General features: G+C 36.6%; 1 protein-coding gene and 1 long non-coding RNA gene across 2 annotated transcripts; both read left to right on the top strand.

Moving 5' to 3' along the window:
• Window positions 1-19,068: 19,068 nt before the first annotated feature.
• Window positions 19,069-19,953, top strand: LOC116171690. Its single transcript, XR_004145493.1, has 3 exons — window positions 19,069-19,335; window positions 19,381-19,556; window positions 19,607-19,953. It is a non-coding gene; the product is annotated as an uncharacterized LOC116171690 (long non-coding RNA).
• Window positions 19,954-36,762: 16,809 nt separating this feature from the next.
• LOC116172628 (neuroligin-1) lies at window positions 36,763-120,088 on the top strand. The gene is made up of 6 exons (XM_031489865.1): window positions 36,763-36,953; window positions 71,055-71,728; window positions 79,960-80,111; window positions 103,533-103,663; window positions 118,172-118,321; window positions 118,372-120,088. The coding sequence occupies exons 1-6, from the start codon at window positions 36,815-36,817 to the stop codon at window positions 119,211-119,213; spliced, it is 2,088 nt and encodes a 695-aa protein (XP_031345725.1). The 5' UTR covers window positions 36,763-36,814; the 3' UTR covers window positions 119,214-120,088.
• Window positions 120,089-141,526: the final 21,438 nt, after the last annotated feature.

Raw genomic sequence — 141,526 nt, 5'->3', positions numbered from 1 at the left:
TTACTCAATAAATTGAAATATTCTCATATACATAATGTTCCATCATTATTTTTGATGTTTATTGATCGGATGAAAGATCTGAGTTGAGAGATGTTCAGGGGCGGCGCTACGGTGCTAACAGTGCTAGGAAATAGCTTGGAAATCGGTCGCTGGATTCTCATCTGGCCTCAAAATTGCCCGGAGATACACAGGGGTAAGGATACGGGGGTATCGGGATGTAAAAATCGGGAGTAAAAAAATTTGAATCGCCGCGAGTAAAAATTTCCGTGCACTGTTAATTTTTCACTCCACTGCATTTCGATAAGAACTTTTACACCTTTCGGGAATAGTTATTTACATTATTAGTGCGGGAACAGTTATTTTGAAGATGAGCGCGAAGGTTGGCGGCGCGAGTGCGCAACGCGCACGAGCGACGCATCTCGCGCGAATCAAGCAAATACTGTTCACGCACGTAAAATGTATTCTATTTTTTGCACGGATTAGTTAAATCGAATTGATATAAATTCAAATCCTTTTCGCGTGAATTTTGCGACATTATAATTCGTTTGAAAAAATCAAGTCCACTATGCCGATAAAGTAGAAATTTATAAATTTAAAATGTCAATTTATTGTTCAAAACTTCTGGTTTAAGCTTATTTTTGCCCGTGTACTACAGGGAATGATGTAAAGTGTATTTATATTTTCTTTTTTACTCTTCCATCATGCTACTTATTAGTTTATGATCCGCACTAAATAGATAATTTCGTTGAATTTTTAGGCACTAGTGCGCGAAAGTAGATAGTCAATTGTAAAATTGACGTTCCCGACGTTCGTCTTTGATTGGGAAAACGCGATTTAAAACGAAGGAGTGCAAAAAAATAGTTATAATTTCCCTGGTTTGGTTGTCCGTTTCTCTAACTACATTTTACTGGATAGCCTTATTTATTCGAAATTCTAGCAAAAGAGTCTTGGCAGTAATGGCTCCCGCACGCCGATCAGATTTTCTGAAGGAAAGCTCCCTATAGAAATGATTCGTTTTGATGACAAAAAAATCTGCTTCCGCACGTTCCGTCGCTTACTTTTGGCTTAAAAAGTGCTTTTTAGTTGAAATGTTGATACAAAGTTATTGACAGTAATGTGGTGTGCCAAAACTGCGCGAAGTTACAATCATACCTGTATCTGTTGTTGTGTAAACTACGCTATGCGGACGTTTTATTTGGTATCAGCACATAAAATAACGATGAGTCACCCTGTATGTTGAATTTCAATTATTTTATAGGTTAAATGTGGTTATAATTTGGGATTGGACACAAGTTGAAACATGTTATTCGTATTTGAAATCGGTTGTGATTTGTAGCAGAATTAATGATCTTTGATTTTGTTTGAATAATTGTTTTGTTTATTTTGAATTGTAATTGAACTTAATTGAAAGATTAAGTCTATTATTCATCTGGAATTATTTCAGCGGAATGTTTTATTAAACTCAATGTGAATATAATTATTTGTAGATTTCACTCAACGTATAGGAATAGACAAGATTTATGAATAAAAGTGTTTAGGAGTTAAATATTTCGCATGTTAGTTCTTGAGTCTTCCCTTAATCAGTATAATAAAGGAGGGTCGTGTGTACTTTAGTAGATTGCAAACTCATACTAATTTATGAGAAGATAATTTCCAAAGAGAATCCAAGATTCGTATCTAAAGCCTTGGCGTTTGTGAACATATTACCTCAAAATTGAATTGAAGCCGATCGATAATGTCTCTTTACGCAGATGAAACTGTAGGTAGGTAGGTAGTAATCTATTTATGCTTTTGTGCACTTTAGAAACTTCGAAACCAAACTCTGAGGTGAATACTGTAATGCTCTTTGAGCACTTACCGCCTTGTAATTAACTGGGATTTTAATTTATAATTACACTTTCCTTCCAAGCGAAACAGTACAAGAACAGAGAGAAGAACAAACCTCGCAAGGTTGGCTCGTCGTCCCGCAAAACCAGGTTTTACGACCGCCGCCTCGTATCAAAAGTAAATAATTTTTAGATCCAGGAATTCGTTCCTCGGAATGCCGTAACCGATGTAATAAATAAAACGGCATACATAATTCATATCTGATTTTAATCTCAAATTTCTTTTAAAATATTGCAACCCTAATTGAAGACGAAGTTGAAAATCTTTTACGTTGTAATATATAAAGATATGCAGAATTTGAAAGCGCGGTAACTAATTAATTTTGCGCTTCGGAACAAAGTTATACATTATGAGAAAGTTATTTATTTTCTTGTCGTCTAATTACGAACGAGAATTCATTTATTTTAGTTTTTTTCTCGTTTTTTTTCTGGCTTCCAGTTTAATGAGAGCGATAGAGATCGATTACATTTACCGTTAAGTCAAGCGGAAATTTGCGCTCTTGTGTTCTGAGAGTATAATTGATTTTTGAGGAATCGCTTTTTTATTAATTTTAATCGAACGGTCTGGTTCAACACTACATAATACCCGTTTGTCAATATCTTATTTCCCACAGTTTTATTAGTGCACGCTGCTAAGTTAAAAAGATTTAATTGAACCGTTCGTGTACATTATTTATAGATGCTTTACGTATTCTTTGTAGGCCCCAAAGTTGAATGAGGTAGAAATTGCGTTCTTTAAACTTTCGAAATACGTAAGGCGTGGCGTGACGAACACTTAATCTACGGTTTTCGGGTAATAAAAGACGGAAGACGGCGGAACGGGAGTGCTTCGGGCGTTGTCGTTGTCGTTGCCTGGACAAAATGTGGGGAACAGTAAATAATCGGATTCGGTAGCGGTTGCTACGGGAAAGCAAATGCAGGAAAGCGAGACAATATCACTCCTCCTTTAAGAATGTTTACGACTTTGAAAGATCCTTAAAGGTCTATAAACCTAATTTATAGGCGTTTAAGGACCCACATAAGATCTATTATTATATTAGAATATTATAGGTTTTTAAGACAGACCTGACGAAACCAATTATAGGCTCCCTTGGAGATCTTTGGAGGTTTAGATCATTTGCTTATTAAATTCATTTAATCAATCTCGTGGGATTACTTACGAATAAACACAAAATGAGTTTCTGTATCTATCATGTATTCAAGGTTTTGTTTATTTACTTCATTGTAAAAGACAGAGTTTTACTCAGAATTATTTTAAGAAAATTTTTATCTCAACTTCCGTTATCAATTTGTTTTGACCAAAATAAGCGTCCTCTCATAAGGTGTTCATTGGTTTAGCGAGTTGCCAGGGTCGTTAGTTGGATAAGAAATTTTCGAGTTGTTGGAAGAGGGAAGTCCGTTTAAATACTGGAGTCTGCGTATGTACGTCACTTTTTCGTCAAGTGTGAGGCCGAGTTGCGGCCCTTTGAAGAAGCTTTTTTCCAGTTTAGAGGCCGAGTTGCGAACCGTTTAAATCCATTTGTGGCCAACTTCGAGGCTTTGTTGCGGACTATCGAAGAAGCTTTTTGACATGTTCGAGGCCGAGTTGCGGACCGTTGAAGAAACTTTTTGCGTTGCGTTGAAGAAATTTTTTGACAAGTTCGAAGCTGAGTTGCGAACTGTTGAAAAAGCTTTTTGCCCATTTGGAGGCCGAGTTGCGAACCGTTTACAAGTTGCGGACTATCGAAGAAGCTTTTTGAAAAGCTTGAAGTCAAATTGCTGTTTTTTTTTTTTTAAATTTGAGACGGTACGCTTGTCAAGGTCTTAGTGGCTAAGTAGTTGCCTTGTTTCGTTGTAAGCAAATTCGTTGTTCCGTCAAGGAGTTCAGTACGTGCCTGGAATATCAGTTTCATAAAGGTTATCGTTCATGTCAGACGGATAGCCGTAATCGGTAGCGTATTTTGCGTTAGACCAAATATCACAATCAACGTTTTTTCAACCTGTCTGAGGAAGAAATTAAGAAGAACAAGTTTTTGTGCATCACGTGTCGGTTAAGCGCGTAGTCATTTTTCACAATTAGTGTATTGTGTGCTCGGATGTTTATTGAGAAACTGTAAGTAATCTTAATATTCCTTGATGTTTGTTAATTTTGTAATCGAACGATAATGCGGGGTTTATTTATTCTGTACCCCAAGTTAAGTAGGATTTTGTGTGTAGTTTCATTTGTGGTCGCAGAATAAATTTTGTTTGTGTAAAATCATGCAAGTCGTGTGTTTATTCGACCCCTTTGACGGTTTAGATAGATGCCTCATGCTCAATTACGATTAATTTGGTTGATCCATGACCCCCCTTTGGAGTTTACAGTGTTTGATCTTGACCATTATTTACTTGGAATTAGGTAAAAGTCAGAATTGAATTTCTTTTGTTATGCCGGGGTACGAATGTGCACTGAGAGAAATGTCATTAAAGAGCTAGGTAGGTTTGAGGTGTTTTGTCTATAGCTCGTTTTCGCAGGGTCAGTGCACAGTTGCACACATAAATATTTATACACCATTTGTTGAATATCTTGTTACAGAATTGCTGTAAAACATTAATTATTTGAATTTGTACCTGCCAATTTAAATACAGTTGTGCAATTATTCTGCGTAATGAATAATTTTCAACTAACACGATTTAACAAGCAAAGACAATTAGCAGCAGCTTTTGGAACAGCGGTTTATTCGGATTTTCTACCGCGCTAGGTTTGCTTCGAGCAAGGTAAGATTAGTCATACTAATATAATCCCTTGTATCCTATGCCGTAGACTTTTTTAGTTTCTCCCTTTACCTTCTTTTCTTACCGTGCGAATTTGCTGTGCTATTACCTCAAGCTACATAGACGTATCGTATTATAATGTCTCTTTTCCCAGTTTCATAGTTCTTCTTACTAAATCTTTCGCCATCTGGATTCTGGATCCTTTCCGATGTTATGTTTGATTTCCTCTGCTGAAAGTTTAGAGGCCCGCCGAAAAGCGATGTTCATCGATTCGACCAATTTACTGGCTAAGGACAGTTCTTGTATGCATTTCTGGGATAAGAAATTTATCAGTGTCTTTCAGCACCCCCATCACTTGAAAATTTCTCATCGTACCACTACCACGTTGTATATATTTCTGTGCTACCACAAAGCAAACAAGTGAAAGAATTCTGACTCTGAATAGAATTCATTAACGTCGCTCAAAATACATTTTTAATACATACGTTGGGGTGATGGAAAAGAACTATTTCGACATAAAGGTTTTGTAATCTTTATTTAACGTTTGGTTAGCCTGGCGAAGCCTCTAAATTAGAATTTGAATTATTAAATATCCTTAGGCGGCGGCACTGTAAAAGTGTGATGTAATAATCCTTTCAATGCACTTTTCGCAAAAGGACGCGGACCTCAGAATGTTTCATTTTTAATTAAAACGCAATCGAGCGACGAGCATCTCTGAGCTCAACTGATGAATACACGTGTAGGTAGACAATCCCCAAGGAACCGTTGCTTTAGTAATGTTTTACAGTCTTCTTTCTTTTCCATTTTTACGAAGAGTTTTACCGCTAAAGTTTATGGCTTAGAACTTTTCCTTTTGGACTGATAATTTTTTATGGTCTCGGGGAAAGTTACGCATTGTTCACTTAACACTCTTTCGTTTACATTATTGATGTTTGTCTTTTAATAATAAGCCGAGCTTTGGGGTTTATGTGAATAAAACGGGAAAAAGTTCTTTATGGCCACCACTAATGCAATCCGCGTTTAGATTTCATGGAAGTTTTTACTTGTTCACGATTGAAAAAGGAAACAAACGACGCGGTGTAGTAATTACAAACGTTAAAGTAATTTACGTGAGGGGTTTTCGTCTGGGAAATTCGCCCTTTTATAAATTCAAATTAAGTTTATTGTATATAACCTAATAATGTATTTAGGGATTCAGGGACACAAGTACTTTTAACGGGTGTTATGTGTGACGTTTTAGATTTATTCAAATTTTTAAAATGGAACTGCAAATTCAAGGCCTGTACTCGTAAATTATTTGTGTAGGTACTCACTTTCTGCTTGTGAGACCTTCTCGAGTTATTCGGTTCTTTGTAATGTGGCTCCTTCACTCACTTTCGATATTACACGATTTTAAATCTTATACAGTACAATTTTTTACAACTTTTCTTAGGATTTAGTTTTGAGTATTATAAGATTTTCAGGGCTGTCTCATTATTGGGCAGATTTCTCCAAAAGTTTGTCGCTCTATTGTTTACTAGGTCAATGTTTGCCGATACCGTATTGACCGATTAGTGACATGAGAAGAATTGTTAGCGCCAGTCTGTCGCGTCATACAGACAACTTAATGGGTTCTACGTGACCAAACGGTTGATTCAGATCCGGGACTATTCAGGGCACGTGAAACGTTGAATAAAACGGTTTTCGGTATCCGATGTTTCTGACGATTTGAGATATGACGTCATCAGTAATTTTTTTGAACATTGTTATCGCTATTTTTAAGGGATATATCAAGTTAGACATATGTACCAAAATCCAATTTTTATTTTTTGTCATTTAGAAGATGTTTAACAAAAGTGGAAATATTTACACTAATTCCAAGTGAACGACCGAATTGGCTTCCCAAATCTTTGACCATTAGGAATCATGTGTTTTTGCAAGTATCTAAACTATTATAACAATTCAATTCATCCGTTCTATTTACTTGCAAAATTACGATTTGTATATAAGGTGAGCCATATGTCCTTTAAAACGAATTTTGAGTTACATTTTCCTTTACCCGATATACACTACTAGACTACATTCTTTAAAGATTTTGTAACTAGTTGTCAGGTAAACTTCTGATTTGACTTTCCGACTACTTTTAATAGAGTCATTGCAATTATCTTTGGTTGGTCATAGTATAACATTTAAAAAATGCCCTCTAGCGCCTTTATTTTGAACCCGATGCAAAAAGTGTAAAGCCTTTTTTGTAGATCTCATCAAGACACATCTTTTTTTGTAATTAACATTTTTTACTCTGATTACTTTTAGAAAAAAATTTAGAAAAATAAAATAAATAGTTTAACTTTTCAATTTAAAACTTCTCGAAAACAAAGGAACTCACAAAACTATTGTTATAAACTTTTGTGTAGAGTTTTTTAAGGTTATAGCAAGTCTCTGTTTTTAAGCCATTTTGGCCAGTGTATGCGAAAATAATTTTTAAAAAATGTTCAAGCAGTTATGGCTGTTTTAAACTTTTGACGCCCTCAACAACCATCAAGATGGTTACGGATCAAAACCAAAATAGGATGTTTTCGATTCCCCATACCACCTTATATGCACCCCAAATTTCGCCCAAATCGGTTCAGGGGTTTTTTAGTTATAGTGTTCACAAAAAACGAACCACATACACACACCCACACACACCCACAGACGTTAAGCTAAAAATCAGTTTTTTGGGGTCTGTGTCCAGAAAACGCAATATTGGCACATCGAAAATTTATCACGATTACAATACCTACTTTCCGGAAAGTAAAAAAGCGAGCGAGGCGGAAAGTCTTGACCATACCGTCGCACATCCCCCTGTGGAGTCTTCGGATAGGAAACATTTATAGGAGACTGTATAGGACTAAACTTACCACAAAGGACTCCGCACCTGTGACCGTTTTGTAATGATAAGCGTTTACTTTTGTGTTAAAGTTGCTTGTTCAGGGAAAACCGACAGGAAATTCCCATTGAACCAAGCGGTGTCAAGTGAACCACCTGTAAATTACCGCACGGCGGTTTTATGTGCTATATTAGAAATTCTCGTAGATAAAAAACTTAAGTTAAATCACCTGAAAATTGTCATAGGGTGAATTTTATTTTGTGTTAAAATTAGCGCGAAGGAGTGAGAACAATTAAGTTAATCACCTGTAAATTACCGTAAGGTGATTTTATTTTTGTGCGAAATACGCGTTCAGCCGCGAGCAAAAAGCGAATAATCTGTAGATTACCGAGGGGTGCTTTATTTGTATCAGGACGGTCCCCGCCTAGTCCTGAGACCGAGTTTGTTTTATTTTTTCCGCAGATAAATTTCGTGCTCCTACAGTAGCAAAATTCAATTACGTGACTCCGACTTCATAGCCCAACGCTCTACCATTGAACCACAAAAAGATGGCAAAGATTCTGAATAGGTACTGAAGTTCACAAATTACTTAAATGTAATCGCATATAACCCTGAAGGGGCAAAATAGTTATTAACTAAGATGCTAAAGACTTACGGAAGTTGTTCCTTTGTTAAGGATTGAATCCTGATATTAAATTCCTTCATGATCCGTTGACCCATTTCACAGTATCAGTAGGTGGCAGATTTGTCACTCGCAGGTATCGGTGAATTTACTCCAAGGTTACTGCACTTTTAGGTCGAATATGAATTGTATGTAGTGTAAATGGCGGAACTGACGATATAAAGGAAGAACGCAATTAAAATCCTCACTATAAGAGTTATATAGGTGAAATCCTTCCAACAATATTTCAAAATCCTCAATTTATAGATCCAATCGCCAGAGATGATGGCAATTAAAATTCCATGCGTTGTAAGTTACGCTTCAGCTGTTTATTTAAAAGAACTGTAACTGGATACTGTTACCGATGAAAGAAGGTAAAAAACGACACGCAATGCGCGGTAAAATTGCAATAATATCATCTATTAAATTGCTTTAAAATGTTACGGGGACCATTCAACAAATAATAAACCGTGAACACTAATAATGCTTTGTAATGAATAAAATAAATCATTACAATAGGTCGGTCGTGCAGGAGATCACAATCTGCAATCCATTCAATAACGCTTGGACGAGGAGATCAATCAATCAATGTAATGCAATTATTACTACGAATAAACATTTCTGTCCAGGTTTTTTAACTACACGACGGTAAACGAAAAGAGGCAATAATTTTACTGGCCAGATTGCAATTTTCTCAATTTTAAAAACGCCCGAATTATTCGGTCATATGAAACTGTTTCAAGATTTATTTAAAACGCCCTGTATACATAATTTGATAGTGAGATGATACTATCCAATCAAAGTGTGTTGGTATAAGTTAATTATATTGTATTGGTAGCAACACGAAGGACAATACAATTAAGATTTGTTTCGCAACCGTCGCAACCCCTTGTGGTCGGAGATGTCTACTTTCTACATTTCCACTTTACCGCGCGTTTGTTTTCTTTCCGTTGAGTGCTTTATGGGATGGAAATAAGTAGCCACAGTTTGTGAAAGGCTTACAAGGAAACGTCGGGTTTTTATACCTTATTTTCATCCGTTTAAACAATCCGGACGACACAAACTGCATCCCTCTTTGGAGCTACATAGGATAATAAAGCTGGATTCAACCACCTTTACATCAAACGTGGAAATTGTTTCATTTTTCATACCGCCCAATTTAAAGTTATTTAGAATTTTTTAATTTGGGGTAGTATTCAGTAAAAGTACCTACTTTGGTGAACTTATACAGAGCGTTGATCCTTATGGAACGTGACATCCCGCAATGTTAAATTGTGTTAATTAAGCTGCTGTATTAAGTTCATAGATGAGTTAATGTTTTAGATGTTGGAACTGTTTGAAGCTAATAACTCCGAAGTTCTACATGGCATCTAAAGTACGGGTGACACGAACAGATTTCTACGTTGCATGCAAATTAGTTGTGTCAGTCTAAATTTATGCAAAACGCTGGTCATCGTAGCAATAGTTACAAGTTAATTATTGTTATGCTCGGCGACGGTATTACAAACTTTGGCTAGATGAAAGGCTGTCTGATGTGTAATACCAAAACGGCTACTATAAGTACCACTATGTATAGAAAGCTTTGAACGTCGCGTCGTCGGTATTTTACTTTAATATTATACAGTATTCTGTTGCGTACGTTCATCCCTACAATTGTCTGATGCATACTTTTGTGAGGAGGTTCTTGACAAATTCTGAGATCACTTAAGGGTCAGAAGTGAACGTTGAAAGCAACGTCGCCGGCATCGGTCAAGTTGGCAGAGTTTAAGTGCTTTATTGGTACTACCCACTGTATAAAAAAAAGGAAACTACATGTGGCGTCGTCGGTTAAGTGCCCGATTTTTATCTTTTATGTAAAATGTGCATCTGAATACCCATTCTCCGAATACTCTTTGTATTTTGAAGGTCGCACCATGATATTGATGCTGTTGTGGACTGTGCGAATTCACGGAATTTGTTTGTCAGCAAACAAACACTGTGATGATGATTGAAATACATCTGTAACATTTCCATTTTTTATTCTTTTGTATATGTTACCGGCAAACTGCGAAATCCGGCATTTTGCAAAATGCCTAGGCATTTCGCGAAATGACGAATGCAACAGGCAAGGTAAGAAACGGAGCTGCAGTTCGCACTTTGACTGCCTCTCTTTAGGGATTTCGCGAAATGCCTAAACATGCAGACAAAGTGTGAAGGCTTCGTCATTTCCCACAGATTGCGCATACAGCGTTGCCATTGGATGGTAAACGACGCGACGATTGTGATTTAATTTAAGTACTCTCTAAATATTGCGCTCACGTTTAGACTGCATTTCTTCTATGGGGTTTCTGTTGAGTCACGATTTGGATTTACTGTGGAGAATATATCAAATGGGGGATGGTACTAACGCGACGGTTTTACGTTTGGCACAGCTGTACGCGCAATCTATGGAAAATAGCCGAGAATTCTCACTTTGCCTGAATGTTTAGGCATTTCGCGAAATCCCTAAAGAGATGCAGGCGAAGTGCAAAGTCGAGTTCCATTTCTCACTTTGCCTGCTGCATTGGTCATTTCGCAAAATGCCTAGGGATTTTGCAAAATGCCGGTTTTCGCAGTTTGCCGGTAACATATACATTAATTAAGAATTTTAGTCAGATATTGATGCTTATTGAAAAACATTTGAAAAATATGAAAGTTGTAAGGTTTGTTGCATATCTCACAGGGTATTTGACTTGCATATTGAAGAATTGAACATAGGAGATTAGAACTTCTCCAACACGAATGACCGTTGAACATTCGGCTTTAATTAAATAAAACTTTGACTGTAACTAATCAAAGCTGTCTACAATATAAACTCGTTATTTTGAAACGTAGTCTTGGAGATACGTTGACAATTTTCTTTCACATTCCGATCTTCTAGGTTCTTCTGTTAATACTTACTGTGTTGGGGAGGAAAAGTGGATTCGATGGTCCCTCTTTGGACATTTGGTGCATTCGATATTACAGGAACCTTGTTACAGGTCCATTTTTAGTTTAGTTTAACTTTAATTTTTTTTATTTTAGGTTAGGAATTGGTTTATTTTGTTTTGAATTTCGTCTCGTAGGCGTGCCCATTTTCTTAAATCTCTTCTTGTGAGAAGCGAAGACGCTTGTTTCGATTCTTGCCCTTTTCTTATAATTTTATCTTTTCACAATCTAAACCCTTCTTCTTTCCTTACTGTTTTCACTCTACTAATTTTCGAAGCTTATGTGTATACTATTTGATTCAATGTTGCGCCTCTGATCCGCTTTCAGTGCCATCTATTGTCAGTTCTTGTAAACCACGCTATTCTTTCCCGATCTTTTCAAAAATATATTCTTCTTTTCCCGCTAACTTTTTATATTCCTTATATTATATGGTATTACTGTTCGTTTTTTTCAAAATCTTCTACGTTTTCGTTTCCGTTTTGGTCAATATTGTCAATTCTGTCGTGTGCTTGTGAGGTGCGGAATTTTTGTAGCCGCTATAATCCAATAATTTTGGGATTCTACCCTCGGGAAATAGTTTCTACTTATTCCAAGGAATTAGTATTTCGTCCTTAGAAACCCTATTTTGGGGATCAAGAGTAGAGGAGAGGCACATTTGCATTAGTGACTTGCCATCTACTTACAACCAGTATATATTTTACCCTTGCTCGCCGGATTTCAACCCTTGTGATCCGAGCGATATTTCACCTTCCACCAATTTAATTAAGCATACCAAATATATATTGTTTCTACATTTAAGGCCCACATCATCTTGGCCTTGTATTTTTAGTTTATTTTTTTTATCTGTACCCGTTATACGTATGTACCTACTACTAAGACATCTTCGTCTTCGTCCGTCGTATCTTCAGCCTTGAGTCGTCCGTCTTCAGCCTTCAGCCTTCAGTCGTCCGTCTTCAGTCTTCAGTCGTCCGTCGTCAGTCTTCAATCTTATTTCGATACCTTCAAATTTCTTTTCCATTTATCCCCGCCTACCCTCATCCCTATCTTTATTTTCCCCGTATTTAGCCACTGGTGTACAACCCCCGAATCCGCCGAACAACCGCTGGAAAATTCAACGGAGCCAGAACAGTTAAGCAATCTCCAAGTTACCTATTTGATTACTTAAAAAAAACCGTTGTTTACTTTAAAAAAAACCATTACATTAATTCAGTCACCCTACATCATATTAAGTAATTAGTCAAGTTTTACTGTGGCTTACTGTGAGACGAGATCTCGTACCGATTTTTTCTTTTTGTCGTTATTTCCCTGTTATCATTCCGTGCCATTATCAATCATAATCATTCGCCCTGCAATATCTGTTTTAGTTCTTGATTTCCTTGAATAAATACCTTTTTTCCCGCTATTTTTAGCGCATTTCCACAAAAATAAAAAAAAATGCGCTATTGTGGCCACTTTGTCCGTCCGTCCGTCCGTCCGGCTGTCCGTCTGTCCGTCCGTCCGTCCGTCCGTCCGTCCGTCCGCTCGTTTTGTGACGCTACTAGTCCTTTATCTTAAGAGCTATTGTTCTACTTTTTTCGCTATTTGGTTCGTTATGGTGTCGAGTCTTGTACCAAGGAAGGAATTTTTTCTGTACCGCTTACAAAAAAAGTTATTGTAAAAAAACAAAAAACCGTTTTTTTACATGTTCTATAATTTTACACTTTTGCCGTTTATTAACGATCCTAGAGATCGTTTATAATTTTGCATTGCTATCTGTCGTCTGCCTGTTGGTCTGTCCGTCTGTTCCTTTGTCTGTCTGTCCATCTATCTGTCCGTGTGAACGATAACTTTGTTTAGAAATGTTCGATCGCTTTTACATCTCCGTTAGTTATGAACTGAATTGCATGAAATTCAATATGGGCATAGCTTTAGCCATATAATACGCAATGCCAAAAGTTGAATCGAATCGATTCAAAATTCACAGTGCCCTTTTCGCATCTCGACCATTTATAAACCGAATTGCAAACTTTTTTACTTATAAAAGTATTTGAATGAAATTTGATACATAGGCACTTGTAATAAAGGAAAATCAAACGCCAATTTCAAAATTTGGTTTTGCGCATGCGCAGTGCCAACTTTTTTATTTGCGGAAGAATTTACACGAAATTTGATACATAGGCACTTGGCATGAAGGAAAATCAAACGCCAATTTCAAAATTTGGTTTTGCGCATGCGCAGTGCCAACTTTTTTATTTATGGAAGAATTTAAACGAAATTTGATACATAGGCCCTTGGGATAAAGGAAAATCAAACGCCAATTTCAAAATTTGGTTTTGCGCATGCGCAGTGCCAACTTTTTTATTTTTGGAAGAATTTAAACGAAATTTGATACATAGGCACTTGGGATAAAGGAAAATCAAACGCCAATTTCAAAATTTGGTTTTGCGCATGCGCAGTGCCAACTTTTTTATTTATGGAAGAATTTAAACGAAATTTGATACATAGGCACTTGGGATAAAGGAAAATCAAACGCCAGTTTCAAAATTTGGTTTTGCGCATGCGCAGTGCCAACTTTTTTTATTTATGGAAGAATTTAAATGAAATGTGATACATAGGCACTTGGAATAAAGGATCATCGAGCGCCAGTCTCAAAATTTTCTTTTGCGCATGCGCAGTGCCAACTTTTTTATCTATGGCACCATTTAAGTGAAATTTGATACTTAGGCGCTTGGAACAAAGGAAAATCTAACATTAGTTTTAAAATTTAGGTTTGCGCATGCGCAGTTCCAACTTTCTTATTTAGAAAAGCATTGAAATGAAATTCTTCTCATAAACTGAAATTGAAGTAACACGTCAAAAATGGATTGCCCATGTGCAACGCTATCTTTCATATTTGTGGCCGGATTTTTACGATTTTATCAGAAGTTGCATCTTACAAATGGGAAATGAATGCAAGTGGAAATGCGCTTTATGTAAATCGTTTACGATTACTTTTTAACTTGTTCTCTATTTCTCTTCTTTATAGTTCTACTCTTCGCCCTGCATTTCCAGACCAACAGGAGCAGGTTTCTAGTTTTTCCTGTACGGCTTGGAATTACCGAAAAATTAGTGGCGCCTAAATTTTCTGAGCATTTCTAGCTATTTCTTCCAGTATCGTCGAACTACCCATATCACCGAGAGCAGCTGGAGCCGTAGTGCTGGGTTTCTTTATTTCCTTTCAGTTTTCTTCGTCACAACCTCTGATACAGGCTGGACAGCTGGATCAGATTCAAAACTGTGATCTTGACCTGTAGATTTTTCGCGACCAAAAATTGAGCTGTTCCCTGGAAACCGTAACTATATTTTGCACGTCGGATTAAACATATTCTGGATTCTGGATCACATCCACTTCTTCGACCAATGGACTGTACTTGGACACTCGTACATGACTCTTCATTAGTAACTTTCCTGGATTTGGTAACCAAGATGGTAGGTATGGCTATTCCATTTGTCGAACGACGGGCATGAAAGAACGACCCTTTCGTGAGGAGTTTATAGAGGTACATAAAAGAAAGCGTATTGCATGCAATGATTCTGCAAAACTTCTTCCCATCGAGAAGTGTCTAATCCCTTATTCTAATAGCCATTGACATGGTTTTCCATAATATTCCATTATACCGTTCCGTTGTTAATTAGATCTTTCGAGAGAAATGATGTTCCTCTGTCAGAATGAATATATGCAGGAGTACCGAATATGGAGAAAAGATTGTAAAGGTTTTTTTAAAATCGTAGTCGAGGTCATATTCTGATAGGGGTAGGCAAAAGGAAATCTTATTTATTCGTCAACAATTAAAAAATATATGCTGTGCGCAGTGGTCCGTAGGCCAGAAAGACCATACACAAAACACCTATTCAAAACCCTAGCTAGCCCTTTACTTTTGTTATTTAACACGGGACAAGATTTCTCCCCAGCACAGAGGAGAGATTTGACTCTGCTCTCAGTTAACCTGTTAACCTCTAACATACAGAGGGTCAGACCAATTAATACCTTAAACTCCAAACTGAAGTTTAAACTTTTGATCCGTTAAAATAGACCTTGGGCAAGCATCCAATGAAAACACAGGTAAATTAGAAGTGGAGTCGTTAGAATGAAACACACGAAAAATTAATGTGACAATTACAAAAGTGCGATTTAATCCTAACACACACAAGGAAAATGGTACACAGATAGACTGAACTACTTACATTACTTGTCCGGGAATTGTAATCCAAATAAAAGGTATCCGTACACAGTACACAAAAACAATTAGAATTTTCAATGAACGCACTTTACACTCACGACATTGGGTTATCGCAGCATCTTCTCTTCGGGTAGACAAGGGCGTTCACAATAAAACTCAACTTCAAACTGAGTCACGTTGAAAACAAACTTAGGAAGGGCCGACAAACACCTCTCCTAGCAGCACCTTTGATGGTCGAAACTTTATATAATCCTCCAGCCGGTAAGACATAAAAAAAACTTCGTGGTTGTACTATGCACGAACAAACGTAGAAAAATAATTCGGCCTATGGCTTCACAAACGAAACTTCTTCAATCTTCAATCTCACATTGAACGAAAACTTTCGATGCTGGCTGTGGCTTCAAATGAATAATAAACTGGCCGTAAATCAATGATGGAACTCGCAAGAAGCGAATAAATCTTCAACGAAACTGTGGCTAAAAGAGACGCTTTTCTTGTTAACGTCCTATTTAAGGCGAATCTTCCGATAATAAAAATTACAACCAATTATATACATAACACAGTTGACAACAAAAAGAGAAACAAAACTATCCTAGCAGCGCACGTTCTTAGACCAACAAAAATAGAGGTAGATTATTTTTCTAAATCAATTTGGTATCAATTAAGAGATAAATCCAAACTTAAGTTCTAGGAAAAATAATATTCATCATTAGAATTGTACCAAAGGGTTACAGCGGAAGGCATGTATACCTACGTGTAAGATAGAAGTCTCAATATCATCCACATGTATAATCCGAGGATGGCAGTTAGTAGACCATGGTGCTAATAAAATGTGAACTGCAATTTTTATTTTGACCTTAAATGTGGTTATGGATTTGGGATTAACCGCAATTTCGATAATCGGCTTTGTAGCTCAGTAGTTGAGCGTTAGGCTGCAAAACCGTAGGTCGGGTGTTCGAACCTGGGCTGAGGTAGGAATTTGTCATCTGTGGGATGGGATCAGTTTCGAGCATTCTACCGGCTACTCCGAATTAGGTTTTCCTGCAGTTTTCCTAATTCGTAAGGTAAATACCGGAGTAGTATAGAACAACATACCTTTCTGAAGGGGACCTCCAAAAAGCATTATGCGGGTCACTCTGTAACATTTCACTATTTCACCGAACGCTAACATCTTTTTAGGTTCGCTCAGGATCCTTTCGAATAACGTTTCCTAATTTTCAAAGAAAAACATTCGAGAGTCGTTAAACTACAAACATGGGCGTAGTCAAAGTGATACTTTAAAATAACTAGACGAGATCTACCCCTATAAAAGACAGTGGTTTATGTACAAACGCCGCTATAACGTTCAAATATGCACAACAAAGCGGAAGTACTTTACTAAATGACATTAATCAGAATGTATATGTCATACAACTAAACATTTTGTGGCAGCTCGTTTAGTCCTTAACTAGCGTAAAATTCCGTTCCTTACGCTATTTTAAAGTTGGGTCGTTTGTTTCCTCGAACATATAAAAGCACGGTGAGTCAATGTTGCGTTAATATCCACCGAGCGTATATATCGATGAAACGGCCCAATAAAAACAATTGAGTTACATTCAATAAGGAGCTTAAAGTTTCCCTTAAAATATCTGCCATAATGTTTTTGTAGCTAGTATTTTATATGATCAGTTTTATGTGTGAATAACTAATGTTCCTTTGGTATTGGGAAGTCCTATTTTATAGAGGGTCGTAACTTTTGTGAAAATAAAATTGAACGACATTCAATCTACCTACGCGAGAGTTTTTTATCGACGGTATTTCATTGTAAGTATAAGCAAATACTTAAGACTTAAAGAGCAAATGTGAGAGCACTTTATATTAAGCATAATATAATAAAAATGGAAACTAAAGGAATGTTCTCGAGGAAGAACTCAATTTCAAAAGTAATACAGTAATTTAAATTTAACCCTCTCCTCTTTTTTTCTGTATACGACTAGCCATATATTGTATCTTAGATCTTTCTTGTTGTGCATGTCGCGCGAGTCTCTTGGTAAGTTGTACGCAAAGCAACTTTTTTGGATACCTAACGGCAAAATAGCGTGACTCCTTAACTAATACCGTGATGGAGAGCAATTAAACCGGAGAGTTTGCTATAGTGATGCCAAGTAAACATGATGCAATGACTTTCTGTGTATGGACCACTATTGCCATAAATATTGATGTGTAAACTAGCTCATGCGTTTTGTTGGGCATCTGCACCTGCAGTACTGGATGGGTCACCTTGTACCTATGTGAACTTCAATTATTATTTTGGCCTTAAATAATAATAATGTTATTGGAAGTCTAAGTCAATCTTGTGTTGTATTAGAATTATTTAACTATGTTAATTTTGTTTGAGTAATCGCCTTTTTTATTTTATTGTAAAGATGAATTGTGTGTTAAAAAATTAAGTTGATTCTTTTGTAAAGATTTACCTCTCGTCGTTTGCGGTAAAGGCCCTTATCGCTGCGTAAGTTAATTAGTTTCAAGATAAGCACACGTGTTATGACCGAAGTTTAACACATGTGTCGATTATTCTAGGGCGACGGAAGAAAAGCAGGTAAATGGAACGACACGATGGTTTTAAATAAACAAACCGGACGTTAATCGAGGCTTTTTGGTGATCGACGTTTGAAACGTAGCCGTTTGTTTTGGGGCAATGCCGCATTTTAAAGTTGAGTAACGCGGATGCGTGTTTTCATGTTTACGAAGGAGTTTAGTCGAAGTGCTGTTGTTATCGAGCCTTTATTCGCTGAAGAGAAGCGTTTCTTTAAAGTTTTCAAGTTATCAGTTAAAGGGAGTTTTGTCCAACATCAAAGGGCTAATACTATAATTGTAATTAGGAAGTCAATGTCGTCTAAATCGCGTCTTATGTGAAGTTAAAGAAGTGAATTTCTGAAGCATCATTAGCTTGATTTTTTTGTTTTGTGTTAGTGCGCCTGTTTGTTGAAGAGTGGGGTACATAGCAATATTGTCAAAAAAACTGACACACATTTTCAAGGCATAAATATTGTTATAAATAAATAAACTTACCATGCGCACACCTAAAGTGTAAAATATACGATATGTTTGCCTTTAATAGAAGAATCTTTGGTTAATATTTCAAAAAAAATATCGCCACAAATAAGATATCTGACATTGCGCATTCGCAAATGAATTGCAGAGATTTTTTCTTGGTTGATATGCCAGAGCTATAAGCTACGGAATGCAAAAAGAACGAACTAAACCAGAATATTCCTGGTTGACCACTCAAACCAGAATGAATAATTTTGTTCAAAAACTCATCCCTTCTTTCTATGCTAAGCAGTTGCGGAGATAATCTCATCGGTGTGCCGATTCAAGTGGTTGACAAAAGAACGTTGATATAGCAGAAATTTACGTATCTCCCTCTCGAAGGAACTTCGCAGCGTAACATATGAAACCTTATATTACCTCTCTTTATTCTTCCGCATTTTAATGCAATAAAAACACACAAAACTACGTAAAAATGCCATCTCGTGAAAGATTGTCCTTTGTCCCGGAATTTTTCAGGTTATTTATTGATTTTTGGTTTCTATTTTTATGTGGGCGGGGTTTCACCCAAGGGCGGCGATACAAACCAAACTCACTATACATTGTAACGGTCCTAAGGGTTACAAACTACCCTTTGCCTATTGGTAACCCAAGGACCTCCAAAAAATCTTCCGTTCCTAAACCCCCTCCTGTTCACCCATACAACACTGTATGGTTGGTTGCCTATGGTTCAGGTTCACCGGGAGATGCTGCGTAGCTCTACAGCCGGAGATATCAGGTCTCCACTTTTAATAAACTAAAACCTTGTTTTTTTCAAGAAAATATAATTAAACAAATATATGTACAAAATAAAGAAAACTAAAAATGATTGAATGCGACCCAAGTAGGAGGGGTCGACCGGGACAATTGACACTCGTGGTAGTTTTGTTAACCTGTAACTGATATCACGTTAGCTTCCAGTATGAACAACAGGTAGGTAGTTTCAAAGACCACTTCTATGATTCAACTTTACACGGGATCAATATAAATCAAGTAAGTTTTACGTTAGACGCTCAAGTACAAAAATATTCGGGGTAGATTACAGGAAGGCTGGTTCCAGTCGAGCGCGAATTTACATTCGCAGCGTCTACCGAAATTTCACCACAGGGATAACCTAATTCTGAGCACGGCTATACAGCCGTATACTTTTTCCACGGATGGTAACAGGAAGAGCGCGGTCATACGACCTGCACCTCTTTGTACTGGATAGTCAGGTAACCCCAAATTAACGGCACGGCTATACGGCCGTACACTTTTAATTCAGGAAGGGTTTCAGAGCGCGGTACTACAACCGGCACGTCTGAGGTAAATTATTCAACAGGGCGGGTGTCAGAGCGCGATTTACAATCGCTAACGTCTGACCAGGAAACAGGAAAGAATTTCTTAGGATCAGGAAAACAATTCTAAGACGAGTCCCCTTTCTGGTCTGGTTTCTGTTTATATAGTCTGTGGAAGGAAGTGGGAATGTAATGGTGATGGTAATCGTACTGGTGGGAATGTCCACAAACATGACGTCTTTGAAACTACCGCCCTCTCCTGATAGAAATCTAGATTAATTTCCAATTCCTACAGGAATCAAATTACAAATTAATCTTATAACATTTCACATCATTACAACATTTACAAATATCCATGCCTGAACCCGAATTCAAACCAGCACCCTTGGTGCCACTGTCGGTCTTCCTGCGCCACCAGGATGGATCTCCTTGGAGCCCAAAAATACCAAAATTCGCGTCCATTTCTTAATTATTTTCTGAGGATCCATAACAGACGATAGGATGGAAATGGATGGATGGTTGCGACTTTACCTAGATTTTTAGGTATGTGCCTTATAATCTTGTAAAATAAATAACCAAGGTAACTTCCATAAGATGGTGCACCCTTAAATGTTGAACCATAGAATTTCAGGAAATTTGTTTAACAGTTACATCATATTACAGACAAGAATTCAGATTGATTCTGTAAGTAAGTTTAACGTTAGTACCGCCTTTTCTGATCTTGAACAAGAGAACTGCTTGTTTGTTAGAAAGTTGCATTCTTGGTGCTGAAGCTCCTATAATATGATGTAAATTGGCAATGATAGCGAGCATGATTTTACATTTTACATACATCTGAGTGATCGTTTTATAAATAGGTTTGCACATCGCATGTACCATCTCTGCTGATGCTGGTACTAAAACAAAACAGTTCATCGATTATTACGAATACCCAAAACGTTATAGTGGGCGACTAATATGTGAAAGGAACTTCCAAGTTCTACGAGTGGTGTGACATCCTTTCACAGCTTATCTATGGAACTGTAACTAATCCCGTTTATTTTTTAAAGTCATTCCACATAGTTACTGCACGAGAAACCTTTGATACAACTCCCTATTTTGTCGGTAAACTAAGTGTGTTAATTAAAATCCCATACATTTGAGGAAACGTAAGAAATGTTTTTTTTCACTACTAGCGTCTGATGACATGATTATTAACCTTTTTTCCACTTGTAAAGTAGGCTTTCTCGGCATTTGTTCCAAGTGGTTAATAATTTTTTATTATTAACTAGTAGTCAATAATGAGAACTGTCACGCTGTCACTTTTAGAAAACACAACCCGAAATTTCGCTCAATGAACGTTTAGACAAGTTCTCTAAAACGAATAATTGCCACCATTCGCAATTTCCAGAGAAATTACATACCTAAAATTATCACATTTTGAAAAAATTCGAACGAAATTACTCTTTGAAAAATCTCAATGACAGAACAAAATACGGCCTGTTTGACTTGTACTTCCACGTACTTGATTGACATGTTAAATTAAGAAACAAACAATTCTGTCCAACCGTTAACTCTCTTATCAATATAATATGTTAATTTAGAGGATTTCAAGTGCTAGTAGTGAAAAAAATAGTATATATACCACGGTAGAGAAGTCTATTATTGCCTTCGCACCTTACACCCCTCGGCGCAAGCGCCTCGAGATGTAATCTTGGTGCTCAGGCAATAATAGTGGACTTCTCTACCTTGGTATATAATGTACTATTTCCTTGCTGTCACATTAAAAACTGTACATGATTCTTCTATTTTTTCATCATACAAACAAAAAATATAAGATAATGAAAGTTAAACAGGCGGAAAGAGATCTTGGTATCAAACGTCCTGAATGAGTTTTTGAATGCGTAATAATGTGGACACGGGAAATTAAAATGTAAATGGACACGCACATGATGCAATTTCCTGTAGATGTCATGTAATGGAATGTAAGTTTTCAAGATAAATCTAGAATATTGGAAACATTGTCACAGGTTAATTACTGAATCAGTCAAACCAAGAAACTTGAGTTCACAATTAGAATATTAACTCAGTTTAACCGCAAACAATATGCCGCCATTGCCTTTTTTACGTTTTACTTTTAGATCAAAGCGAGCGATATTGAAAATCTGGTAGTCTATTCGGCGCTCTCCACAATATTCAATAAATGTACGTTATCGGAGAATAAGAGGTACATACTATATGACTCACTTAACTGAAATACCCTACAGACACTATGGAAAAGGTAATCGCTTTGAAGTGCAGCTCAATTGTTATGCAGAAAAGGAATTTCCAGATCAATATATAATAAGCAGGATAATAAGTGTTATGTTTGTGTTTGAAATTTGCATGCCTGCCCTGCGTCGGGATAAACGGCTTAATATTGCACAACTATTTACTTTCTGAAATTCATGAACAATACTGTAAAAAAGGTTTCTGTATTGCATCAAATTATTTGCTCAAAGAGATGCTTATCTTTTCCTTTACATTAAAGGTATATTGAACCATGTGTGAGTGTTAATTCCGAAAGTCACTCGCCTTGATCCGTTAATATGCCTGTTATAAGACCCGTCTAAGTTGCGCCCATTAATTCTATATCCTTATGGCTTGTGCGTCTGTTCGTCGATTGCTACTAGTTCCAGGATTAGTGCTATTGAATATGAACCAGATTAAAAATCGTGGTTCCAAATCCGAGCCAAGTGTCCAAAAATTCCCCTACTGAAAACCTCTTGTTCTAAAGTTGTAGTGAAGTTTGTACATGTATTTGACAAAGTACACCAACGGATGCGGCGGCGCGGAAAGTTTAATCAAAGTAAATAAGATTCTGCAGTATATTTTAAATTTGGTTGATTTCCGTCACAATGGAGGTAGCGGTAAATACATTCTCAGGTGCGACGCGTGGAGGATACAAACTTATCTTTTAGATTATATCCCTAATGCGCTTTACATCTTAAATGCAATCTCTGAATATCAATACGTAGCCATATTCCGCAGGAAGAAGTTATCCATGAGACGCTTTAACGTTTATGCCACACATGTATACTCACATATAAAGAAAAATGGTATTTTAAAAGTGTTATCCTAAAATAAACATTTAACAATTACATCACAGTATCGGGTCTTGCTATATTTGAAAGGCATTTGATCTAGCATGGTAAAGGATTTATTTATTTATGAACTAAATTATTATATAATCCGATGGAGAACGTATTGTCTAAAAGGCTTTATGTGGACTGCCAAAGACTAAATTAAATTTGGGAGAAATTAATTATTCAGCGCGAATAAACATTAAATTAATAGAATCAGGGGGTAAGCTAATTAAATCCAATAGTTATCCCTTTTGGTGTACTATATCGAGAATGTTTGAATTCAAAGTAAAATATTTCCTACGGTTTTTACACGAAGAAAGGAATGAGTTTAATTACAAAATAATGACTGCCTAACAAATGTTTGTCCAAAAAGTTCGCTGTTTTTATCATGCTCTTTAGAATAAATGTTAGAGTAGGTGCTTCGTCTGAGCAGTTCTATATAACAATTTGCTTAATCACGTTGCACGATTGAGGACTCAGGAAATGCATTATCAGGTACGATACACTAAAATTTATTATTTTATTGTGGTGAGTCCTGACGATCTACAATATGGAATGCAAAACGCTTGATATTGGCAAATACCTTGTAAATTCTCGGTCTGAAAGATACATTCTTATACTCCCACTTACTAAGATACGGGAGCAGAAATTTATGGCTTATTATATTTTAAATGTAATTGCTCGCCCTGTTCTGAAATTTCTATTTAAAAAAAGCTCCTAATTAAAATTAATGCTTCAAAGTTGCAGCTTCTTGACCCAGGCTGTCGCAGAACATTTGTAGATGATTTAATCCGGAAAATTTTCAAGTGTAATGTGCTTGAGAGTTAAGATTTACGAAATTTAATATGCCTTGGTTTCCTAATTTCGCTTAGTTAATTGTTATTAATCACCTTCTCTCCTCCACTTCTGAATAATGAAACATTTAAATCATGACGTCGCGTAATTAAGAGCCAAGAAATTGATTAGAGGTGCAACGACGCGAGTTTCATTGTACTGAAAGTACCTATAAAAGGTGAAGTCCACATATTAATATTAATTAAATTATGTTATTTCAAGCTGCATTGCGTACTTCTATCTGGTGATCAAAAGTGTAGAGATTTCAGAAAAATACAGCACTATAATCTATACCTATCAGGGTATTGGATATAATGTCATCGTTCGCAATAGACATTAAAATATCAGTAGAAGTAAAGCACTCTCTGCCATCTTTGATTTTGTGACGTCACACGGTCATAACCTTGAATTAATTTCAATAATTACTAAAGGAATTTTAAAACATTTTCCGACGCATTTCTAAAATTCTTTCAACATTCTAGAAATATTTTTTAGTTTTCCTGCACTTTTCCAACATTTCTATAACAAAATTTCCTACACAAGTAAGTCCAAAATTTAATAAAAAATTGTACCAACGTTTCTGCAGTTTTTTAAACACTCATTCCTAACAGTTCCTACAAATTTCCGAGACATTTCCGAGACTTGAAATGTACCAAACGAGATAGATCCTTTTCTAATGTAATAATTTGCTATATTGTAGGATAATGACTTTCAAAGAATGTAGTTTTCTGATAAGGAACGCTGATGGCTGTAAATGATTGCAGATTTCTGTTATGGCTATCACTTCTAAAATACATGAAATAACCCAGAGTGCAGCCGAGAAGCGATTGTGCTACTCACAAACAAAAAATTAAAACTCCATGGCACATGATCGTCAAATAACAAACCTGGCTAGTAATAAGCCCTACGTTGTGTTGCGAAGCAAGTTGCTAGAGGATATATGTGTGTCGCTCGTGAACATCGATTAAACCAACATAAATGCAACTCAGGCAGCGGGCGAAAATGAAATTTAATTAAAACGTTAAAACATTAAAATTATAAATACAAACAAGAGTTGCCCTCTCATAATCACACGAGAGTAGCTCTAGGGACTTCATTGATTACAAGGACGGAAAAAGAATAACTGAAAATCTTCCAATGGACTCACCTACTTTTTCACTTGTTTTCCAAATTTCATTGTAATTTTCAACCTGTACGACAACAATGGATATTTCCCTCGTAATCATGAGTTTACGTTATATTGCTGTAAGGTAAACGGTGACTAACTCCTCCACAAAACATCTGTCCAGTTCGCTCAAAACAAATCAAAGTCACTCTTAATATCTAGGATTGTGATTTGACCTCAAACTGATACAAAACTGTTCATTTAAATATTATATGCTGTAATAAAATGTGGCGACAGTACCAGCGACAAATATACCACGCTACAGGTGATCGATCCAAACCGATTAAATAAAGTACTAATTAATTACCTTGTAATGTCAATAATCTAAATTTCCAGTCTTAACTCTGCAATTTCCATTCATAATAATAATAATAATAATATATTTATTGAACACATACATATTATGATGCGTGCTCAATGGGTTTATGATCGGCAGTGCCGTTTTTCACATATCCCCTTTTACACAATTACATGTACGCAAGATATAGAAATTATAAATATAATATAAGAAATAAATAATAAAATAATAATACAAATTTTATAAAATTACTGCAGACTGTTTTGCTATTAGCAGCTGCTTAAAACTTATACTAAACTGTGCGAGTGATCTACAGTTTCGAAAGAGATTAAGATGATCATTAATTAATGATGGTGCGACGTGTAAAAAGCAACATTTAAATTTTGTGGTTTTATGTATGGGCATGGAATACGAATGAACATTTCTTAATGATACATTTTGAAATGCTGATCTCTTAACTAATAAGTTATGTAAGTATACCGGTTCTTTCGAATGTATAATATTGTTAGATGTTAGGCAACACACCTATCACAAGGTAAACAAGGTTGTTGGTGAACTGGAATGGCGGCGTGTTTTACGTAAATGTGTTTTTGGTTTTACGTTCTTGTAATAAAGTAACTGTTTAATTACAATGTCTTGTTATTTGTAATTAGTACCAAAGATAATACATGGTGTCAGGTACCTAAATACGGAGAAAAGTAGGAAGGCCAACATGGAAACCCTATTTAAACCGCCAGAACCATTGCAGCTAGATGGCAATATTGCAGAAAATTGGAGAAAGTTCAGCCAGAAGTTCGACTTATTTTTAACTGCAACTGGGTTGTCGACGAAAGCAGAGGAGAAAAAGGTAGCAGTCTTACTAAACTTAGTAGGAGATGAAGCACTAGAGCTTTACAATACATTTTCGTTTGTGGAGTCGGAAGAGAAAACGGTAGAGACTGTGAAAGCAAAGTTCGATGAGTATTGTTCACCGAAAAAAAACGTTATATTTGAGCGTTTCAAATTTAACAAGATTGTCCAACAAGAATGTCAGCCGTTTGATGTATTTGTGTCCGAATTGAGAAAAGCTATCAAGACAACTGAATATGCTCAGCAGGACGATATGCTAAGAGACAGGATCGTGATGGGTATATACAACAAATCGACTCAAGAAAAGTTGCTGAGAGAGGCAAGCTTGACCCTGACTAAGGCAATAGATATCTGTCGAGCCATAGAAGTTAGTAGAGACCAGTCGAAAGTGCTGCAAAGTGAAGCAACTGTACACAAGAAGAGCATGTCAAATCAACCCGTGAAGCAGGTAGCGAGGCAGGTAGCTACTGATTGTCAATACTGTGGCTATCAACATGCCAAAAGAAGATGTCCAGCTTATGGGAAGACCTGTGCACGTTGCCAGGGACGTAATCATTTTGCACGAGTGTGTTTGGAAAATCCAACATGTAAGGGAGAAAAGCAGTCCTCCACACAGAAACTAGACAAAAGGAACATTGTAAAGAAGAAAGTGCATGAAATCGCGCAGTGTAGTGAGTTTGTAAAAGAAAGTGATAGTGATTCAGCGAGTAGTGAAGCAGAATTTTATGTTAGCTCCATAAGCACCACGAAAAAAACATGTAGTCAACAGGAATCAATGTGGACGAAAGAATTGTCGATAAATGGAAAAATAGTTAGGTTTAAGTTGGATAGTGGAGCAGAGGTGAGTACAATTCCTCTAAATGTTCTCAGAAAAGTTGCTCCCAAAGGAAAAATTAGTAAGTCGAATGTATCATTAATACCATATGGAAATGCTAGTTTTAAGATTAAAAGTTTAGGCGAAATAAGTTTAAAATGTGCTACAAAAAATTGCGAAAAATATTTAAATTTTATTGTAGTAGAAGCTGATAATCAGATTCCCTTGTTAGGTCTTAATGATTGTCTAGAATTAAGGCTTATTAAAAGAATAGATTCCCTAGAATGTAGTAACAAATTTAAAACACTTGATGACGTAGTTAAGCAATATTCAAATGTGTTCTCAGGGCTAGGCAAGTTTCCGACTCAACATCACATAACATTAAAAGATAATGTCAGGTCTCGTATAAGTGCAATCAGGCGAGTGCCTCAAGTTCTTCACGAACGGTTAAAAAACAAGTTGTGTGATCTTGAGAGCAACGGGATTATTAAAAAAATAGATAAACCTACTAATTGGGTACACCCATTAGTAATAGTGGAAAAAAGAAATGGAGATTTACGTCTGTGTTTAGACCCACGAGATTTAAATGCTTATATAATGCGCGAACACTTTCTCATTCCATCTGTAGATGAAATTGCAGGAAAGTTAAGCAATAAACAGTATTTCACTGTGCTGGATATGAAAGATGGATACTGGCAGATCGAATTAGATAGTGATAGTGCAGACTTGATGACATTTGGTACCCCATTTGGAAGGTATCAGTTTTTGAGATTACCGTTTGGCATTTGCTCAGCTCCCGAGGTATTTCAAAAACAGAATTACAAAATTTTTGGTGATCTTGATGGAGTAAGCTTGTATTTTGATGACTTGATTATCACAGGATCAACGGAAGCTGAGCATGACCGAAATCTTCAGTTAGTACTCGAAAGAGCCGTCAAGTATAATATAAAGTTTAACAAAGATATAAGATTCAATTTAAAAGGGATAGTGTTAAGTTTATGGGGCAGATATTTTCGAGAAAGGGAGTTGAGACAAATAAGAAGTACATAAATGCAATTATTCAAATGTCTGTACCTCAATCAAAGCAGGAAGTTTTAAGATTTTTAGGCATGATAAAGTTTGTAGGCAAATTCATTCCAAATTTGTCGAAGGTAACTGCTCCCTTAAGACATTTGACAAGATTAGATGTAGATTGGAATTGGACGAGTGAGCATCAAAAAGCTATAGATGAGTTAAAATATTTGCTAACAAATTCTCCGATTTTAGCATTTTTTGACCCAACCAAAAAAATTGAAATTGAAACTGACGCTTCTAAGAATGGTCTTGGTGCATGTCTGTTTCAAGAAGGTAGAGCTATAGCATTTGCTTCTCGTAGCCTTACCAAAACGGAACAGCAATATGCTCAAATCGAAAAAGAGACATTAGCCATCTTATTCGCTGTAAAAAAATTTCATCATTTTATTTATGGATATGCAGTTACAGTTCATAGCGATCACAAGCCCTTAGAGGCAATTTTTAAAAAAGATTTACATTCAATCTCGCCTAGAATCTTAAGAATGAGATTGAAAATGTTAAATTACAACTTAACTGTGTGCTATAAACCTGGAAAATACATGTATGTATCAGATACATTATCTAGGGCATTTTTGATGGATCACAAATTAAAAAATGACACTGAAATAGATTTTGCTGTCCACTCTGTTGTCAGATGTTTATCAATGTCAGAAGAGCGAAAAAACCAGTTTAAACGTGAAACGCTCAATGATCCTCAATTACAAGTAATCATGAATTTTATTATCAATGGCTGGCCGGCAAAAAAGAGTATGATTCCAGAGAACATTAGAAGTTTTGCGAAGATAAGAGATGGGTTATTTATGTCAAATGATTTATTATTTCTTGATAAAAAAATCGTTGTTCCAAATTCTCTTAGGAATGAAATGTTAACATTACTGCACGAAGGGCATTTGGGCATGGAAAAAACTAAAGCCAGGGCTCGCACTCTTTTTTATTGGCCGGGACTGACTGGGGACATTGAGAAATTTATTCGTTCTTGCAAGTCTTGTGAAAAATTTGCTAGGAAAAATCCTAAACAAACAATTTTGTCATATCCGTTGCCGAAAAGACCATGGGAAAGAGTAGCATCTGACATTTTTACTTTTGGTGGAAAAAGTTATGTAATTTTATTTGATGCATATTCAAACTGGTTGGAGTTGTTACATATTCAAAATAAGAGTGCAGATGCTATCATTTCCAAAATTCAAACTGTATTCTCAAGATTTGGAGTGCCAGATACATTATTAGTAGACAATGTGCCTTATAATAGTGAGAAATTTAAGAACTTTAGTAGAGATTGGAACTTTAATCTTGTGTTTCGTAGCCCGAACTATCCACGATCAAATGGCTTAGCTGAAAAGGCTGTTTCTATTTCAAAAAGTTTAATCAAAAAAACAGTAGATGATGTTAGAAATACAGATTTGCAGTCAGCTTTGATGAATTACAGAAACTCCCCATTAAAAGGAATGGGATATTCACCTTCACAGCTTTTAAATAGCCGAGTAAGCAAGACTAAAGTACCAGTTCCTTTAGACCAATTACATCCCGAACTTTGTGTCAATGTTTTGGCAAAGATGGAGGATAAACGTCACTTAAATGAAATTAACTTTAATAAAAACGCAAAGATCTTAAAGCCATTAGAAATCAATACTAATGTGACTGTATTTGATCACATAACTAATACTTGGAAACCTGCCAAAATATTGAACATTCATGATGCACCTAGGTCTTACATTGTGCAAAACGCTGAAGGCAACACCCTTAGAAGAAATAGGTTTGATATTCGATCATCTAAAAATGAATTTACAATTAACCCTCATAATCAATACGAAAGTGATAATCCAATGTCTTCTCAAGGTGAGGCCAATGATTCCACTTCAGTGGTCAGTAAAACTGAACAAGAAGAACCTACGATATGTGCTCCTTCTGTTGTCGCTATTAATAATAATAATTTGTCAGAGTCTGAGGGAAATGATGTCAATTCTCCGGCTAACGTGAAATGTGTTACAACGCGTTTAGGCAGACGTATTAAACCTCCTCACAAACTTGATTTGTAGATTGTTAAGATTCTTAAAAGGGAGGATGTATAATATTGTTAGATGTTAGGCAACACACCTATCACAAGGTAAACAAGGTTGTTGGTGAACTGGAATGGCGGCGTGTTTTACGTAAATGTGTTTTTGGTTTTACGTTCTTGTAATAAAATAACTGTTTAATTACAATGTCTTGTTATTTGTAATTAGTACCAAAGATAATATATCGAATTTAAGATTCTATATAACATTTTCCCCAAGCTAAGCATGAACCGATATTCGAGCTTAAGTATATCAAACTTAATATAATATGGAGTGATATGCTCCCTGCGATTAATTTTAAAGGAAAAACGCATACAACTGTTTTGCAACATTTGTAACTTATTCTAGATTGTGTTAGAAAGTTGTAGTACACTGAACTGCAATAGTCTACATGACTTAATATTAAAGAATTAACTAAGTTCCACTTAACATTTTCTGGTAAAATCTGTTTAAATTTCCACAATGATTTTAGTTTCATGTACCCTATCCTACATTTCTGCACAACATGTTCTTCAAAACTTAAAGAACTATCCAGAATAACACCTAAGTCTCTACCACTTTCACTAATATTAATCACACTGTTACCAATTACTATGGGTGGTTTATCAATTGTGTTACATTTCCCTCTCGCGCTTTTTGATCCAATACAAACAACAATAGTTTTATTACCATTCAAGCACAACCCATTATTACTTGACCAATTGGTTACAAGGCTCAAATTGAGATTCAGCTCACTGATTAAATTGTTAATATTACTAGGAGAACATGCTTTATAGAGCTGTGTATCGTCTGCATATTGGTGAATGCACCACTCATGTTTTAGTACTGCAGGTAAATCGGCGACAAAGATGGCAAACAGGATAGGGCCCAATATGCTCCCTTACGGAATTCCCAAGGTCACGGGTAACTGATCAGATGTTTGTCCATCAATTATGACTTGCTGATGTCTTTCACTTAAGTAACTATTGAACCATGCGAGAGAACCGCAGCTGACTCCGTAGTAACATAGCTACCATTAAACTCCCGTGTGGCGTAAGTTCAGTTTGAATCGGGACTGTGGTACAAAGGGTCCGTGGTTCGAGTGCGGATTCGGGCATGGATATTTGTACATTTATAGTGGGTTGGGTTGGTACAGCAGCCTTGGTTGAAACCCCGCCCACTCAAAAATAAAGGACAAAAAATAAAATAGATAAAATAAAGAAACAGACTCATACAATAACAACACAAATACTAAACTGAATTCGCCTTAGAACCTCCATTTCTTTATTATTATAAAACAAAATTTTCCCCAAATACTGGACAAAACTTCTCCTTCGAACTCAACTCTTCAATTTAACATGACGTACTTTATAAAGAATGATATACATGTTGTGTTTTGTATTTGTGGGTAGAGCTCGAGCGCCCCTCATTTTGACCACTACATGACCTGTTATTACAATATCCGCGAGTTGCGTTCGGGGTTTCGACATCCATCACATAACAGTATTCATATAATATAAATATTCATGAGTCACGAATAATTATCAAATTTTGTTTTCAGGCACAATAAGATACACAATGATCGTAAAATATTACATAATTTGTACTCGGGCATAAAAGGAAAGAAAAAGAGTAAAAATATAACATTCAATCTTACTTGACTTCCGGGAAGCCAATCAAGGCCTTTTCAAACTCCTCACGAGGTTTCCTTTCGGTTAGTCAACATTTACGAACAGAAGTGTCAGGTCTGAGAAAAACCATTCACGGAACCTACCGAATCGCTTTCTACCTAATCTGAGGGAATGATTCTGAATCACATGCCCAGTCAGTAGCAACCATACTAACAAGGCGAGTTTACCCATTTTATTTTGGACTCGAAAAGGAAAACCAGTTATACTATCTTCCAACAGCGGTATCATCAATTACTAATTAATAAAGGATTATGGTAATACAATGTAACATCGCGTTGTTTCGTTGAATTCACCCTTAGTTTGAGTAACTGAGTAAATGCGCTTTAGTGTGTTCGGAGTGTATTGGTACAACTGCAAATGGGAATGCTTTTGTCGTTGAATTGAGAGGTTCTTATATTGTGAAAGATATGGAAATCTCATATTGAAAATCCGGACAAGCAAGCTAAAATTGTCCAAAATAAATCTAAACGTATTTATGAGAATGAACGCTGTTGTATCTTATCGAGGTAAACGTATTTAAATAGGATTCGTTATTGAGTTAACACGTTTCTTTTTAGGTTATGCGATATGTTTTAATTTAATCACCTTTCTTCTCCTTACATCGCAATCCGAAACCCATTTATTAAAGGGGTACGTAATTTGGAATTATTTGGATTTTAGTCTGATATTGGTATTATAAGTTGTAACATGCATGTGTAAATATTTCGTATGGGACATCTATAAACAAACCTACCCCTAAGTGCAAGTGTTACTCTAACTGAATTGATACCACTTAAAGACATTGTGTAATCTTAAACAAAAGTCCGAACCTTTATATCACACAGCTAATAAATTGTCAGGTAATAATACTCGTACAAAAAGAACAATTACCCTGCACCCCATGCTAATTACAAAGGAAAATAAATGGTACATTTGCCTAATTTTCATTAATACTGACACATTCACTGCAAGCTATTTAAGTTCTGCCAGTTTCATAATAAGACTCTAAGACTATTAAGACTCGCGCTAAAACATATCCAGTGGCGTAACAAATCGGGATTCAAATTGACACACGATTGATTAATAACAAGAAATTACAAGAATTGATTCTACGATGCATCATGATAAAGAAAAGCTGATATAGCTTCTAAAAGTCACTTTTGTTTAACACACAACTTGGTAAACTAATAACTCGTTTGAAGATGTTAACAAATAATTATCATGGCTGGTCGAGTGATAAGATTTTTAATCAACAATACTTTATCACAAACTGAATAATGACTTCATCCTTTTAACTACGGAAACGTATGTGTAACACTTCAAGCGTAAAAAAACTCGACCCGCAAACAATATTACGGCGAGACATCCCCCTTAGGCTAAATAGCATCTTTTATATCTCTCATTCTTCGTACTTAAAGGTCAAGCAAACTTTACTCATCCGTTCCATATCGTTCCTGGCGATTCTCGAAACCCGACTTTGGCGTCGGTATTGATAAACACCAGCTTTCGTTATCTAGCACGTGACGTTGTTATTTAATAAATTCAACTAATTTGTCCGGTCACGCCTGTATATGGTCAGATAAACACAATTACGATTAAATATACCTATTCTCTTATTTATGCGTTCTTTATGATATAACTAGGAAATTAAAGTACTAAAGCTACAGCGCATATCCACAAATACATTGAGGACGTTTAAATTTGTTTAAAAATTCACTAACCCATATGCGCTAGGTATCCATTTTAAATAAAGGTCAGTGTGTGACTCTCACATTATCCAATACAGGTGTATAGTTGTGAACGGCACATATCCTATAGGTTGATTTTCTTTAATGGAACATAGGGAAACACCATTGCATGCAAAATCGTATGTTCCAATGTAATATAAACGCACTGTACATATGTTATATTTATTGTTTCTCCAGTTTTGTAATCCTCCGTGTTGCAAAGTAAAATCTGCTTTGGTAATGTCAAACTTTGGCGATGTCAAACAATAACCTAATATTTTGACTCTTGAAAAAAGAAGTGGTTTTCTAGGTCCATTGGTATAACGCAAGATATCCTCATAGGGAATTCGCTACTGAATACGTAAACGTTGAATAAAGCGTTTTCTCCTCTTTCTAATTACAATGCGCCCTCCTTAGGAACTACTTCCGAGAGCGTTGCGTTAATAACCCAACCTCAAACAAAACGTAATACATTGGAAGGCGCAATTGGGATGGGTTTTATTTCGGAGCAACGAACCTCAATTTTAATCTTGCGCTGCCACAACAGAGAAATTGCGGTTTCGTTTAGGGAAAAATAATGGTTAACGAAATAATATCCTAAAGCCTCCAGTTTAAGTAAAAGTCAACTAAAATTCAGTTAATCTAATTTGGCTTCTTGTACATTACGCGGAGTCGACGATTAGCGGTTTCAAAACATTCAACACAAACAACAACCGAACACAGCTTCATTGCAAATTAATTTTGGCAACGCCTTTAGGCGCTTTGAGTGTTGTATTTACACAAATACAAATTTGAAAATGCTGAAACGCGTATTGACATCAAATTCCAGTACAGCTTTCAAAGGGGCAGATATGTAAAAGTTTCAATCGGAGCGTCTCTTTGTGTAAAAGGTAAAACACGTAGGCAATTGGAAAATACGTGCGCATAGAATTTACAGGTAAATTTGACTAGGCAAGCGAATAAGTACACTATTCGATATAATTTCACTCTTAAGTGAAGGCGATGGAAATTCGTGACGAAATGAGCAACCTAAAGCATTTCCGCACAATTTACCCACCACCAAAATCCATGTGAGATAAAGAACCTCAGCAAGGAAGGGTGAATCCTTCCTTCCTCTTTGTCCGGTATTTAAGAAAAATTAAATGATGCATGAACCTAAAGTTGCTTATAAAATCCCATACACCAAAGCAAAACAAGGAGAAGGTTGCTTGACTGCTGACCACTGAAGTGGAAGCAGGAGATTACATACGGTGGAACACTATTGGGTACATCTAAGAAACTGAGTTTTGCTTATAACAAATTTTACAATCAATTTTCGCAATTATTAGAAATAGCTCATTTCAATCAAAAATCGGTGTGACAAAGAAAATTTACGGTTTATTAAAACCTCGCCGTCACAAAATAATTGAGCACGCGACAGAAAAAATGTCTATTAAAGCCAGATTTTCCGTATGAATTGTGCTACTTGGTTTACATGTAATAGGGTGAATACTTAGACTTAATTTACAAAGCTAAATAAAAAGGAATACAAGGTAGGTCAGTGATCACCCACGTTACACCATTAGCTACCCTAATTAATTTCAATATTATGCTGATTATATCTAAGATTTTGTGAGTGATCGTCTATTACAATAAAATTTCGTTTTAATCATATTTGTGATAAAAATGTAACCCCATTTCATGCCTAATATGATCAGTTTTAGAATGGGCCTATTACTAGGATCGGATAAGTCAAAGTTGCAACAGGGAAAAAAACCTTTAGTGTTTTACAATTATGACAGTTCGCGCGAATGAACCCAGGATTACCACATCTATAACAGGTCACATTTGGTAGTGATACCTTAACGTAAGTTAAAAGTATTAACATTTAACAATTAATGTTAACATTTAACATTTCTATACTGAATCGCCAAAATTACGACATGGACATTGATTGTCCTTCCTTATCCTGGCCCTTAGTAGGAACGCTAAGTTCAAAAAATATTTCAATGAACCGAGTATGCATCAATAGTTACAAAAATTATGTACTGTTACCGCGTGAAAACTTCTCGCATAATTTTCTGTAGAGAAGTCACTACATCGGGCTATATACAGGGTGAATGAACGATTGTGCCTAATGCTATTGTAGCTCTAAGGAAGAATTTGTCAATTGCGCTTTGGTAAGATAATTTGATAGAATATTTGCATATTTTAAAAGTATTTTGAATTATATAGGGTGTGATCATGAAAAAGAGGGTCAAAAGTTACATTTTGTATATAGAACGTTCTGTATTTGGTTTTAAATTCTACTTCTACAGAAAATTCTAGTTCTTTTTTAATATTAGTAAAACCAACGAAAAATGCTTTCAATGAAAATTCAAACTGTAATATAAAATTCGCCTTTGAAAACTTTCGCCTCGTATTTTTATTGCATTTTGATGCATAAATAATTATTTAATATTATTTGTTGTTATTTCTTACTTATTATCTTTAATTATACTTTGAAAACTAGTGAAGATCGGTGTTGAACATCATTAACGAAAAATTATTGAATAAATTAAAGGACAACACAAAAATATATTGGGTGTTTCATTTAAATAAGCTCAAACATACCAATTACCTTTCATTTTTAAAACACAAAATCAATCATAGTGCTTTTCAATGCCGATTAGGCTTTCGGGACACTAATTTAAAAAAAAACGCTATTACATATTTTGCATTAATATTAATAATGCGTTTGTGTCTAACTAGCTTTGCCAACCGCTGCAAAAGCACGTGTTTCTACAAAGTGGGCATTTCCCTTACTGGAAACATGCTTTAATTAGTGACTCTGCAGTAAACGCTCTGATCATCAAGCGTCGGAGATTTGCATTACGAATCTTATTACATTTACCTTTGCAACCACGAACTAGCTCCAATGGAAAGCTAACAAAACAAAATCGGATCAATGGAACAACTCACGATTGCCAAAAATTGTCTTTGATAAAAGACTATTTTTGTGAAATTCCCGTTTGTGTTAATATCCGATACAAAAAAGTACCCACAATTTACGGCAGACCCTTTTTTGTTCATTTTTTAAATGCTTGCATAATTCACGGACGGTTTAAGTTTATATTTCTGACCGCGTTGTAAACAAAAAATGTCTGTTTTTTACGTCCGTTCTGAAAAGTGGTGTAATTTAACTACGATCATAGCAAATTTGAAAATGCAACAAAACTATTAAGAATGAGAGAGTCGTTTTCGTTTGGTGGACTGATGTCTCTTGCGCTCTTTGGATCAAACGACACCAAACTTTTTAAACAATGTTTGTCCATGCCAAAAATACACAAAGGTTGTCTGTTATGGGTTAATAACCGAACATTAATGTGCTCAATTTAACCTATCCTATGTACTGCATACACGAATGTGGTTGATGTTCAAATTTCCTTTAACGTATGTTTTAAAATCCGTAAGCGCTCCAATAGCACTGCTTCGACATTTTGTGACGTACATAGAGAAAAAATTGTATGAAAATCATTTTCTGTGGGTGTCTTTAATTCACCATTTAAATGAAAAACTGTATTGTATAAAAGAGTATTACAACAGTGATTTGTTTCAGGATTTCTAAAAACCGGCGCTAAAGGAAGCGCGCAGGGGAATTTCGGCCTAATGGATCTTGTAGCAGGTTTACACTGGCTTCGGGAGAACCTTCCAGCTTTCGGTGGCGATCCCGAGAGAGTAACACTGATGGGACACAGCACGGGAGCTGCCCTCGTTAATTTCATAGCTGTCTCGCCGGTCGCTAAAGGCAAGGAAAAACTTTCTATTCAGTTTCGTTTTTTTTAAGCGCAACAAAATGCCAATGCAAAATGCGTTTATTTAAATTCCACTTTAAACACGTATAAATTTATCCTTCGGCTACCGGGCGTTCGTAATTAAAGAGTTCGTTTGTTATAAAATAGGATTTTGAATTTGAATGCTCCGCAATAAGTTCTAGGAGTTCATACCTTAGGTATAAATGCTCTACTTTGCTCAAATTACTGATGAATGCATTGCAATGTTAAGTTCAAATGGTTTTCATAGGGGACTAGATTTTGTTAGGTATAAAATGTATTAGCAGTTGGGACAATAATAAGTTACTTTCATAGTGCAATTACAATACATTAACGTGAAACAAAATTGTTTATCTAAAAACCGTTAAATTTTTTTGGTACTTCAACACTAGTTATTGTTCTCAATTGCTCTTTGATTTAATTTTACATTAAGGTAATACTCCAGCAACTAGTTCTGCACGAACTGACATATCTCTTTCCCAGGACCAATGGGCTTAAGGTCTAGTAATAATTGATAACGACTATGGACACTCCAACTGAAATATATTACCTACAATTATACAGTGATATTCATGTAGAAGTAGACATAGGGATTTCCTGTCTACTTTTACATGATAAAAAGTCTCCTGAAAGACGCCTAATTTTATGCAACCAAAGTAACTACCTACAACAAATAATGAGGATCTGCTTGTCATATTAATTAATTTAAATATTATCGCTTTGACTTCCCTATTCTAATTTCGGTTCTTGTGCGATGTATTCAACTAAAGAAAAAAGTTGATATTTCCAATTGGTATAGTGCCGATAACATATAAAGGAGCTTAAGAGATTTATTTTCCGTGAAGCTAAAGCAACAATATTCAAATTAATAATTAATATGACAGCCAGTTCTTTATTTGTTTTAAGGTATTTTGGTTGCATAAAATTAGGCGTCTTTCAGGAGACTTTTTATCATGTAAAAGTTGACATAGGAAATTCCTATAGGAAATCCCAATCTCTACTTTTACATGAAATCACTGTATATGTATGTACAATTAAAGATATAATTTATTATTTAAATGTCTATACAGTATAGAGGGTGTCCACAATCTTAACCTATCTATTGTACCTGTACTTAAAATTTATTTACATTTAGGCGGCTCTCGCCCTGAGGGCGATAAGTAATACTGGCAATACGCAATATTATCGCTGTTCCTATTCTACATTGAATTAAATTAGAAGTCTCACATTGGAGCAACTAGCAACTGTCCATAAGCAATACGCAACATCATTTTGACATTATTTGTCACCGGAGGAGAAAGTTTCCTGTATTTCATATACCTGCATCCAGTAGGTTTGATCAAAATCCCTGCTTATATTGAATAACTGTAATTACAGCTACCGTTCAACACAAACGGCACATATCATTTCCGAAAATCAAATTACGAGCAGTTACAAAGTACAAACGTTTATTTGACGCCATTCGTTTTGACAGTGGCAACCAGTGGCGGTGTCTCCAGACCCAGCGCCGGCTCAGATTCAAGGATGGAGATACAAAATTTGTTGTAATATTTTTTTAAATTAAATATTCTTAAATTACTCCTAATTTCGACCTCTGGTCAGTTGGCTGGAGGCAGAACGCCGTTCTGTTTACAAGATCTTAATACCACACAAACTTTGTAAATGGGACGAGCCGTCAAATGACACATAATCCGCGAAACATTCGACTGATCCAGGATTTTTGGCGCACTCTGTATTGCACTGCCACCCTTTTGGTTATTTTTTATTTCGATCTCCTTTTAGTTTGTGTCCGTGTTTGTTGTTAGTACAGTGGACTTGGCGTTATTCTCAGTCAGTACTGGTGGCTACTTTTCTATACCCATGGCACTGTTAGTAGCTCCTCTGCTTTATGTTTGACTCCGCCACTTGAATAATTCAATAATTAAGTAGTTGATGTTTCTAGTTCAATTCGTTACTTTAACCGCCTCTCGGTGTAAACCTCTGGTTTCACTTGCATTTTCCTGATGTGAAGTGGTGAATGTGAATTTAGTGTGTATAAGTACCCGGTTGTGGTGGAAAGGGAGAGGGGAGTCTGATACAATGCCCCTTTCTTCTTTGGTTGCTATGGAACTATGGAACCCGCATTTTCAGACTTTTGGTAAGGTCTGTAAACGACACATACTGACCCTTGAATAAATTGGGAAAAAATGCTTTTACTTATGCTATACTTTAGTACTCATCAGATTTTCCTTTTTCCAGGAAATTTGTCCGATAGGTGTTCTCGCACGATTATGGCGATGTGGGCGGGTTCACCATCATGTTGAAACCAACCGTTTCCAACTTATGTCTTTTTTGTGTGACGTACACCGTTGTATTAGTAATAAAGAAATGCTACTCAATTCAAAGCGTATTTTTTTACGGCCCACATAAAAAATTAAGTTGATAATTTCTCCGAAACAAAACGTTATATTAAGAAAGTCTCAACGGAGTCTTGTAGAGTGGCAATGAGAAAATGATTTTTTTATCTGTTCAAATAACATCAGACAAATACAGAAACGAAATCGGCAAATTTCGGTTTTTCTGGCATATTTTCAGAAATAATCGGAATTTTCTGCTTTTTGTTTAAAGCATGATAATAACTCTTTAATTGCGCATAATCTTCACAACATTGTTCGGCATTATTACTATGGCAATGTTAAGGTTTTGACATTTTGAGATAAGAATTTTTTGACCTTTGGATATTGATAATTTTAGGATTTTTGGTGTTTTGCCTTATCCCAAAGTTGTAAAATTTCATTAGGGCAAATACCATGACCTCATTAAAGCAAAATCTCGATACATTTTGAGGACTGTACAGGGTGTAGCACCTAAGATCCCTGGGATCATAACCCCTTTACCATAAAAGATACCGAAAAAAGTCTTAGAGCAAAATTGTACACAATTACAGCCGGCATGTTTCTAAAATATTTTTGATCACCAGGGACGTGCTGTATTCCAGTGGCGTATCAAACTTGCATTTTTTTAATGGAACACCCCAAATTTTATTACTGATTTCAAAAGTACTTATTTTTTTAGGTAACATGTTATACCACTAACTTTAACGATTTCGCTGTTACAACCTTTTTTCGTCAAAATTTGACAGTTTTTCGAAATTTTTTTTGAGAGAAACTAAATCGCGCAGGCGATTAATTTTTGGACTGAGGCACAGGTTAAGACCTCTTCCACAGTCACATAATTTTTTTTATGTACTTTATCGAAAAAATAAAGTTTTTGATTGACCTTCGCTAAATATCATATTTTTTTAAAATTTCAAATAGCACCCCCCTAACAAATTATACTTTTGGGTGGCCAAAACTACAAACTTTCCATTGATATCAACAAAACCACACATTCCATAAGAACATTTCAGAGAAAAACCAAGTCGAAATGCCAATTTGTAAAAAAAAAACGTTCTTTTCCGAACCCAAGTGTGCCATGATAAAACAAAAGACGTTCAATTCTTACAATTAACAGTACAGTGTCGGCAGTGTATGATTGTTTTTTAATCAGCGTTGAGAAAATTTTCCAAACACAAGTAGCTATTATTTATTTATTTTTTAATTAATTTATTTTTTTGTTTATTTATTTATTTATTTTCCCCCTCTTGTTCTGGGCCCCCAATAGGCTTTCGCACTAGCATAATGCTTTTCAGAGGTGCCCCTTACAGAAGGTCTTAAGTTGTTCTATACTGCTCCGGTATTTACCTTAGGAATTAGGAAAACTGCAGGAAAACCTAATTCGGAGTAGTCAGCAGAATGCTCGAAACTGAAGCCACTTCCTCATCTCTGCCATGGATGAAAAATTCATACCTCACCCCAGGTTCCAACACCCGACCTCCGACTATGTAGCCCAACTCTTTACCACTCAGCTACACAATCGATTTCCAGATTTCTGATGTTTGATATTTGCGTCCTTTTGTCGAGGCTTTTTAAATGGTGTTGCGGTATTCCTGAATTACAAAACCTTTCAGACTTTTGGTAAATTTAGAGGTTTTTCATCTTAAAATTTTGGTATCGTACACTTTGAAATCTTAACATTTTTGGCGTCTATGGTATTGGAGTTTCTGGATTTTGAAGTGTTGGAATTTCTGGGTTTTTAAATTTGCTGATTTTGGAAATTCGAAATATAAGGTTTGATATTTTGGGATGGATTTAGATTGTAGAGTATGAAATCCTAATGTTGTGAAGTGCTGAGATTCTAACATCTCTGAGATTTAGCATTTGTGGTTTTGAGGTAGTGCTTAAGAGAGCAGATCAAAGATTCTTCTTTATAACCACGGATTGAATCGCTCTAAGACAACGTACTCTATTAAAAAATAAAAGTATTAATGATTCCATTCTTTTACTACTACTAGTGACATAATTTGCAAAAGGATAAACAGCGGAGTATGAGAATTTCAATATTGCGAAAAGTTAGACAAAGCAGTACAAATTCCTAAGATCGTAGTGGATGCTGTGCTAACAATGCGTATACTGTACTCGTAAATCGTTCACCGCCCTCGGTTAATTAGGGCAATTGTAGTTTCGGTCAGAATTGTTTATGTAGTTTCTCAGTTTGAAGTTTTGACAATTTTTGAACGGTTTTTAGTGCCTAGTACACATGTAACGTAATACCTATACCAGGACCTATACCAACAAACCGAAATGATGCTTGAGGAAGTTAATTTAAATTCTTTGTCGCTGCGTTACCGAAACCTTTGGACGATATTAACATTCATCCCTCAAACTCTTTAAAAAAATTTAATATCTAAAATATTCAAGTTATTCATTTTAGGCGCTGGAGGACAAAAATATTTCCACTTGGTGTTATAAATTCTCTTGTTCGCGTTTATTAATTTAATATTTAACGCATTTAAATTTTCGTGACGACACAGAATTAAATCCACTCTAAGTGTTAACAGAATTATAAGTTTGCAGTAGGGTTAAGTTGAACATTGTTACGTTGAGGTATACATTTTTGATTGTTTCTCGCATTTGTAATTTTACATTTTTTATTGCAAACCTTAGATCCTTTCAGAAGCTCGTTAATTAGAATTTAGATCTAAGTTCTGTTCTGTAAGAGAATAATTAGTACAGTTTTGTTTACGTTCATAAGTGTTTAACTTCGTATAAGTATGCCTCCTCAAAAGAATGTGGAGGTGGTCAACGATTACGCGTTATTACAAAAAGGCGAGAACAAAAGAAACGGATATTCTGACCTTTGACGGTATACGGATACGGATTTCTTTGAGAAAAAAGGGGCACTGCAAATTACTATAAGAGAAAACGATTAAGGGGCCCTTTTCTAAATTCAATAAGATGTGGATGTGGCATACAGAGGAAAGAAATCAACAGGAGAGTGGGGTACGTGATATTTTTGTCTGTGATATTTGATGAACATTAAAAATCTTTCGGAGATTTATTTTAGTTCCAGGATCAATGCTATTGAATATGAGCCAGATTAAATGTCTGGTTCCCGAATGAGGGCTGAGTGACAAAAAATTCAACTAGTGAAAATCGCATGCGCCTCTTCGTATTTTGTTGTAATTGTTTTATAATAATTTGAACTAAATTATTTAAATTAATAAATGTTCACTGGATCTGGGGCTATATTAACGATAAACTAACATTAAAACGGTTTTTAAGTATATTGATTCATAACAGATAATTATTATTGATCACAAACACTTAATTTATAACACGAAGGCAGATTTCAATATTTATCACTTCGATATCAATATTAAGACTGAAACTAAACAATTTAATTTGCTTAGGTATATAACAAAGAAAAAGCTTCTGAATACATTTCGAATGAAAAGATTTCGGCTTTCATTTCTTATCGTCATGGCGTCGATTTCAAGGCCAGTTTGTTAAAATTATATTACCTGGTATTTCGAACAGTTTCTTCTAGATATTAGACCTTCTTGGTTTTTGTGCTGCTGGCGTCGACAGATTTCTAAAAACGACCAGCAGTCTTTGGCACTAGGAACCTCTGCAAGTTGATTTTGAAGATGTAGTTGGTGCTTGGATAATCCTGCTTGCTCTTATTCTTATAAAATCAAGTCATTGGAGAAATTCAAACTGTCAGTATTCCAAATTTCTTATAGGGCTACTGCTAAAAACCTCAGCAGCAAACAAAGTTTAGTCCAAACACAAATATTAGGCCCGGTTATGATCCTACCCTCGAAACTGGTTAAAAATATTTTTTAATGGTTTCGCACTCGTAACAGCGGCGCTCGAAGCACAACTCGTTTGCCAAATTTGACTATTTGATTGTTTGATTCTATCGGGATTTCTTAGCGAAAATTAAAATATTGAGTTCCGATTTTGACTTCTCGCAACCAAGGGCCAAATCCTTTAAAAATGTGTAGTTACTCCGCGGACTTCCATGTGAATCCCTGAAAAATCTTCCGGGATGATCCCCCGATTCTCACTTCGTCATTAATTAACGCCTACAAAAAATGTCGAATTGGACATGTTTAATATTGTTAATTTGTTCGTTTTAATCGGCCTTACTTATCAAATTGGAGTCAGGGTGATAAATCATTCGCCAGTCGTTTCCAAATATGCTAATTTTGCAACTTCCACGATATTGAGTGCTATCAAAATGAGTCTGCAAATGCACCTACAAAAAAGAAGAAATGCGATACAAATTCAAGGTACCGAGTTCCAAAAGCAATCAAGAAACAAAACATCATAGAAAAAAAAGCCTGGTAATCGACCTCTCTCACCACAGATGTCTTTTATTACTGACATCTTGAGAACCGAAGGTCGCATTAGGTTCAATGAATGCCGTGCCAATTAATTACATTAATATTGATATGGTACTGGCTATGCCCAATTTGAATTTCATGCAATTCGAGATGATAAAAATTATCCTCCTGTGAGATCGAAGGGATCGAAGTTCATTGTTGTGTGGCAGATTAGTATTGTATTAGCCAGTTTTGACTCCACCATCAGTAAAGTCTTGTCGGTGGCTATCACATTCCCTTTGCCGGTACCCACTTCCGACGCGATGTTCCGTTAAGTAACCTCTATAGTCTATACACTAAAATATAGTGTGATTTTACAGAAAGTATATACTGCAATAATTACTCATTTTGTGCAAATTGTACATGCGTTTGTATTTGCGTATTTGCATTGAAATAAATTCTTATTCCGCTTTCTGAATTGTTATCTAGATGTATATCCCAAAATTTCCACTTGTAACGCTACCTGTGCAAATAATCAAAGATTGGGGTAAGATGCATACATATGATTTACATAGTGAGTAGAGTGCATCGCACCCTAACATTTATCAGACAGTGGGGTGTTGGATTCCTTGTAAGTGCAAATATTCTCAACATTGTCACACTGACATATTTTTTATTTCTTTGCGAATGGAAGATCGTGCCGTTCGTGTTTAGGTGCACTTAAAGGTCTCGTCGACTTGCCGACAACGATGATAGTACGATAACAGCGCAGAACATTTGGGAATTACGACGAATATAAAGGAACCGAAGGGCGTGGGCGAGGCACAAAACGTATTCGAAGCTAAAATCTGAATTGATTTCACTGAATCCTTCGATGTAAAAGCAAGATAAATGGATTTTTGCTAAACCGAAAGCCGCGCTTATTTTAATTCTTGAACTCAGAGCATATCTATCCGAAATCTAACAAAGCGTCATGCTTTAGTTTTGCATTAACAATAAGATTACAATAAACCGCCAGAGGAATATTAATTAATTCATTAATTAAATCCAAAGCTACTGCCAAATTGTCTCAGAAATGTAGATTAAATTCAATTCGAATGGTTTACTCACATAACTTATTTTGTTTCTTTGATCATTCGGCGTTGGTAATATTTCTCCCTTAATTAACGGTTTTTAATTACAGGAAGTGGGGTTGGGTAAATAATGGCGTGGAAAATAATTTAGAAAATTTCTTTAAAATATCCATTCATTTCCACGTCCGAATTCGGGCGGTAAAGGATATCCATAAAGGGATCTTCGGAAATGGGCATATTTTAATTATAAACCACCTGAGGTCCAATTTTCGAGCAAAGTACATGGAAATGAATACTCGGAAACGTTGCAGTTTTGACAATATTTCATTTTAATAATCTCTTGACGATTGCAGGAGGTTATTGGATTCGCACTGTAACCTTACGGATTATATCCCCCTGGCGATGAGACTGTCAAATATTGTTGCGTCCTCAATCAGAAAATCACATTCCCTTGCCTGTACCTTTCAAATTATCGGACATAATTTTGTTGCTGTTGTCGTTCACAACAATGATTTATTATATCCTCGTATGTTTCATTGAATTCTGATTGTATGGGTTTCTGTTTCTAACGGTTTTCTCCAATTCAAATGACTTACATTTATCCAGGAGTTCTCCCCATCTCTCTTTTTAAAAGGTAGCTGAATTTCAGGATGGTGGAACGTCTTCTGCAATAATATCGCACCTTTCGTATCGCCTGGCAAATTTAACTGTTCGTTGAAAATTCATTTTGAGGGGTAGTTGATTATCTCGAATCAGGAGCTGGACTTCAGGTTTCTAGAACTTTAATAATTACTTGACCAAGGTTCCGCAGTATGGAAATTCCAAAAAATTACCTTTATAACTTAAGGCTTAAAATCAGCAAAAGCGCGAATTAATTGTACTTTTTCACCGGTTGCCGTTTTACCTATTAAACTTTAAACCTACCCCGTATACACAAGAGATATGCGCAGTTTTGATTAATAAACTTGTTTTCTTTATCGTACAACCGCTCCAAATATAGAAGCTATGAGCGTTCTGCACCTTGCACAATTTGTTTAAACGCGAGCTCACTAATCCCATAACGCAATGTTCGCTCACGTAAATACGCCACTTTATATTATTAACTTGCGATTGATTTAAATGCACGCACGATAACAATTTCGTCGAAATGGTGGCACAGCTTTGCCCAAATTCGGTATGTATAGGGTTTTCGCTATAAAAAGCGTTGCATGATTTGGTGACATCAACAATACACGGCATTGCCAAATATTTCTAAGGTATGCTGATATATTAATTTTTTATTAAGGAAACGCTTTTAGGTTATGTTTCTACCATCCAGATTCCAGAGGAACTAGAAAATTCAGAGATCATTTTTTGGGCTCTCTGTGTGAAACCAACCTACTGTTCATCAGTAAAACCCATTCCTACTGTGCTGTGACGGGTTCAACGAAAGTGCAGTCCACTAAGTGTAGTACTATTAGCATTTTGTTTATAACGTATCGCTGCCGTTGTGAGCAGAAAGATGAGGAATGTGGGCATTGCGGCATTATGTAAATGTTTCGGAAGTTATAAACCATTGCATAGGCCATCAGCAAATAAATATCAAGTTAATGCTTGCTTGAAATCTTGACTGATTTTACGTTATTTGACCAACTCTTGCTGTAGTGGAATTTGAGACTAGTAAGTTCAACCGAGACAAAAACACAAGAAATTTTATTGAACTATATAAAATGATAATCAACATAAACTGATATGATCGTAAAAAGGCGAAAGATACTTTTCAGATTACGTAACATTCCATTTTGTTAACATAAAAGAAAATAAATTTTAATACACAGTTCTCGTGACTTAGGTAATTGCAGTTTTATTTATTGTCCAGTTAATCGTCATCACTCAACTATCATTTTCACCCAGTTTATAATAATTGGGACCATTTCTGCAATATCCAATTGTTTTTCACGTTCATACCATTCCTTTATTAACTTTTCGGTGTGATTAATTGAATTTTTCCACATTTCTGAGGTTACAATCGCAAGTGCAAGTTTATTGTGTAACCAATCTTGAAAATCTGCTTTTCTCCACGAGTTGTTCGGATTTTGTGTCAATAAGGTGCTGTGGTAAAAAGCATTGTCTATTACGATAACACTTGGTTCTTCTAAATTTACTAATAATTGTTTTTCAAACCAATGTAAAAAGTTTTCACGGTTCATTTCTCCGTGGTAATCGCCAGTACTTTTAGATGCAAATACAAGATCTGCGATATCAAAGCTTCGTTTTGTTTAAAAGCTTGGGAAATTCTGCTGACCGTAGAAATGTTTAAATGTAATGCTGCCGCAACGCGCTGAAGGTAATCACAATTAGTAGAAGTAATTGAAACCATTCTTACCTCTCGAACTGAACCTAATGGTAATAAGGAACCCCCATTATCTCGTTCCAGAGTCAAGGAGTTCCTTTACTGGTCAAATGTTTCGGCATTGTGGCGAGTACAAATGCAAATAACGGTAGAATGTACACAAACAGCAATTTTGTTCTGAGCAGAACACATTTTCTTGCACTAAGAGTGAAGATGAATAATAACAACAACCACAAGAATAACCGAAAACTTTCACACGCAAAAACCGAACAAAAGTGTCAAATGTCAACAAATATTACAAATAACGTTTGACAACATTGTAAAAAAAATTCCGAATCTGCCAACTTATTCTCCCAAAAAAAAAAAAAAAATGAATATAAATTCGCCAAATCTTGATTTAAATTGGCATGCCATTTTCTTCTGTTGATGACGTGCAACGCTATTTATAGCGAAAACCGTATAACTTCAAATTTTGCAATAAAATATTACGCGATTACCATTACGTTTGAACGCGGTTGCGTAGGACGAAAGCACCAACCTTCCATTAATACAAGAAACTCTCCGAGACCTGTGAGCGGTCAGATTTTCTACCCTGGATTTTAAATCAGGCTACTGGCAGAGTCCAAAAATCTCACCGCCTATTCCACCCCCAACGGAGCTACCAATTTAAAATAATGCCCTTCGGACTCAAACATTCACTGGTAATTCGCCTTCCGAAGATCGTATGCGGTTCTACGTATCTTGTGAAATCTTCCTCATACTGTCATTCTATTCCACAAATTGTTGGTGTCTGACCTGTTTTGGACATTACGATACTTCATAAAGCGTAAACCGTTTATAACAAATGTTTTAGTCCAATTCCACAGTTACCTTAATACTCATGGTATGTAATTGTATGGCGCTCATTTATCGATGAGTCCCCCTAATTTCAAATACGATTTAATCCATTAAGCTACTTTAGTGTTTTAAATCGACTTTATTTTCTTAATTACCTAAATGAAACCGCTGCTCATTGTATCCTTTAATTGGCTACTGGAAGACGAAATTTCAAAGGACTTACGTTTCGAACAAGGTTTTTGTTTATAACAAACTTTTTGCCACAACTTCTAAAGTATGTCAGTAGAATTAGTCAAAGCTCCCAGCACAGCTTTGAGAGCTTTGAAAGCGCCAAAGTTACCTACGCTTTTTGCGTTCATTCCGATTTCGCTCACATATCATTATTAAGTCTATTCTGGGGAAGCGCTACCTACTTTCCACATCGATTTGGGCAACTTTCGCAGAAAGGCACTAAAAAAATGCTTTCGTAGGTTTACTAATGCAAATTAAGATACAGAATTTGAATTGCGAGTTCATAATGTATAATTTCTGAATTACGTGGCCTCATTAAAGCGAGAAGTTCATGAGAACGTAAACTTTGTTTTTATTAGACACCACAAAAACGACAATGACTTTTTTAACGAATAAAACTTCACGACATGATCATATGTCCGCGTAGTCATATTTTGCCTTTTATACCAAATGGGTTACTGTGTAAAATTCACCTGGTATGACACACACAACTACAAAATGTTAAAATTTCGGGGGTTACTACTTATGCCGAAACTATGGTATGATCAAAACCCATTAACTTTTAACACACTGTTAATTTTATACAAAAATATTATGCATGATATTTACCAAACGTGCAAAAGGAGTAGGTAACTGCCATAACACGATAGAAATTAGTAACATGTGGCAGAAAAGCCTTTCAGGGCTGGTGCTCATCAAAAACCACAAACACAACTCGTTGTGAGTGGTAATTATCTTCTTCCCCTGCAGTCAATTTTCTTCATTTGATGTGAAAATGGACCTGTTTTTTGAGTTTCAATTTTTAAAGCCTCGAATTGTGTTCCTACGCTTTTGAGGATTCTATATGCACGTTGGTAATATCCACTCTTTGATGGTGTTTCGTACACCTCGTTTGAGGTAAATGAACTTGTATCAATTTACACTTGTATTTGGGTGGCTGAGTTAAATTTGTGACAAGTACTTTTTATTAATACATTTGATGACTATTACAAGTGCTCTTGAGGTAGAGACGGGTTTACGACTCGCAATAAAATTTGTTAGGTTTGGATTTCAAAGTTAAATTGTAGTTACCGTCAGATGTGGCCCAAGATTCTATTTCATTGACTTTGAGTTTTATATTTCCGTGGAATAAAATTTTACGTGTTTGCGATTCTAAAAAGTAAAAATGTAATACTGAAGGTATCCTTGAACTGAAATATAAGACTATACACTACAATATATGTTTGAAAAAGAACGCCGACAATAAATAATCCGTGGCCTACTTCAAGATGAAGTAAACAGAAAAATGCGTATGTAAATTTCCCTTATTTTATTACATCACATTTTCTGGTTCACGTTTTTTCGCCGCTCAGACAACAATACGGACTCGTATAAACTATATCCATCATATGCTTTGTGGCGCGTTATATTACGCTAAACTTAACTTGGACGATAAAAATTGACTAAACATTGTCTTGTGAGGCAGACAATTTGAATTTCTTGTTAAGAGTGTTTTTTTACTCTAATATTGTTTACTAAAAAGTTAGTATAATTTTACAGCAAACTTCTGTAATAAACTTCTAAGGACTTTAGTATCCGAGCAGAGCTTTAAAATGAATAGTTTTAGTGAGAGAAATAAAATTAATAGTTTTTCTTTAAATGCACAATTAAAATCTGAGCAATTCTATAGGGTGACTTAACTTTGATGGCAAGAAGTACGGGTAGCATAAGTATATATAAACAACGACATAAATTCTGTCCTTTGTGTTTCTTGGGAGCCATTGTTAAGTATATGGAAAAGTAATATGATCTGTTCATTTATTTTAAGCTACTATAAATCCCAATTGTTGCAGAATAAAGTTAGTACAAGTTATTTGATAATAAAAGGTGAATTTCAAAGGGCAGCACAGCGGCTCGGAAAGAATTGTTTAAAAGGTGGCATTAAATTTACTAGTAACTGGCTTCACCACAATCGGCGCTACAGTGGCAATAAATTGTAACGGGCGTTCAATAATTCGGTAGTGATTGGTTGTGGTTTTCTCCTTCCAGCACGAACGTAGAAGGTTGAGTCAATTGTCATAATATAACAAGTAGGCATTTATTCTCTCTCTATTTCTTAGTTATACTGTGATTTCAACAAAAAATATTACAGTGCTTGATAATTGCTGCCAAATATTAACACTTTACGACCGTAAATGAATACATTTTATTGCAAAAGATGTTGAACGTATCTACCTCCTACTTTAATACACTCAATACTCGTTTTCTAATATAATTCAACACATTTCGAAGTATTTGAGGTTAGTTATTTATCTAAAAAAAAGCATTTAAATCGTTGACTGGTGTGGGAAATATCAAATTTTTGAGATGTGGTTATAAAAAAAGGTACAACTTAAATTTTAGTATCTATGAGGGATAGTGCTTTTGATGCTGTGAGTACAACAACAGGCCCGCGTAAATATTTTTTTCTTTTAATATTGTAAGAAATTGGACTATTTATTTAGAAATTGTGCTGCAAAATTGACTGTTCATTGTTATCGATGTGGACAAGATGCCATCACAATATAGAAATGTCCTAACTGTCATCATAGTTCGGGAAACGAATCAAGCAAGGCCTAACCGGTCGAATAGCTGCCACCTTTGAGTTCATTGACGCGACAACACTTCACAAGCGTTAACGCCCGATCGTCCAAAGGTTCAGGGTCATCGTCCGTAATTATTAGTTCCAAAGAAGAGTGAAACTTACCAGTTCCATGTAGACTACAAATTAAACGTCGTACAAAAAAAAGCCTATCTGATTCTGTATGTCCGTGACCCAAAGTTGTTTACGAGACTGAATCCTTTAGATATTCTGTCAGCTTATTGGGAAGTGCCTGATAACCTTCTCACTCCAGCTTGAACTTTTTTGTTTATATTTTTGAAATAGCTGTTTTATCTTGCTTATGATTTGGTACATTGTTCTTTGTAGTGTAAGGCACCTATTCATTTCAAAAATAGCCGAAAATAGTTTAAGGAGTTTCAGATTTAATTCAAAATTTGCAGTGACGCGGTGACTGGGTGAGAACTCACCCCACGTGGTATTAGGTGCGATGTATACCTACCGAATACTGTTTGGTCAAGTTTTTAAGTATCTTTTGCTATGATTTCCTTCTTTAGGTAACCAAATGTTACATTACTTTATTTTCGAAATTTCCGAGTCCGGTATAATTAGTTGAAAAATTCAGGAATTTGTGAATACTAGTTTTATGTTTTGTTTTGTAAGGCCATATTGGCAGACTTGTGCTGTATTAACTTTTACAAATGTCCCTTAACCTCGCAGTTTTATAGGATTACAGGCGTGATAGAATAGACGATTATCCCTTCAGTGTGCGTCGTTAAACTGAAATGGGAGATTATCACTATTTTTTGCATGTTATAAGAGATAAACTTTATTTAGATGTAAACTTTAGCCAGATTGTGGTCCTAAGTCGAAATTCGGAAGGCACTTCGATCAGACCCAATGTCGCAGGTAATCGACATCTTTCTCTACGTTGATCAGCATAATATACAAGTAAACGAATTGTTAATCGCGACGATTGGACGATTTGTGTGGAAGATTAAATAGATTTGCATGTGTGTATGTTGTATTGATCTGATTACCAATGATATCATTTATTGAAATCACTAATCCTTATTAATTCAAATTTTATCACGTATTACTAATCTTTATCTGTGTAAATATTAAAATTCAATTCTAGCCACCTTTTAAAAGTACTATAGTGTACCTACATAAGTTATTGCATAGTGAATATTCCTGCAAGGTGATCTTCTTTATATCCACATTTTTAACCGGGCTGTTTGTGACAGTGGCTCATACAAAAGGGGTTAAGAATAGGAAAAAATCAATTTCTTCTTTTTTTCACTGAAGTAGCATTAATAAGATAAAAAAAATTATAACCAATAATTTGGAGAAATATTAACACCATTTAATTTGCCAAATTTTCAGAAATTTTAATATTCAAGTATATCTGTAGAGATTATGTAACTTAAACCTTAGTTTGCCTTTGAAATCAATTTTTTTACTCCTCTTGGAAAAAGAATTATAAATTTTATAAAAATTCCAATAAATTATGTTAAACTGAATATATTTATTATAATTAAACAAGGGAATCAAACAATCAGCTCATAAGAACAAAAGCCGAAACCCTAACTAAACTCAAAAAATATCTCTACTGGCCAGATAATCAAATTTATTCTAGTAAACAATGTAACTCTAAACAAATCCAAATCATGAATTAAACGTTCATTAAGACGCACGAAGGTATAAGCAGTTCAGTTTCTGTCACTGATAATTCGCATAAGCCGGTAATAATAAACATATTCGACGTTATTCGACGTTGATTATATCCGTTTCGGATTTCAAATACCGGTTGTCGATGTCTACAAATTTAGTTCGTGGGCCGAAGTACCGCGCTGCTGCTCAGTTGCTCACCCTTTCTTAATAGATTTCACGTAGGGTTAGTTGAATGTATGATTCTAAAGAGTCTATCAACACCAAAACGTCCCCAAATAATCCCAGGCCTTATTTATAAACAAACGCAATCATTTGAAAACAAACCGCAAGCAAAATAAAAACAGCACGCTGTCAATTTCATAACAAAGCCCTCCTCCTTTGGACGATCATAAATAAATGGAAATTTTTTGAATTATGGTGAAATTCGGTTTTTAGTATTAATATTTACACTCTCAATTTTGAGGTAATTTAAATTCATGACCAGTATTTAAATCGTGATAAAAACGGTTTCATTGCGCATCTTTTCTATAATTTGACAATAGTCGTATCTTCTGTGGTTTCGGAGAGCCCCGTGATAGACTTCCTTATTCTGGACAGAGGGTTTATTGCTGTATGTAATGGTATGCGGTCAAAATTACCATTATTTTCTTCTTTCTCTTAAAATTCCTTTCAGGGCATGACTGGATTCCTACACAAATGAAAATGTTAACATTGACAAAACTTTGAAAATTACGAAGGCCTTAATCAAAACGCGTAAATTTCATTGAAATTACTACTCAAATTTTGATTTGAAATTAAATCGGATTAAAAAAAATTTGTAAAATCAAACAGAGCAAATTAAACTTTACCTGCATCCAAAATCGGGATTCAAATATAAAAAGAAATTACAAGAATTTATTGTAAGATACATCATGATAAAAAATCAAATACAACAACTAGTAAGAAAAAGTCAAAGCCAACATTGCAATTTTGAACACACCCAACCCGTTTACAAAACGGACAAATTAAAAAAACGAACAGTTCCGGAGATCTCAAGAAAAATAAGTACTCACAGATTAATCAAATTAATATCTAAGTTATCTGGTCCGGACAGTGCTAATACGATGAACGACAAAACAAACACTTTACTCCAGCGTTTCTCAACCAATTTTCATTCCAAACTCTCATCGCAAAAAAGCCAGAGAAAATATTAATATCAAAACGGGTTTTCGCAGAAAACAACGGAGCTACTACTATAATCGTTAAGTTAGCAAATGTAATACTTCCAATTCAATTGTATCGAAAACCATCAAACGTTAATCAAGGAGTAGTCGAAATAAAAAAAAACTACCTTTTGAAACAGGTCTGAACGGCCTTGTTGAGCTCAAGAAGGACGCTTTCTGCCAATCTGTAACAGACAACAGCACAAACAAACAAACAAAATGGGTAGTGAATAGCGTGGCACTTAAAATATTGTGTAAGCAATGCTAACGTCTGACACGGAGGCAATCGGATATACTCAACTGTAATTAATACTCAATAAAAATTCGAATAACTTTACACTAGCAAAGGAAACATTTTGGTCAACCACGGATTATTCTTACAGTCGTCGGGGTATAAAAACATAAGCTTGGCGTTAAATTAAATTAAATTTCTATTGGTTCAATCAATTCAAAACGTAACGAAGATAATATCAGCCAATTCTTCGGAGTAACACAGCGTATAATTCAAACTTATAGATATCGGGTTCGAAAAGAGTCTCGGTAACTTCAAAAACTTTTGTGTGCAAATGAATTCTTGGTGTCACGCAAAAGCAATCGTAGGTAATGTAATGTAATGCTCTCCAAACGGTTCGTTAATACTTTCGATTACAATTCCGGAACAACTATCGAAGTGTGGGTCAACAAACATCGTGTTAAGGTAGGTCACAGGTTGGTAGAATTGAAGTAGAATTTTTCTAGCCGGTAATGTAGAAACTCATCTATGGCGTGCTTGACTTGATAAGATGGCGGTGGACCTCCTCAAATGAATTCTCTTGAGCAATATTGAGAAAATCTAAAATTACTGGGTTTCCACTCAGGAATATCGATATTGAAAGCACAATCCGGTAGGTAATGCTGGGACGCTATATGTATATAGCATAATCTGCTACTAAATGGTATATTCTATGTTCCTGTGAAATTGGTTGCAAAAAATGGGCGCCTAGAAAATAAACTTGTTGCTCCATTCAATTATTGTACCAAAAGTACATTACATTGTACTTTCCCTGGAAAATTTGATACCGAAAATACTTCATATTAATTAATTAATTAATTCACCATAAAGAACGGGCACATTTGAAACGAGTTTCAACACATTGCGAGGTACAAATAATTTGGAAGAAGTTGCATTGATCATTTAGAGAGTAGGTACAATGGATAGGAATTTGGGAGCATTGAATTCGGAAAAAAGTTGGTTATTATTTTGTTTGGAGATTTATTTAAAATCTTTCGGTTGGTTTCGTGAAGGTATTATTGATTAAACTGCAATAATTATCTGAACTACTGTGATTTAATTTTTGTGGGGTATTGCGTTTGAGATTCTTTTTTTTCTTCGTTGATCATTACTTTGTGATTGTTTTATACATGGCGATAACAATGCCGCGCAATTATGTATTAATTAAGACCACTCAAACGAGAACGTTCACTTCTACAAATACAAACACAGGGGCATTCGCCAAAATTTAACGCTTCCCGTTCGTCAGTTGCAGATTACACACGTTCAATGAAATTGTATCGTACGGTTCGACAGCTTTATTTAAAATCAAATCGTATTCAGCAATCTGTAAATATTTCGCGCAATTTGAAACATTTCCATCTGCTGTAATTCCGGCAAAATGTTAAAATCGTCGCGGGGAACAAACGAAATCAAACGAGACTCAAACAAACAAAGGAATCGATATTATTGCAATTAACTTGTTTTCAATTAAAAGGATCGAAAGGAAGTAGGGCGGTGTGGAGAAGAATCGCGCGATGAAATCCAATTTTAAAATACTGTTGATGGTATCTTGTTGAATCTCCCTTTTCTTTCAATTTAAAAATCGAAAAGGTAATTCAGCGGTTTAAGCTTGAAAATGAACTACAAATTGGGCGTCAAATTGATCTCCCTTTGTTCGTTCGCCTGCGTTCTTACAGCATCCGACGTTTGTGCTGTTGCGGAACCGAACAAGTCTATTTGGCATACAGGTATACTCTAAATCGTCTGACAGGCACAATGGATTCTTTTAACAACTCTGGACCTGTCAAAAATTTTGGTATTCTTTCTGAATATGTTTTCACTACATATACCAGACACACCAGCCCGACTTTTTACGTTCTCCAAGCTCATCTTGCAGGCATCGAAGAAAGTTTATAACGTTTTATTCCTTCTCCTTGATTAGATGTATGTTGTGTTGCCTACGGGTTTGTTATTCATTGTACCGCTTTTATACAAGAAACAATATAATATTATTATTTTAAAATCAGAGCGGTTATTTCTAACTCGATAAGCTGAAAACTTCTTACCAATTTTGCTTAAAATTGAGAGAATAATTAAAATATCGAATGGTGTTCCATTTAAAATGCAATTTTGGTGTGCCACCCTATATAATTAAAATTATTTCTGCCGAGAACCCTAAAACCTTTTTCAATACCTTGTACATTTTCCCCAAACTTTTCAAGGTTTTATCTGCATAAAGTAAGCAACGAACAAAATCTATCCGAGTTGCGTGGCCATAAAATTGTAAAATTTTACGAATACAGCTCTCTAGAGGCGTCGAGCAAATTGTCGGTAGGATTTCTCGTAACAGCGAGGACAATTATGTTACTTGTAAATAGATTGACTATTAATGAAATGTAGCACTACAGATCTTATCAAACTAAGTGTTCCAGATTCATTTCTCAAATCCTTAAAATAAGGCCATTTGATGCAAATTGTTTCTGCTCTCGCAATTATAGAATGACTGAAAACTAATTTAAGTTTATTGATGTGCTCAAAATACAATTTAGTTTTACTATCTTTATTTATAATTGCGAGACGGCTGTGAGGACAATACCCTCAATCCATATGTTTTAATCCCTCAAAGCTGGATTGATTTCAATCCAAAGCTGAATGGGTCTTGTTTCTGTCTGTCAGGGCGAACTGACGCATTCAATTGAACTGTCCATACAGCAGTTTTAAAGAGTTGTCGCCATCCATCTTCCTTGCAACCTTTACAGCTATCGAAAGCTGTTGTACCTACTCGATGGAAGGGAATATGCCGACTGCTGGCCCCCTTCCACTTTAAATATTCGAAATTCTCTGCTTTGTGTTAAGGTGTGATGTTGGGAGATACCCAAATTTATACGAAAAGTCAGCCACTTTGACAAACTTTCTCAAGTGTGACATCTGGAGAGATTCTTCCTTATTTTTATCATATTTTAAAGTTACTTGTTTATTGTAATACTTTCCAAGTATGCCTTAATGCGTGTGAAAAGTTACGGAAGAATGGTTTAGAGACAGCAAATGCAATTCGTTTTAAGTACGCTAAGGTTTGGAGGAAATCTGCTTATCGCGAAATCGTAAACAGAGTTTAATTAGAATCTTCTCGTTAAATCGCATTTAGACCTACTCGAGTTAACAAAAACGGTATTTACAGTTAACAGTTACTCTGTATACCTACTTATACAGGTATATGCATCGTATTGTCTTAAAAAATGAGAGCACTGCAGTTCTAGTGCAAAAGCTTAACATAAAAATGATCCGAGTCCTCGTGTGAGCATTTATGTGTGGCAGATCAGTATTATATTAACCACTTTTGACTCCACCATCAATAAGACATTGTCAGGGGCTACCACATTCTCTTTGTCGGTACCCACTTCCGACGTCCCGTTCACTCGCAAATCGGGTTTGAAGTTTGACTCCTCCATGAGTAAGTTCTTGTAGGGTGCTACCACATCCCTTTTTCGGTACCGAGTTCCGACGATCCGTTCACCCGCAGTTCTCATTTTAGTGGACTTCGCTAACACCCACCACAAAATAGTACTCAATTTTTGGGTACCTGAAACAGCTCGGGTTATTAGCAACACGAGAAAAAGAGACTTTCTACAAGCATTCGTACACAGCCACCATCATCCCGGCTATTCCCATCCCGGCGATGACCATCCCGCCACCGATTTCCAGGCGACAATCCATCCCGGCTTCGCTTACCCTGGCGATCTAAACCCGGCTATGGGCATTGGAGTATCCCGGCTTTGGTCGTCCCGGCAATTTGAACCGGGGGGATGGAAAACATTTTAGACGCAGTAAACATATGAAGTAAATTCATGTTTATTATATTGAATCAATTCACCGGAATTAAGTTCTCTTATTTGTTACTGTATACAGTGTGATTTTTCCTTTCTAGATATAATACAATCTGAATAGTGACAGCTAATTTTTGTAAAACTTAAGAGGTTATGTTAACTTCTTATACTAAATTGAAATATGCTGGGCTTAACGTGTATATTAACAAATATAATAAAATTAGTATAACAGGAATAATATACAATACAATTTTAAGTTTAGCTCGATCTATACACCAAATAAGCGACATTTCATTATCGCATATGGATGCGCTTGAATAAAACCACTTTTGGAAGCGCATACAACCATACAATCTAAACTTGAATGTCTTAGGGAGGAAGAGTGTCGTAAAGAAGATTATATGTTGCATCTGGCAAAGATCGACTTCTTCGTGTTGATCACCGAGAGGCGAAACCCAGCCACCCCCTGCATGTTTTATATACCAATTCTTTCGTATCGACCGCCGATTAACTTCGAACTCCTTTTCCATATGAACCGCTGCCTTATGCACCTGAGAGAAGAAAGAATATCTCTTGCATCTTCCATAGATCGCCTCTTTGTTAGCGACCGTCGATTAACTTATACACTCGAGAGGGGAAGGAATATAGGTTACTTGACGCTAATACGCCCCCAGGTAGGATCATGAAATTATAAAAATGGCTAACGGGGAAAAGCCTGTGCGATCAGTGATACCCCATTCGATTAAATAAATCTTTAACGATCTTAACACACTATCGATTCGCCTATTAGATCGGTCTGAAACGACGGACTTGCAGGTCAATCGTACCGTATATGGAGCCTTAACAAGATTCAAAAATTTAATACTTTGTTGGTATTTCGAGCTCAAAAATTGTTGCACACTTTAATCAACTTTAAAGTAATTATGAAATTATAGTAATATAACCTCACATTTCGAGGAAATGAACTGAATTTTAAATGAAAATTGTGGAAAATTTAGGGCTTCACCCGCAATTTTTATTGTTAAAACGCTGAATTAAGATGCCTTCTAACCATTTTTATTAATTTCATGATCTTACCTGGGGGGCTTATTACATGGCATTATACGGACTCCTAGCTACGAGCATGAAATTAATAAAAACTGTTAGAGGGTACCTTAAAGGACCTTTTACACGGTCATATTAGTCTTCAGTTCAGTTTCAACTGTCAGTTTTTCTCCGTGTATAAACTACACCCTAAAAGGATAACCGAAGCGGAGACTGACAACTGACGGGATGGATGTGCAAGGGGGTCGAGGTTAATCGGCCCATGGAAGATGCGACAGGTGCCCTTCCCTTCTGGAATGTACAAGACGCGGATCATACGGAAAAAGCATTCGATGCGGAAAAGGTGGCCCATGCAAGATGCCAGAGGTGCCCTTCTCCTCACAGATGTACAAGGTGGTTGAGGATAATCGGCAGTTCATACGGAAAAGGCGACCCATGGAAGATTCGAGAGGTGCCCTTTCTCTCTCGGATGTGCAAGGTGGTGGAGACCACTCGGCGGTTCATAAAAAAAGGCCTTCGATGCGGAAAAGGCCGCCCGTGGAAGATGCGAGAGGTGCCCTTCCCTCTCGGTTGTTCAAGGCGTTCGATATGGAAAAGGCGGTCGATGCGAAAAAGCAGCGCATGGAAGAAGGTGCTCTTTTCCCTCTCGAGTGTATCAGTGATCGATACGGAAAGGGCAAAATGTGACCCTCTCTACGACGTACTTCTTCTCGAAGGTGTTCAAGTTTAAACTGTGTGCACTTTCAAACGCGGATTTATTAAAGTGTATCCACATGGAAGGGTGGCTTATTTTGTGTATAAGTCGAAGTAATCTTAAAATTCTATTATGTGCATACCTATTATACTACTTTTATTACATTACACGTTAAACCTAGCATTTTTCAATTTAGTAGATGAAGAAGTTAACAGAACATCTTACAAAAAATTTAAGCTGGCACTTCTGCAAATTACGCTTTTCAGTTTTGCAAACTTGAAAATAATAAACCGTTACGAATTTGTAGGAAATATGAACTAACATAGCCTCAAATTTCGATGGAAGTGAGTGAAATTTTTATTAATATTGTGCAAAATGTAGAGCTTCTTTCGCAAATTTTTTTGTTGAAAACGCTTAATTAAGATACTTTCTTAACCATTTTAATTAATTTAGACCGGAAACCCTACTCTCAGGCCCTTGTGCAGTCATGGCACCGCTGCCAAACACGAGGAACCAGATAACGCTCTCAGAGAAACTTTTTAAGGATGGGCTACAGAGGCTACTACTCGTCGTCCTCAAAAACACTCTTCGGAAGAAAACCGCCAGGAAGCAATCTTTCAGGTCCACAAAAACCAACAGCAGTACCGGAGCCGCTATGCCAACTACGGACTCGCCCGCACCCAATGAGCCCCAGGTGTAACAAATTGCAACAGAGATTCCAGAAATGGACACCAATGGACCAGTCCTCATACCATTGAATGGAACCGACGGTTATTGGATCCGAAGTGATCAAGATTTCAATCTAGCATCCCAACAGAAAACTACTCAGCCTTCAAACTCCACACCATCCACCCTGACATAGACATAAGGCACTGCAAAGAAAGAAGAACCCCCACACCCACTCCAGCATCTCCGCCATTAACACCCACTAGAGGGATTGCGCCGCAAGTATATAATTAATTAACATTTGACATGTAGGACACTTGCTTTCGATGTGTTTTGTCTGAAATTTGCAACGTCTGCAACTAGGTCTACAATCCGCAAATATGTGTCAAACTGACAAATTACATCCGAGAATCGTTTGCCAGCGAAGAGTCTCGCGCTTTGTGTTAATGAGGATAATTAAACTCGCGCCCAGAATACTGAAATACACTTTGATGAAATGTGGGATTTCAATAAAATGCCTAAAATTACATCGCTTTAAATCCCTTACACCTATCCTGTTGCCTGCCATTGTAATCGCGAGTAAATTATTTCCATATTCATGCCTCCACTCAATCGTGTCGGCGGTGTAAGCGAAATTATATTCCATAAAAAGTGGTACGTGCTGATACAAAGGGATTTATCGAATACAGGCACTTGAGATGAAATTAAACGAGCAATAGAGGATGAACTAAGTGGAGCCGTAAAATAGGACGAGAATGCAATGTAGCAATTATAGCCAACAATTACTCTCGCAATTATGTGAACAAATAATAATCACATTTTAAAAAATCATAAACATAAGAGACAATAATTAAGTCCATTAGTATTGTGAAATGGCTTTTACCGCTGACCCATTGGGTCACGAGTACGAGTGTTAGACGTCAGACTGCAGAGCGCATTGATGCAAATTGGAAAAATGGAAACTTGAAAGTTAATTGCCAAATGACAAAATTTGACATATCTGAAACACAAATCATTCGTATGCGACCAACGGGTAACTCCGAGGAGTAACTCCTTCAACAAAACCAATTACTAAGACGTTCCAAACAGGATTATATCAATTTTGCGAGGCAGTGTAATGAGCCCTAACCCAATTTGTTGAAGGCAAATTTTTTATATAAATCTCGATATAAATGGTTCCAACCCAATTCGAGGTATTAACCATAAATTTACGCATCTAAAACGTATGGATTGTTATCATAGCAGAGAACCTCACTGACGGCGGTTCCATTTCACCGAGTCGAAAATGGCATAAGAATCTTGCTATTGGTTTAAATGAGATGCCGCGCTACAAAAGTGCGTCGGTTCCCTTTTATGTTTGATATAAATAGAAAAGCCAAAAGCGTAATTAGCTAAAAGTGAATAATTAGCACAATTATTACAGTTTGCGCATGAAAGTCGGTGAGCTATTTTATTGCTACATGCGGAAGTTTGTGCTTTTCAGTTTTTAAATTCTAAATGATAGGCGAAACGGAACTTAATTAATTAACCAATGTTGTGTATGAGCAGTTTATTTACTTTACATATCCGATTTCAGGATCAAGTACGGAAAAAAATCTGATGTCAACGAATGGTATCAATTACGGTATACATGGCTTTCTTGTATTTTACATGTTTTTAAAGTTGACGTAAATTTTACAAGATCACGTCTCTGAAACTCAGGTTATACAACAAACTCTAATTAATAACGTGACCCACCTCAGAAAATATGTTGAACCGCTAGCATTAGATCAACGACTAGCAAAGTGTGGCGTAACGGTTTAAGACTCGGATCCTAACCTCACAGGTTGTGAATTCAAATCCCACAACTTGCCAGTTTTTAGTGGTACAGAACGTTTCCTGTCTACTACCAACTACTACTACCCATCTACTAACAAATATAGAAATTGGTTAATTCCCTACTCATATGGCCTTACTCAGCTTAGTAGAATCGAAAAAAAAATGGTCCAGTTATCAGTAAGAAACATTTTCGACAAACAGCTCATGGGGGTAGGAATAACGGCCCTCCTAACGGGGTTTCTAGGGGCAGGTGAACATGGGGTCACGAGAGAGGACAGACGAATGGCTAAACGCAAACCTACAAGTAGAGGCGAATGTAAGAGGCGTAAACATTTGAAATAAAATAAGGGCAAATAAAGTAGTAATCGTGGAACTAGCATGGGAAAGGAGAAGGCTGTTATGAGGGGAAAAAGAAAGTTAAAGGGAAGCTTAATAGGCATAGACGACGAGAAGAGGGGTACAGAGAAAACAAAATAAAAATAAATAAACACAACATAAAAATGATATTCTCTAATGCGCACATCTAGTTTTTTTTTACTATATGCGATATGTTTGCTTTTACTAGAAGTATCTCTGGTTATAATTTTAACAAAATAAATTAATAAATAATAAAGTTGATATTGCGCAGCATGCGCATGCGCACATTAATCGTGGAGATTTTTCTTAGATCAGGTGCTACCAAATTCCAAAAAAACGAACTAAATATATTGAAAACTGTAGTAATTAAGGCCTCGGACGAACAGACAGACGGACGGACAGACCTTCGCACAAGCGGGTGGACAGACGAACAGACAGATGGACGGACAGAGAAAGTGACCGAAATAGCGCACCAAACTTCGTTGGAAAACGAGCTAAAAATATGTTAGACGAAAGGGAGGAGGAGGGGTGATTCGTAAGCCAGAACAGCAATTAAAATAAAATGGGTAAAGATGGGAAGAGGAACACAAGATAGTAAATCAAGACATAAAAAGTGCAACAAAGAGGGAAAGTGCTTTTTATTTATTTTTTATTTATGTATTGTCCCTCTCTTGTTCTGGGCCCTCAACAGGCTTGCGCCCAATTACAGATAATGCTTTTTAGATGTGCCTCTGCAGAAGGTCTTAAGTTGTTCTATACTACTCCGGTAGTTAGCTTACGAATTAGGAAAACTGCAGGAAACCCTAATTCGTAGTAGCCGGCAGAATGCTCGAAACTGATCAAAGGAAATTCCCATCTCTGCCACAGATGAAAAATTCGCCTCAACTCAGGTTCGAACACCCGACCTCCCGGCTGTGTATCCCAACTTTGTGTTACTGGAATTATCCCAAAAGAGAAGCTGGAGAAATTAAACGGAAATATGGAGGGAGATAGGGACGTGCAGTTCACAAACATAGGAGGAAGATAGAGGTCGGTGATTGATTACACAGTAGCACAGTGACAGTAGTAAATGAAAAATAGTTGAAGATATAGGTGAATTGAGGGTAGAACCAAGGATAGAATCGGACCACCAACCGATGGAATTGAATCTAACAGGGAAGATAAGAAGATCAAGACATGAAACGCAAAGACGAATGGAGATCCAGTTATGGATTAGAGACACGGTAGAGCTGTATAGCGGGAAACTAGATAAACAAGCAGAAAAAATCAAAGGGGTGGAATAATATGAAAGAGAGTAGTAAAAAACGTGGTAACAACTAACTGAAGGGAAAGGGAGCGAAAAAGGAAAGGATTGGTGGGACAAATGGTGTACCAGAACAGAGAAATAGATCAATGATGGAGAAAGACAGACGCGAAGATATAGAGAAGAAAGGGGTTAAGGGGCACAGTAAAAGTACGAAAGAAAATGTAAAGGAAACAAGATGGAGAAACAGTCTCGGAAAAAGTAAGATTACGAACAGCCAAATAAAAACAGAAAAGGATCTTTGGAAGGTGATAAACAAAGAAACAAAGAAAAATAATGGAAGAGAAATACAATTAGAGGAATGGAAACATTTTGTCAAGTTACTACAAAGAAAGCGAGAGAAAGAGGCGGCTATGGAGGAGATTGAAGGGGATGAGATAACAAGGGAGATCGAGCAGCAATGAGAAAATGGGCAATGTCAGGGAGAGACACGTGATAGCTAATAAGGCTTGGATTTGCGCCACAGGTAGAGTCAAGAATGAGAAATATAGCACACAAGGAGGGGATTTACTCGAAGAATGGAAGGAAGGGTAGAACAAAGGCTGAGATTGGGGAAGGTGTTGGAAGGAAAAGGGAAATAGAGGGAAAAAAATAGAAGAGATATAAGAAATTAAATATTTAGGGTATCAAATGCAAATAAACAAATGAGCAGATAAGAGAATTAAGGAAAAAGGGGTGGTGAGGACGAAACGAGACAGGTGTGGAGAATTGGAGAGAAGGGTATTTCAGTTTTATTTTGTTATAAGCTTAATTTTTAAAAAGTTTTGTCGCACGGGCGTCTAATAAAGATTGATTGATATGGCCCTGTAGGTATAAGCAACGTAAAATGACGGACGTTATTCAAATATTTGTTAATATAAAAGTCTTGGGCTGTATTATGGGCGCAAATAAATTATGTATTGCTATAAAGTTGCAACTAAAAGAAAATGCCCTGAGAGTATTATGTTTATTTTGAAAGTTTCAGTCTGGAGTTCAACAATGCTGTATTATTAATTTAGCAAACTATCGAAACTATTAATTATGGCGCGAATTGCTTTACTTAAGTGTACCTTGTACGTAATTTACCATGAGCCTTCTGCTCAAATTGTTGTAAAATTGAATTAGCACAATACTAAATGGAATTTATTTATACGTCAAGTGTATTTTAGTGTACCTATCTAATATTACGCGATACAAATGTAAATCAGTGCTATGTGAATGTATTTTCTAAAATTGTACAGCAGACACTCGGAGCTTAACAATGAATGTGATGCAAGGTATTGTGTGGAAGAGGACCCGTCGGAAGTGATGAACAAACGCCTCCGGAGACGAGTATCGCACAGGATCATCTTCCTTTTCCCAGTCGTATTCCAATTCACTCAACCCTTTACGGTACAAGATACGTAAATTTCGATCGCGTAGATTCGAACTCTCGCGCACACTTTGGAAGGGTCTTGAGGCCGAAATCGAGTTAAATTTAAATCTAAACTTTCCTTTTGTCAACATCGCTTTGAGATGTCTGAGGCAAGATTTTGATACGCCTAATACTTTCAAATTTAAAAGACGCCGAACAAATGAAATTTTTGTACATTTTTTTGGAAAGCGGTCTTGTCACGTTATTGCTCTTGAAAGTTCAGTATTACTAAGATTTCAAGCTTCGCAACCAAAGCTTTCAGTGTGTGTCACCGACTTAGTATTGCAACCAGAAATCCTAACAATTAAATTAACAGGGAACCTCAACAATAAAGTTGTAAACGGTATTGTGTTACTAGCGGTGCTAGCGGGTATTTCAGTGTAAAATACCGACGTAATAAGTAATGCTGCGAAACGTAATGTATTTGCGTAAAACCCGTAGAGAATATTGGGTTTACTTTTCTTGCTCTAGGTATTTTTCCTCGGTTTTTCAATTTTAATTTTATTGGCGGCTGAATAAACATTAGCATGCATTTTAGGTCGCTCCGGGCGTGTAATAATGCTGGCGTATCATTCCTGATGTTATTGTACCTTACTATTTTTATATGTACTCATATAATAAGAGTATATTCGGACTTCATATGCAGACGTATAGAGTAGCAAGATAATACAATTTATTACGTCTCACCACATCTGCAGATCAAAATGATGCCAGAGCCAGTAGATATGTATCGTCTAGACGTTCCAACACCCCTTTCAGAGCACCCTCATCCGACCCTCCTTTCTGCAGATATTTGCACTGAAATTTTGACATCGCCAGTATAGAGAGTTCTCGTCCAGACGTTCCGCTTGTCCTTTAAGAGTTTCGACACTGACAAATAGACACACCGTTTTCCAGATATTCGCTCTTAAAGTTTTGATATCACCAAGGGATATTTCCTGTTACGAGTAGAAGTTACAATCGTATTTTGTGAGTACCCACTCCGTCTTGAGATGTGAGGAATTTAAACCGATCACGATAAGGGGTCGTCGAGCAGGAAGATTGTGGTTGGTAGAAATGAATTCCTTTCGTTGAGACCATGGAGGATAAAACCAGTTCTCCTCACCGCCAACCTGCCATTTTTTCGTTGATGGGGTTTGCGGAGGAATGTTTTTGTTCCTTTCTATGAGACCTTTCATTAGAATATCATGATAAACCGTGCTCCCCTCTCCCCCTCCAAAAACTTTATTTGCCACTACTAGATGCATGTAGTGTAGGTATATGCAGAATTGGTTGTCATAATTATGTAAAAGTTATGTACGTTTCAATTTCAGAACCAGAATATTGAGAAAGAATTCATGTGGGAGCTAAAAATAAAAATGTTGACTCATCAGTTAGTCAGGACTCTTTGGTCAGGATCAAGCCAAGACCCTTGAGCTACCTACCGTATACAAAAAACGCGAAAAAAAGACATGCGCTTTAAGAATGTACAAAGACTTGTAGTTCATAAAATTATGTAAGGGTATTCAAGATCTGGCAGACTTCCTAAAGGTCTCTCGTGTCTACAAGAGTGTTTAAGAGCCTTTAAAGTGACCAAGTTTGTTTCTATAAGATTTTCCATTGGTGTCCATGCATATAGATGTGAAAGTATCTAGCAGATGTTTAAGATTTTTTTTACTATACTTGAGGGTATATAATATCCGAATCAGGAAGAAGACAATTTTAGCGAATTTGCAGCGTCTCTAAATGCATTTAAAGACCTTTTACACTTACTATCATTTCCTTGCGCTTCCAAAGCACTAATAGTGTTCATGATTTTTCTATGATCCTTTAGATTAAAAGTTTTCAAGCAATTCAAAGGACCTTGCGTAGACTTTGAGAGCCTTTAATTACCTCTTGGGCTATATTAACGTTCTTAAGAGCCTTTAAAAATTGTAAATAAGGGGCTTGCTTTGAGAACCTTTTATGAGTTCTAAAGTACCATCTATAGGCATTTAAAAGTGTTTGAGAGTCTCTAAGGGTGGCAAATGGTATTCCGTATTTCAGATGCTTAGAGTTCTTTAAATTCTTGAAATATGATGTAGTCACTGACGTTCTTATAAAGCTTTCAAAAGTTTGCAGAAGCCTACACTGATTCCAAGAACTTTCTAGACGCGCGTTTACTAGTCCTTTAGAATGTCCAAGGTGTTACTAAAGTCTCCGAAGTATTCTACAGTCATCTAGGCTCTCTATTAGCATTTAAAGAACTCTATGACTATTCAAGAACTTTCAAAAGTATTCAAGTGCCGCCAAGTGTCTTCAACGAACTTACAAATCTTTCAAGGATCCACTAAGAGGAATCTTCGAGTCTAACAAGATTTAGATTTACAAAGCTTTTATGAGGAAATGTTTATAGTAATTATAATTCCATTTGGTGACTTTCAATTGTTTCAACAGGATTCTAATATCCCTTAGTGCCTCTTACAAACTTTTGGCGTTTTGGCGCTTAATTAGGTTTACGTATGTTTAATATCCGAATCAGAAAGAGCAAAAACCATTTGCAAGCTTTAACATTTGTGATGTATTGAAAGGTCCTTGTAACCGACTGGTTACTTTTCAACTCTTCCTACCGTTTCTTTCTCAAACTATTTTATTTAGGGGTGGTTCTTCTTACATAAAATAATGGTTGTTGGGCGCCGGCTAGCTTCAGTCGTTGATCCTTTTCTGGGAAATGGGAAAGGATAAATGAATAAAATCAAGTCTTTATTAAAACCTATTTATGTTCTTTTTCTCTTAGAAAATCGCCTTTTTGCTGTAAATAATACACGTCACAAGAAATGGGGGTTGAAGCGGTACGTTCCTGTAAGAGTAGGGTTAACTCATTCATTCACAAAGTGCTCTCACGCACTTATTTGAATGCAATCCTAATAGGTGACTAAATCGCCTTTACAATAGCACAAATTTAAACTACAATCCAATAGTCTACGACGGGGCGAACAACAAAGATGATAAACTACAACGCGATCATGTTTACTGGTTTATAAATACCTTATCTATTGTTATTATGCACTAGGAGTCGGAGTGCAGTCTTGGTGTCGCTCTGATCGATGAACTCAGGACCGCCCACTGCAATCAGCCATTCGAGTTTCGGTTCGGCCAATCACAAGCAAGCAGATTTCAACGCGACTTTTTTGATACCCCCCAAGTAGACTGTGCACGGACCGCGCGTAGAACAGAAAGTCGAACTTCCTTCGGAAATCTCGCAATCCTCCTAATCCTCTCCGGAGTGCAGTGAAGGATCGTCTTCGCCTTTGATGTAGTGGCTGGAAGGAGATGTTTAGACTCGGTTCTTTCTCTTGATTTTCTTAAAAAAGTCGTCTCAATTCACTATCGCTTATGATTTACGAGCGCGACTGGCACAGATGTTGCTCCGTGAAAAAACGGCGGTCAACTGCTTGCTTGATGTTGGAAATTTCCGTATTTATACTCTCGTAGTGTTTATCCCGTGGGCCTTGGCCTCATTTCTACTTAACGCGCACAATCCACTTACGTTTATATAGACTGATCGCCCGTGAATAAAGCTTTTGCCAATTTGACAGTGGTATAGAACAGACGGATTTAAGTCGTTCTACTAGCTCTAAATGAATTAGGTATTTACAATGACTCGGACTTTGACCTTAACGTGAATACTCGATATTTGTATACAGTTTTACATTATTTAAAAAACAAATGTTCCCCCAATTCCCATCAAAGCGGGAGTGGTACCGGAAGTGTCAATATGCGATCGGATACATCGTAAGGTCACATACAAAATTATATTTGGCAATTTTTTTCTCGCGAATGAAGAGAAATATTGAGCTGATCTTCTTATCTCGAACACACTGTATATGATAAATAACAAATAAATTTTAAGAAATGACAATAATGTAAGTAGTAACGTTAATTAACAAACTTCAATATAATGTAGTAAACAGTCTAAAAAGTTCAGTTAAAATACATAAGAGGGCAATTGACTCCTCGTGGGGCCCGTAGGGAGGTAACAAAGCTTGGGTCTAGCAGTTTCCAAAAAAAGGCCTAGAAGAGTTTTTAGAATTTTAAGTCTATTTGAGTCTTCAAAGGTGTTAAATGCACTTTGAGCATACGCAACAAGATTAGTTTACATAATCGTGGTAAGCTCAGGAGAAGTAAAAATGGGTCGGGGTCGGTCGGGTCTACAACTAGATAACAAAGGAAACATAAATAAGTAAACCGGATAGACGTCGCATAGTCTTAGAGAAAATTTAAAAATAGAGAAAATACTGAGGGGGAATAAGGTAGACTAAGAGATCCTGGTTCTATTTTTGATAAAGCTAAAAGAGTAAAGAAGTTGATTGGATTGAACATACACAACAACTCTATTCAAAGAATAACTGAAATCGACGGCAATTTAATTCAAAAAGTATAAACTACAACCAATAGGTTCGAAACGTTGCAAATAATACTTGAAACTATACGAGCTTTTATGAACAAAGGATAATAACACGGAGTACGACGAAATTAAAATGTTACTTTGAAGTAACGGGTCGCAATCTCACCGAGCTCAGAAGGGCGCTCTCCGCCAGTTATCTGCAATCAGATAAAATACAACAAGAAAACAAGAAGGGGGTAGTGATAGTGCGGAATATAAATGCGGGAAAAATCTCGTTTATCGACTCTAATACTGTAAATCGTAAGCAACACTTACTAAAAAGCAATTCAATTCACGTTATATAGCAAAAGCACAAACGTAACGTTAACTTCAAAAACGAATGGCAAAAATGACTAAATTTCTATACCACAAAAGTTATGCAACTTTTCGTGCATCAATTTCAAACAGAAATCTACTGGAACCCCCTTAATCGTCCATGCTTTTTTTTATAAATTTTAACGTTTACTTGTTAAATTGCATACATCGTTAATATTTATTCCCTTTATAAACCTGCAAAATTCTCCCTACACAAGTCAGCCTCTTCTAATTATTAAAACGTTTCCTCTTTTTCTAACCTGCCCAAATTTCCTTGCCAAATTCATAGCTAACCATTTTTTTTTCACTTCCTCACCTTCCTCATTAAATTGCCTTTAAATGCTCATAATTTCCCTGTTCTTCTTGTTCAATCTTCAATTCACGTTTCGTGAGCGTTTCATGGCTAGTGTAATCGATTAAGTAGCAATTGGAAACTAAATTGGTATCTGAGGTTTCACTCGTATAAGAAACTCTTTGAAATTCACGTACAAAAGCATCGATGCCTGTCGAATTAGACAACTGCAACTTTTCCTTTCAGAGTTGCAACAAAGTTAACGGAAAGTAATTAAAACTTCACTACGGAAAAATGACGTTGCTCGCACAAGCCTTACTAGGAGTACAAATTTAGGCAATTTTGAACGTGATCTGTGAAAGCAATATGGCCCTTCGAGTGAGACGGTTTCATTTTAAACCTCTGGATATAAAGCTATCGTTAAAAAAGGTCGCTTGGGGAAGAGAATAAGTTAAACTAATAAGGTGTAGAAGATTGAGCCGAATTCAATTACAATAGCCAATACGGCGGTAGAACTTTATATTTTAAAGACTTTAGATAGGGGACGAAGACGATCCATTTTTTAAATATCCAATATTCCTTATTACACCTGCTTGCTCCATTGTAATTAATTATTAACAGCTTTGCATAATTAATGATTTTTATTCTAAATTATATTGATACAATTAATTTTAGTAAAATCGTTTAGGGCCTAGTTTTATAGCGTACCCCATTTATAGATATCACTGGATTAGGACCGTACATCCCCGTAGATATATCCCATTAAAATCGTAACCTCTAGTAATAAAGACAGAGTGCTAATGCAGATACACCCGGGAGTGTCATGGATGCGTCTACATAAAGAGCTGTAATTTGCGTTTGCTTTGTGTAGAACAAATACAGGTTCGCCTATTGTAGACGCGAGAGATGCTGTGCTTGTAATTAAGCGAACGTCATCTGCGACTTTAAGCTCTTAAACGACTAAATCCTGCTGGATGACACTATATCCTAGATATGCAGTGACCAAATAAGAAACATATTATTGATCATCCTCTACGGTAGCTTAATTAAGACTTAGCGCCACCCAGAAATGTTCTAAAATGTATTATTTGTTACAGAACTCCTGCATCGGGTGATACTGCTGAGCGGTTCCGGATTAAGTCCGTGGGCTCTACAAAGGGACCCTTTATCTGCGAAACGTAGAGTGGCCGAAGACACCGGCTGCCACGGCGACCTCCTGGACGACGATTTAGCGCCATGCCTCCGATTAAAACCGTTGGATGATTTATTATCAGTGAAAGTGAACCCTCCGCGATTTCTTCCCGGCTTCGCACCGTTCATCGACGGCACGATACTACTAAATCCGACGAACGCGCCCCCTACATCGAGCTCATCAACCGTAGCTACCTCAGCGGGTTTCGAACTAGCCGATTTTCCGGAACGCGATCTTTTATTTGGTTTAACTAGTACTGAATCGTATTTAGACCTAAGTGCTCAAGATTTAGAATTCGGTTTTAATGAAACAAGACGTGATAGGATTTTACGAACGTATGTGAGAAACTCGTACTATTATCATTTGAACGAAATTTTTTCTACGTTAAAAAATGAATATACGGACTGGGAGAGGCCAGTGCAAAACCCTTTGAGTGTTAGGGACGCGACCCTTGAAGTGCTAAGTGACGGACACACGTCGGCACCGTTAATTAGGATAGGATATTTACATTCTATGCGTGGTGGAAAAACATTTTTTCTTCACTTTTTACACCAAAGCGGAGAACGGGACTTTCCACAGGTAGGCAATTTGAAGGTACCATAATTATACACTGTGTCCAAGATAAGAGTATCTATCATGAGGTCTCTAAAAGCATAGAAGATAATATGATTGTCAAACTAGAGAAAAGATGCGCACTTAAAGAGTTATTATCATGCGTTAAAGAAAACCGAATAATTCCGATTACTTCCGAAGATACGTTGCGTTTCGGAAAAATCATTCTCAACTTTATTTTTAGCGCATTTTGTAAGAATTAAAATGTGCGATTGTTTGCGTTTTCTCCGTCTGTCCGTCGGTCTGTCCATGGACCCGTCTGTGGGCGTGGTAGTCCAATGGTACATTTTAATAGACCTACGAGGCGCCATTAAAAGTGTCTTACGATCAGTGATGCTTAGGCTATTAATTCATGAACCGTATCCTTGAGTATTACCCCTTTGCTCACAGCATAATCGGCTATTTTAAAATCTACAACGAGGCAAGTTACGATAAAGGCAATTCGACAATGGGGCAAGACTACGAGGAAAATAATTATTGTTTGTAAATACCTTAATTGTTTATACACTAAGAGTTCTCGATGCGCCTCCGTGGAGGCTTTAACGTGAGGCCTTGTTCCGCCCCCAGAGTTTGGAAGGAGTGAAAGGTACACGGACCGACTATAGAATTCGAGATGTCTCTGCCTCTGGTTGGAAGGCCTTGATAGTTAGCGGGCGTGGCTTCGTGGAAGTCTTGGCGTCTTCATTTTTCTCAGAAATACGGCTGGAAATTTCGTCCGGGCATTGCTACCGCTCTGTGATGATACTTGGTTCTCAGTATATAAGTTTCGTTCTTGTATAGGTATGACCGGGAAGATGATTCGATTGCAAATGCACGTTTCGAATCCGCAAGACAACCGGCGCAGATTCGGCAACTGAGGCTGCCCGTGCAATCACTTCACTTTTTACACGAATTCAATTATATTTATATCCCTTCTCTCAGTATCTACTGCAATTAAGTTCCACCTATCTCACTACGACGAATCGTTTATAAACTTTTACTTTTACCAGATTTTGTCACTTCGACTTCGGTGCTGAATAGACGTATTTAAAAGAACTCTCCGTGCGGTTATTTTATTACAATGATTCATTTCATTACCTCATAATTGCAACAAGTATTTCCTTCCAATGCAAAAACACATATATTAGCTTTCGCTCACGATTATACTTATATGTACCTAAATATAGCTTACGCATTCTTATCAATTTAAAAATTCCTATACAAATTTCCGTCTGGTTACAATGTACCGGATAATCTAGGGATTATTTGTTTTAAAAGACTGAAACGTAGCTCCTACTTACCAGAATTTAACGAACTAGTCAAGCCGAATTCTGGCGCTTTAGGCCAAAAACATTTTCGGCAAAATAATTCAAATATCATTTTTCGTAAATACCGTTCCAAAGGATTCATACACACCTGACATCGAAAATGTTACTCCGATTACATTTGGCGTTCCAAACTTTCAGTTTAAAAGCGAGTTTTAAATTGCGATTGTATTCAAACAAAGGCAGATTGTTATTACAATGCCGCGGGCAATTCTCTAAATATCTTTGACCATAAAATGACATGAAAATTACTTTTGTTTTTAATTGCGCATTATTCGCATCAACCCAACGGTGAACCTAAAGACGCTCTGCAAAGATTTAATGGAATTAAACTAAATTAGAAATCTCCGATTTAGTCCTCCCTCGGTGGAAACTTAATTTGTGTTTTTGTCGAAATTCCATTCAAAATGTTAATTAGGTATTTTCATACTTTTGTTCAACTAAGTCGTTTATAACAGCTTATTAGTTTAATATGGGATTTTAATTAAAACGAAATTAATAATAAATTCCCCTGGACATGTGAATAAAAAAATTGCCGTTAAAAACCGTTTAGGAAGTGTAATAAAAATTCTACCTCTGCAGGAAGCATTTTATTGCAGCGCAACGCGGGTGAAAAAACACCACATAATTTACGCCAGATATTTCACGGTAATTGAAAATATTGCAGTTGTGGACATTCTTGGAAACACGTACTTAAATAAAAGCCAGATTTAAAAAAAAAGAAAATCCACTTAATATTCAGAGGGAAGATAAAAGTCTCAACATTTTAAATATGCAAACGCGATTTTCTAAATATATAAATCTTATCACAGATACACGCCCTTTAGTAATTTACATCTGTGCTCGTTGTCAAGCTTTTCACGTCCTCTAGTAGAAATAGTAATACAGAATATAATATTCAGATGTGACATGTTTTTTTGCGTGATGGGTCATACGTAATTCAAAGCGTTTAGATATGTTTTGGTTTTCTAAGATGAAATAACGTCGCCATCTGTACAAACCACTGATACGTAAGTACTACAAAAAGTATAGGTAACACAAACCTCCCGATTATTCTTAACTTTTAATTAAACAAGATAGGTACGAAAAATCACATACGATTTTCAGTAGAGGAATTTTTTGCCACTCCGCTCGCATTCGGAAACCAGATCAATCCGGCCGTTGAGTGAACTAATCCTTCACTCGACGATCCGGCTCATATTCAATAGAACTGATCCTTGAACTCATAAAAATCGATTAGCGAAGGTTTCACATCGCCTCTTTTCGTTCACGAGTCAGACGAAGAACAAACGGACAGACGGACGGAAAAAATGATTCCAGCAAACACACTTACGTTTAACAAACGTCTGGATAAATTCGGTTTTGGTGGTATGGTATACGTTTTTGTGTAGCCGTATTTTATACCTACGTTTATAATACGATTTTTATTCATAAATATAAACCATAGCGTTCACGTTCTACGTTGATAATACGTATATAAATAACCGTTTTTAGCATCATTTGATAAACGTATATAACACCACTTTAATATACGTATACAGGGTGGTGACTTGCGTAACGCATCATATGGATTTCAATGTAAAATTCATAACATGCGATTATTGGCTCCCCAAATTATTTTAGAGCAAAAATGTTGTAAGGTTTTATGTAGAAAAAATTTTTTACGCCAAACAACCGTATTAGTTTTCATTTTTCTGCATAATAAAGACGGAAAATTGGAAAAATAAGACCCGCATCTTTTTTGAAAATAAGGTGAATAGCATTTGTTATGTTCCGCAATTGGTTCCCTTGCTTTCTCCCATGGGCCAGTTTCAACTTCCCTTTTCTTATTTCTTTTTTGCTCGGTTCCCTTACCGTAGTAGTACATATGCAGTGGCGGATGCGGCCGTAAACTAACGGCTTGGCAGCCTCAGCCGTGCTTCTCGACTGACGCAGTCGTCGGCTTGGGGAGCCGCAGTGGCACTTTTCGTCAGCAGCACATACAATTGTGACCTGACTATTAGTGACTCTAGTTTTCCCTTCAGAATTGTTTAACCGACCCGTCAGACTCTTTAATCTTCGATCTAGTCAAGACCTTCGCCCGGGGTCATTTGCCAAAGGGGTGGAAAGTTGGAAGGTTCAGCAAAGAAGAACCGTTGGGACCAGAGCTCGACTCGCAAATTTTGAATAAATTAAGGATTGCTCTGCTTACGGAGGCTGCTTTTCTTCCGGAGAAAATGTATCGTGACTAAAAAGTGAAACTGCTCGAGTGGGCCTTCTGTATAGAGGGAATTATCTCCCCCCCCCCCCCCTACACACACAACCTGCGCGGATCCGCGGCAATATACGAGCTAGTGTTCTCGGCCTCAAACAACTTAAAACTCTTGCTGATTTCTCGAAGAAGAATTTCCTCAGGGTCCTCTTCTCGAACTTATTCTCGTCGGTCTGCTCTAGAAAAGGTCACTATTCAGGCATTGCAAGACCTTTCTCGCGGATTTGTTATGCCGAATTCAAAAACGTACTCTTGGTATCCTCTTTCATGGCCTCCTGAAGCAACGCGACGCTTTTTCTTAGGAAATCCGACCTTCTGGTAGACATCTACATCGGACGAGGAGGGCGAGTTCGCTAAAAAAAAGGAAGTTCCTGCCAGCATTATGACTTCTATCAAGAGTTACAAAATCCCGTTTGTGGTTCGCCCACCTTTAATCCGCCTATCAACCCGGCACGTCAACTTCGAAACTTTCGGGCTGTACTCGATTATCCAACTTCTATTGCTCAAGCAATCTTAGAACACAACCGGATTTTTGTCCAAAATGTTTCAAGTGTTAGAGTGGTAGAAATAGAAAACCTAGGGATAGTGTGGGATGCGAAATCTAACCTTATCTTCGTATCCCCAAACAAAATTGGGACTTTACACAAAAATGTAGAAAATTCCCGAAAATGGTATTGGCAAATCCTCGGAAAATTGAACTTTGCAGCACAAGTGGGAGACCAGTGTAAAGGTATAAACATGGCATTATTAAAGAACAAAAGGGTTCTACTTCGTTGGCCAACCGATCGTTGGTGGCTCACATACGAAACCAGGGGGGGGGGGGCGAAGAGTTTCCCACTCTCACCCTTCTCGCCTCTCAGGTCGTGGAACTGGCGCAGCGTTTGAACATTCACATTTCGACTCACTATCCTCCCGGAATTTACAACGAGGTAGCGGACTGGCGCCTTTTCGACAGAATGACACGCTGGGTATTTGCAAAATAGGATACTTCTCAGATAGATGTCTTTGCAACAAAGAAATCACGAGTGGGCCCAATTATTCCTTGGCGTGGGTTTGCTCCACCTTGTTTGATTCTGAGAGTGCTAGCGCAGCTGAATACAGTCTTAGGGATGTTTATACCTACTGGAAGTGCACCCTTGGAAAACGGTCTTTTGGAGAACCGATCTCAAATCCCGGAAAGTCGCACCTCCGGGTACCTCGATCAAAAAATCTCCATTTGGAGATGGAAAGTTCGGGGTGGACAAAATGGTTGATCGATTGGTCCCCAGAGGGTCAGCCACTTCTTCAAAGGAATTGGAAAAGCTGGTCTTTAAGAACCTATGTTGCCCCTTGGAAATCTTGGACGGATTGGGGTCCTGGGCCTTAAGAACCTATTCTGCCCCTTGGAAATCTTGGACGGTTTGGGCCCTGGCCAATCGCATTCATTTAAAGCCGATTAACCCAGCCCGTTTGCTGTGGTTCCCTATCTCGTAACATCTACATAAAGTGAGGAAAGTAAGAAAAGCTGATACACATGAATCACCTGTTTACTACTTGTAGATGAAAAATGGGACCTGTTGCAAGGGCAGTTATCGCCGGCTGGATAAAAACGGCCTTTTCGGCAGCAGATATTTCATCGCACGCCACTTGATAGCACCGCTGAGCCCGCGACACAGTAGCGCGAAGTAGATGCTTCATAAGAAAGGGGTCTGAATCTTACCTTGGAAACTCGTATTCACACAAGCAGAAAACTCGAACGGGCACGCCGTTGATATGAAGTGACAACGCACTGTACTCCGCGATAAAAATTAGAGGCGTATTGACCAAAAGCTTGCCTTGACGAAACGTGGAAAGAGGAGGGAAAAGAGAATGATTTGGAAACCATAAACACACAAACGTGGTTGAAAAGGGAGGGGGGGGGTGGTTTTTCCCCGAAGGATAAAAGATGTACAGTGCGTTCGAGATAAGAGAGTCACCTCAATACCTCTTTCATTGGGCGAGATACAAAACATTTGTCAAATATAATTTTATATGTGGCATTAGGTACGATCTATCTGATCGCTTATTCAATCTTTCGATATCACATCCGGTTTAACCGTAAATAGATTTTTTGCGATATTTGAAAAGAGCAATCAATATGCTGTACGACAACATAAAATATAAATAGGGTTGATGTACAAAAAGATGGACAAATTTGTAATTCAATATTTGCTGCCAGGATGCACGGTGCCTATAGCGTTACCCCGGAGGGGGGGGGGGGGCGCATCGGGCATAACTAAAATCTTGAAAACGAAACATTGAACAAGTTATTGTAGGTCTTTTCTGTATAATATGGCACACGGCATTCTAGATTTCATCAATTTTCTAAATATTGAATCACGAATTTCTCCATTTTTTTTGTATGTCACCTACATACCGACCGTCTAGCCCCCTTTGGAAAATTTTGTTTACGTGGGAAATAGTACGTAACTTAAACTTCCAAAGGCAATTCGACAGTCACTCATTTTTGATCGCCCCATATATGCATATTTTGTGTTGTCGTACAGCAAATTGATAGCTCTTTTCAAATCCCGTAAAAAAATATAGGCATTGCATTTGAAAAACAAAAGTTGCATCAATTTCCGGTTAAACCGGAAGTGAAACAGGTATAAAATTACATTTGACAAATTTTTCGTATCTCGGCAAATAAAAGAGATATTGTGGTGATATCTCGAACAACCTGTATTTTTCAGGTCTTGCCTTGGGGTGACCACCTTCAAGCCCTTGACGGTGTCCGTCGGTACTGATGCGGAAAGAGTGGAAAGAAGAGGATGATGATATACGCACAAACGAAAAGAGGTCAACTTTGGTCAAGCCTAGGCAAGACGATGAAATATACCTATGGTTTGTTACTTTTCGGCGGAAAATCGTTTGATATTTTATCAATATCCTAATCGGTGCCATCATTAAGTGCCACTACACGGTACCGTCGAAAACCATGTTTAAAAATATTCCCAATGATGTATCGCACATGGAAGTTACTATTCAAAATTTTTGAGGGGTGGCTAATGGACTGAGTTACGAGGTTCGCTCATATTGGATTCCATTGTACACTTCCTCGAGAGGGTATTTGAGTATTTCGTGATTAGCTTTACATTTCCGATATATTTCCATTGGCCGGTTTTGAAATTCACTATTAAATTGCGTACAAGGTCCATTTCTTATTTTTACAGAAAATAGCTATTCTTACTTTCCGTTTTATTCCTGAACATAATGATACTATTTGAACATAACCTCTCGCTGGAATTAGTTTGAAGCATTAAATATTCAATGCTTGAAGAAAGAAATAATTTAAAAATGTAAAATCAAATCCCGTTTATCGCGTGTAATGTTGGTTGCCTATAGTCATCTATGTCGTGCAATAATATAATTATTATGTACCTACACGTCATCATTGTATTCTGATCCAAGGAAATAAGGCCTTAACGTCATCCTCTGCTTTTGCAATAGTTTGCGCGTAATAGAAATATTATCCAATAATTATGTACGGAAGCTTTGCTCATTTGAAAAAAAATGACACTCATTCCACAGAATCGGTCATTCCGTAAATACCAGAAAATAGAGCGTCGCCGTCCTATTGAAGTTCACAAAGAATTTATTCTCCGTCTAAATTCCAAACTGTAAAATGTAGAAGGGGTGTAAGTTGAGCAATTAAAAGTAAAATTATGACAACCGACAATTCTCCTGGAAAGTTAGTGCAAATTTCGTGCTTTTGCTCACATCTCCCTCAACTACTTTGTCGTATACTATACTAAAGATCAGCGCTTAATATTCAAATAGCTTTTAGATAGCTGCCCTTTAGGCAGTAAAGATTTAAGACCCGTAAGTTATGGCAAAGGAATGCGAACTGATACCGACTTCAAGAAGTTGCCTTACTTTGACTAATCAAATTGGCTTGGTTGCGTTTCATATTTTATGAAGAACTTTGAGTTTACTTTCAATAACTTATCGCGATTCGCGATGCGTAATCAATACTGGAACGGGGCGAGCGTGAAGGGAACGTGGTGGTGCAGCTTTAAGTCACCTAAATGGTTCTCAGTCTCTCCAGCATCGATAGATTTTTACTTACTTCCGCAACATTTCCTGCATTCAATCAATTTATCGGCGCTTTTCTTTAACAGTCCGGTTCTTGTTAACGGAGATTATAGTCGACATCGGGAAATTGTTGAGCCTTTTTACCTCGAGCACAAAAGAAAATATAAACAAGATATTTTCGGAGGAAAATGGGCCAAGGATGATGATGTCAGTTGAATTTTCGTTTAGTTTTATGAAATGTAGTTAAAAATTGCATTTCACATGGAAGGAAGTCCTTTCAGTTGAACAAACAGCGGGGGAGGGAATATTGCAGAAAAGTAGGCATGTGTTTGCTGTTGACCGGGACTTCAATTGTAAAGCTTCGTGCATATACACACAGTTAAAAGCGCCCTAAATTTACCCTTTAATCGTTCTGTAAACATGCAACTGAATAACCAAACGGAGTGCCCCGTAGAGTTTTATCAGAATTGTGTGTTTCAACTGGCGACAGTTTAGCGATCGAAATTAATGACGTTTGTTTTTCACGGAGCTCTTCCTTTAAATTAGGTCAGTCGTTATTAACTGAATTAATTTCCTTTTTTTGTTCACAGAGAGCTGGAAGTGTACGAGGTGAAGATATTCCATACGTTTTGGGACTTCCACTGGTCGGAGGAGGACCATTCTTTCCTCACAATTACAGTCACGCGGACGCCATTGTTGCTAAAGTGCTAATTCACTACATTAGTAATTTCGCAAGAAAAGGGTAAGTTTCCTTGTTCATTATTGAAACTCATAATTCAAGCTTACGTGACGTTTATTTGGAGTAGTGTTTTAAACTGTATTACAATTTCTTGGGATTTATTTATTAAATATGACACGTACATTAGAAAAAAGTACCGCTTCTGGCTTAATGTTCTTAAATCTTAATCTGATTATCCCTATAGCCATTGGAAACAAAAGACCATAGTGGGGTACAATTGGACAAATGCTGACTTGCAGAAAAAAGACTTTCTTTAAATCAGACATGATTTTCCACAAAATCATATAGTCTTTACTCTTTAGAGACAACATATTGCTGTGGCTCCACGTTGGGCGCCAATTAATAATGCTGTGTGCACCGGTCCGTATGCCAAAAAGACCGTACACAAAACACCTAAGCAAACCTAGCTAGCTCAAACCTTTATCTTTTTCGGAACAAAACTTCTCCCCAGCACAGAGGAGGAATTAGACTCTTTTCTCAGTTAAACTATTAACTTCTACCAGATAGTGGGTTAGACCAAATACCTTAAATTCCAATTTTAACTTAAGAATTTGGAATAAATAAAATGGACCTTGGGTAAGCATCCAAAGAAAACAGTAAATTAAAGGAAATGAAATCGTTCGAATGACATACACAGAAATTAATATGTGAGAATTACAAAATTCAAATTTAATTGTCACACACACAATGAAAATAATACAAGAGAAACAAACAATTATTACAAAGAAAAAAAAACTAAAATTAAAACTTATCTACTTACATTAGGCACATGTCCAGAACTGCTAATCCAAATACGGTACACAAAAACAACAAATTTCAAATTACACAAAAAAAACACTCAAGTCGGCGCCGACGACACCTTAGTGACGCACTTTATTGAAGGTCCAAACTTCCAAAAACTCCTCGAAAAAAAATGCCGCAACACAAACTTGCCGCAAACTCGACTTGTTACTCCGTAAAACGGAAACTCTACTAACTTCCAATGCTGGTTGGCTTCTACACAATCCAAACTACGGCGGAAACTCGCCGAAGCGAAATAAATTTCTTCACTAAACTCCAAAACTTGCCCTGACTGGCAACAAAACTGACGATAAACTTCAAAACTCCAAAACAAAACTTCAAACTTCAGCAAACGTGGATCTGCTCTCAAAGTCGCAAAACGCTGATTTCCAAAACTTCCACAAACGTAGTTCCGCTCTGAACTTGGCAAAAAGCCCTTCCTCATCTCCGTCCGTTCTATTTAAGGTGGAAACCCTTCTTCCAAAATAACAAATCATAATAGCCAATGATAAGCAGTTGACAACAGAAAATTTCCCCCCTAACGTACGTTAAACTAGAGGTAGAAAATTATTTTTATAATCAATTTTTAACAGACATTAAGAGATAACACAAAATTAAGATACTAGGAAAAATAGAATTTTCTTCCTTTTAAATACAACGAAAAGGCGATAAATAACATCCACCTGTCAATTAAATTAAGCGTTTACAATGGATAACAGAATAAAAGCGACATAAAATTCTCAGAAATCTACGTTAAAGAAAATTAAAAATGAACTTAAAAATGTACGCAAAAACAAACCTTGACCTCTTTCTCGTAACAATAATTTCTGTTTCAGTAACCAACGACACAAAACAAAAATTTAGATTAAGAAAATTAATTACATAGAAAATAGGAAACCGCCCTTGTCCATCCTACTTACGAATCCCCAAATTTGGTCCTGCCAGACGAAATAACACAGCAATATTTATCTATCTCCAGTACCTTTGGGTATTGTACACATGTAATAGCTGTAAAAGAATAAGCTATTGAAAAAAAGTGTTCAAATCTGCCCCACTCTACCCTATACTGTAATATACAAACTATTCACCGCTATTAAACACAAAACACATCCTATAGAAAAATGCAAATCCCACACCTTGCGTTTAAGACATGTTTTTCCCGTGAACCTTGATCGTGAAATGGTGCTGACATAGCTTTGTACCTAAATGGGAGCTGCTTCAAAAACTGAAAATTTCAATTAGTCTCACAATTAACTGCCCCCAGTCCTATTAACGCACACAGGAACTATAAAACTTATTTTCTAATAGATTATAACGTTACCATAATAACTTAGAGGTTCCTTATTTTTAAATTTGACCATAACAATAAAATCTCAGTAACTTCTAGTCCGCATTAGTTTGATGTGGCATCGATCTCCATAGAGTTCGTCTTTGTTAGAAATTCCCCTAGGTCTCAGTGCGAATTTGTTGGTATATGAAGTTCTTTATCTACGGAAAGTTGACAAATTTTGGCATACATTTCGTCCCAGATTAAGTGGATCCAAATTCACCAGGTCAACGATATTAAGCGATTAGTTTGCACATGCGATGTCGGACAAAAAAACTTTATGCGTTTACACATGTAGTTGTCTCTATTAAATTATTTATCCTTAACTCACCTTAAAATTCTTAGGATGTAGTGTTGATCCGACGACAAAACGAATTTATTTTATCGTCGCTAAATTAAATTAATTAAATAATTAAATTAAATTATTTTTGTAGAATGCCCCTCATTTTTGGTTAGAGACCAATTTTCTTCTATTAAAATTTATCACGGCCACTCAGGAGTATTTTCGTTCGTTTATAAAACAACCCAAATTTTCTAAGGGTAAAATTTACGATCTTTACATTCAAGCTGTCACTGCGCTTCTCTCAACCTTTACACCCTTCGCGATCAAATTTTCGTAGACTGAAGTCAGCGCCCGCAACTACTCGACAGCCTCCGCCACGTGCTTCGCCAACCGCCGATAGGTACCACCGTCGACACACCTCGTCCGCCGAAACGCTTTGTCAGCCGAAACGTCACGTCCGCCGAAACATTAACGCGTGACTCCAAAAATCCACAAATCGACGTAGTTAAATGGTTGGATCCCGCAAGCGGCATCAAGGCAATCCCCTGCTTTCTGCAAGCCAAAAAACCCAACTGGAAACTTCCATTAAGACCAACGCTAGCAGTAATTTTTACACGACGATTAGGCTGTCAAATTCGTCATCTCCATCTGTATACCTCTACAAGAAGGCTCGCAACGTAATAACCCGAAACGACGGCACGAGCGAACCAATATCCCTACGGCCGATTCTAACCAAAATTCATACACCGATCCAATTCTTATACTAAATATACTAAAATCTTGTACGGTGAGTGTGTTGTTTGTGTTTCAGTTTCTTGCTTTATTTGTTCCTACGTGTTACCTACGGTGATTTGCAAATTGCAATACGTTGCTCAGTTAAGTGCGTTAAATGTGGGTATTGTGTAATGAAAGCATGGTGTAATTTAGCTCTGTACACTGTCTTGTGTGTCTATCTCCATGTACGGACTGAAAATGAAGCGATTGTAAAGAAACAGTAATAATCGTTATTTGAACTGCAAAAGGAACTAAATGCTGCAATAAATTCAATTATAAATAAATAGTTTAATGTCGATGTCCCAAACTGCAGCAACCAAGAACACAAAGATGAATCAATACGACTTAATTCTACATACTTCTATTGAATATGCACACTCCCCGCCTTTGAAGCACCACGAAACCACGTTTGATTTTAATGTACAGCACCCGATTATCAAATTTACGTCCTTCTTCCTCTGGTAGCGCTGAATTACATTATGCCCACACAATAACTAATTATATGTACATAGTGTGATCTTTTCAGTGTTTTAGAACATTATCTGCTAAAGATCCCTATTCTTGATACATGCGTTAAATGACCACACAAAAAGGGCTGTGGTGATAAACTATTATAATACCTAATGCTGTGTTTAATGAAGTGGCCAGTTTGAGGGATAGTTACGTCTTGTGCTTATACAACGTGACGACGTGAGCATTCACAAGCCATTCTGCCACTATTTGCCTATATGCTTCACACTTCTATTGCAGTAAAATTCAGCACACAGCTGGTTACTCCCCATAAATACCAAAAGTGCTAATTTGAAAATCAATTGAAAGCACTAAACTATTCTCAATTTCATTTTATCCTTCCAATTAAGCTCCCCCACAATCTACCTACTCTGCTGATGAACTTTATTTCCCTATAATAAGTAAAACGGGAACGCTCAACTAAATATTTTTGCATATTAACAGAACGAAACAATGCTCCGTGCGAAACGGATTTAATCGAAAACTTTTAGCCTACTCTTGTAATGAAATACTTTTAGAGGATTATTGAGCTTTGAACCCGAAACTCGGCGCTTAGTTGCGGTGACACCACGGTCATTTTCGAGAACATCTCGAATTTCGCAGACTTAGGTACTATATATACCTATCTAACAATGGAGCTTTCACAAACGACTCATCCAACTCTCGCCCTCTAATGGGGTGTGAACTACTTTACCCCGGAACATTAATGGAAACTCGGGGAGATACGCGGCATCTATTAATCCAAAATTTGTTGTTAGACCGACTTGATTGGAAAAGCGAAAACCTTTAAACATCATTACGTTTGGCCGTTTAACGAGGCGAGCATGATAAATTAACTTTCGTTTAATGTTCAAAAGCAAATAACAATTTAATTGGATAAATCAACGGGATTTAATTGGGAAATTAATTAAATGAACTCTAGATCGTATAAAAATAAACCAATACAATAAACTTCATGCCACATTAGGCAATAACGTACCCACGCACGAACATATTAACGACGCGCGCCCTTAAAATGGGAAAATATCGTTTATAAATTGTAGTTGTTTGGTCCTTCTTCATTATCTGTCCAAAAAATGTAATTAATCATGTCACGCTAGTGCATTTTAGTAACGTACTTGCAGTAATAGGTAAACGCGATTCTTCACTTCATTAAATTTTTTCTAATTTAGAATGACACGTCCCAACTACACAATCGTTATTTTTTTGAGCTTCAGTGCATGCTATATCATAATACACCGTTTGCAGCATAGACTCCTTTTTGCGCGCGATGTTTTCTCTTATCCGGGATCAGCAATATACACTATACAGCCTGTTTCATAGTAATTTGGAAAAGTAACGCTGGATTTTCCAGCCAGCCGTCGTACTCGGGTGCCAACGTTCAAAAATACATACGTCTTAACTAATTAATTAACGGCCCCTGTTATAAAAATCTGGGACAAGTCTTAAACATCTTGACAAATTAGCGCGCTTCCAATGATACTAAACATAACCTAATCAAGAGATGTTGCTGTGTAGCACATCAAATTAGCTACCGGTATTTATGGTCACTCTAATGCTAGCTCTAATGCCTTGCATTGTTACTTGGAATTATCAGATCAGGGATAGGTCTGCTTATCTACGTGCGAACGAGCAACCATTTCCGTTTCTATTCTAGGTTTAAATTAGCAATGGGAGTCTAAAATCTCCTAATAACGGAACGGAAATTACCGGAGGTCCGCATCTGGGCAGATGCAAGTTAACCAAAGTTGTGGGATAAGTTTAACGCATGCTGTTCGATTACAGAAAAGTGTTGTCGAGTTAAATGAGGAATCAGTGTAGCGCAGTGAGACCTTTTGATGTGTTTTTTTTATTAAAAGATAAAGATTTCTAGCATCCGAACAGCTATCGAAAATTTGTTAATTTTTTCAACCAACTGGATTTTGTCATCAAGTTTAGTGAAATTCAGAAGCTTTCAGCGTTTGTGTATAAGTTAAGCGTGCTTGAATGTTGCAAACCTCATACGACCAGATTATTTGAATTACTAAAAAACTATGTAATTTAAGATTTATTATTTTATTTGTTGACCGTCTGCGTACGGAGTAATTTTTCCGAACAAGCTTTGTAAACTTTTCTTTCTTGCATTTTGTTTCACGTTTTTCAGAATAGATCTTTGGCATTCGTACGCAGTTATTTCAGGTGATAATTAAAAGTTGTGTAATAAACTATTTGGAATTTTCAGCAGGTGATCGCGGCCATCAAGTCAATGTGAGAGATTTTAAATCAATATTTGGATTTTTCTTATAGCATATTCCGGATGTGAACGAAGAGAGATTATAGAATTCTAAGTTTCAATTTTGATGTGTTTTCAGCTAGCTAGACAGGTGTTTTGTGGATGGTGTAGTGTTCGCGTACCAGTGCACACAGCAATATTTTTTCATAATTAAGTTCCATTGTTTGTGTATCTGATCTAATGTTTATCATGATTAATTACAAACATTTTGAACTGATTATTTTAACATATTCAATCAAATGGAATTTACCTTGTGGGGGTGCTGCAAGTGTATAATTAATGTTGTATATAAGTACGAGTATAAAAAATCAAAAATGGTAACGTAGTAATTTTATTTGATAATACCCTGTAGTGTTGTAAAATTCCTCCGTTAGATGCCGCTTGTTGTCGTCCCCGTCCTTTGAAACTCGTGTATGCTTCTCATTGTTACTGTAAGGGTTTGATTTTGGATTTGACTAAAGGCACTTCTTGAGACTTCTTACACGATCACGTGCCTACCAGAACTCATTAATCTTGACTCGATCATTAATTCACCCCGTATTCCAGATCCAATCATTAATCCATTATTCTTCAGAAACCAGAATTCCTTTTGCGTTTATTTTTCATTCACCGCATAGATGAATAAGGGTTCTTTGTGTTATTTGTTGGAAGCTTCCTCTTAAGAGTCGACAGCTAGGCCTACTAAATTCAAGCGAGATGTACAATTGTACACCTTCATAGACACTACCAATCACCTTTCGTCTCGCGTGCGTTTGGCTGTTTATACCAAACCAATAAGGGATCCGACGCAACTTTGCAGTTTGACGTCTTATTTTTAACCAACAGTAAAGCAGCATCTTTTGTGTCTAAGGCAATTTGCGCCTGAGCAAAACGGAACCGCTAGATTAGTGAGGTCTGCTTCCATGGTAACAACCCATGTGACGTAGATGCGTATGTTATCGTTAATAACTCGACCTCGCCTACTACGTATACAAAATGGTATACATTCAATTGTATTCATTGGAAAAATCAATCAATAATACAAAAAAAAACAAAGAACACTAAACCATAAAATTCTAATTCTGTTCATAAAAGGGGTTTCTATACCTATTTCTTATTTATTTGCGTTTGTATACACCACCTTCAGAATTTGCTTGTATAAAAAATAAAGATGTGTCTATGACATGTGTTTCATCATTAACTTGTCAAGAATAATTTGATTTACCTAATAAATAATAATAATAGTCTAGCTTTTGACATGACATGACAACTTTAAATCACACACCGGGCTTGCCCAAATTAGCCAAGACTCTAAATTTACTGGGTTTGTAAACACACGTGACAAAATTTAAATTTCAAACGCAAGATTGTACCGGTACAAAGCAAACACAAAATTCACAAAACTAAGTCGCCGAACATTTAAAAATGTCTGCATTCAAAACTTCACTATTTTTGCCATTCTAAATCACTTATCATATAAACAAAATGTTATCAATTATTGCTTTATCTAGACCAATTTACTTTTAAATCTAATACATAATTTCTAAACATTTTATACAATATGAAAAGCATCTGCACCTTTATCATTTCACAATGCCTTATCAAATTAATAAAAGCAATAATTTCTCATGTTTATCCAAAATCAAAAGTCAACAATTTCCTCATCTAAAGCTAGATACAAACCTTGTTCATATATGGAAGCGATAATTTGGCAAAATGCGATTTTGTAGCGAGGAACGCATTACAAAATAATAAAACACAACTTCAATCTTGGCGTACCTAGTAAAATAAAATAGTAAATGTATCGATCTGGTTTTAATTTCAGTTTAAGGTTTGTTCCAAGTTGTGGTATTTGCGCTTCAATAAACTACGACACAATTTTGCATAATTATTTTTATAGAAAAAGTCGCTTGGGTAGATACCGCTCACAGAGTCGGCGAATGTCATTTTGGTTCTGTGCCAAAGCAACTACTTTTGAGGTCAAAACGAGTGCCTTCCTTTATTTTTAGTCTACGATCTTGAAACAGCACTTTTACAAGTAAAACGATTACGTATTTAAATGAGGTATTAAAATGTGCGAATTAGTGCCTAGAAATTGCTCTTAATCCTTTTGGATTTGTTTTATGGAGGAAATGTTTGTATAGCAAATCCTACGAGACTTTTAGTGAAAGGTCAGCAACGCGATAATAAAATATTGATGTTCCTAAAACGTTTGACAAAAAGGTTTTTTTTGCTGGATATTTTTCGCTTTCTTTTCCCTTTTAAATGCAAATTTGCAAACTTAATTGCCTTCGTTGCCATGAATGGTCATCCCGATATCGTTTAACTTTGCAGTGGACACATTTGCGCTTTTTGTTTTCCATTTCCGCATTTTTTATGCTAATAAAGATATCAAAACGGAAAATTGGAATCACAAGAACACTTTAATTTACTAAAATTCGTTGTAGCGGTTACGTACCTCCTCTGCAATTGGTCAGGTATGGTATGTCTAATAAAAAATTGTAACATACGCGAGTTACGGCGTGGGTTAAATTCACCCACATGAGCAAATTTCTCCATTTCCAAATGTAGGGCCCGAGGGCGCTAATGAATTCTTAAAAATTGTGTATACCTATACTTATTTCAAAACCATAGTGAAGGGCTGTTCAGCCTTGGTCACTCACAAATAACATGCAACTTAAACCTCACAATGTTCAACTTGCTAATAGCGTCTAAGGGATTCTTAAACCATTTAGTAGTACATTTGCCATGGGACTCAGTTAAAAAAATCCATGGCCGAACCCGCGACCCTCAGTGTCGTAGCATTCGAGATTGGAAAAGCCAGGAAACAGTAGTAGAACAAAAGAACCTGGTCAGACACATACAGGAAAGCTACCTCGCTTATTACATGCGATGAAGAACAACAAATCTTCATCTTCATTATTTTACACGAAGTACTAGATTTTTAAACGGTTAATTAATAAGTGAGGTTGCTCTTGACAACGTGCGCGAAAACGTCAACAATGAAAAAAAGTATTTCGCGCCCATGACAAAGTTGAACTTAAAAGCAAATTTAATTAACAATCGGTTCAGTTGTAGAAAAAATATTGTATATAACGCTAGCGCGAAGTTATTTCGCGCATTTGACTGACAGTCAGTCGCAATGCGCGAAATTGAACTTCGCGCTCTTGTTATTATACCAGGTGAATACTACAAAACCGAACAAAGGGCAATTAACATGGGAAACACGTTTTTTGCAGATCGTGGATCCCCATGTTAACTTAGAGGGTTTATAAAGACACCAATCGAAAGAAGATTTTTCTCATCTAGTGATATGCGAATTAGTTCATTTTCGGGTGTATTTCTCATTATTTCATCAAAAATTCGGCAATAAATCCATTTCACGGAAAAACGTATTGGTGAAGAAGGAAACTTCGTTTTTCAAACCGTAATTACAATCTGCTACTGCCGCTTAATGCTTCAAAACACTTCTATGCATTTCTGTGCAGGTGTTTTCTTTGTGCAGAATTTTCTTATGTTCAGAAATTATTTGTTAGCTATTATTTTCTGTATAAATTGGATCATATACGTTAAGGCCCGGCGCACATTGAGACGCACGCGACACACGCAACGCAAGCCACGGCAACACACGCGTTGTATTTTGCAAATACATATTATGACACAATGTAAGATACCATACGGCTCATATTTGACGCCTCACAGTGTCTGTGACACAGATTGTTTAGTAATTTCAACAATACACAGAGCGCGTGTGTCCGTGGGTTATGTTGCGTATCTCTCGTAGGTCTCAATGTGCGCCGGGCCTAATAGTTAATTGATTTGGTCAAGAAAATAAGTGGTTTGTTTACATGATAGGACAAGTATTTTTGGATAATGACAGAATTGTGGTCACGTCACTTGCAGTTAAGGCGACTACAACCTGACCGTCTCAAATAAAACAGGAACGTTGTTTTGTCCTACATTCCGTGGTTGTAGTCGTCAGCTTCGATATTACGGATTTTTACGTCCTTTCGCTGCGATCGTAGAGGTAAAAATGAATTCCGTCTCGTCTTGACTTGACACAGTTGAGTACTGCAATTCGTGTACGGTAGCAGACGAGACGACCTCTCGGCGGAGATCGGCAGCGAACGCACTGCAGATGCGCGTTTCGACTACCGTGAATATCCGTGTACGTATTGTACAGTATTTCATGTGGTGACTTCCGTTTGCTGGAAGGCGACGGCAATTGTATGGTCGGTCCGATTGCAAAATGCGCCTCGTGTACGGTCACCGTAACTGGAAATGTTACCATCACTAGAAAAATCATTATAAAGGGCTCTACGTCTGCAAAGATTACTGGAAACTATCTAAAAAGGATTGCTAAAATCTGGCTTGAAGGACCAAATGATATGTGTAAAGCAAAGCTTCAATATTTTTTGTGTGGAATGCTTGAAATCATATCGACACTAATGGTTAACGTGTTTAATGATTAAAAATACAAAAAAGTAAACCGATTCTAAATCCTGTTTGGCGTGGATACGGAGCGCACATGTACTATAAAATATTACGAAAGGAGGTCTTAGACGACCAAGGCGATGATTTGCAGCGACACAAACGATGAAATCTTGCTATGCTGACGAGATAAAGACGAATTTCTTCACGAAGATAAAACTATATTCTGCGAAATGACATGGTGCTTTTTAACAGCCATGCTCATTGATCACGGTTCTACTATGACATCTTGTATTCGAATCGAATGTTCGATTGAAGAGGCAGGCGAAATATTTATATACAGGGCGTACTAAGGATTATTTTTTGAAGGAATTTCAAAGGAATAACTACAGATAAGGTTTCTACTTTTGGGGCGCAACAAAGATACCTACTCTAAAAATCACTAGACACTAGCGAAGTAACTAGAAGAGACTTAAAAAACGCCACTTTCAAGACGGTGGAAAAATCAGTAGAAAAGTCGTCATTGGAAAAACCATTAGAAATGTTTTTAAAAAACATACGAGATAAGTCTCCGAAAAAACCAAAAAGGAACAAAGGCTATTAGAAAGGTCGATAGGAAAGACTGTAAAAGAGTTACCAAGAATGGATTTATCTAGGCAGAAGGCAGTGTCAGCAGGGCACAAAAGAAGGCTCACTAAAAAAGACATTACAGAACAGACTACCAAAAGAGGCACTAGTAAGAACATTAGAACGGAAGCTCAAAAGGGAACTAGAAAAGACAAATTCCACTGAAAGAGTCATAAGAAAAATCGTTAGATATACAACTAGAAAAATCACTAACTACTAAAAGATATATATTAATAATGCAACAGGACACACACTAGGAATTACCGGCTTATAGTTCAGTGGTAGAGCGTTGGGCTATAAATCCGGAGGTCGGGTTTGAGGTGAATTGTTCATCTGTGGCAAAGATGGGAATTTCCTTACACCAGTTTCGAGCATTCTGCCGGCTACTCCGAATTAGGTTTTCCTGCAGTTTTCCTAATTCGTAAGGTAAATACCGCAGTAGAATAGAACAACTTAAGACCTTCTGCAGGGGCACCTCTAAAAGGCATTATGCGGGTCACTCTGTAATTGGGCGTAAGCCTGTTGAGGGCCTAGAACAAGAGGGACAATAAATAAAATAAATAAATAAGACAATAAATCAAATCAATTTATTACGGGTAAAAACCTAGAAAATTAATGAAAAAAAACACCAGATGAAGTACCTACTAGAAGAATTTCTAAAGGACTACAAAGATCTCTATCATAGGTTTTAGAAAAGACGTTGAACATTCAGTAGAAAAGTAACCAAAAAGAACGGTTTAAAAATCACTAGTAGGTACACTATGAAGCTCTCTAGAAAAGACATCTTAGAAGAATCACCAGGATAGTCACTAAAAATCCATTGTTCCAGTCAGAGCACCAGAAAAATCACTAATAAAACTAACAAATCGCAAAACTGGTCCGTATAAAAATGACTACAAACAAATTTACCGCACAAAGTAACATTGAGGACTAAACTACTTGGTGTAAACGCGATGATCAAGGCCGAGTACACGTGTGAACCTTAATACTATTCCTATTTGTAAACCTGTAGTTATACAGGGGGTTCCTGGCTCAGTTCAAGGTCGCTGGCGGTGGCCGTGGAAAGTAGGTCAAGGTCCCGTACCGGTGACCTTGGGAATTAGTTCAAGATGGCATTCGCGTGGCACGTGGAAGGTGGCCTTGGAAATTAGGTCAAGGTGATAGTCGTGTCACGTGGTCGGTGACTGTGACCTCATTTTTAATGTCATCCGAGGTCGTTGACCTCATTAATTTTCAAGGCCATTCGAGGTTATTGAACCCATTTTTGAGGCATCAAATGACATTCCCATTCATTCATTCCATAAAATTTCGTCATTCGAGGACATTGACCTCACTTTTTTGTTATTAAATAACATTTTCAAGGACATCCGTGGTCATTAAATTGGCCCCCCATAAAATGTGAAGGTCATACGAGGTCGTTGGTTCCGTTTTGTTGTGGCATCAAATTATATTATCAAAGTTATCTGAGGTCATTGCGCCTATAAATTTTCAAGGTCATCTGAGGGCGTTGACCCCATTTTTAAGGTGTCAAATTGCATTTTCATGGTCATCCGAGGTCATCAACCCCATAAATTTTCAAGGCCATTCGAGAGCACTGGTTTTTAGAGGAAAAACCGAAGGTGAAAACGCAAACATCGAATTGAGATTGAAAAAGTACCGTAAATATCGGTTTTGTAACTCAGAGGAAGTAATATTGATACTTTAGGGGTAGCGTAGAATTTCCATACATTTCAATTTATTATACCATAGAAATTATTCTGATAATGTAAAGAATTTCAATCAGATATTTTGTTTTTTTTTCCGTTTATTTGAATAGTACTTAACTGGGGGAATTTATTTTGTAACTGGTTGATAATTTAATTAGCGAAATTCCCCATTTAGGTACCAGATTGTGTTAATATTTTCGAAAATAAAACCAAAATATTTACCTAGACAAGGACATGCAAAACCATTTATAAAGAAACGTAACCTTTGATATGAAAGTGATCACGTAGTGACTTAAATAAACTTTTGCAACAGATCGACTATGACTTAATTTTGCTTAACAATTAATTTTTTAAATTATTGTCAACAGGTTTGAGCAGTAGTGGATGTGTAAAAGTTGGTTAAGTGGGCTCTACCTTACAGATGAAATTAATTATTACCTTTTTGGAGCATTGAGGTAACGTTATTAAACCGATTGAGCTAGCTATTATATGTATATAAAAATCCACAGACGTCAATAAAATTTATTGAACCTGATTGAAATTATCATAAACAAATGCAGCGATTGATCAATTTCTTATTAAAATAAACAAAATTCAGTTTTTATCCTAACGAAAGGCTCGTTACACTATACATAAAATTCTTCAAACTAGCTCTGAGAAATGATGATGGTGTTATCAATTTAACCTCAAGCCGCAATTTTATTGCCATTAATAATTGTCAATTTTCAATATACTCAAATAAAGGTACGCAACAATTCGAATTGTGTAGATTAGCCCTTGTCAAGCAATTTCCATGTAGATGGATGAACACGCATTGCCTAACCAACCTAACGCTTGTGAAAATCGTATCGATCAAAATTCAAAGTTGTTCCCCGCTTCCTAAAGCAATTATTTCCATTATTCGCACCCCTTTGCGAAAACATTCAAATTCAATAGTGCGTAATAACGTCGTAAGTTACAATTCCATTGTAAAAAAATAAATATTTTTGCCGAAAGAGGGGCTAATATAAACGTATTCGTTTTGTATGAGACCGCGCGTGTGGTTCACCAATTTCCTTGTTTAGGTACTTTTCATTAACCTCTGCTTTTTTATCTATAGAAAATCCCAGTCTACTTAACTTCCTGACATCTACTACGGAAACTTGACCGAAACTGAATTATTCGCTCAAGTTGAGATCTCATCGCATTAAAATACCATAAACCTAGCGTTACGTTTAATCATCAATTAACCCAGAAACTCCGAGCCGTTTCAATACATCGAGTTCGGATTAATGCTGAACACTGAACAGTCTTAGACGTGCCACACGCTTAATAGGAACAACACCTGCTAGAACTGTAATTATTGAGGTAGACATAAACCACAAACTTTCGATAGTAATACGTGGTGAATCCGAATTTACAATAGTCAACTCAATACCAAATGTTGAATGCAAAGGGAAGTATTGGTTTGCCATAAAAAATCCCGAAAAGTATTTCCTATGTATTTTCAGTTTTCCGTGGATAAATGACGTGGAGAATGGGGAAATGGTTGCACTGTGCTTGATAATTTATATATGACGTCCAAAAAAGGGCTTCTGTATACGATGTCCCTAACTTATAGACGTATTAATTATTCTCCTACGTGTTTTAATTATTAGGCATCCTCAATCCACTGAATAAATTCAGAACCCTGATAAGCTTGAAGAAAAGCTAGAAGGTTAAAGTCAGTTATTCTTTCCGTATTAAACGCCTCCTTTGTGCCTCAAATAAGGACGGTCTAGTTTGCTAACGACACAATTGAACGAGGTAGCGCCCACATATTACCATATCTTTTAAAGTTTCATAGCAGGTATATAATTTCTCCTGGTGGAATTGGTTTAAACAGCCAGGTTTAGCCTTCTCTTTTTAATGTTCCAGCGTGGCAGTTTAGTAAGGTTACGCGTTCTGGTCCCTTTGACCCATTGGCAAGAGTTTTACATATGTACTTTATTTTTTACTTTTATTATTATTGGTTTTCCTTGCCTTATCAAGCCTCTTACGATTGTGGGCGAAACGTTGACGTGGTGCTATCCCGAAAATCGCACACATCTTAATCTCTGGTCGAGGAAGCCTCCACTCTGATCGCTTTTATACTTGCTGATTTTATGACGAGGTATGATGTAAGTATTATACCGGATAGCTACTTTTTCAACTACTGCACACACCCTTGCCTTAATTATTCCCTGTCATGCGCAAATTTTATTTTAACTTCTAAAACTGCATCATTAATTTAGCTACGTATTTAGTGTTCTCTATCTCTTCTTTTGGATATCATACCTCCGCATCTATCTGTTTATCTATCGCACTCACTCATCCATGCCATAACTTTCAGCATCTCTCTGTACACGTTGCCATACTTTCGTCTCAACCACAGAAAAAGAGTAAATGTCACACAGAATTTCAAGTCTACTTATTAGAATAAATAGAACTGTCGTTCCGTTATCCATCACTAAAACGGACATCAAAAATTCAAAATATCTAGACTTGAACACTAACTTTTGTTGCTTTATAATAAAAAACAGCTGAGAAAGTGGAATTTGTCAAGATGCAAACCGTACGTCTAAACTAGATCAATATTGAGCGCCACGTGAATTATCTAGGTGGAGGTGATGTATGGAAGAGGATAGGCGTCTGTTTCGGTCACAGCGTTTTGTTTTGAAAGTTACACAGAAGCGATACGTCTTAGGGCGCGTTCACACTAGGTTGCTAAGCGGCGTTGCTTTGCGGTGGTGCTCGGCGGCGCCAATATTTTAAACACGTTTTCGCAACGCAGAAGATTTCGGATGCCCCAACAGTTAAAACGCTACAGAGTGGCGCCTCCGGTGGAGAAAATAACGCTCTGTGGCGCGCCTACGCGACTTGTAGCAGACTACCGCTATTTAAGCGCGCACTGATGGTAGCGAGACCCCTTCACACGGTGCGATTCACAGAGGGAAGCGATTCTCAGAAGCGCTACCGCGCGACAATTTTGTTGCGAAAAGTTCAATTCCGTTGTATGTACGAACTTGTGACAATGGATAAGGAAGTCTCTCAGATCGACACTGTAGGTCATCGTAAAATGTATGATGAAAAACCTTTCTCTGCTCGAGATAGAAAATGGCCATGAATCCAAAATTAATGCTTTTTTTCGCAATTTCTTTAGTAAATGTAGAAACAACAAAAGGTCGTCTGCGTCCATCTCCCGGTCAAACACGTCGCACGATACATGGTAGCGCTGCTGAACCACTTAACAGTTGTACCCGCTACACAGTAGCGCTGCAATAATAGGTCACATACCGCCTGGCCACTTGGGACACTGCGAAAACGCCTCGTGAGAAGGGGAGCTTTATCCTTTTTTTACGAGCAAAATATCCGACTAGACCATAGATTAGCGATTCAACAACTCCCAATTCTATCATTGTATCTAACTCAGCCTCTGCGACTTTCTAGAAGCAGGGTAAAGGGGATAACGCTGTTTGTGTAGATTTTCGGAAACTAAGCGCTGTGACGGAATGAGACGCCTACCCTTTTCCATACAACAGATCCATTCTAGATAATTTACGTGACGTTCGATATTTATCTGGTTTAGACCTACGGTTTGTTTATTGCCAAATTACACCTTCTATCGAGGATAATTTTTGACATTAACGCTTTCACTGTTCAATGCACGACTACAGCGAATAGCTCAAAGTTCCAATAGGATTCCGGATACCACTGCGTAAATGTGCCATAAAAATGAAGGCATCTTGCCCTTATGTGAACACCATTAACAAATTAATTATAGAGAAAGTCTTTAACATTCTTTCGTGGTGCAAACGTTAGAAAACGACCAAAACTGTCTCCACACACTTGCTGAACTTCAAGAAGCATTCACTGTGGAACTTTGAATTAGACGTCCAAAGCTAGAAAGGAAGCGCAGAATGAAATTGAGTTGTCAGCCCAATGGCGGAGACTTTAAACATGTTTTATAATCAATTCACTGCACTGAAATAAATGAAGTCACTACCAACCTCAAAGAATGTTTGTTTTGAAACTCAATTTTAAATTTTTCTGCCTTTTCAATTCTGACCAGAACTCAAGTATTTCCAGATCAACCTGTAACGGAAGCCCTTTAATTTTGTAAGGTTAGGTTTCGTATGACCAATAAATGGCTTGGGAAAGTTGCTGGTGACAGTTGGACGAGCGTTAACAAACGATAATACTACTTTAATAGGTTTTTCGTGCCCAAAACAGCCCATTCTGGATTACTCGTGATATTCGCGTTTCGTGTGAAGCACTGAATTCGCACTATTTAACGGCCATGGGTTTTAATGGACGGTATTTATGCGCATTTGATTGGAGTAAGGGAACGAATCCGATTCGTTCATGATTAAATGTGGCCGCGGTATCTAATTAGCGCCAAATTACAAGCGAGGGTCTCCGATAAATGTATAAAAAATCTAGAGTGACAGTTATGATTATGAATCCCTTAACATTATTTCCTTTGGCAAGTTAAAGTAGCCCGTTACAATTTAATTCAGTTGCATGGTTGAATTTGGAATAAGTCACCCTCAAAAAGAATCCTGAAAATAATTTTAATTCAATTAATTTTTTTTTATTTGTATAAAAATCGGTTGTCAAAAACACAATTTAATGATTATATCGCTTACCTTCAAATATACATTTTGGTTCTTGAACCAAATTTGGTAGTCATTATACCGTTTTCTAGACATCTTTTTGGATTTGAAACACAATCATAGCTTCATCCGGCTTCTGAGGCGTTTTGAATTATAAGTTACGCACGGTTATTTTGTATAAGAATCTTTAAATTAAATTGATATTATTATTCTAGCTTATCAATCATAGCATTGCAAGGTATCTTGATTTTACAATCAAACCAAATTCTTTCTTTCAAATGTAGGCCATTGAAATTGCTGTAACTAATTACCGGAGTACAAAAAATAACGTATATACCACAGGGCTAAGGTGCATCCTAATCACTTGGGTGCTTGATGCAGCTTCGGGATTAAAACACGCCCATTAGTTCCTTGCGGGTCACTCTGTAATTGGGCGTATGCCTGTTGAGGGCCTAGAACAAGTGGGAGAATAAATAAATAAATAAAGTTGGTTTAGTCAACTTCTATGAGAATATACCTTTAAATGAGTTGAACTTCGTTAGACATATTTCTTTTTTTTTCACTGAAGTTTAAATAGGTGTCAGATAGAAAGAAACGTTGCCACAATTAAGGGTTGATTTGTAATATTCATCGTAAACATAACATATATTTAAATAAGTAAAACGTATAAAATAAAGTGGAATTTGGATCGATTTCGATTTAAACACACTACAGTACGACATAAAAAGAAACTAAACATAATTGCATATCAATCATTAGTCATCCCCTTGCTATGACAAACAGAAATCACCAAAAGGGGGCCATATTAGAGTCAGAGAGTCTTCAGTGGATTGCTCTTGGCATGTCGTAGTTAGTTTAATTTACTTATTGTTCATCTGAAACAGATTGTAAATATTAAATAAAAATTTTAAAAAAAATTAGTCATTACACGAGTTTTATCGAATGCGGTATTTTTCTTATCTCGTATCTGTGTCGAAAGCTGGTTTCTCATTTGGTTCACTGCAATTTCATTTATCGTTCGATATCAGAATTGTGTACTTGACAGTGTAAACCGTACGAATACAAAGATTTCTGTGGTCAAATCCAACAGCACTGTATTTTCAAACACTTCACGGCACGCTCAAATTGCGAACTTTGTGATCACTTATTTATACATTATCATCCCATTCGATCAGCAAACAAATCGAGCCCGTCCAGAATAAAATTATGGATTTTTATCTCAATAAAAGCAAGGCGACACAGACTTGAAAAATGCGATTACTAAGACAACATTCACTCAAAATCCACCTATTCGAAAAAGCGGAAATCATTTAAATGGAAGCTCCGTCGAATTTAACGCCGAGCTTAATAATTTATTATCTCAGGTTTTCTAAGGGGTTCAAATTAATGTGCAACATTATCCTTAAGACACTTCATTTATTTGACAAAATTGCTTAATTGCTTGTAAATGTTCACGTTTGTTTCAGATTAACTGTTGGCTTCCTTTTTAATATACTCTTGCACGATAAGTAAAGATCTGTAATATTCGAAAGGGGTGAAGGGGGCGCGTTCGCCGCACTATTCTGCCAACACCAAATCCTTTGCTTGTTAAGTCTTAACTATACATATGGTGCATTCATTTCGAACTGCTAACATACATGTCAACTAATTTGCATATAGATACGCAAAGAGCCTCTATACATACATATACTGTATGGATATTTCCTGAGTTTATAATGACAAAATTACTAACCATGAAGTTAGCTTGTATTACTTAGATGAAATTCCATTTGTAACATATAGGGTTGGAAGGTCTTGTGAATCACGATCCTAAACTTTGCCTTTCTAGTATATCGATTGAACAGCTTCGTGTAATCGCACGGATCTTCAGCATACTGGCCACACGTAAGCCTATTAGGAATAACCAATAATATATCTTGTAAATAAGCTGTAGATCTAGTAACCTTATAACTAGTTACGGAAACGGTTTAGATTTAGACTATATAACACACAACAAAGTTACGGTTTGAAATTGTGCCATAAGAAAAGGACCACACTAAAAAGATAAAAAAAAATATATTATCCTAAACATGTGTGCAACCAAAACTTTACGAAACTGTAACCGTTACTGCGAGAGGTTTTTGCTAGGGTTTTTGATAAGTGTAGCATAAATGCAAGTTGCTTTCGGGCTTCCGTACAAATAAATCTTATTTATCTTAATATTTCTAATTTTAGCTAAATTGAGGATTTAATTGAATTAATCTAATTCTTTCTGTTGAAATTAAACTTTGATTTTGATCAATTAATTAATTCTGCTACGCGATTTAAAGGGAGCCTTTCCTCTTTGTCAGATTAGAAATGAATAATTTGCCATTTTTTAAGAGTAGCTTAGGGTTTGCACTATGGCAATCTCTTCTTGTTCTTCTCTATCGCTCCCTTTAAATCGCGTAGTAGAATTAATAATTGATCAAAATCAAAGTCTGATTTCAAAATCAATCTAATAAAATCTGAAGAATCAAAAATAATCGACCAATTTTACCATTCCCATTTTTTAAACTATTCATACGATTTTGATCAAATTTGAGATATGGTAAATTTGAAATGCATTATTTGTCATTTTTAAGAGTAGCTGAGGTTTTTCAATATGGCATCTCTAATCTTATATATTTATTGAACGCTTTGCTTTTGCTTGGTCGCCCTAATCGCATAGATTGCAATGGTTCGTCCTAAGAACAAGATCATGCCTTAGCTAAATGGCACCAAGACGCTGATTCATAAACAAGGTCACTCCCTAGTTACGCAATCGGGAAATTCCTTTTACTAATCCCATGACTTTCTTTACATCGGGTAAATTCCAAAGCCACGACCTTGTGTCAGCATTTAGGGGCAAAGTCAAATGCAATGATGCCCAAAACTTGAGGCCAGAATCCAAGGCCATGACTTTGTGGCGTAACCTGGAAAATTCAAAGGCCAAGACCTTGTGATGTCACAAAAAGTGCCGGGAAAGGTGGTCCTGTTCTACGCACCTACCTATTCGTACTTTCGATTGTTTACATTTTTGAAAATAAAAATCCCGGTTTTTTTGATTGAAACCTTTCGACTTTTTTATTAGTTCCACCTTGGCCGCTCGCTTTTTTTACGAAAAAATATTTTCTGAATATTCACGATAATCCCTTCATGATTCACAGAATTCCTTGATTTTCCAGTACTGCAAATGCGCTTTTGGTTTATCTCCATATTAACAATTTTTATTCTTACAACTCGGCTACTGGGGCTGTATCACGGTTCGACGTTAATCTTCCTACGATTATTCTTCCACTCGTGCTCTACCACCGCTAACCCGACATTCTCATGGTTACTTCGCCTTGGACTCTTACAACCAACTAGTCTCTCTACAAATCAGCAAAATCGGCAGTTTACAATCTGCATAGCTCCCTCCACAACGACCGGATTAAATTTACCTGGAGCGTACCGTATTTCTCGCTTATGTTGTATCTCGCGACTTAATGACTCCTCGAGCTTTCATACGCAAAAAATTTGACAGGACTTTTTCCAGGAAGGTTGGTGTTTGTGGAATAGCTGATAAAACAATTCATTCATGTAACTCTTTCATCCAATTATCGTTTGACAGTTTAGATATTCCAATGCAAATTTTGTTTTCATCGTATAGGTCAAAATGAGATTTGAAATTTGAAGATGAACTCTTTACTGTTTTGTGTCCATCCTAGAAACTATGGAAGCACCCCCAAAGTATTATAAGAAAACGTTCCTTCTGCAATTTCGACGGAAAATCTTTCAATATATGGGAGAATTGCTTCCAAGAGCGATCCATGAACACACTTCCTTAGATGTATTTGGTTTCCCCGGACTTTTATACAATGTCACCTTCAACATACTTTCCATTTTTTTAAATTTTGTATCACCCGCCTTTAGATCAGGATATAGAACTATATAATGCCTCTTGCTGCATACGATACATTTCACTGGATATTTACAACTCTTTGATGTATGACCAGATCGTACGCAAGTATAACAACGTTTCGTTGATGCCTTTAGTAACTACATCTTCACCCATTCTAGTATACACACTATTCCCGTTAATAATTTAACGGTGACGTGTCCATGTAATAATAATAACTTTCTATACAATGGGGTTTACAGTATAGTTGAATTCCGTAGTTCTGATTTAATAAGCGTGTACCTGAAACCATTAAAACATTTTTTTGGACAGTAAAAGTTTACTTAAAAATAGAGACTGATTAGCTAAAAAATAATGAACATGTGCCGTTTTAAGGGTTTATTCAAAAGGATATGATTGTGGCGTGCTCTGTGACGTAGTAAGCTCGACCAATCAGCTCCTAGAACCATTCAGATGACATAACGAATTGGCAATATTGCAGGAGAATGTCATTTGTAATTTGCGTCATCTGTCACAGGCATTTGTCACTTGTCGTTCACTTTCGCGTCCGATGCAGTTAAACATGGCTCTTAAAACGTCAAATCCGACAAACGTCAGACCTTCGCACAAGGTTGCCGGCTCACTTCTACGTGATTGGTTGTAGGTTTGTGACGTATTTAGACTGAAGCGTTTCAAATTCGGACTAAAAACAGAGCTTTTCATAATTTATTTTGGGTTTATTTTACTCGCAAATAAAAATTGAGGACTCACGGGTCTTTTTATTTTTAATGCACTTTGTAGATCAGAAATAAAAAATGAAGTCGGGATTCGCTCCGTACCAGGTGTTTACGATTTACACTTGTTCAAAAGATAACTCGCAACATAGAAGAAGAAATTTTCGATTTAAATTCTTTTTTATCATATTTGATCATACATTCTAGATGTACCTATCTTTCTTCAGTACTCGTGCATTGGTAACTCCTGACTTTCCTTTAAAAAATGACATTCTTAAACAATTAAAACCATTTGTGCCAGTTATTACATAAATTAAAAACTGCTCTTAAGTCGCATACAGTCGGCGACTGTTTGGTTATCATAATTCGATTGGCATAAATCATTAACAGAGTCGTTTATTATTCGTGCAAATATTTTCTATGTAAATATTCTGACGGGTGAGAATATTATTAAGCAAACTATTCCGTTTGATGCATTAAATTAGCAATAATTTGTAACGACAACTTATGTATTAAGGTCGATACTGAATATCATTTGAAATCATAAACGATGAACAAAATGACAGACTGAGCGAAATAAATCTCTGTAGGTACCATTGACTATATGAGAATGCGCTTAACTTATCCATCTCAATTTTCATATATTGAACGTAATGTCACTTATTCACGGATCAGAGATTGAGGACCCAGGAGAAGTCTGTAGTTATGAAACTACATATTCGTGGATTATTGAGTTTCTATGTGACATCACCAACTTATTTAGTTCAAATCTGCAGAATTCTCTCTACAAAATTTCAGAGAATTCTTTTTTAGAAGTTTACATGCTCGAAACTATGTATTCTAAAGACACACAGTGGCTGTAATTTATAAAGCACGGCTCTTCTTGTTGGAAACAAATCGTATGTAAAATAGTACAACGGAAACGTACATTTGTGATTTCCGCAGCTTGCTTCGTCATGCAAGGGACGTATATCAAGCAGTCCGCTTTGGCTTAAATCCAATGAGCAAATTGACCTATCCCATTGCACATATTGGAAAATTTAAAATAGGAATTTCTTTAATTTACTCGCCCACTCCGAAGATCAATTATAGCAATTCTATTGTTACGCCGCAGTGCTTTTCAATTACCTACCGTCAATTACCGAGAGAAAAAAACCCTCAAATTGAATCGCGTCATATACAAAATGGGGGAATTTATGTTTCACGATAGAATTGTCTTAAAGTTTATGATGTGGTTATAACGCTCTTCTCGGGAGCTTGTATTGTACAACTTCAGATTTCGATGGCCGGAGCAAAATTTTGCTGACATATTTTATGGCCAATAAAAGGAAATTAGTCAATAAAATAAAATAAGGAACGCAGCTGAATTTTATTCGTCTTATCCCGGCTGATATTATTAAACCAATAAATAAATGAAACCTATTATTTTTTTATACTAAAAACTCAATATTGGACCTCTTTAGAACTGATGATGAAGGGAGATTATTAGTAACGTGAAATATTTGTTTCAGGGACCCAAACGGACCGACACCCAGCGCATCGACGGTTGAAACTTTGAATAAGGGCACGCAAACTAATGACGAGAGTAGCACGCCGTTTTGGGATACATATGACACCATCAATCAGTTGTATCTTGAGTTGGGTATGTGTTTAACGTTCTATAGCATTGTAATCATGGTACAAGTTTGTTTGTATATCATTACACGATAATGTTCGACTAACAGAGGCATTTAGAGAAGACAGGAAAATTAAATTTACTACGGTTTACTACGAAACCCACCACTGATTGTACTAAATAACGTCCTTTATCTTCATTCACTGTTGATAATAGTAAATTTACATTATATGCGTCTTCAGGCAAAATTTTAGGTTGTTTTAAGTATAAATTGAGTTGATCCTTCGAGCCGTGTAAGTGGAGAAAATGTATCCTAAGCCTACACAACATTTTCAATGCGGTGTATTTATTATTTTCCGTGTGCTATACTCTAGTCACCTTCTGCCCGAAATGTTTACATATTTGAAATTAGAAAAAATTCTCTATCAAATGACACAAAAAGTAAAAATGACCCATAAGAAAACAGTTGATGATAGCTGACGTCAAACTTAACATTTAAAAGTAGCATCTTGTAGAGTGAAAAAAGTGGCCATAATAATGTGTCATTTATTTCGAAATATCTTTTTAAATAACTTCAGTAAAAAATAAATCTCCGTCCTCCGAAAGTAGTCGGAATTTTTCAACACTAAAACATTTTCTCTTGGCGTTCTGTAGCCACGGGGTCTCGGGTTCGTTTAAATGCTCTTAAATCTCTCTCTAGTGGTAGTAGTATAGTCCGGTCAAGTTAGCCCGAAAAATAGGGGTATCCTTGCATAAATTCCCAAGAAGCTGAAAATTCACATGAACGTTAGGGATACCATTATAATTAAATTGTGAAAAGTCTCCATTGATCCCATGTGTGCAAAAAGTTTTATTCACGGTCAAAGTTCGCAAAAATGGGTTTTTTGGATTTTATGGTTAGTTTTATGATAAAAATAGGCTAGAAAAAATTGTAGATCATGCAGTTATATACAAAAAATGTCCTTACACTTTTTCTCCTAAGATTCAATACTTAAAAGCGATTCCAAAATTTACTGAAGTGTATTCTCTTGACGCGTTCTTTTTAACGTGGTTTCCCCAGTAGGCCGTCTCCACGGTCTATTTTATTTAATCCTAGTAGAATAATAATCAATGTATTCTTCTTTTTCGTCTTCTCTTTCTCCATAAAATTCTTCTTGTTTTTCTTCGTCTTCCTCTTCCTGAGTCGACGTAAATTGTTCAAACAGTGATACATCAGGTGTTTCGTCTGGTGCATGCTGGCTGTTGCCTGTTGAACAAAATAAACCTACTTTTTTGCAGCCGCATTTCGAATTACAACCCTTTTTGCAGTTGCAAAAAATAGTATTAAGGAGCTTATCTGGTGCAGGTGGAAGTAATGTTAGGATTGGTTCGAAGACATTATCAATTAACTTCCAACCCCTTTCTTCTGTGATATTGTACACAATCTAAGTCGTTTTACTACACAATTTATTTAATTGAAAACATAATAGAGTTTGTTCAAATTTGCACCCATTTTTTTCATCCTGTTTCATACAGGATTGTATTTTGAAACTACTGTTTGATTAACCGAACTTTTGATTATCCGAAGCACTATCCGTCCCAATTAGTTCGGATAATCGATGTCCTACTGTACCACATGTTTTCAATACCAGAGAAGGTTGCATACTAATGACATTTTGTTGGGACCATAACAAAAAAAGCAGAAATACGGGCACGTATCATTCAATATTAATGTATTAGTCACGCAGACTAATAGTTTGATTTATATTATTAGTCCAATGATGTGCATAGGCAGCGTAGCCACGCATGTTATGGGGAATACAGCTTTAGTCAACCCTTCAATCGCTTTTCTCAGAAATACTGAATGTTAGGGGGAAAAGTGTAAGAACAATTTTTGTAGATAATTGCATGATCTCCAATTTTTGTCTGACCTATTTTTATCATAAAACTAACCATTTCGCTAAAAAATCCAAAAAACCCATTTTTGCGAACTTTGACCTTGAATAAAATTTTTTGCACACACGGGATCGATGGGGACTTTTCATAATTACATTATAATGGTATCCCTAACGTTCGTGTAAACTTTCAGTTTCTTAGGAATTTATGCAAGGGTGAATGTCTATTTTGACCGGACTAGTAGAGCAACATGCACTTCCATAAATAGATATTTCCGAAACGAGATGGCTCTAATTAAACTGATCAGGTTCGTTCTATAATGTTATTCTCCGCGTATGGCAGAATAGTGCCACGACGACACGGTGTTCTTCTTCAAGAGAAGCTTTATTTCGACCGAATCACATGAGTCAGTCACACAATCAGCACAATTTCTACGTGATTGGTGGACTTAGACCAAGGAGTGGTGTGGGTGCTGATCATTGAGAAAGAGTCTTGGTCTGTAGGGGACTCACATGCAGGTAGAAGTGCTTGAGAGTAGTGATACATTGTCGTACTCTGAACTGCTCGCCACCTAGCGGCAACTTTGGAAAGGAGGTCAAGGTGACGTTCTCAAAGGTGAAGTGTCACTGTAATTCTTCGGACGTCGGAAGCCACCCATTGTGCGCAAATGATGTCCTATATGACTTTTTTGCGCGATCGGTCATTTCTGACTATTTACCATAGGTGTTTCCATGACAGTACGTAGAATTTACCAGTTGCTATGATTACGACGACGCCAAAATTACTTACCGATCTAAAAACGGAACAGCAAAAATACTTACCGACGCCTTTTTAAAAACAATCGGTTCAAAATCAACAGTCTTACATTACATTTAATCTTTAATTATTGTTACAAAACGTACAATTTGTGCTGTTGTTTCCTATAGAAAGAACACGTTCTTCATTTTAACCTGAAGCAATAGAGATCAATGTGTTTGAAGATGTGCTTTCGTTTTTCTTAACACATTGGTTCCAATTACAATTTTGTTCTGTAAAGAATCTCGACATACCATTCGACCACCGGCGAATACCTCGCTCATAAAGTCATAATAGAAGTGCAAAGCTAGCAAATTACATCAGACACATGCACAATTTTATGAAATTATTCATTTCAATTTTGACAAGTAAACTGGTTACCTAGTGATGTACACCATACCACTTCGATCATTTCGATTTATTCTGCTCGTTAATTTCTTAGTTATTTATATTGGTTGCATAATTTTAATTTCGATCGCGCAAAAAATTTTATAAGCACGTTGAACGTTAAGGGTTACCGTTCTCATACAATAATTGGAGTCGTCGCTTCGCTCCTCCTCCAAACAATTGTCTTCGAACGGTAAAAATCCCTTACCGTTCTCCATACTTAATATACTATTACGTTCGAATGTATGAATTTTTGAGTGATCGTATTTGAACTTCAAAGGTAGGGAGTAGATAGAAAGCAGGTGTAGAGCAAGTAGGGAGCAAGTGTAGAGCATCTAGAGAGAGAAAGTAGAGAGCTAGAGGACGTGTTGAGAGGATATAGAGAGCCTGGAAAGGCCAGGGTGTGAGGGACATTAAAATTATCCGTGACTGTTTACCCGCTATCACTTATCTCTTGACACAATGATAGCGGAGCTCTTTTATAGAGGCAAAACATTAGTTAAGGGTGAAGTATACATAATATCTTTCCAATATCATTATTTGAAGGGCAAATATTGAACTCAGTTTCCGGGATTGAACATTCTTGGTCTACTTTCCACCTGACACTTGGGTTGAACAACTGAATGGTGCCTTAACCTACTTTCCACGTCTGGAGAGAAACAGGGGTTTAGGAATCAACGACCGATCGAACAAGACTGACTCATTTTTTGAGGTCACCAGGTAGCACTCGAAAGGAGGAAATGTTTAGGCGTGATGACCGAATCTCAAGGTTACTGTCAGATGCTGAAAGACTTTTGAACTTCACGTTTACCTCCTACTTTTTAAGGTCATCCCCAGAAGGTGAGTGATCACCAAATCTCACCTTCAACTTTTCACCAAGATCGCCACTAACGCAATATGATACCACAGAAATTGATGTCATTGCCCTCTGATGACCTTGAAAATGAAATATCAGAAATGGGTTTATTGACATTATGTGTTGACCGATTTTTGAGCTTCACCTTGATCTACTTTTCAAGGTCACTGCAGGTGGCGCGTGACATTGGACTGAGGCCGGTACTCCACGGTATAAGAACATTAGGTAGGTTAAGTTGCCACATTCCACTAGTTGAAGCGTTAATTGACATTTAGCTTCATTGGAACCAATTGTATATAAGATACGTGTACCTGACCCCATTAAAAAATTGATCATTACTTTAAAATACAAACATGTGGGAAACGTGGAAATTATTATCAATCATTCCATTTTTTAAGTACAATTTGAATGGAATTTCTGCCAAACGATTCAATTAGCAAAGTCAACATTAACCCAACAAATTTCGAGTTTTATAATATAAGATGATAAACGACTCTTCCAGATTTTAGTTTGCTTTGGTCATAAATATGGATGGATGTTAATTAAGCTAATGTCTTTCATTTACACCGCCAGCTCTCAGACGTTCTCTATTTTGCGCAACATTGTAAACGTAAATGCGAGTGTAGTTGACAGCTTTGTTGCAGTTTATTTTTCTAACTAATTGAATTGGCATGAACATACAATGTTTAGTTCTGTAAACTTATATAAAGAGTGTTTGATACCTAAATTTCCAGAAATCTGCACTGGTTGCAATGAATTTCCACCAAAAGCTTCAAAAATAATTTATGCTAACCACTCGGCTACCACCTTGCGGTGTATCCAAAATACTCCGATTTTTTTTATAAAATAATTTTGGACGCATTAATTTTGTCTCGAATAAAAAACCATATACCAAATTTTGTCGCGTCAAAACTTTAATCACTGATCTCGGAAAGGGGGTGTTAGAAAGAGTACCCACAAAGGGCTGTGATAGGTCTAAATTAGCTCTACCTGACTGCTGGATCAATGTGTAAAGGCTTATATTTGTAGATGTCTAGATTTATTAGTTCTACAATATGGCGTGGCCAAAACTTTAATCGCTTACTTACATCTCAAAAACATAGTACTCACAAAGGGTTGCGATAGGTCTAGAACAGCTCTTAACCACACAATCTAAAAAAATATATTTTAAACCCAGCTGGAAGATTTTTATTATTTATTATTAAATTCAAATTCCAAACCGGTTAAAAAACAATGGCCGATTCCATAATGGCCTTTCTTACTATGTAATTGTCAAGACTAACTTTTCAATGCCCTTAAAGAAATTAGTTTATTTGGAATATAAATCATACATCAATATGGTTACCTTCTTTTTAAAGTAAACGGCCCTTAATCGCTGATAATTTCTCATATCTGAGAGTGTCAAAAGAGGAGGTAACGTTAGAATGCCAAAGGACTTATCTGCACTAGGTATCTTATTTAGCTTAATTCTCATTTATCATAACTCAAATTTTATCAAAGTTGGATGAATAGTTTAGGAGAATTGCTAAAAGTCCAACGATACTCTTAAAAAATGGCAAATTATTCATTTCAAATTTTACAAAGAACAAATAACGAAAGCGTTCAAGCAGAAAAAGGGGTTCTGTACTTGACTTCAAGTAATAGTTCGGCGGATGTAGGCATGCACTTACGATTGCAATAGTAAGTTTCTCGGTGCATATATTGTTGCCTAACGTTAAGTGTTTCAGGTCGGCCCTTGCTTTGGAAACTTAATTTACAACCCACTCAATTTAGTCATTTCACCTGGAACCACTATCTAATTCGAACGGGCGTTATTTAAAGTTGTTATTGTCTCCTTTGGGTTTTAATAGGTTAAGTTATCAATAACCATTTATCGTAAGTAGCTCGTAGCATCTCCTCAATACTCTTCACCAACTTATAGAACACCTGATGATGACGTCAATTTGTTTTTAGCTAATAAATAACTATCTGGGAACGGTTTAGAAATCATTGGGTCATTAATTCATAATCAATTATCCCATTTCGAGCTCAATGAACTTGAAAATAGCAAATAAACAGTTTAGTTCACGCCAGTGTCCTTTAGTCATCCTAAGGTATTCATTCGTTCGGGAAATCCCAGGGTACGGCCTTGCACCATAAAACCAGGTCACGTCGTATGGCCGTTTGCACCGACAAATTTAAACGGAGCTTAGCTTAAGCGTAGCTTAAAATCCATGGCAACGATTATTGAGACAATGGTTGCCATGGATTTTAAGCTACGCTTAAACTAAGTTCCGCTTAAATTTGTCGGTGAAAATGGCCATTAGTTATGTAACGGGGAAATCCTCCTCACCAAGACCACATATTGCTATGTGCAATGGCCCACACATATACAAAACACCTTAAACCTAACCAGCTCACTAATTAAAACTCTCCCAGTACTCGTCCGAAATCCGGCACAAATTTGAGTTGAAATGCCAGATTATGAAACAAACAATGGCTCCGATCAAATTCAGGTTCATTATCACTTATATTAAGTTTTTAAGACACTTGCAATGAACTTTGGGTACGGATCAACTCTAAGATCGACCAAATTAATCATAATTAAGCATGAGACGTCTATCTGAATCGCTAAAGGGATGAAATAAACACGATTTGCATGATTTCACACAAACAGTATTTATTGTTCACACACACAAATGAAAGTAACCGCAAAACCGTACAATTTCTTCAAAACTTCAACTCTTGATTACCACGTACTTACGACTCTTTGACGATCAACGAATTAATTGTTTAAATGACGAGGGCTAAAACTCTGCCACCAACTTTAACCTACAAACGCGCGTCTTCTCAATTTTCAAAGAACCGCAACTCGAACTCGAAATTGGCAAAATGCTACTTTTTCTTTAAACGTACTATCTGCACCTGTATCACAACATTTTGTAAACAAACCAAAGAGACTCCAAGATCAAGCATCGAGAGACACCTCTTCTAAAAGGTGGAAAACAAAGAACATTGCAACAGTTAGGTTTTCACGGTATCATATTTGCAATTGTACTGGAAACCAGCCACTGCACTTGAAAATACGTTAGCAGGGTGTATCCTGTATCTACCCGATAAAGAGATATACCATTTCAAACTAATTACTCTACATGGTTCAAAGCAGCCAGCCACTCCGTGCGTTCTTCTCCATTTTGCCAGCCCTGTATCTCGTATATATTTGGAAGTACTTCGGGAGATTTGACCGATGATTTTTCTTTTAAATTACATAAAATGAACACACAAAAACACATTTTAACAATCCTCCCTTAATTCAGTTATGCGGCGACAAATAGGGTAACAATCAGCTTTCATAAATGCACGTGGACGGCTTTAATTCGTAAGCTTTTTCTGGGGTGCAAAGTTTGTACAGTTGAGTGGAATTTCCTGCAAGAAAATATTTACGAACAAAGTTTATTAAATGTATAAATGTATTTAGGAGTTTCCATAACTGTTTTTCGACTAAAACATGCGATTTATAAAGAATAAAACTTTTAACCCAAAGGCATTCCGTCACGTTTCTTACAAAAACATACTTTAGTTTCTGTCTCTTGACCCTTCACGCATTTTGTAAATTTGGCTCTATTCATATAAAGTTTCCAAAAGTTTTAGGAACGACAGTGCCGGCAAGTTTCGTGTATACAAAGAGGGAATAAAAATGAGGTGACGGAACAATAACCCTTTCTTTTATGGCGGAAATGTGCACAATTTCCTTCGAGGGTATAGTAATTTGCCAAGGTGACCTTTTCTTGCCACTGCCACAGTTAAATTAGGTATTAAAATATAACAAACATGTCTATTACTATCTAAATGTGGGTTTATGCACCAAAAAAACATATTTTGCCTTCGACACATCGCGAAGGGATGAAATTGAGCAAATTACGTTATTTGTTGCTATAGCTAGGTATAGTGCTGATACCCTACATTTATTTATTTACTAATCAACTAATTAAATTTCAACTTTCCCAATCAGGATAATTAGACGGAAAAGCGTTTCTGATTATATTCCGGCACACTTCACTAATAAAAATAAACCCTCATTAAGTAGTTGTAACTAGTAAGCAGAGCTCCCGTTTACCCCCAAAATATAAACCGATTTGGCAGTTTTTTTCGGAGAATTGAATCGATTATCAGAATTTCCATAACACGCTAGATGTTCCACTTTTGAGGGCGTGCGCCATCTTGAATTTTTCTAAATGATAACAAGGATCTAAAAAGCGTCTTGTTTTCTCTTTCTAGTAGTGTAATCATTTTAACCCTTTTTTTTGGAAAATCTCGAAAAAAAATGTTTTTTAATCCCTTCAAACTGGAAACAAGACTCTGGGATGGGTCGAGATATTGATTCGCAGTTTGGAGGACTTTAAGGAAACATTATTACACATATTTCGGAATGAAAAAAAATTTAAATGACCCATGTTCTTAAAATCATTCAAGATGGAAATAGGAAAAAGAAATCTAAGAAGTATGTTACCAGCAATGTGCGTCGGTGTACCGAAAAGTCAATCAAAAGTAACTTTGACTAAGATTAATCGACTAGGAGTCGGTAGCCATTTTTTTGCTCCTTAAAGGCCAATTTACACTATAGTTCAGGTCACGCTTTGTTCACACTCCGCTCAAAATATTGTAACATGCTGTTTCAATAGGAATATTCACATTTAACGATCAGGTTATGGTCATAAAAAATACACGCTACAATAATTGACTGGACCATGAGCGGACCGTGATCTGACCGTGACGTGACCGACAATGTGAATCGGCGATGCTTCCAAAAAGGCTGGGAATCTATGATGTAGCAGCTACAAGTTACCAGTTTCTTATTTCGTATGGACGCCATATTGAATTTTTATGGAATGAGATAGAGGACAACAAAAGATAGATAATGACGACACTCTATCCTTTACATAAATGTACAAGAGAAATTTCAAAATCAAACGTTTTACATTCATTTTTCAACGAAACACCCACGGGTAACTACATCTGGCCTAATCAACATGGCTATGATTACGATGCATTCAAATGAAATCAAAATCCAGTACCTATTTCCAATGATGCTTTATTATAATATTCGAACAGTAGGCAGGTAGGATCTTTTAAAATACGAACCCCAAAAGAAAAAATGAATGGGTGAAAGATCAGGTGATCTGTCACAATACAAATTTAGCTCCAACGCTTACTTGTGGAGCACTAGCAAGCACTAAGGAATCACTATCGTCCAACAACATAATGCGAGATTGTCTTGCTATTTAAGTCGAACCAACACCTACATCTCATAAACGGTAATTCGAGGAGAATGCGCTAAAAAAACGCATCCATGCTGGTAGCAGTCAGTAATTATTAGTTGGAAAATGCTTGAAGGGAAAATCATACCCTCATATGAATAATATGCAAAAGTCAGTATAGTTTTCTAGTAACTAACATGAAACGGAAAACACGAAATGGTAAAGTGGTCAATGAAACGGCCTTTTCTGGAAAAAAACCGTGCAGCGAACCTTATTGAGAAGAAAAAGTGAATTGGCCACGGACCATTCGCGTAAAGACGTTTAGATAATTAATTTAAACAATGTTAGCGTGATGACTCTGGAATTTTCCAATATATCATATCACAAATATTAGAAGTTGTCATTTCAACGACAAAAGCAAAAGTGATATTTTCTCAATCCCAATGGTGCCAACTGCTCCTAACACATTAAGAGCGCATTCAGTGAATTCCACAAACCAAGAGTACATTCAACGGAACGTTACAACTGTTGCGTATATCTAAGGGAGACCCATCGCTTTCCCATTGTAAGTAGGTACCGAGTTCTCGCAATCGCTTAATCGCCTTGGCCAGAATGCGATAATGGCCCACCTCAGTACCTCTGCTATTCAACAACTCCTTTTCAGACGCAAGGATGCCAGAGTGACTTGCTCCCTCACGTGGAGATCTAGTGGAGGCAGACCCAGAAGGGCCTGCATAACGGTTGTGGGAGTTGCTCGCATTGCGCCCGTGCAAGCTAGGCACACAAGCCTTTGCACATAGTTAAGAAATGTTACGGTTTTAGAGAGTCTGATTCTAGGCCACCGGACAATATTGCTCTATAACAGAGCATAGGTCTTATCTTGGCAGTATACATCCACAAGACAAACTTCGGGGATGATTCCCAAAGTCTTTCAAGTTGGTAAGAAGATCTTTTTTGTGGTGTAAGTCGACAGGACCCGAGAGGCGTCTCCCGAAAGGGTGCTCTCTAAGATGTTTGTAATGGGGAATATCCGTTACATCCGGGTTGTCATAACCCTTTTGGGCGTTCTCTTGCAGTTCATTTTAACTGAGACTAATATATTATTATCTGTCATAGTCGCTTCTGGACGTGGAGTAACTTGCCAGTTCGTTATGTGGTCAGAGATACTCGATGATGCAAGGCTGAGATCAATCACAGTCTGGCTTCGTAGTTACGAACGTGGATTCGTTGCCCTGATTGAGAATCTCTACATTAGTACTTGTCAGATGTTGAAGTACCTAATGATTTACCCCAAGGGTTGACGTTAGTGCTCATCCATGCAGTATGGTGAGGAATGAGGTGTTCTTCTTCTTCTTCTTCTTCTTCTTCTTCTTGTTCTTCTAACAGTGTTCTATCAGTTCTGCAATTTCATTACTAGGAGGTAGGTTGACAGAATCTTCCAGGAGATATACTGATGCTATTGCTACTTGAGCTTTACCCTGTGTGTCACAGAGTAACTGTATGGTCGTGATATCACAAAGAACGTTAAGGTGGCTGGGAACATAAATACGATCTCTAGGTTTTTCTTGCCGTGTATCAAAGAAAACGGTTACTTTATTTAACATCCCAGGGTTCTTGAATGAGGGCAATGTCCTACTGTACAGTGAGGCGTCTGCCTAAGGTAACAGCAGCCGCTAATGTGTATAACATTCTCTTTCATACTCATGTATGTAGACAATAGCTGTCTATCGTTTATCCACCGTTGCTAGAATCAGACTCCAGCAGCGCCTCAATATGCGCAAACTCCTCCCAGTAAAAAATCGACTCGACTGAGTTGGTGACGCTGGAGCAAGCACTTACCAGAGATAGCTTTGTTAGCCTGGGGCTCTCCACCTCATGTTCGACAGGGTTAGTAACCCGATAACTGAGTCTTCCCCCAGGGCGATTAGGTAAGCCTGGTCCTTTATCTCAGTGCCGAAAACTTTCCGCCTCCCTTGTTGATTCCTCACGGCTGTGTGGAAGAGTCACCATTACTTTTGCCCAATTCTACACTTCCAAGTGCCGCTTGTATGCCACTAGGTGCTCAGGTTCCCTCGGGACCCAGATGGCAGCCTTGCGAACTCTAGGAGGGCAGTCTTCCTGCACCACTTGTAGGTGTACCTGTACAGTCTCCCACAACTGTGGAAGGTTGCCAACCACTTCTTTCAACCACTCAAGGTAATGGTTGTTCTCGTACGATATTGTTAGGATCTCGTCCCAGTACCTCCAACCCCTGAACGTGGGTGCTAAAGTAGCGTCTTTAAGGGCGAACAGATGCTGGTCAATGACCTTGACCAGGAAATTTTTACCATATCTGCTTGGTTAGCCGCTAGCCTACCCACAGGGTTATTGGTATCTATAATCGCTACCTTGAGTTGCCTTTCGGCAGCTTGCTTGTAGCTACTACGCAGTGCTCCAGCCATACCGACACACGCCTTTGTTTGGGGCTGTGGTCTGCTCTTCTTCGTCGGCGGTTGGGTCGGTATTGACTCATCGGATCTCTGCCTTCTTTCTCTCCCCCTACCAGTTTGTCCGCCTGACCGAGGTTGGCTCTAGGTGTCTGCTTCTTGGTCAAGGTTAGGTCCCGGGAGGTGGATGGTTTGAAGGTGATTGTTGGCGCAGTTTGACCCATTTGGGTCTGCGTGACCGTCTTTCTCCCCTTCTATTCAGGACCAGAGGATGCGCTTTCTTGGTTTGGTGCATTGAGGCTCGGTGAACTGAAACAGAGTTTGAGGAATATCCTGGGATGCTCTCCCTCGTTTTTTTGTGTCCGTATCCATGTCAAACGGGTGAAATTTCACCATGACTTGCAGTCTTAAGCGAAATTCCGGCCAAAGTAGTGTGTTGTCGGCACGTCAGGTAACTGAACTACCAGGCTACCAGGATCCGTTCATCCGCTATTATTGATCGCCTCGCACGGCACAAACTCGAGGGTGTTGTCTTTAGTCTGGATTTCACTTGATCACTGGACCACCCCACAACCACGAAAAAATCCAACACTGAGGGCGATACAAATATAAAAAATGCGATACCTTATTTTGCACTATTTACAACATTGAAATTCCTAGACATTCTACTCGGGCTGATTTATGAGCTTATTTCTAAAAATCGTTAAACAAATCGGCTACCTAAAAAACAGCCTGGACGTAATAGTCTAGTATGCAGGTAATGTAGACCTGCAAAAGGTGGTGTAAAAAACTTTATTGTTTTAAATGGTCCATTTGGGTTCAAATAACAAGCATTTGAAGAGTGCACACAAACAACTTTTGGCAGCCAAAAAACCTCAAAATGTTTGGCATTTTTTCAGTTTTTCGCTTAAAATTCGAAAACGGTCCATATTTTATGAATAACACTTCTTTAGTAAATTAAAGAAAACAAAATTCTTCTTCTGACTGCTCCGCATATTGGACTATAATAAAAATGTACAGTGACGATTTAAATTTCACAAGAAATTCACGGATGGTCGATTTAGATTGTTTCTTCTCTTGTCGACATGCACAACTGTTTTACAGCAGATTTCCCTTTCTCTACTTGCAACTAATTATCGGTGGTTTGACTATGACTATTAACATTACTATCTCGCTAGGCTTCTTTCCGAGGGTGCATTTGAATCAACTTTCTTGACCACGCTACACGATGTTTGCATGGTCTAACGCATAATCGTTTCTTTCTAGCCCCACTTCTAACTTGGTGTCTTCGTGAGTTGATGCTCCCTTGGCCCAACGCGTAATACCCCTCGCGACGTAAATTATCCACTAACTTTAATGTTTGAAATCTTGGATGGATCTCCGACTTCGAACGAAGGACCAGGTTGTTTCGTAACCAACGATAATAATTTTATTGAATTTGAATAACACGCATACTTAAAATTAAAATGTGTATAAACTTTGTCATCTTAAGAATACTGGTTTACATTATTTGCTAAACGACCGATTCCGGCGCGGTTCAGAATGCGACTTGTTAAAAACTGCTCTCAATTAATATTCTCGAAAACCCCATGTACTGTGGCCATGTGTTTATGGTCCACCTGGTCACGCATTCGGACACATAAATTGTAAAGTTAGGGTGACAAGGCGGCGGTTTTCTTTTGAGACTCAAACTAAATATTAAGTTAACACTAGAAAACATATGGACAACATAAATTAAATATCGACGTTTCTTAAAATTACTTAATTATTCTAACATTTAACTTCAAAAAATATGCTACAAAATCGCTACCAATCTAATCGCCAGGACAGCAATTTGCCAAACACCTCTACTGCCAGAAACCATTAGAGGTCCATAGTTCCCAGGCTGCGTAATGACCTGATAGCAACACAGATCTAACTCACCAAAACGATCACGTAGTACATCCTATTAATTTTGTTTCATGGCACGACAAGCTGTCGCCACCAAGCTTTCATACGTAATCCAAGACCATCCCTCAAAGATTTGCAAAAATTGAAAAAATTTAAAAAAAATTCAATAAAGGGCTCTCGATAGGACGTCTTTAATGTCAAAGGCTAAACTAACCTAAAACTGGTCAAATTTCCAGGTACATACGAGTAATTCACAAATTCACAGAAATCTTGTTTATTATATTGTGAATCGTTGTTTGCTCTCTACAACAGAGATCGCATTCTGCTTCTTTATTATGTCACACCACTCCCTTTTAAGGGTGCATAGAAACTAAATTAAATTTTCGCACATAGAAACCAGAAAAGTCAACAAACAAAGTAGCTATCACTCCTAAACCAAAAATATGAACAGTGCCGTATATATATACCAAAAAATTAATATAAACATAAGGGTTTAGTTATAGGCTTATAGGGGTACCTATGTGTAATGTAAATTTCAAGCTCCGTTTTAAATAGTTAGTTAGCATTCTTCCTTTCTTTCGTGTATCCCACGGCTTTATTTTAATTAAGGTTTTCTATTTAGTTTATTAAAATCTGAAAGCAGTAATGGTTCACATTTCCTTCTCGATGAATTACATGCGATCAGCTTACTACGTAACCAACTAATATAGTTCTTATAGTTTGCCATACTTATCACATTGCACACAGACGATAAATCTAAAATCAATAGAAAAACTTCGAAATTGTCGCGCCAGAATTTCACCAGAATCTTAAAACTGCTATTAATATTCGAGATAAAATACTTCGCCGGCACCCTCCTTAGCTTTACAAAATTAAAAGAGCGTCTCCTCGTAAATCATGTTAATTAAAAGTGACGTTAAAATATTGTCGTCTGCAGAATTAATGAATTTGTAAAGTATTTTATGGCCGTAGTAATAATATTGTTAGTAGTCACAAAACCGCGATTAAGTGTATCTTTCGTTTACCCGAAAATCGAGAGTAAATTCTATTACGTCATTTTTTTTCACAGGAAATCGTCCAGAAATGCGTAACCATTATCGAGGCCATAAAATGTCACTTTGGCTTAACTTAATACCTCAGCTCCATAGGCCTAGCGAAGGGGATGATACTTCGATGAGGCATCACCACTTTCAAGAGGAAGGGGATCAATACTACGACGGTAAGGTTTTCACGCTTGTGATTGTGCTAATTGTAAAGCGTCTTCTACAGGCTCAGTTCGGGAACAATCACTTCAGAGACCGCATCTGGTGCACGTAATCGCACCCCCGCCATCTCCAACAACGCCGAGAACAGTTCTGGTTACCACATCAACAACGCAGTTGCCTCCCAAATCCGATACAGCCCTGCAGGCCACCACCACGGAGTGTCCACCGAACCACACCATTGGATACCCGCTGACTAAACTATCCAACAGCAACAACTTGCTGAAGAAATTAGCTTCGAGCCACTACCAAAGTTACACAACGGCGCTGACGGTTACAATTGCAGTCGGTTGCTTCCTTTTGCTACTCAACATACTAATCTTCGCCGGGATCTACCATCAACGGGATCGCACTAAAAGTAATAAAAAGAAAAAGGAGGAACTGGCAGAAGCCGGTAGTTGTAGTAGCTCCTCGGGCGAGAACTACGACAGTAAGAGTGCGATGTTTGATTCCCACCAAATTAGTTACGACTCTTGTAAAAGTTCGCGCGAACTTTCACGAACTACAAGTTTTGACCGTAAATCAGCCCCTAATTATATCGGTGAGTATAGTTATGAGAAACATTCCTTAGCGGGCATGCCGATGTCGGAGTTGCCCCTGCAAGAGTTTAAGTCATCGCCGCCGCCGGGAATTAAAAGGATCGAGACACCTCTCGTTCGCCCTCCTAGTTACTCAAATGATGAACATTCTCAAAATATAGTTAGTCCGAGTATTCCAGAACCTCCACCTCCGCCCAAAAACCAACCTCCTATCCCCAGTAATCAAGTGGGGATTTTAAGACCACACGGTGCTCCTACAACGCCCGGAACAATGAAAAAACGTGTTCAAATTCAAGAAATATCTGTTTAGTGTACATTTTCTCTTAAAAAAAGTCAGCTGTTATTGTGATTGTTTCCGTACATATTACGATTTAAAGACTTACCCACTTGTGTTGTATTCGCAACTAATCAAAATCATATCTGACTGAATTTGGTATAGGAATTGCTCTGTGATTGTCATAACAGATCGCTATGCCATCCACAATTATTATTTCAGGAGTTGAATCTCATGGTAACCCTTGCGCATGACTGAATTAATTGTGGATGGTTTCCTATTTTATTTAGGGCGTAGTGTACTTATTTGACTAGGTTACAGATGCCAGACTATGTTAACATGAACAATAATGAAAGGAATTTATTTAGTGCAAATATGGCAAGTTCTTCACAATTTATAAAGTATTATAAAGGTATCGAAACACTGTCGATTACTCCCGGAAATTTCTTTGAAAGGGTACTTGGTAGGTTCGGACAATCACATTTGACTGTTTGAGTCAAAATAACGCCCACAAATAGGTATTTTTGTTAATTATTTTATAAGAACGTTCACAAACTGATTGCAGTTTCCAGTCGTAATCGGCGGTGTTAAGAAAACTATCGTGCCACAAACTATGCTAAATGTTATATTAATAAACGATATTGAAATAAACGTCTCTGCATTGTCTTTTAAAATGGATACACGATTCGATTACAACTGCCGTTTTTAAAGGGTGTTCCATATTACATGTAAATGCTAAACTTTAGTAATATTCCGTTGTGCATTACCACTCCTACAATAATTCACATTTTTACATTGATGATGAAAATAAACAATAATTATATTGAACTTGAATCCAATTTTATAAACGAGGGGGTGACTGTACAAACACCTACATCCTATATCGATGTGAGGATTAAATTGTTTCACTAATAAATGCGTTAATATATTTTCAAATGTTCATTATTTTATGTTTCCTCTGATAGTAGATATAGGACAGCCACCGCTCCAACATGACATCACTTTCCTCGTATTTGTTGTTGTTTTTTGGAAATATGACGGGGGTTAGCATGTCTGCACGTGGGTTTCAACACATGGTTAAAAATTTGGTAAGTTGTGCTATCTACTTAAGATGATATTGTAATAGTAAATCAAAGTAAACTATACCAAACAAGCTCTTGGGTCACTGAAAATTTAATCAGTTCTTCCTTGGTTGATGATAAACAATACTGAAAACATAATTGGAAAATTCGAAACCGTTCGCGAGTTATCATGTACCTACACCGATGGACGGACGGACGGACAGAAGGTCCAAAATCATGAACCCGCTCGTTAATAAACCTAATAAGATCGGATAGATAAAACTTCCACCTTTTAAAAAATGCGATCGAAATTCTACGTTTACGTTACTCAGAACCACTGTTGTAGAAAATTTAAATTCCATAAACCTCTGATTTCCTGGAAAATGCAAAATTTTTCCGATAAGTATTATCGCACGATTAAAGCGTTATATGCGAGTGCACCATCGTGTTGAAAGCAACAGTTTGTTTTTTTTTGGGTGCCGTATATCGTTGTATTCGTATTAAAAAATTCGACTTAATAATACAGTGTGTACTTTTTTAAGGGCCACATAAAAAATAAAGTTGATGAATTCTCCGCAGTGTTAGAGGGCTCAAGAGGTAGCAATGAGAGAGTAGTTTTGTTTTGTAGCTCTTCAAATAACACCAAAACTCAAGAGGTAGCAATGCGAGGGTGGTTTTTGTTTTTTTGGATCTCTTTAAATAACACCAAAAATCGGCAAATTTCGGTTTTTCTGGCACCTGACCATCTTTGTATCTTCTATGGTTTCCCATGATAGACATCCTTATTTTGAACATACAGGGTTTCCCCATAGGTTCCGTAACGGAGCTATAAGTTTCAAACGAGTGAAGAGAAAAATCTGAAGATTTGGGGATCAATAAAGGAGCATAAAATCTACATTTTATGGGGTGTTTAATTTTTCATACACCGAGGAATATTTTTATGGGGCGAAAACCCCAAGATTTTTAAATTGCAAACCTTGTTGATGTTCACCTTATGTTAAAGGTAGTTAAAAAGGAACACGTTCCGGATCTTACTCCACCAAACTCGCAAACCTGATGCTACCACCAATACACTCGGGATGTGCTCCAAAGGGTTTAAAATTCCATTTATGAGCGTTTGGGTTATTGCAAAATCGGGGAAGATCGACAATTTAAAAATGTGTGATAAAAATCCATGTTTTCGGTAGTAATAAATCTTAAAATAAGATATTAAGTTTTGTTTTGGGAATGGGTTTCTTTTTTAATTTCTTTTACGATGAGGGGGAACTTGATAGAGGTTGCAATTGTAAAATTTTGGGGATATTTCCCCCTAAAAAACTGTATAATAGTTTTTATGACACTTTACTTATCACCAAATTTTTAAATTTTTCCAAGGCTGCATTAACGCGTTCTTTGTCAGTAGCTGAATTTTAAAATCTATAGTGGAGAACAAAATGCCGGGTGGTATATCCATGGAGTTTAAGGAGACCGTTTGGAATGATTTATTTTCTCCATTACGGTTTATTACCTGTTGAAAGATCCCCGTAACATTTAAAGCAATTTGATAGACAGCTCCATTTATTGTTGGAATTTAACAACTCAATTTTGACGCGCATAGGGCCAGCGCTTTGATTCGTACGTGTCGATTTTCAGATTTCTTTCTTTTGTAAGCCATATCAAAATACACGTCGTCTTAACAAACAGCTGAAAGCATGAGTTAGAACGCATGGAATTTTAACTGCCATCATCCATATATTATATTCATCTCTGGCGATTAGATTCATAATTTGGGGATTCCGAAATAATTAGTGGACGAGACTTATGGTCACAAGTAATATGCGTTGGCTCTTCAGGCAGTAATTAGTTGACCACTGACTTTAGGTGCGTGGATTTTCTTTGTTACAGGATCGGATTCGCTAACAGGAGACCTCTCAACAGCTCATTTCAAGGTAAGGTTGTGTGATTACTTCATCATCGGAATAATTATGGATCGTATTTCATTTTGCTTTTGGGAACCTTTTGTTATTATGATTCAGTAATTAGTTTGCTAATCGATCATTCATGATTGGAGGTGCGGTAAATTGGGGAATTTGAATTGTACAGTGAATTTACTAAGATTTGTGAGTAACGTAACTTATAATTTTCAATATTTGCGGGAGTATTTTGTAGCTGTGTGATACGCTATCCAATTTTTGAGACAATTTTTATTTTTGCCGTTTGGTGTTTGAATAGACCCGTATTTCTTTTAGTAACTAAATTGATGTGTACTGTTATTACCGCCCTCGTATCCTCTCAATTCCATACGGGGAGAGTTAAGATAGAAATTGAGTGGCACTAAACCCCGATTAGTCAGTGCAACGAAGGACGAAGATCAAATGCGCAGAATGAACTACCGCTGTTATTTTGTGTTCCAACCCTGAGCTACTCTGGTTTGAGATTACCCAGCGCCAACTCTGTCAATCGTTATACGTTTTGAAGGTTAAAGTTTACATCCCAGGAGACACAATATGTAAAAAGGTGTTCGCCCTAAAGCGAATAACTACCGCCTTTTCCATGCATTAATCGGTACTTCCCAAAAGGCTATGGCTATGTTTTTCTTTACTGGAAGCCTCTATGGTTAACATTTCAAAAAAATGTCTCTACAGTTGGCATTGCGCAGTCTGTGCATGCGCCCATCTGGTTTTTACAATATGCGATATGTTTGCCTTTACCAAGAACATTTGTAGTTAAAATTTCAAAAAAATATCATTAAATAAGAAAGTTACGACGCTTCCCAACATGAGTTGGAAGCTGCCCTAAAAAGAATGCTGTAGATGCAGTTCTTCTCAATGAGGTAACCAAATGCACTGCATAAAAGTTGGAAATTAGCAGAAAAGCAATTAAAAAGGTGTCGAAGAACAAATAAGGTTTTGTGAAGATCGTTCTTATAAGTTCCCAAATATTTTTATTTTTGTAGGAATCAAAGAATCAAAAGGTAAATTTCCAGGTTTTCCGCAAATGTGCAGAACTATATAAAAATAATGGATAACATAAATAAATTTTACCCACAGAAAACAAAGTTTTGCATTTTATCCAAAAAGTTTGGCAGTCCTCCGATCTTTCTCCTATGGAAATTGTATTTGATATATTTAGTACACGACCAAAGGAGAAAGGCATTTCTCGTTGAAGAAGAGATCAGAAGGTACATTAAGCCTTCGCCACGAATTCTACGTATCAATGCGAATCCCAGATATACGACGAGTATTTACAAGACTTCACCGAAAGCTTCACCAGTCGAATTTAGCGGGGGAAAGTGTCCATCTATCTAAACGGGATCTACAGAAAGCAACCTAAGGCATGGGTTTATTCTTCTATCAAGCCGTTAATTAAGACAAAAAACGTATTTTTTTAGTGTGATTTTTGTGCCGCGTCTTGTAGATTGGCACATACCTAATAATTTTGAATATGGATTTTTTTAAATTAGGTACCTAATGTACATATTTCAGTTCCTATTGAAGGTCACAGCCTAGGTTTTTTAAGGCACGGAAGATTAGTGTAGTCGCATTTTTCCTGATGTTTAATTTACAACGATGGATTTATTTCCATTTCAAACTTGCAAATAAATAAATAAATAAATAAATTATAAAATAAATTGATTATATCGATTTCATGGAAAATGTCCTCGTCATCAGACGTGAGCTAAAATTAGATTGATGTAATTTACGGTCTAGAAGGTGTGAGATAAGTACCTACCTACTCCATGTAAAAGATTCAGACTCAAATTTGAGACTCAGTCTGATGATGTGGACTTCCTTCCTGGAAGTCGATAGTCCGAAGGAAAATTCTTATATACAAATGTGGAGAAGTTCATCAAATCTATCAAATAAATAAATATTTTTTTTTATTTTCCTTTCTTAGTTCCTGGAGACGAAAAAAATCAGCAAGAGGTAGCCGAGGAAACCCAACACAAGAAATAAAGAATCCCTTTCCTGAACATAACCAGAGTACGCTCTGAAGAATATTCAATTTAGCACAGATTAGCACGAAACGATGCAAAATTAAGAGATATACCGAATGGGCACAATCGCTTTTGTTTTGTCGATTTACTACATGCAACTCGATGCAATCATAAGACTATAGTTCTGGACGTACTTTCAACAGGCATATTTGCAGTTAAATATTCAAAATGGAATAGGTTTCCGCATGCATAGTCATCCTGAATGTATTAAATTACACCACTGCCTTCTGCGTATCAAAATGTCAAGCTCCCAGGTGGACAGCCGAATTCGAACAGATGGAATAGATGTTCTTCATTCAAAATACGCGAAAAGTTTTCAAGAAAAACGATGATTACATAATTGTGCACGTGTTCTCTACAGTTCATATGTTCACAGGTTCACTAACTCTAGAGGATTCACATATTCATTTAGTACAGTCAAATTAGATCAAATTTCCACGAATAGCGGAAGTAATTGAAAGAAAGCTGAAAATTGGTATAGAGGTACATTAGAGCTTGTATTCGAACATACTAAAGGCGAGGCCGAAACTCCTAGAGCTCGAGCCGCCATCTTGGAAAAAAGTACTCCAAATCACTTTTTCGCTGATATCTCGGTAATCGTGCATTCTAGCAAGTAAAGTTTCATATAAAAAAGAAAGATAATAAAATTTTGTATATAAAAGATGATATGCACTTTTTTTGTATTTTCGATATTTACGTCGATATTCCACATTGAATATAGAGCATACTCTTTTTTCAGATGTAGGTGCATTACTTTCAGCGCTCGCGTGCTTTAAACATGAATTTATGTTTAAAAAATTGATTTAGTTGACATTTTAGGGCCTGTTGACCAGTTAAGAGAAGGGCAGTTTTATCTAAAATTAAACACTTACGACATATCGTACTCACTAAACAGATGTGTGTTTTGTATTTCTCGTTAATACAATCACTGTTAATGTATGGAATTGTTGGCTGGGGGTATTTTATGCTAGTGAATCCTTATACAGCCTTATACAGGGTGGTGCCTAGCACGACGCAGCACAGGGATGTCAATGGTAATTTCTTTATAGTCAATTACTAGCTCCCCTAATTATTTTAGAGCAAAAGTCTAAACAAGTTTTTGTAGAGCAAAAATACTGCATCTGTTCCTGCTATTACCAAAGAGTACCCGGTACCCCTCTTTGCTATTACTTATAATTTTCCGTTTTTCAAAATCGTAGAAATCGACAAAATAAAAAATTACACTTTTATCAGTGATGCTTGGGAATCTTTTAACAAACTACAAGCGCATCGCACCTAAGTTATCGTTGTTTGACGTCCAACGATTTTTACTTACCACTAAATACACACGTTACTTGGCGGGCATTATTTCCAGCATAAAACAACTTTAACATTTCTCGTCAGTTAAATACATGATAAACAATTTTATGACTAACTAATTTATAAACAAGTATAAATTTAATAAACGTCAAAGGCAAATAATGAAACGTGATCGCTGATTTTTTAGGTAATTCCAAGGCATATCTGTCTTATTGAAAAATGAGCCTTTTTATTTTGTTAATTTCTACGGTTTTGAAAAACGGAAAATTATAAGTAATCGTATGAACAGATGCAGTACTTTTTTCTCTAAAAAAACTTCTTTAGACTTTTGCTCTAAAATAATTAGGGGAGCTAGTAATTGACTATAAAGAAATTACCACTGACATCCCTGTGCTGCGTTGCGCTATAAGGCACCACCCTGTATAAGGAATCAAATGCAATGATGTTACGACAACTTTACTGTAACAAAATCCTCCAGTTCAGAAAAACATCCAAAATTACTGCCCAACATGCACTCTCATTATACACGCCAGGAAGACCATAATATACTTTTTCCAAGGTCTGAAAAAACAATCGGTAGACGATGTGCTCAGTACATTGCTCCAAGGCTTTATTCCATTCTACCGCGCGAAATGAAAAAGATATCTACCTATACAGCGCTATGTACTATTTCGCGAATTGTTTAGTTTAGTTTATTATTTTTAGTATTTTTTTATGAAATGAAGTCAAGTTTGATATTTTTTTTGTAAATGCCCCATATCCATTACAAGTAGTTCAAACGACTTCGGATTTTGGCAATATTTATTTTTCCTAGTTTCCTTATGTAGGTATCTTTTGTATTCGGCTATATAGTATAAAAATAAATATATTATGTATTATTTCCTTCTCTTAGGTGATCAACAGGCCTTAACAATGTCAGTCAATTTTTTAAACATATGTTTAAAGCACGCGAGCGCTGAAAGTAATGCACCCACGTCTGAAAAAAAGATTATACTCTATATCAATGTGGAATATCGACGTAAATAACGAAAATACAAAAAAAGTGCGTACCATCTTTTTTATACAAAATTTTATTATCTTTCTTTTTTCATATAAAACTTTACTTGCTAGAATGCACGGTTACCGAGATATCAGCGAAAAAGTGATTTGGAGCATCTTTTTTCCAAGATGGCGGCTCGAGCCATTGGAGTTTTGGTCCCGACTTTTAGTATGTTCGAATACAAGCTCTAATGTACCTCTATACCAATTTTCAGCTTTCTTTCAATTATTTCCGCTATTTTTCCTAATTTGACTGGCCTAATTGTACAACCATCAATAATAGTGAGTGTATTTGTTAAGAAGTAACACGCCATTTTCGTCGAATTTGTTCCACACCATGAAAGCTTCATCGATAGCATCACCTTCGCCATAGCAGAATCGCCGCCTTCGTTGTGTAACCAGCCCGTAATCTACCACAAAAAAGGAAATCAACACCAACACAACAATTATTTCAATTTCTAGTACACATACCGTATCAATCAAAAAATCAAGATTTAGAATCAATCTATTTTAATTATATTTTTAATCAATAAACACGTTAATTACGCGTGCCTATATTCTATCAACATCCCCCATATACGCAGGCATAGGAAAGAATCTCCCCCCCCCCCCCCCACCTTTTCACATTCCATAACAATTCATGGTTTCTGAATCGCCTCCTGGACACTACATTATTTGGAACAAACTCAAAACCCTAATGCTCAAAAATTAGAATCGCTATACATAGCTTTCGCCTCTACATTATAGATTTGCATTTGATACATGGGTTATTATTATACATATGCGGCGTTGTTACGCATCGGTAATTTACACGTATACGATATTTAAACTTAAACGCACTCTGTGCTAACGCGCTATCTAAATAATTGTATTAACAAATTGCGTAATTAGAACTCGCGAAGGGTTTACAAATTGCTTATGTAAATAATATCTATCAACGTTTAGTACCAAAGTCATGCATAAGTTTTAACTGCCTCAAATTTCCGAACCATTAATTTAGCGAAAAGGTGCTTTAAGGGTTTAGGCCCTTGGAGAATAAATAAATCTTAATTACGGCCAAAACGTCCTCGAAAGGGTACATCAGAAGGCGCTGAAATATGATTTAACTTCGTGGAAATTAGCAATAATCAAACGAAGATAAAGCAATAAACATTTATTACTACTTCCCTTGACATTGGTGTGGAGAACACCCACTTATAAGGATAGCACCAAAAGTTACGTGCCCGGTTTTAATAATGTGTGTTGTAGGACGTCATTTACAGTTAGTTGCTCTTATTAGTAACAATCTGTATTCCACACAATATTGTGTTTTTTTTTCCTCTTACGTTGTTAATACCTATAGCTTTAGAAGCGGCAATTTCAGTGCTTGTTTACCCATATAACTTAAATCTCCACAATTGGGGAGCACTTAATTTCGCCATTTATATTCTTTAGCAGTGTAGATTTATTAACAACCGATATTCTACCATAATGGATTGGTAAGCGTAAGAAATTATTAAATCTCTGCGTGAAACGAAAAATATAATATGCAAATCAGAAATTCAACATCTCACCGGTTTCTATCAGCTTTTCACAAAAATGTTATTGTATTGCGAAGATCCCACGATGGGACTGCTAACATTAAAAAGGATTATATGAAAGGCACTAATTGATATGAAAAGGTAGGTTTACTGTCCACATTATTTTATTGCTAGTTGTATCACAAAAAGAATGTAATATGTCATTTTTTTAAATTAAAATATACAGTGTGATTCATTTAAAGAAGGGAGGTTGGGTCCGATAACTTTTTTACCTTGCCCTGTATACTTACTTTGAAAACTGCAGATTATTCAACAAAGATGCTTTTGTAATACGCATTTTTTTAAGTAAGAAAATGTAGGGTCAATCTGTTTACTATCTACCTATTTCAGCTGCCTCATCCTAATTTACTAACTTGTATTTCCATCCATCAGAGTATTTACGAGGGTAGGAACCATAATTATTCAATTAACTAAAAGAAGCGCCAGTTGGTCGCGGCAAAAGATAAAACTAATAGAATGTACGTGATCGTCCGGCTGATTCAGATCCTCTATTATCCAGGGCATCAAAACTGTTAACCTAGAGATTTCTGACGGTATTAGCAGTTTCTGGAAAATTTCTTTTTGAAAGATCAATGTAATGCTCTTTTCAAATTGAAGCTCAAGCGAGAGTTTTAAGAAAAAAGGAACCAGTATAAATTGCCACCCAAAAGTGAGCCTTTAAAGTAGGGCACCCATTACATAGGTGATACTTCGTCTGCTCTAAAATAAAAGCAAATGAAATAAAATTTAACTTTCAATAAAGTGTGAAAGAGTGAATTTTACCACTTTTTTGTGCATTCAAGTACTGCATCTACTTCTTCTGATAATCGTTGTTTATGCTTTAAAGATCAATAATTTAATCAACCCCAAAACTTTAATTATTTAATCATAAAATTGCTACTTCCATTCACTTTGAATTAACCAAAATAGTTATTTTCATAAAAGTCAGGAAAATGACACACTACTGGCGAGGAAATATTGAAGTGCGAAGCCCCTATTTACTTTGACGAAGAAGGAAAATTTTGAACAATTCTAACCTGAAACTTACCATTTGGCCCCCATCGGTAGGGTGAGAAGATCATCATTAAAATCTCTGTTAATATTAAAGCACACGTAGGCACAAAAAACGAGCACAAATTGTGGTCTCGATCGGAAAAATTCGTTATTAGCATTAATCTGGTAGGTACGGCAAATTAAAATTCTGTATCTCCGTCAGTAGGAAACATGTGAGAATCGGGGAACAAATTGTTACAAAGCGAACACAATTAATAAAAAGGCCACAATATTGCCAACCTAAGTCAGATGCTCACGATCGGAAACCCGTTGGAATGCAGTAAAATACTCCAATAATTTAATGTGCTCAGGAGGCAGGGCCTTTTTTTTCGGGGGTTGAGGGAGCAACAGCTTAGGACATGTGATAATTATTCCTATTGTATTTTTAATAGAGAACTTTTATCTGTGTCGACGTAGCACAGTAGAATGCAGGAATTTAGCTACGATAAGCCGCAAAAATGTCGCACAATGTTCGTAAATATTATCGTAGAATGGACGAGGTGATTAGTTCGTACATTCAAGTAGTGATAGTGATAGGTGCCATATAGAACATATTAGGGGAGAAACCATAAAAATTAGTTACGGCATACAGCACAGCTGAAGTTATCCCATAATCGGTAAGTTATTGCTATTTATTGTTTTGCTCTTAGTAAACCTAATGTAATTTGCTTATACCTATATAATTGCATACTCTAAAAATACCTAAAAGGAAATTCCGAAATTTTTAGAAGTTTCTTTTTTGATATTCCTTAATTTAATTCTAATTGTTGTTTTGTCGATTTGTGATTTCGATCAAATAACATTGTGAGTAGTATTGCGGTCGAACGAGTAAGGGTAAAAAGTGTCAGTATTTATATACCTACATGTTGCTTTTAATTGTCAAGTAGGCATGTGAGTAATAATTGTGAAACCTGGTAATTAGGGTAGAGGTATGTGCAAAAGCGTGAGTGTCTTGATCGCAAAGATAAGCTAATATGTAATTCCTCTGATGAGGCTGAGGTAGTACTGCAATCACTGAAACAGGATACATTTCACTGTTGAGTTAGAGGCGAGGTTAGAGGCCAATCCTGTAGGCTTTCACTAACAAACAGGGTTTGAGAAATAAACTAGGACCTCCTGGTTTAAAGGCCGTAATTCCACACTATCCATCACTTCTTAGACTTTGCCGAATATGTACCTCATCCCCCTCCCGGTGAGTTGCCTAAAGAACTGTAAATAATCGCAAGTACGCAATGGTATTGTTTATTTACATGATCCTTACTATGTGCGATAAACAGCCGAATATACGGTATTCGTGTAATAACTGTTCTGTGACCGATAATGAGCTCCCGATCAATTACCTACTAAATCTGACAGTGGTGATAAGGATATCAATCAAAAGTACCGTCGCCGTCGGCATGTACGAAGCGATCATTCGAACAAGATATGGTTACACTCTAAACAGATTGATGCGTTGTAAGCGGCAACATCTGACGAATATTTTCGATTTTTTGGGCGCCGGTAGGAGTTCAAAGGAAGATTGAAAGGAAATTGAATTGGAAATCTTCCATTGCATTCCAGGATGAAAATGATTCACTAGGTTTTCGAATTTGGTACAAATGAACAATTGCCAGGGATCTTTTTAAAAACCACTTCTAGTTCTTATAAAAAACAACGCATGTCGCTTTATGCGATGGTTGCTAGCGTACAACACAAGACCAGCGCTTCAGCGGACTATTGGACGCGACTGTAGCGAGCATTCATACCTAGTGGGCAGGGGTTGCTAGGGGTGGCTCTGGGATTCTACCCTACTCGTATCGATAAAGTTTCCTTTATCACCTTTAACGGGTCGAGTCGGATTTCTCGAAACTCTACAACGGTTGGGAGAGTTGGCGCTGCGTTTCCTCAAACCCGCCGCGTAAACTGCCAACTAGCTAAGGGTTAAGCACAAAATAAGAGCTTGAGAATCTTTCACGGCCTTCTGGGTAAAATGATCTTCATAACTTCGTTGCAGGCAACGCTTACCGTGTACAAAATTAAGCGTTGACGTGAGCTTAGTTCTCGGATTCCAAAACCTGCAAAAAAAAGAAAACCTCCCAAGCCGCATAGCTCGGTACAGAATTAATTGACCAACGCCTGAAGCTAGTAAGCTTCTATCACAGGTACGGTACTTAATCGGCCAACCGCTTCAGAAGGAATTGACGGACTCCAATAGCATTCGCGTGTCTAACTCGATCATAACTTAACCAGGATCGCAAAGATAATAAATATAGGTACTTTACTTAAATGTGATAGCATACAACCCAGAAAGGACAAAAATAGTTAAAATACTAATACGTTAAAGGTTACGGAAGTTGTCTCTTTATTGAGGATCGATTTTTGATATCAAATCTCGTTCATGACCCAGTGATCCAATTCCACAAAATGGCCGCTCGTTATCAGAAGGTGTGGAAGATATGTCAACGGTGTTAGCAATGGTGAGTTTAATCCAAGGTTACCCAAATGTGTATGTCGAACAAGTGTTTGTATGTAAAATGTCTCCGAAACTTAAGCTGGTCACACTTGAACCCTACAATTAAAAACCTAAAATAAAATCAAAGGTAACCCCTCTTTCTTAATAAACTAAAACGTACATACCTCTTAAATCGTCGATGGAAAATTGTCGTATAACAGATAACAGCCTAAAGGAAAGGTACACTTCAATTAAATTAAATGCAAATGGCAGTACTTGCGATAAAAAAGAAAAACGCAATTATATCCTCCCTATTGGAGTTTTTAGATGAATCCGTTCAACTATTCCAGAATCCCCAATTTAGTGAATGAAAGTGTAGGAAATTACAAGTTTACCTACTTCCAGACTGCAAATAGAAATGACAAATGGTTTCTGACCGTAAAAAAACACTACTCTAGAAATGGTCTGTGCCAAACGCTAACGGAACTTTAATTTATATCAAATAGGTACCTTATAATATATTAATACAGTGACATTGAAAACCGGTCGCAAATTACAGCGCCACGACGTTGTAGTAGGAAGTGTCAGTAGTAAGCTGTCGTACTTGCTTTAAACTTTATTGATGGTTTTACGTACTTTGTGATAGTTATTGTTATGGATAAATTGATAATATTGAGGTATTTAGTAATATCACATATCTTAGATATTAAATAACCTTGTTTATATAATTGGCACCTTAATTTTTCGTCATTCCACACTGGACCGTGTAGATGGCGCTCTTATCCGTGTCTCGCTAAAGTCACAAATTTATAGAAAGTACCGCAATTTATTGGGCTCGTGTGTTAGAGAGAGAACGCATGATTTTTGCCCAAAAATGGCGGAAGTTACCAGATTCTAGTAACTTTAATGTTAGGGATTGTTCCACCTGTTTGGAGATATCTGTATATATTTTTATGAAACATGACAGTACTATGAAGTTAGGTTATAAAAAATTACAGCTATTCAGATTTTATTTGTCAATGTTTTTAAGTTGGCAGCAAAATTGCCCAAAAATGGCAGATGATTGCGGTACTTTCTATATTTAGTGACTTTATGTCTCGCATTACGCAAATGCAAATAGTAGCGAATTTCCTATATTAATATATTAAGGTAAGTTAAAGGTTATGTTTCTCATTAAAAGCAACTTACCGGCTTATTAGTTTGTAGTGCAGCTACTTTTAAATGTTATGAACTTCTTAAGACAGCTCTCTAGAAATTTGTCATAAAATAACATAAATGTCTACCCGCATAAGGTATCAATTACAAGTAGGGAATGCAATCCCGCAGAAAAATCTCAATCCCGGTATTTGCGGGATCCCGCAAAATTTTAAATAAATTGGCAAATAAGCAATTTTGTGCGGTTAACTTCTGTATTAAAATAAATCGCTAATTATCACAATATTGAACAAAAAAGTACCTTCATCCTAACTTAGAACTCAAAAAAACCTCACCTGTACAGCACAAAAAGGTGAACTTCTAAATTGCCTCAGAAATCATAGTACATTTTTAACGAGAAAACTTAACCAATTATTTTAACAATAACTTCTCCGTTATGCGTTTCATTAACAAAGTAAACAAAGTCGTCCCCTTGGTCGACAAATTCCTCAGTCCCGCAAATCCCGCGGGATCCCGCTCTATTTATGTGCGGAATTAATTCCGCAAAAAATGCTGCGGGATCCCGGTATTTCGGGATCTCGCGATCCCGATATTGCATTCCCTAATTGCGAGTAACTAAATGACAGCTTACATGCAAGGCAAAAACATAAATTTGAAGATGAACGCCTGCAAACTTACTCATACTCCCAAACATTGATACAAATAAATATTACCTTGGTATGCCGATTAAAAACCAACATAAAACCCGGGTTTCTTATATGTGGTATGAATGCCTTAGCAGGTAATCTTTATTATTTAACATCGAGATCCTGATTCAGGGAATTCATCCGTAACAACCCCGTGCCCCCCCCCCCCCCATTGTCCATTTTTTTCATCAATGTTGTGTCGATCTCATTTCCTATTTTTTTCGTGTTGGGATAAAGTTCGGGTTTGGGCCCCTCCCTTTACCAAATCCTGGGACCGCCACTGGTAACAACTAGTTTTTCGTAGCTCGCCATCTGAACAAAATAACTTAAACAACTGTGCCTGCATTGTTACTAAACTCGAGAAAGGGTGCACCGAAAGACAGGCAGTTTTCAAAATGAATGGGTCTACCACAGAACCGATGCTCAGGTGTTTGTTCCTGATTTTGGTCGTTTACATTGTTTCCAACTGCCTTTTGCACTTCAATGATCGACATATAGAAATGGACTGCGCGGGCCAATGTTAGCGCTGTAACGGTCCTAGCGGTTACAGGCCACCCTTGCCCTTAATTCACGGAAGGGATGCACTACTTGTAATCTATTAATAAAATAATCTTGTACAGTACAAAGAAAATAAATATAAGTAAACGCTTTATGTACTTTTATGGTATTCTTTAACAATATCTATATCAACCCGACAAAATTTAAAAATGGTCACCGGAATGGCTCTTCCCACTAATACTAAACAAATCCCGAGTCTTCTGTACCCACTGCACCCATTGTAAATTTCCATAAGAGCGCCCGCCATAAAAACTCTATTTGTTTTTCCAAAAACAATTTTTTTTAAGAACTATTTTATAAATTTAGACCTTTATCTACAAAATGTTCGGACTATTTTTTTTTTAAGTTTATAGCAACTGAATACCGATTGTTTAAAGATTAGATGTTTCGCACCGATTATTGCGCTAATCTGTTTTATTTTTTTACTCTCGATCAAGACGATTTATGGAAAAAGTAAACCGACAGTTTTTTAGATAAGTTACTTCTAAACATGACCCCAAAAAATGAAATCATAATTTTTGTAAATAAAGTCTGTATCTTGGCGGGCGTTAAATCAACAATTTGAGTGTAACAAGTGGCGCCGCTGCACAGTGTCGGTGGGAACTAACTAAGGACCAAGACAGGAGTTGACAAAGCAAGAATATCATCTTATCTCTTGCAGCTATAATCATCTATACACTATAATGTAAAAAAGTTGCGCTTAGGTAAAGAAGACTCTTAAATTTGAAATCTAGGTATAGGAATGGCCCGTAATCAAACATTTAAGGCAGAGCCCCCTTACGTTAGTTGTGAACAACGCTATGATATTTTGAAGTAGGGTAGGGAAGGGAAGAAACGCAAAATAAAACAGTGAAATGGCCAAGAGGTGTTGAATAATTATTGTTATTATTATGAAGATTATGAATGCTCGGAAATTTAGTCGAAATAAATTACATTGCGAAAATAAACTTTGAAAATGCTAGTTCACTGAAAAAATAACTTATCCAGAAAAAACCAGCTGACAAATTAAAATTAAATTTGTAATGACATGAATAGATAATATAAAATTATAACAATATTATCAGAGCAACCATCGACATCCTCGTACATAAACACAAACAAAATATGTAGCATCTGTAGGATTCAAGAGGTCACATATTTGCACCGCCTTAGCAAAAGGTTAACGTAAAACCAATATCATTACATGTCAAGGGTCAACTAAAAGAATCGCTTAGCAATCTCAGCAAGGTAGCCCTCTTCTAAGACACATAGAAAGAAGTATCTTTACCTTTACCTGCAACGTCAAATGAAGACTAGATATAAAAATCTAGTATTTATAACACATATTCGAAACTAAGTCATCCTGCTAAATATTAATGTTCATTATTACCCGGCCTGATCTTTGCCCGGCCCAAATAGCGCTAGGAGCATTACGTTAATTAACTTTACAGCAAAATGTTGGTATAAAGATATTAATTTAATGCCATGTGCTGGTATTCAGAAATCTTTACCTTTGATTGATAAATAAATTTGTAAAATTATCAAGTTTAGGCAATAATTAAAAGAAACAGTAAATGCACATACACAAACTTGGTGGCAGTCTAGGTTAAAAACAAGTTTAAGGTGAGCAGATAGCGAAAAAGAGTCAAGTCTACAGGATGTGGCCGGTCTTTGCTGCGATAAAATCTTTTTATTAAATTACTTGGACTTGGAGGGTCAATTCAATGTTAAGAACAAAATATGTGCAAATTAGGTAATCGTAATATCGCACAAAGATTCTAAACCGAAGGATTTTGTTAGCAGAGTTCTCTGGAACTGATAACTCGCCTTTCTTCCGGGGTATCCAAGCCTACCGTTGAGATTCGAGATCAGTCCCAGCATTAGGTGTCATAGTTAAATTGATTACAGGTTATTACCACCCCTGTGACTGTCTCTTCAAGGCGAAAAGTGTTAGTTTACAAGCAATAAGTCTGTACACATACACATAGTTAACAATTCAATAACTTCCACAGATTTAAATGATTGATCCAATATATAAATTTAGCTTACATGTTATAATAGGTATTATATAGATATATGTATATTAGCCACAAAATGTATTAAATTAAGTACATCCTTTATCTGAGTAAACCCAAAAGGAACGATTCTCTCCTCTCCTACATAATATGTATTTCTTCTACTTTTTATGATGATGACCACTTGAGGTGAAATACCTACATTTGAGTGTAAGGGCCGGTTTCTCTTGTTTTGGTTACATTTGTTTCCATGGAAATTAACTCTCAGATAAATTTAACTGAAATAAAGAAAATCGGCCCTTTGCATGCAAGGAACTTCCATGTTTGTACGACCCAGAGACTTGTTATAACTAGACCGCGCCTTTGAATATAAAATTAGGAAGAAGTCTAGCCTAATGGGAACTTGTGGATCCGTGACAATCGCAGGAGAGGTAAGGTGTACCTCTCCCACTTTTATAATAATATAATCGGTTTTAGAGCGAATATTATGCTCCGAATTGCGTTTGCACTGAAGATTTCAATACTGTAATCTTTTGTTGGTACGTATACTAGTCGCGCGCACTTTAAATGAAAACGCTGCCGATACCAATTGGGATACAAAAAATTTCATAGAACAAAAATTGTAGACAATTAAATTTACTATAAAAAAGTCCGCGACGGCATATATCTATCTTTAATCGTTTAGCCATATCAACCATTTAAAGTTGCACATCTTGATTGCGTTGGCATTCATAGTATCTTTGATTGCTTATCATATATTAAGGGTTGAAGATACATATATGCCATCGCGGACTTTTTTGTAGGAAATTAAATTCTCTACAATTTATCTTTTATAACTTTTTTTGTATCTCTTTTTGTTTTCTCAGCGTTTGTAAAAAAATGTACGCACATCTTAATTTTGAACTTTTAATAAACTTTTTAGTTAAAAAAGAATCTGGCGTAGGTACGACTCGAACCCTTGACCTACATGTTGTTATAATTTCAGGTGCTTTTGGGGGTTCCGGTTGGGATGATCGAAGCGTTGTAAAAATTGAAACTGTCGTTATTTTTTTGCCATTCTGCTCAAAGCGCAAGGGAAATATGCGAAAATGGGAAATGAAAAAAACGATGTTCTTATTTTTATTTTTATTATTAGTGCAATTCACATATTATCGAGCTCCTTGCGAGTATAATAAGGAAGGCCCTTTTGACATCTACGTGAGTTATGAAGTGAATTGCATGAAATTCAATATGGGCATAGCTTTAGCAATATAATACGCAATGGCAAAAGTTGAGCCTAATCGATTCAAAATGCATAGTGCTCTTTTGGTATCTCGGCCATATATGAACCGAATTGCAAACTTTTTTAAATTTAGAAATGTATTTAAATTACATTTGATACCTACATATGCACTTGGAATAAAAGCAAATGTAACGCCATTTTCAAAATTTGGTTTTGCGCATGCGCAGTGCCAACTTATTTATTTATGAACATAACAGGTTACCCCAATAACAATGTTCATGTATTGTTAATAAAAAAACTATTCGAAAACATAAAGAATATAAAGAATATATGTTAAGTTGGTAAAAAAAACAAAAGAAAAAAAAAGAAAAAATGCTGTGAAAAATTTTTTCCAGTCCTTGGATATTGTCACACGATCTTTCAAACTGTCTTAGGGCAAATCTAACACCAGGTTCAATTTGGTTTTGCACAATGCACATACTATAGCCATACCCAAGAGCTCGTTTGCTATATTTTTTACACAGATATTTTTACCCATACTAATAATACACTATCAGAAGGGCGTGAAGCAAAGCCCTATAATTCATCAAAAGTACGGTTTGGGCTGGATGTCATTTCACTCAACAAAACCAAATGTACTCTATGTAAAAAAATCCGCTGAATCTGAAAATCATAATCCCCTGGCCGGAAACTCCCGAAATATATTGTTATACAGAAAAAATGAAGAAAAAAAATGGGAAAATGTTTTTTTTCGCATTTGACTGACGTTAACTATCGCCCCGAGTGAAAAAATGAAGAGAAGTGATATTTTTTATGAACTTTTCCATTTTTTTTTCCGGTGAGGTATTCAAGTAAATTTGTTTAGAATCGAATTGTCTATGTAGACCATACATTTAGTGTGGAACGTTCATTCTTAATTGTTATTGTTTTTATGGAGAAATATAAAAAAACGCATTTCCGAAAATTAACAATCTGTTATCACTATTCATCATTCATATTTGGTCCCTTCTTTTGATAACAAAACAATACGACAAACCCGATCACCGTAGGTATTATAGTCATTGATTAAATAAACAAACAAATTGGATAAGTCTCATAACGTTCTAAATTTTTGTACAGATGGTGGAACCCCAAAGCAACCTTTTCCTAAAGTTGTCTCGATGATTTCTGCAAATTGACGGACGGATTTCGACGTATTTTTTTTTAATATTAGGTACATTTTCCGAGAGGTTTCTGTTCGCCTATTATGGAGATTTCTTGTTATATTTCGGAAATTATTCCATTTGTTAACTAGCAAAAGTCTTCGGATTTTCCAAAAAAAAATTTGATAGTCCGTCGATTTGCAAGAATCATCGGGACAATTGTTGGAAACGGTTTGCTTAGGGTTCCACTAGCGGAAATAATTGGGGGAGAATCTGGGAGTCACCCACCTTGAAAGACAAAGCATGGATTTTTTAATTTGTATTTTTAATTAATCAATGACTATGATATCTACGGTGATCGGGTGATCGGTTGCCGTATTGTTCCGTTATCAAGCTACGGATAATATAAAAGATAGGATGAATTTTGATTAGTAACAGATTGTTAATTTTCGGGATTACTTTTTTTATATCTTTCCATAAAAAAGCAATAACTTTTGAAAATGAATGTTCCATACCAACTGTATCTTATAGAAAATTCGATTCTAATCAAATTTATTTCTCTTCATTTTCTCTCAGAGCAATAGATAACGAGATAATTGAAGTCAAATGCAAAAAAGACGAAATTTTCCCATTCTTTCTTTCTTTTTTTACGTTTTATAAAAATTATACAGGGTCCTATAACACTGCGTCGGTCTTTTCTAGTTCATACCTGGTAAAAAATAGCAAAAAATCTTTTGTGCAAATGTCAACTATAGAATGTTATGCATATACAGAAATTATTTTTGAATGTACAGAGTGTCTCATGTTTACGGTGTCAATACACAGCTGATTTTTTTAAATGGAACAGTATGTTTATTTTTAGCGAATTCGATGTCATTTTTTAACCTCTGCAGGCCAAATTATTAATTTTTTTTCGAATAATTCTCTATAAACCAACCCCACTTTGATAAATCGTAGCGACCTTGATTTTAAAGTTAAGAAATAGAAATCAATAATTTTAATTCGAATAAAAGGCAACACAAAAAAATTGTAAAATTTCTAGATTTCAAAGTGCTATAACTATTTTTATTCAAATGGAACTACCACTATTTTGTTTCTCTATTCGATGGTCTGTTGTGCGCTCTTCAATTCTTAGAAGGGATATCCTGTGCCTGAACCCCGTAGTTTTTAAGTTATTCAATATTTTTCACTACGCAGTTGCACATTAATAAATTACATGTTTATAAACAGGAGTAAACCGTGATAATAAAAAAACCAAAGAATGCCAAATAGTAAACAAGTGCCATAAATTAATTGTTTGCTGCAAGTGTACTCATTATTTCCTAGTAAAATAAGATTTTTTAAAAAGACTAGTTCGAAATTCGCCTTTTTAATTAATCTTATTTTACTACGAAATAGGGAGCACATTAATTGGAGCAGATAATTTACTTGTGACACTTGCTTACTGGAATTCTATTGGTTTCTATTTCTATTATCACGGCTTACTCGATCCTGTTTATAAACATTAAACATGTAATTCATTATTGTTTTGTGAAAAATATTGAATAACCTAAAAATTAGGGGGTTTAGGCACAGGAGACTCCTTATAAAACTTAAATAGCACACAAAACCCTATCGAATAGAGAAATAAAATAGTGGTAAGAAAACATTGAATCGTACCATAAAATTTCTCACAACCTTTGAATTTAAGATTCAGTCACAAAACGAAAGGTACCCACATTTACTTTCAAACGCCGTGAAAACGAAACTTCGTACAGAAAAACTCATAAAACATAAATTGTAGAGAATTTAATTTCCTACAAAAACGTCCGCGACAGCATATATGTATCTTTAACCATTAATATATGATAAGCGTTCAAAGATATTATTGAATTGAAACCAACGAGGACACTAGGTACAACTTTAAATGGTTGGTAAGGCTAAACGATTAAAGATAGATATATGCCGTCACGGACTTTTTTATAGTAAATTTAATTGTCTACAATTTTTGTTCTATGAAATTTTCTGTGTCTAAATTGGTATTTGCAGCGTTTTCAATTATGTACGCGCGCCTACTATCAACATAAGAGTACGGTAACAAATCAATGAGTGAAAGTGGGAGACTTCAGGCTATCTTTGTCCTACATATAAAACGCGCTGTAAGAAGGAAGAGCAGTGACTGCCTTCGGAAAGCGCGTATATAAATCCAAAGGTACTTTTCACGTTCATTTCGTGGCTCCATCTATCGCTCAAGGTACTTTTAGAGACCCACGCGAAAGTACAGGCTTAGACTTCTTCCTAATTTTATATTCAAAGACCGCGCGTAACGTAGATTTTACTATAAACGCCTGTTGTCAAGATAGGATAGGCAACCAACTGTTCATCGCGGGGCAGACGTACTTTCTGTAGCTTGCTTTAGCCATGTTTATCCTAAATTTTAGTAGCAAAAAAAGATAACATATAGCTGTTAATTGTTTTAATCGAATTTATTGGTATTTTATTTGAACTAAATTGGTATATAACTGCCTTACTCTAGTCCTAATTTGATTTATATTGTATTTTGGTGGTGAACACGTATGGGAAAATATACTCTTAAAACTAAAGATATAAGTAGTAAGATATGATTATTTAGCGGATTTTGATTCAATATAATGCCTATCCAAAAACCCAAATGGGCTGTAACTGTTATTTATTTTTCTTAGACTGCTGATAACCATTTTGTTTACAACGCGGTGTGGTGTGGATTGAATGAATAACCTGAACACATTTTCAGCAATTTGGCAAATTTTTAATGCATCGCTTGATACGTGCAACAATCCTCCACGATTTTTTGTCGTTGTCTTGCTGGTAAAGGATGTCGAATAATAGTTCTACGTTATTTTAAGTGAATGGGAAAGTCGAAAACGCTCGGTATTGCATTATAGTTTAACACCTTCGTAGGTACCTTTCTAAAATCGGCTTCATTCCCCGAAAATGCACTATGGTGGGAGTAAATTTTTCTCTTCGAATGGCTCTGATCCATTGGCCCTTTAAACTTTTATCCGTTGAAAATCAGCATATTATTTAAAAATTTATTGACAGAGTACATGTTGATAGGCACAAGTTAACCTAAGTTTATTGGTTTATTCTCAACAGAAATTTATCTGTTCACTAATTCGAGCTAATCACGAGAATGATTAATGAACGGAACATCTAA

This window comes from Photinus pyralis, unplaced genomic scaffold (assembly GCF_008802855.1).
Source record: "Photinus pyralis isolate 1611_PpyrPB1 unplaced genomic scaffold, Ppyr1.3 Ppyr1.4_LG5, whole genome shotgun sequence".
In the NCBI taxonomy this organism is placed as follows: Eukaryota; Metazoa; Arthropoda; class Insecta; order Coleoptera; family Lampyridae; genus Photinus; species Photinus pyralis.
The sequence above is the reverse complement of the archived record's forward strand: the minus strand, read 5'-3'. Positions and strand labels throughout refer to the sequence as shown.

Excerpts from the sequence above, each read along its gene's own strand:
- LOC116172628 (XM_031489865.1), top strand. The coding sequence starts at position 36,815 with ATGGATCTTGTAGCAGGTTTACACTGGCTTCGGGAGAACCTTCCAGCT. Across the intron at positions 36,954-71,054 it reads TGTCTCGCCGGTCGCTAAAG|AACTCCTGCATCGGGTGATA; the intron begins GCAAGGAAAAAC and ends TATTTGTTACAG. Across the intron at positions 118,322-118,371 it reads AGGGGATCAATACTACGACG|GCTCAGTTCGGGAACAATCA; the intron begins GTAAGGTTTTCA and ends CGTCTTCTACAG.